This window comes from Vicia villosa, linkage group LG1, assembly GCF_029867415.1.
Source record: "Vicia villosa cultivar HV-30 ecotype Madison, WI linkage group LG1, Vvil1.0, whole genome shotgun sequence".
Classification (NCBI taxonomy): Eukaryota; Viridiplantae; Streptophyta; class Magnoliopsida; order Fabales; family Fabaceae; genus Vicia; species Vicia villosa.
In genome coordinates this window covers 169,816,754-169,930,466 of record NC_081180.1, presented here as the reverse complement: position 1 = coordinate 169,930,466, position 113,713 = coordinate 169,816,754, and the positions used below count along the sequence as shown (strand labels likewise).

The following is a 113,713-nucleotide window of genomic DNA, read 5'->3' as shown; positions in this document are numbered from 1 at the left end:
TAATTATATCAAAATTTTTTTAACATTTTATCGTATTTGTGTTTCAGAGCTGGATCATCTCTTACTTCCACCGCATCCACAACTACGATCTTGATCCCTTTTACACTGACGCCATGCCCAAGGTTGCACGATATGTCCTCTAGAGAGGGAATCAGAAAATGGGGTCATATCGTATATACCTCAATCGTACTGCTCATGATGACTGTAACGCTCGGTAATTTGATTATTCGCTTAATTTAGACATTTGGAGTGTTTAGTGAAATTTTCGCATTTTGGGACATTTTAGTCGGTATTAGTTCGGGATAGCGGATCGATAATTAATCGAGACTTTTAATATTTTTAGTATTAGAAATATTATTAGAGTGTCGTGTATTATTTTGGGAATTTTCATAGAAAATTAAATTAGACCTTAAAATATGAGGTGATAAGTAAATAGGAAGTTTTAATAAAATAAATTAGTTGGGCTGAGTGTTATTTGCACGTGTGAGTTAGTTTGGCCCAAGTTAGAAATCGTGGGGCATTGGAGGTTACTAACTTAGGCCCCAAAACAAATAATTCAGTATCACCACATTGAGGAAGAGAAAAGCTGCATAAGGGAAAATAGGAGAAACCAGTGCACACGGGAGATTTTCGTAGCAGGGAAATTTTGGAGATTTTCGATCGGGACAAAATAGTGCAACATTCAATCCAAAGGTAAGGGTGGGGTTCTTGCTCTATAAACGGGGACATGATGAATCGTATGTGGGTATAGGTAATTAATATTGTCTCTGTGATTTTCCATTAACTTCCTAATATGTATGAGTTTTATATGTTGTTGTTGCTAAAATTTTATTTGAAAATCTGTTGGTATAAGATTGTTGTGTGGTCTGCAATTCTGTGATGTTGGAATGCATTAATGTCCATGTTCAATGATGAATTTGTGCTGGAAATAATTTTTGTGATGTTATTGAATGCTGTTTTGTTGAAACCTGAGATTGGGAAGGGAAGAATTGGCCCTGAGGAGAAGAAGGAGAGTGCTTAGGGGCGGGGACCCTTACCCATGGGGTGGGCGCCCCAATCATCAGGAAAAAAAAGAACAAAGTGGGGGTGGGGGCCCCATGGACATAGGGTGGGCGCCCCCTGTGTTGTTGTAGAAGTCCCTTTTTGGGACGTGGCTGTGGATAGTGGGGACGGGAGCCCCATGTGCCACTCTTCACAGTGCTATTTTCTTCCAGTTTAGTATAAATTAAAATAGCTACTTTCAATTGGTATGATTTAGGTATCCAATAGCTTAATTTAGACAACATAATTTAATTGCAGGATTAGTTAATCAAATGTGATGATTGGAAGTAATTAACAGTAGTTGGTATCAGTAGCAGAGGAACAAAACAGAGGAACTGTAGCAGAATAATTCTAGGTGTGAACTAGCAGAACAAATTCATTTAGTAATAGCAGAATAAAAGAAAATATTGTATGACAGTAGTAGAACCCACTTCGAGAGTACCAGTGACTGAACTGAAATTAATAATAGTCCGGAATTACTTTAACCGAGTAGTATCATTTAGGCGAAACCAGAAATGATTCAGTATCTGTAAATTGGCAATGTTTTGGCGACTTAGTGACGTAATTTAAATATGGAAATATTGCGAGTTTTGGTGATTTTGCAGGAATTAAAATGACGTGTGTTTATCAATAATTATAGATATATTTTGGCGACGTAGGAAAATGCCTTAGCGACGTATTTGATGATGTTTGTGATGTGTTGCATTTCATCAGTGTCTCATGAATTGCATATTTTAGCGACGGTCGTGATTTGGCACCTGCGACGTAGGCTTATGCCTGTTGGATGCTGTCATACCCCAAAATCTTCCCTCCATATTTCAATGATTCAACCTCAGCTAATTGTCAATAGCTCAAGACATCTCAAGGATTGGTTATGCCCACTTCCACCTAATCAAGGATCCTCAATCTAGGATTTTGGATTTCTTAAGGGAAGAGGATGTATCAAGGTCTCAAATGAATTTCATATGGTTTCCTATGATTCAAATTACCTCCATGCCAAGTTTCAAGCTTTAATTCACAAGATTGCTCAGTCAAATGCTTAAAAGGTCAACAGTCGACTAGTTTGACCTAAAAGTCAATTGTGGTCAACAGTCAATATTTTTGGTCAACATCCTTCATTTGAAGTAAGATTCATCATTTGATCAAGGTTTGATCATGATTCATCAAGAAAAGTTCAGAAATCAACAAAACTCAAAGTTTCTAAATTAGGGTTTTTTACCAAAAGTAAACTAAATTTTGACCAACCATAACTTTCACATGTTTCATCAGAAATTTTCCATTCAAAGCTCATTTTGAAGGAAATTCAATTATCTACAACTTTGTCTCTCTAAATACAGGTCCAAAAATGTTTCATTTGGGAGATATGAGCCAAAACATTACAGGTCTTTTTGGAAGTCAACCAAAAGCCGTTTTTTGTTAAAGCCAATATCATCAAGATAAATTCTCCAAATGCAAAAAAGGTTCCAAAGTAGCTTATAGAGAACATTTTAGGCATTCCAAAAAGTCCTAGAACACCTTCATATGATAAATATTGAAGAAGTTATGACTTGTTGAAGTTGGCAAATTTTTGAAGAAATACATGAAGCAAATAAGGCCAAAATGGATTTTCTTACAAAAGGGCCCAATCTTTTATGATCCAATATTGTTCCTCAATTCATCAAAGAGATCCAATCCCAAGGCCACAAATTTATGATGATTATTTGATTTTATATTGAATTTTATTCATTTAAAATATAATATAATCAAATAATTAAGATAGTAAGCAAAGATTTGATTTGAGAGAGCATTCCAATCAGATTCAATCATCAATTAGGCAATATATTTGAGTGAATTTCGTGCTCCTCAAGTTTGCAAAGATTGAGATCATATTTGGCCAAATTTAGAAGGTTTTGAAGCCATATTCTAATCAATTTCCCAATCATGGATTCAAAGAGATTCAGTTTAAAATTGTTACCCTAGTTCATTCCTCTATAAGTACAAAATTTATACAGATGCTTAGGGGACGAAAATTAGCAAAAGAACTAGGGTTAAGAAAGTTGCTAAAAATACATAAAACTAGGGCAAGAGTCATAGCTTTCTTTAACAAGTTTCAACTAATTCTAATCATTCCATCATTCTCCTGAAGGTCCCAGGAGTCATCCCCATTCGTCGTTAAAGCCTAGGACGCATCCAACCCTCGTATCCAAGGCTGCAACGTTTTGGTAAAAATTTCGAATCTCAAAATCCTCATTCGCCCAATATAAATCAATAATATATATATATATATATATGTGTGTGTGTGTGTGTGTGTGTGTGTGTGTGTGTGTGTGTGTGTGTGTGTGTGTGTGTGTGTGTGTGTGTGTGTGTGTGTGTGTGTGTTCATAATGATGAAAGGAACATTTTGGACGTATTGTTTGTGAGTTTAAGTACAGGAACAAGAACCTACCATGGTTAGGGCATAGGTTTGGTGGTTGTTCATATCTCAATGCCAAGGCCATTTCAGTGCCTAACGGGAGTATCATGGTGATCGTAAGGGTTTATAACAGTGATCTGGGCTGTTCGTTTTGTCTGTTATGGCCGTTTCTGCAGGTTTGAGGATCATGGGTCATTTGCTACGAATCGGGCGCGGGATCTGGAGCTAATTCCCATCTATTTTTGGTAGTTAATTTGTGCATGTTTTTTAAGGTTGAAGACGATGTGGTGTGGCAAGATACCACTCGTTGGTTTGAATTTCAGAAATCCTGGAATGCACGCGCAGGATCGTGATTGGGCGGTCAACGAAGTCCATCTTCCTCTCTCCAATCATCATCGGCTACGCGTGCAACATATGGGGCCCAGCTGACTCTTCCTTGACTCCGCCACTAATTCTTTTGTTTTCTTATTTATTTCATGTTGTTGATTTCATTAACAGATAAGCACTTCAGATCATTTGGTAAGACAGGCACGCCTACCACTCTCATGACCTAGGTACGATCCCCAGTCTCCTATGTTTTTTTTTTCCTTCAATTTTTTAAACCTTTTCCAATTCCTTTTTATTTTAATAATGTTATTAATTAATCACCTAATTACTTTTCAATTAACACTAACTATTAATTTAAATACATAACTAGGATTAGGTTTTTAATAGTTTTAACCTTAGGTTTATAATTAATTAAATTAATTAGGTTTAATTTTTGCATTAAATAATTAATCGATTTTAGGTTTATATTTAGGTGTAGCCTTAGCTTCAAAAACCATAGAAGACCCTATAAACCATGTTAGGTAGATGTTGCCCATTAACTGTAGTTTAGTTTTTAACCCTTATTTTTTTAACCATTAGGTTTTTAATCCTTACTTTTTTAACCATTAGGTTTCTAACCCTTAGTTTTTTAACTGTTAGGTTTGCTAACACATTAGGTTTTTTACCGACTTAATTAATTAGGTTGCAACCAATAATTAATTAAATAAATTAGGATTAGATTAATTTAGGTTTTCTCATTTAACCCTATTTTTTTCTAATTTCAATATTTCGTCACGATCTTCTCTTCTCATCCTAAACTGTGTGATTGTCGCATGCGTGTTTCATTTTTATTTATTTAATTTCTATCATTTAAATTCTAGAAATCAATGTATAGGTCGCAAAAGGTTTTTTTGTAATAGCGTAGATTTATTTTCTCGCACTTTTGTTTTCGCACTTTACTTTTCACACTCCCCTGTTTTTTTTTGTTATGTAATCCCCCTCCCCGAAGCCCTGTAATAGCGTAGGACTCTATTTTTTGCCTTTATTTTCTGCTGATATAACTGCTTAGACGTATGCTAATATGATTGTATAACAAGATAAAACTGAACATAGAATAACCCTAATTTTCAGGATTAAATAAATCAATCCCTCTGTTTCACACACTCATCTTTAGAGTAATCCTCTCTTATGTTGCCTTTCGATTAAATAGCCAAGTCCCTCATATGTAGGGAAACCTTAGAAAAAATGTTGCCTTTGATTTAAAATCATCAAGAAGATCACAGTCCCTTCGATGTTGCCTACGATAAAAATGATCTTGTCCCTCGATTAAATTATGATAGTTCCTTCGAATGCTAAGGTATCCTTACTTACTGCCTTTATGACTATTCTCATCCAATTCACAAGACTTCCTACCCTCTTTATGGTATGGATAGCCCTTTGACAATACGAATACCCTTTGTTGTCCCTTACATCCAATGAAAGGACTTCCCGCTAACTAATGGTGTGGATAGTCTTTTTCCTTAACAAAAGACTTAAAGAACAAGAAAGACGTTAAACTTATGGTAGGTAGCTCTTAACTGCTTGCTCACAATCAATTCAAACAAAATTCTTTTCACACCTCCTTTTCAAAACTATTTTCAAAGACTACACTTTGTATACATCCGTACGAAGATCATTACAAAGTTAAAGTTCTTTTCAAAATGTTTTTCTAAACACACACTAAACTTTCAAACATTTCAAACAAACCAAGTGAGCTAAGAAATTAAGAGCCCATGGATAACCATGGATACAAAGGGTGCTTACACCTTCCCTTTGTATAACCTACCCCCCGAACTCAAAATCTTTTAAAGGTCTTTCCTGTTCTTTTTTCCTTTCCAATTGGATAAAATAAAAGTCGGTGGCGACTCTTGCTATCCGCACACATTTCAAAAAAAGTCAGTTATCCCACCGTATTACAGAACTGGCGACTCTGCTGGGGACACTTAAAAAAGAGGGGTTACCTTAGAGTTTTAGTTCACTTCTATTTTTGTAAATGGTTTGATTTGCTTGCTTTATTTTCAAGGGTACTGCTTGGGTTTGTTATTGTGTATAAGATTCTAACCTGAATCCCGAGATATCTTAGGTATGTGGCAATAGACCAAGGAGACTGTACGGCTCGTCGTGATATGGTTGATATGGTGGCCACTATTAGTGCGACGCTTTGGTTTGTTCTGATGGCCCTTGAATATGATCGAGGAGACATTAGGCTGCCATGTAGTGTCATTAAGCACTAATTTGCCCTTAGAACCCTAGTTGAACTTGACTTTGGCCTATTAGAAAGTAGTGAGATGGCTGGCTTTAGATTCCTGACCGAAGCTGGTTGATACTCGATGCTACACTCATTGAGATCAATCTTTCAAGATGTTTTCGGACAGCCATTCGAGTGCTGACTGAGATAATGCTTTTGAGAAAGATCCGTGATATGAGCTCCCTAGAACCCAGTTACTATTCTAGGACAGGTTAAACCAACTAAACTTCAGTGGGGAGGGTACTTACCTATGGACTACATGCAAGCCTTTAAACCTAAGGCTGCTTGTGTGACTTGTTTGTTATCTAACCACTTGACTTCCTTGCAGGGTTTGTTTGTAGGACTTGCTTGTCCTCATTACCTTATGTTTTGTTTAATTCATAACATCTGCATAACATCATGACATCATAACATAGCATGATAACTAACCCTTTCAAGGATCTTAGAAATTTAGAGCGCACGATTTCAGGTGCCATTATCAAGGACTGAATTCCTATCAAGGGGCAAGAGGACTTATTTTCGTTTAGCCATATGCCTTCAAATTCATAATTACAAGTATCCTGAATCAGAGGCTATGACCCACTGGATATGGTGAGCTTGATTCTCGTAAGAAGGACATCCAAAACAACTGTTCTTCAGACAAAATATGTGACCAACTCATTTTCTAATGTTGCTAACTAAATTCCTTAAAGATCCTTGAAATAATTGCATGTGCATATCATAACATTGCATAACAGGTTTCAGCCACAGGTTTCTCATCTTCTCTGTTGTTTATTTCAACAGAAATGGATCTTGAACAATCAGTCAAAGACCTTCAAGCTTAGAATACCCAGTTCCAAGCTTTGATTCTGAACTTGTCCAAGGGGCAAGACGAGCTGCAAACCCTCTTAACCAAGAAGGAGAAGAAGTCTAGAAGATATGTGTGTGTCCTTAATATGGGAAGAAGATTCTGAGGTCTACTTAAGAAAGCTGAAGAAGTTAAGGTTTCTATAGAGAACGACAATGAACAAGATGATGATGCTAGTATCAAAACTAATGCGAAAAGTAACCACAATTCTGTCAAGCCCTCTGAGGAAGAAGAGGACTACTACTATGAGGATGGACATCCTGATGACAAATACAAGTTGCTGGAAGAACGAATGAAAGCTATGGAGATTCAGAAAGTACCTGGTCTGGATTTTGAAGAACTGGGACTCATCTTAGGGGTTGTCATCCCTCTGAAATTCAAGACTCCAACCTTTGCTAAATATGATGGTGTGTCTTGTCCTAAGCTGCATCTGAGATTCTATGTGAAGAAGATTCAGCCTCACACTGCTGACAAGAAGCTCTGGATCCATTTCTTTTAAGAAAGTCTGACAGGAACGCAACTGGAATGGTACTATCAACTGGAAGGTACAAACATTCATACCTGGGAAGATTTGGCAACTGCTTTCTACAAGCAATACCAATACAAAGCTGATCTCGCGCCAACCCACATGCAACTACAAAGTATGTCTATGGGTTCTAACAAAAGTTTCAAGGAGTACGCCCAAAAATAGAGAGATCTGGCAGGTAGAGTTCAACCTCCGTTGGCTGACAGAGAGTTGGTTGACATGTTCATGAGTACACTGACTTGTCCCTTCTATAGCCACCTAATTGGAAGTTCGTCGTCTAGTTTCACTGACTTAATATTGACTGGAGAACGTGTGGAAAACGGTATTTGAAGTGGTAAGATCCAAGTGGCTACATCTTCTAATACCACAACGAAATCGTATAATGGGAAGGATGAATCCAACACTGTTGGGGAATTCTTGGTCTCTAATCAAGCGTCGGTACAACAACAACAGGGAAACCAGCGTAAACAAGGAGCACCCAAAAGACAATTCACTAAGATCAACATGTCTTTGACTCAAGCGCTGCAACACTTGTTGAAAGTAGAGCTACTTACACAGATAGATCCTCATCCAAAATCCTAACACTTCCTCTCCTCGCTCTAATCCCAATGCGAGGTGTGCATATCACTCCAATAGTCCTGGACATGACACTAACAATTACTGGACATTGAAGAATAAGATTCAAGATATGATCGATGCTAGGGAAATTGAGTTCGACCCTCCTACAACCCCTAACGTGATCACTGCTCCCATGCCTAATCATAACAAGATTGCTAATGTTGTGGATGGCTAGAAGGATGGACTGTTGGATCATTAGTTTTGCTTTCATTTGAAATTTCTTTTTTGTTTGTTTAAACATTTGACTTATGATAGACGTTATTTGCTTTAATAATCATCATTAATGCATTGCATATGTTTGTCTTGAATAATTTCTTTCGCTATCACTCATTTAAACTATGTCTTTAATTTGTTTCTGTTTGTGATATTTAACTCCTGCTAAGCTGTATGCCTTTTGAGGGAGGATGACGAAAATGATACCGTGACCTTATACAGTAATGCTTTTGAACAGACTATGCTGATGATGTGCATGCATTATTTCAATTCCTAAATAGCGGAGATATAAGGATTTTAATCCCTAGTCAACCCCTTTGAGCCTAAGAAGTAGGAGTTTTCCTTCTCGTACAAAATAAAACCCTTAATCATAACCTGGGGCAAGGTAGTTACTCAGTTAACTCAGTTATGCCAGCACCTCTTTTACACAATTAGTGGTGGGTTCCTATAATCATCAAGTCAGGAATTCAGTATCTATCAAAAGAAAAGATAGCTAAGTCAAAACCTATGAAGGAGCCTTAGTGAAAGTCGAGACATCCCGCTGACTGTAATCTCAAAATAAACAGTTCAGGCAAAAGTTAGGGATAACAAAGTCAAAAAAGAGGTTGCTAAAAATCCTCGACAAAATTAAAATGTTACAAAAATGAAGACTTCTTTTTTAAATAAGCTTTGGGTTTTGAAAGCATCACCAATGTCAGTGTTACAATTCCAAAATCTTTTGGAGCGTAAACGCATAGTTAACTGAGCATAGAATCGAAGAACATCGCGAAGATGGGGATGGGTACAAATATACTTCGAGCCTTTATCCTTTGTTTCTTAAACCGTGAACTAAGCCACGTTACAACCCTTAAAAGTCCTAACTGAAGCATGGTTAGTTCGAAAGCATACTGATACCAAAAAGGTATCTTGACTCCTTAAGGTTTACCATGAATGCTGAGTTGATATCACGTTTTTTACAAATATCACTCTCTTACATCTTTTGGTTTAGTTAAAATGTTTTTCAAATTCCAAGGCAGACATACATATCGCATTTTATGAGTCCATTATTAAACATATTCTTCTACATACTTTCAAATGTTTAGCATCAAGAAGAATCTGCACAGGGTATGACTAATGGATAAACGTTCTCCCGACAGACAAAACCACTTCATAAGTAATATCTCCTACACCTAACTCAGTTGGTTAGAATCCAATATATACAAGGGGCATGACATGTTTTGGTCTGATGGATCTGGGGCAATCAGGTCAAGATTCAAAGAATCTCTCAAGAGAGCCGAACAATCAGGGGCATTCACTCAAACATGTCCGAAGATACTTCTCGATCAATCATGGGCAGTGTTACTAAAGTTGATGATAGTGGGGCAAGCCACCTATGGTATATATCTCAGAAGGCCCTCATGAGGCGAATCTCTTCAAAATTCCCTACTGGTTGGGCAAAGCTACGCAGTGACACTCTCTCAGAAAACCAGTTATTAAAATAATTGGGATAATGCTCGGGTCGTCCATCCCCACAGAATAATTCTCAAGAAGCTATATTCGAATAATTTTTGCCCAACAGAGACTTAATCCCCCAGCGAGACTTACATCTCCAATATCCTTGATACTTTTCTTTTCTCCAAACAGGGTTTTGAAGGATAGAAAAACACTTAGAAAGGGGGGGTTTGAATAAGTGTAGCTTTAAAACTCTTAAGATAATAACAATTTTCACAATGATTTTTATCCTGGTTCGTTGTTGTTAAGAAGTGTGGTTGAGCCTAACTCATCCCTACAAAACCGGCTTGTAGGGTGAGGATTGCCTCCACTTATAAGGACGTGTTCAGGCCATATATTGTCCGATGTGGGACTCTTAACACACCCCCTCACGCCCAGGACTAGACAACTGGAGCGTGGAAATAAATGGTGGGTGGCCCGATAGCGGAAACCATAGAAGGTGGCCCACCGGATCTTAAACCAGGCTCTTGATACCATGTTAAGAAGTGTGGTTAGGCCTAACTCAACCCTACAAAACCGGCTTATAGGGTGAGGATTGCCTCCACTTATAAGGACATGTTCAGGCCATATATTGTCCGATGTGGGACTCTTAACAGTTGTTAACTAAACTACTCCAGTCCACCCCCTTGGAGTGATTTACCTCACCTGAGGATTTAATCCACTAATCACACAAGATTACAATGGTTTTCCACTTAGATAACCTCTAAGTCTTCTAGAGTATTCTGATCACAACCTGATCACTCTAGGAACACAATGCTTAGATACCCTCTAAGACTTACTAGAGAATCCGATCACAACTTGATCTCCCCTAGTTCTTTACAAATGAATGTAAACAAATTCTTACAAGAGTATTACAATGCTTCTTAAAAAGCTATAATCACAACTGTGATATTTCTCTTAAAGTTTAAGCTTAATCTCACTAAGATATTACAACAGTAATGAAGTGAGGTTGAAGATGAAGTTTGAGAGATTTTGAATTTGACAGCGTTTCTGTATGTTTGCGCAAAGTGTTGTATTCAGCTTCTCATTAGAACTTCTATTTATATGCGTTTGAGAAGATGACCGTTGGGAGTATTTAATGCGTTGCATGATCTGTACAGCATTGCATTTAATGTTTCACTCCTTTGTCAACTACCTCGAGCCTTGCTTTTCCTGCTTTAACTGACGTTGCCTTTAATAGCTTCTAACGCTCCTTTTGTCAGTCAGCGTAGCCTGCCATCTTGTACTTGCTTCTGATATGATGTTTGTAGATACAACGTTTGAATATATCAGAGTCATAGCAGCTTGGCGCATAGCATCTTCTTGTCTTCTGACCTTGAAGTGCTTCCAGCGTGATACCATGAGAACTTCAGTGCTTCTGCTTCTGATCTCAAGTTCTTTTGATGCTTCAATAGACCATGTTCTGATTCTGCTTGACCATCTTCTGATGTCTTGCGAGAGCATGTTCTGATGTTGCATACTTGAACCTTCTGATTCAGTGCTTCTTGCGCTGATTTTGTGCATACTCTTTATATGTTTCCTGAAATGGAAATTGCATAGGATTAGAGTACCACATTATCTCAAGCAAAATTCATATACATTGTTATCATCAAAACTAAGAATATTGATCAGAACAAATCTTGTTCTAACAATCTCCCCCTTTTTGATGATGACAAAAACATATATAAATGATATGAATTTGCAATCAGAATATCAGACGGCTAAAGACAATTACACAGTTATAGCATAAGCATATAAACATAATGTGTGAATATGTCTCCCCCTGAGATTAACAATCTCCCCCTGAAATAAATAATGGAAGAAACTTATAAATAAAGGACTTCCCTGAGTATTTTCCATTTCAGATGAGACGATCACATATGCTTAAATCTTCAGAACATTCAGAGCTTCTGCTTCTTGCTTCCATAGGACAGCTTCAGAGCTTTGAATTTCTTCTTGAATCATTGCATGCTAGATTGTATCATAACATTGTTGAATGTACCAGAGCATCATCAGAGCATCTTTACATCCTGAAATATTTCAGAACAAACTAAATGACAAAAGTCAAGGCATGAATGAATCAGAACATAAAATATGTATCAGAACATATAGTATGTATCAGAGCACACAAAAAAAATGTATCAGAACATATAAGGGATAAGAATGAGTTGGAGCATATTCTATCACAAGAATATCAGAACATTCTTCCTTCTTGCTTCTGATCTTGAAGCTTCACAGCACTCAGCTTGCTTCAATTTCCATGAGCATGTTTCTATATAGAATTGCTTTTCCCCATGTCTTTGCTTCTCATGTTGAGCTTTTTAGAATGTCTTCAATCCTGCAAAAAAAAACTCAAAGACATAGAACTTGCAAATTCTGTTAGAAATGTGGAGACTTACTCCCAGCAACTGATAATATAAATCAGATCATTTATCACATTTTCTCCCCCTTTTTGTCATAACATCAAAAAGCATAAAAGATTCAGATGAAAAACAAACAATATGAGAGAAAAGAAGATTTCATTAATCATAAGAAGGTATCAGAAGAGACAAGAAACAATGCAAGAAAACAGATGCAAGAACAAGAGACAACTAAGACTCAAAAGACTAAGACTAGCCTAGCTTAGACATAATCTTGGCCAGCATGTCGTGAATCCCAGCAGTGCTTTCATTTTGCTTCTTCATGAAGTCTCTGAACTCTTCATGTGCTTCATCATGTTTATCCAGGCGAGAAGCAAGGACAACTTGGTTTTGTTGAAGAGCCTCCAAAGTCTTCTCCAGACGAGAGGATTCACCAGAAGATTCACCACCAGCATTCAGTGGAATAGCATGTCCAACAGAAGCTTCCAAAACTCATAGTTCATCTGTGTTCTAAACATCCTCCAGAGATTCCTGAGTTCAACATCATCCATCCTGGCATGATGTGCTTCCTTCAAAGTCTCTAAATTTGTCTGCAGTCTCAGATTTAACAGTTCAAAACGTACACCAACAGAAAATTCCCGGCGGGATTTGAGTCTGGTGATAGAAAAATCTGGTCTAAAAAAGAATAGGATTGAGGTTCTCTATCGAGACAAAGAGAAGATTCTGCTTCATTCTCGGAATCTAACACCACAAACTTAGGTTCAGGACGAGGCTTGGGTGTGTAGTTGCAATCACGAAGCAATTGCTTATGTGACGCAGAATCTGGGAGGTCAGAGATGGTGGGATTATTTTGAGTGGGGGAAGAAATGGGTTCATAGTTAGCATAAGGAGGAGGTTGAGAAGTAGAGATATTTGAGTGAGGAGGAAAGAGGGTTTGAAGGGGTTGGATATCAAGAATGAGGGTTTCAAGGGGATGGTCAGAAGCAACATTGGTTGTGGATGGAGAGGGAGGAATGAGAACGTTTGTGATAGGTGAAGAATGAGGGGTAAGAACATTGGTTTGGGGAGAAGAAGAAGGTGTGAGAACATGGGTGAGTTGAGGTGATTCTGTTGGGGCTGTTTCTGGTATAATTTCTGGTTGAGGGGTAACCAGAACTTCTGTTGGTACAGATTCTGAATTAAAAACAGAGATAGAGACAGGTTCAGAAATATGTATACCTTTGGACATATTCTGAAGAGCTTCAAATTCAGCTTCAAGTCTTTTCTGCTTCATCTTCTTCTCATACACAGTCTTCGCCTTCCCAAGAGAAATTTCTCTTCTTCTGGCATTTTCCAGTATCTCTTTCTCTCTATCCACAACTTCTTGACCTTCAACTTCTTGAGTTACTCCTTCTTGATTTTCTTCTTCTTGCTGATTCACAGCTTCTGGAATCTCTTCTTCTTCATCCGAATCTACTATTATTAATTTCCTTTTCTTTTTCTTTTTCTTTTCTACTTCCTTTCCATCTTCTACATTCTTATTTTTCTTCAACTTTCTCTTCTTCTTCTTCTTCTTCCTTCTCTCAGCAGCTTCTTATTCATTATTTTCATTTTCAACTAATACTTCCTGATTTTCTTCAGCAATAACTTCTCTTTCAGCAGCATTCTCATCAACTACTGCAGCAGCTTCTTCTTGGGTTTCCTTCTCCTGGTTTACAGAAGGACGATCAAACTTACGCTTTGTCCTTCTTTCTTTATTGGCAACAACTTCTGGTGCAGCTTCTGAAACATCTTCTGAAACTGCAGGCCTGGAAGTGGAAGCTTTCTTATGACCACCTTTAGTAGGGGCTTCTTGAGCACCACCTTCCTTGAGAGTGTCAAGATATAGAGCTTTAACTTCTGGCAACCCGCTTCTGAAAAATGATTCAGACTCAGCAAGAACAAGACTTCTTCTGCTTCTTGCTCAAGGGAGGGGTTGAGGAATGACTCTAACAGCTTGAATAAGATTCATATTCCTCAAGGTGTTGGCATTCAAGCAACTTCCTGTACCAGTAACAGGATCCTTGATGATTCCTTGAACTTCCAAGTCTTCAATAGTCTTGGAGTGAACCAGAAGATTGGTAATGATTCTTCCAAAAGGAATAATATTTCCTTTCTTTGTTCTGAATGCATTTCTGGAATCCCTTGCAACATGCCACATATGATTGAAAATTATGTAGATAATATCAACCTTCTTCTGAGTACCAATGCAGTACAGAATGTATTGCTGCTCTTTGTTGACGAAATCTGGAGAATGGGTTGATTTTCTGTGAGAGAAACACCCTAGAAGAATCTTGGTCCAGACTTTGTAAAGATCCTTCATATCTTTGACACGCTTTGTTTTCTCTACATCTGTGTAAAGTTCAGTCAGAACGGCATCCCAATCTGTTCTCTGATCATATTCAAAGACACCTTCAGGGTTTCTTAAATCAAACATCATTCTCAGAATGTTCTCAGTGATGAAAACCATTCTTCCATGAACAAAAGATATAATAGCTTTAGGGGCTACTACAGCATGAACCCAAAATTCCTTTACCAGTTCTGGGTAAACCGGTCCACAGAACTCAAAAAACAATGACGTCCAACCTTGAAAGAGCATGTTATCCTTGAGATGAAACTCATGTTCTTCAAGACTGTCAAAATCAACCACTAATTCACAAATTACTTCTAACTCATTCCTAGGAATAGAGCAAGTGACTACAGGAACAATCTGTTGATCTTCTCCTTGTTGACGTTGCTGAGAAGATGAACCAACGACTTGTGATGAAGAAGCATCCATTTTAGCACAACTGAGATTACTGGATTTCTTTTTGGTTTTGTGTTTAGGGTTAGAGAAAAGGGCAAACAGGTTGCAGAAATGCATGCAAGAAGAGAGAGAATGAGAGAGAAAAAGATAAACGTTATGATTTGAAATGAATATATAGAGGCGAATTTGAAAAAGAATGCAATAAATTTATGAGAATGAACAGTTACAGAATCAATTGAAATCAAATGCATTAAATGATGAGTGACGTTAGGTGAGAGAACGTGAAATTTGAAATGATTTACACAGTTACCTAGGGCGGTGTCCCATCAGTTTCACGCACGCTTTTACCTATCGTGTGAAAACGTGTTCACCATCAGAAAGCGCTTGATGACAGCTGTATTACAAGAATTTGCTTCTGATGAAGGGTAGAACTTCTCATCTTCTGATTCTGATCAAATGTTCTGACTACCATTCTTTAGAAAGGATCTAGTTCTGATAGGATCATCTTTCTTTCCAAGAATGACATCTTCTGAGTGAGCAGAGGTGAGTCTAGAAGATCTTCTGACCGTTGGCTCTTCAAAAATTCTGAGATTCTCTAAAGACGCAGCAACTTGATCTTCTGATCCTTTGCTTCTGAGATCTTCAGCTTCTGATACTTTGCTTCTTGGTTCTTCAGCTTCTGATATATCAATATCTAAATCTGCAAAATTCTCAAACTGCTTTGGCTTTTCAAGACCAAGCTTATCATCAAATCTGATATTGATTGATTCTTCTGCAACCAATGTTTCAGTATTGTATACTCTGTAGCCTTTAGAGCGTTCAGAATATCCAAGAAGGAAACACTTATGTGCCTTAGAATCAAACCTACCAAGATGATCTTTAGTATTCAGAATGAAACAAACACATCCAAAAGGATGAAAATATGAAATGTTGGGCTTTCTGTTCTTCCACAATTCATAAGGAGTCTTATTTAGAATAGGTCTTATAGAGATTCTATTCTGAATATAACATGCAGTATTTATTGCTTCTGCCCAGAAATGCTTAGCCATATTGGTTTCATTGATCATGGTTCTGGTCATTTCTTGTAGAGTCCTATTCTTTCGCTCTACAACTCCATTTTGCTGTGGAGTTCTAGGGCAAGAGAAATCATGGGCAATACCATTTTCTTTGAAGAACTCCTCAAAGAATCTGTTCTCAAATTTGCCACCATGATCACTTCTGACCTTTATGATTTTGCACTCCTTCTCAGATTGAATCTGAGTGCAGAATTCAAAGAACATTGAATGAGACTCATCCTTGTGTTTTAAGAACTTTACCCATGTCCAACGGCTATAATCATCTACAATGACTAATCCATATTTCTTCCCTCTGACAGATGCTGTTTTGACTGGTCCAAACATATCAATGTGCAGAAGTTCTAGCGGCCTAGAGGAAGAGACAACATTCTTATATTTGAATGCATGTTTAGAGAACTTGACCTTCTGACATGCTTCGCAAAGAGCGTCTGATTTGTATTTCAGATTTGGGAGACCTCTGACTAGATTTAGTTTGTTAATCTGAGAAATATTTCTCAAACTAGCATGTCCTAATCTTCTGTGCCAGACCCATTGCTCTTCAGAAACAGACATAAGGCAAGTCACATTCTGCTTCTCAAGATCAGAAAGATCAATCTTATAAATGTTGTTCTTTCTCTTGCCTGTAAATAGGATTGAGCCATCCTTCTGACTTACAGCCTTGCAATACTTTTGATTGAAGATTATGTCATAACCATTGTTACTTAATTGACTTATGGACAATAAGTTATGCGCTAATCCTTCTACAATAAGTACATTAGATATGGAAGGAGAGTTACCAGTACTTATGGTTCCAGAGCCAATTATCTTGCCCTTCTGATCTCCTCCAAACTTGACTTCTCCACCAGACTTAAGCACCAGGTCTTGGAACATAGGCCTTCTTCCCATCATGTGTTGCGAGCACCCAGAGTCCAGGTACCATGACATGTTGTGCTTTGTCTTCTTTGCTGCCAAGGATATCTGCAATAGAAATTATCTTCTCCTTAGGTACCCACAACTTCTTGGGTCCTTTCTTGTTAGTTTTCCTCAAGTTCTGATTGAACTTGGGTTTAGCATAATAAACAATAAACAACAAGAGGTACAACATGATATTCCTTAGGTTTATCAGCATGATATTTTCTAGGCTGTGTCACATGCTTCTTAGTGTGTGTAGCATGAAAGCTTTTGGCATGTGAAGTGAACCTAATATCATGTGAGTGGCCATATTTGAACGGATCATACAATGGCTTGTATGTGATTTTCATATCATCAACAGGTTCAAATTTGTGTGGGGTATCACCCTCATAGCCAACGCCAATCCTTTTGTTTCCAGAAACACCATATATCATAGAAGCAAGATGACTTCTGCCAATACTTCTAGATAGGAACTTTCTAAAACTCGAGTCATATTCTTTCAGAATATGATTGAGACTAGGAATGGATTTTTTTGAGTCAGAAGGAGATCCAATGTCTTTGGATAATTTTAAATCTTTTTCCTTCAGTTCAGAATTTTCCACTTCCAGCTTCTTAGTTTCAGAATCAAATAGCTTTTTCAGCTTTTTGTATTTGATACTAAGATGAGCCTTGAGTTCCAGAAGTTCTGTTAAACTGGAAACTAACTCTTCTCTAGATAGTTCAGAAAATACCTCTTCAGAATCTGATTCTGATGTAGATTTTGATCCATCATCAACTGTGGCCATCAGTGCAATGTTTGCCTGCTTGCCTTCAGAGTCTGATTCTGATTCTGAATCTGAATCATCCCATGTTGCCATAAGACCTTTCTTCTTATGAAACTTCTTCTTGGGATTCTCCTTCTGAAGTTTTGGACACTCATTCTTGTAGTGACCAGGCTCATTGCATTCATAGCATGTGACCTTCTTCTTGTCAGATCTTCTACTTCTAGAAGATTCTCCTTTTTCAAGCTTCTTAGAACTTCTGAAGTTCTTGAACTTCCTATGCTTGCTTTTCCAGAGTTGGTTTACCCTTCTGGAGATCATGGACAGTTCATCTTCTTCTTCTGATTGTGATTCTTCAGAATCTTGTTCTTCAGCCTGAAAAGCGTTAGTGCATTTTTTATAATTAGATTTTAATGCAATAGACTTACCTTTCTTCTGAGGTTCATTAGCATCCAGCTCTATTTCATGACTCCTCAGAGCACTGATCAGTTCTTCAAGAGAGACTTCATTCAGATTCTTGGCAATTTTGAAAGCAGTCACCATAGCATCTTCTTGGCAAGTTTCTGATGATCTTCTTGACATGATCAGCCTTGGTGTATCCCTTGTCAAGGATTATTAATCCAGCAGTTAGCATTTGAAATCTTGAGAACATTTTCTCAATGTTTTCATTATCCCCCATCTTGAAGGCTTCATATTTCTGGATCAAGGCAAGAGCTTTAGTCTCCTTGACTTGGGCATTTCCTTCATGAGTCATTTTCAATGATTCATATATATCATAGGCAGTTTCCCTGTTAGATATCTTCTCATATTCAGCATGAGAGATAGCATTCAGCAAAACAGTCATACACTTGTGATGATTTTTGAATAGCTTCTTTTGATCATCACGCATATCTTGTCTTGAGAGCTTTACACCACTAGCTTTCACTGGATGTTTGTAACCATCCACCAGAAGATCCCATAAGTCACCATCTAAACCAAGAAAGTAACTTTCGAGTTTATCTTTCCAATATTCAAAGTTTTCACCAACGAATACTGGTGGTATAGTGTAGCCATTGTTACCATTTCCATTGTATTGCTCAGCAGATCCAGATGTAGATGTAGGTGTTGGAGTTTCACCAGCCATCTTGACTTAAGCGTTTTTCTCTTTCTGAATCTTTTCTAAACACGGTTAAGTGCTTGCACCTTAGAACCGGTGCTCTGATTCCAATTGAAGGATAGAAAAACACTTAGAAAGGGGGGGTTTGAATAAGTGAAGCTTTAAAACTCTTAAGATAAAAACAATTTGCACAATGATTTTTATCCTGGTTCGTTGTTAACTAAACTACTCCAGTCCACCCCCTTGGAGTGATTTACCTCACTTGAGGATTTAATCCACTAATCACACAAGATTACAATGGTTTTCCACTTAGATAACCTCTAAGTCTTCTAGAGTATTCTGATCACAACCTGATCACTCTAGGAACACAATGCTTAGATACCCTATAAGACTTACTAGAGAATCCGATCACAACTTGATCTCCCCTAGTTCTTTACAAATGAATGTAAACAAATTCATACAAGAGTATTACAATGCTTCTTAAAAAGCTATAATCACAATTGTGATATTTCTCTTAAAGTTTAAGCTTAATCTCACTAAGATATTACAACAGTAATGAAGTGAGGTTGAAGATGAAGTTTGAGAGCTTTTGAATTTGACAGTGTTTCTGTATGTTTGCGCAAAGTGTTGTATTCAGCTTCTCATCAGAACTTCTATTTATAGGCGTTTAAGAAGATGACCATTGGGAGCATTTAATGCGTTGCGTGATCCGTACAGCATTGCATTTAATGTTTCACTCTTTTGTCAACTACCTCGAGCCTTGCTTTTCCTGCTTTAATTGACGTTGCCTTTAATAGCTTCTAATGTTCCTTTTGTCAGTCAGCGTAGCCTGCCATCTTGTACTTGCTTCTGATCTGATGTTTGTAGATACAACGTTTGAATATATCAGAGTCATAGCAGCTTGGTGCAGAGCATCTTCTTGTCTTCTGACCTTGAAGTGCTTCCAGCGTGATACCATGAGAACTTCAGTGCTTCTGCTTCTGATCTCAAGTTCTTCTGATGCTTCAATAGACCATGTTCTGATTCTGCTTGACCATCTTCTGATGTCTTGCGAGAGCATGTTCTGATGTTGCATACTTGAACCTTCTGAGTCAGTGCTTCTTGCGCTGATTTTGTGCATACTCTTTATATGTTTCCTGAAATGGAAATTGCATAGGATTAGAGTACCACATTATCTCAAGCAAAATTCATATACATTATTATCATCAAAACTAAGAATATTGATCAGAACAAATCTTGTTCTAACAGGTTTATTCAGACTCACTATCCCCAATAAAGGTTGGCACTCACAGCCGAGCTTGGTCAGATAGTACATTGGAGGTTTGTTCATCTCTCTTATCCCCAATCGGGGCACATCAAGGGTAGATCATTCAAATTACTAGCATCCCCAAGCGGAGATCAAAAAATCCCCAGCTGGATATCCGCGAATAGAAGTCAGGGATCCTCAGTACAACCATGTTGTCATCACCTCCATCAACGAATAGGGATTTGTTTTCCCTACAAGAAGCTGCTATACAGGGCTATCAACAAGCATCTACATACATATATCCATACATCATTCATCTACATGCATACCTCCATGCATCATATACTGTATCATGGTGAATGCAAACATAACATGCAAAGATTCTCATTTATTTCGAGAACTTCATCACATAATGCATTGCATGCATCATGACATTTCATAAAATTGACTTTGCCTTTCAGGTCGACCATCCGGTCAGACAAATATCGTCAACAAATCAATCTCTATCAGATATACATTATGGAAAGCATATCCCTCTAGACATTATGAAGACATCGACATCAGATACACATTCTGGAAAGCATATCCCTCCAGACATTCTGAAGACACCTACATCAGATATACATTCTGGAAGCTTGACCCCCAGATATTCTGAAAAATACTCTAATGGATATACATTTCGGAAGCATGATCCCCGAATATTCCTAAATTCTCTATCAAATGCCCCTTCTGGAAGATTGACCCCCAGACTTCTGAAACTCTCCATCAGATATACATTCTGAAAGCACGAACCCCGGATATTCTGAAATCCTCCATCAGATGCACCTTATGGAAGCTTGACTCCCAGACTTCTGAAACTCCCTATCAAATATACATTCCGGAAGCATGAACCCTGAATATTCTGAAATCCTCCTTCAGATACACCTTCTGGAAGCTTGACCCCCAGACTTCTGAAACTCTCTATCAGATATACATTCTGGAAGCATGAACCCTAGATATTCTGAAATCCTCCATCAGATGCACCTTCGGGAAGCGTGACCCCAGACTTCTGAAAATCCACGCCAGACATGTTCAGGAAGCCTGGACCCTAGATGATCTGAACCTCTACACCAGTTGTACTCCGAAAGCGTGAACCCCGGTTATTTTGAACTTCTACGTCATGTATACATTCTGGAAGCTTGAACGCCAAACGACTTGAAAATTCTATCACTTACACACTTACACACCCTGGGAAGCATGACCCCCAGACTTCTGAAAAGCATCACTGTTAGATGGCATCTTTAAGCCCATCTACGATAACATACTATCAACACCTGGATGGCATCTTTAAGCCGATCTCCAAGCACTATTTCCCACATTAGCAAGTGCAAATTTCTGGGTATTCTAGTGTGCAATCCTCTTCCACCTTCGAATTATGATAGGCAAACAAGCCAATCTGCATCCTCATGTTTAAGAAGATTGAACAGGGGCAGCTGTCATACCACAAAAGTTTCCCTCCATATTTCAATGATTCACGCTCAGCTAATTGTCAATAGCTCAAGACATCTCGAGGATTGGCTAAACCCACTTCCTCCTAATCAAGGATCCTCAATCTAGGGTTTTGGAATTCTTAAGGGAAGAGGATGTATCAAGGTCTCAAATGAATTTCATATGGTTTCCTATGATTCAAATTACCTCCATGCCAAGTTTCAAGCTTTAGTTTACAAGATTGCTCAGTCAAATGCTTAAAAGGTCAATAGTGGACTAGTTTGACCTAAAAGTCAATTGTGGTCAACAGTCAATATTTTTAGTCAACATCCTTCATTTGAAGTAAGATTCATCATTTGATCAAGGGTTGATCATGATTCATCAAGAAAAGTTCATAAATCAACAAAACTCAAAGTTTCTAAATTAGGGTTTTTTGACCAAAAGTTAACTGAACTTTGACCACCCATAACTTTCACATGTTTCATCAAATATTTTCTAACCAAATCTCCTTATGAAGGAAATTCAATTATCTACAACTTTGTCTTTCTAAATACAGGTCCAAAAATGCTTAATTTGGGAGATATGAGCCAAAACATTACAAGTCTTTTTGGAAGTCAACCAAAAGCTGTTTTTTGTCAAAGTCAATATCATCAAGATAAATTCCCCTAATGCAAAAAATATTCCAAAGTAGCTTATAGAGGACATCTTGGGATTTACAAAAAGTCCTATAACACCTTCATAAGATAAACATTGAAGGAATTATGACTTATTGAAGTTGGCAAATTTTTGAAGAAATACATGAAGCAAATAAGGGCCAAAATGGATTTTCTTGCAAAAGGGCCCAATCTTTTATGATCCAATATTGTTCCTCAAGTCATCAAAGAGATCCAAATCCAAGGCCACGAATTTATGATGATTATTTGATTTTATATTGAACTTAATTCATTTAAAATATAATGTAAATCAAATAATTAAGATAGTAAGCAAAGATTTGATTTGAGAGAGCATTCCAATCAGACTCAATCATCAATTAGGCAATATATTTGAGTGAATTTTGTGCTCCTCAAGTTTGCAAAAATTGAGATCTTATTTGGCCAAATTTAGAAGGTTTTGAAGCCATATTCTAATCAATTTCCCATTCATGGATTCAAAGAGATTCATTCTAAAATTGTTACCCCAATTCATTCCTCTATAAGTACACAATTGATTTAGATCCTCATGGGACGAAAATTAGCAAAAGAACTAGGGTTAAGAAAGTTGTAAAAAATACATAAAACTAGGGCAAGAGTCATAACTTTCTCCATCAAGTTTCAACGAATTCTAATCAGTTCATCATTCTCCTGAAGGTCCCCGGAGTCATCCCCTGTCGTCGTTGAAGCCTAGGACGCATCCAACCCTCGTATCCAAGGCTGCAACGTCGTTGAAGCCTATGTGTGTGTGTGTGTGTTCATAATGATGAAAGGAACATTTTGGACGTATTTTTTCTGAGTTTAAGTACTGGAACAAGTACCTACCATGATTAGGGCATAGGTTTGGTGGTTGTTCATATCTCAATGCCCAGGCCATTTCAGTGCCAAACGGGAATATCATGGTGGTCGTAAGGGTTTATAACAGTGATCTGGGCTGTGCATTTTGTCTGTTATGGTCGTTTCTGCAGGTTTAAGGATCGTGGGTCATTTCCTGCGAAATCAGCCGCGGGATCCGTAGCTGATTCCCAACTATTTTTGGTAGTTAATTTGTGCAGGTTTTTTAAGGTTGGAGAAGAAATGGTGTGACAAGCTACCATTCGTTGGTTTGAATTTCAAAAATCCTGGAATGCACGCGCAGGATCGTGATTGGGCGGTCAAAGAAGTCCATCTTCCTCTCTCCAATCATCATCGGCTACGCGTGCAACATATGGGTCCCAACTGAATCTTCCTTGACTCCACCACTAATTCTTTTGTTTTCTTATTTATTTCATGTCGTTTATTTCATTAACAGATAAGCGCTTTAGATCATTTGGTAAGACAGGCACGCCTACCACTCTCATGACCTAGGTTCGATCCCCCGTCTCCTATGTTTTTTTTGCCTTCAATTTTTTAAACGTTTTCCAATTCCTTTTTCTTTTAATAATGTTATTAATTAACCACCTAATTACTTTTCAATTAACACTAACTATTAATTTAATATATAACTAGGATTAGGTTTTTAATAGTTTTAACCTTAGGTTTATAATTAATTAAATTAATCCAGTTTAATTTTTGCATTAAATAATTAATCCATTTTAGGTTTATATTTAGGTGTATCTTTAACTTCAAAAACCATAGAAGAACCTATAAACCATGTTAGGTAGGTGTTGCCCATTAACTGTAGTTTAGTTTTTTAACCCTTAGTTTTTTAACCATTAGGTTTTTAATCCTTAGTTTTTTAACCATTAGCTTTCTAACCCTTAGTTTTTTAACCCTTAGTGTTCTGGAACGGCTCAATTATCTAAATTGGGCCAATCCACTCTTTGGCCCAAGGCATCCTGGCCCACCCGCTCCGGGAAAACACCAGAGCTAACCGAGCATGCTAACGCCTCGCGCTCAGTAATAGCTAGCTCGCATATTTCCTAGCGAACGCCTCGCACGAGTCCTGGAAAGACGGAGCCTTTTCCACATAGGATAATCCTATAAATGATCAAGATGATGATGCTAGCATCAAGACTGACGCAAAAAGTAATCATGATTCTGTCAAGCCCTCTGAGGAAGAAGAGGACTACTACTATGAGGATGAACATCCCGATGACAAATACAAGTTGCTGGAAGAACGCATGAAAGCTATGGAGATTCAGAACGTACCTGGTTTGGATTTTGAAGAACTGGGACTCATCTCAGGGTTTTTCATCCCTCCTAAATTAAAGACTCCTACCTTTTCCAAGTATGACGAACTTTCCTGTCCCAAGCTGCACTTGCAATCCTATGTGAGGAAGTTTCAGCCTCACACTACTAACAAGAAGCTCTGGATTCACTTCTTTCAAGAAAGTCTGACTGGAACACAACTGGAATGGTATTATCAACTCGAGGGTACCAATATTCATACCTAGGAAGACTTGGTCGCAGCTTTCTACAAGCAATATCAGTACAACGCTGACCTCGCGCCAACCCGTATGCAACTACAAAGCATGTCCATGGGACCCAAAGAAAGCTTCAAATAGTACGCTCAAAAGTGGAGAGACATGGCAAGGAGAGTCCAACCTCTTTTGGCTAACCGAGAGTTAGTTGACATGTTCATGAGCATACTGATTGGTCCTTTCTACAGCCATCTACTTGGAAGCTCCTCATCCGGTTTCACCGACTTCATTTTGACTGGGGAACATGTTGAAAGTGGTATCCGAAGCGGAAAAATTCAAATGGCTACAACTTCTAATGCCACAAAGAAGTCGTACATTGGTAAGAATGAATTCAACACTGTTGGGGCAGTCCTGGACTCTAGTCACTCGCCAACGCAACAATAACAGAAAGATCAGCGTAAGCAACAAGGTGGCCAACGTACTTGGAAATCTAAACCCAAAAGGTCATTTACTCCACTGCACATGTCATTGTCTCAAGCTTTGCAACACCTGCTCGGTTGGAGTTTGATAACTCTACTACATCCATACTCAGCTCCAGCTAATCCCGCTCCTGGATATAAGCATAATGCAAGATGTGCTTATCATTCAAACAATCCTGGTCATGATACAGAAGCTTGTGGGCCGTTGAGGCTTAAAATTCAAGACTTGATTGATGAAGGATTCATTGAATTTGGCGAGCCAGAAGAGCCTCAGAAAGTCTAATGCATTGATATCTAGACGGATGGCTTTTTAGATCATTAGTTTATTTGCATTCGCAATTTCTTTCCCGTTCGTTTAAACATTCTTCTTATGACTGACATTATTTGTTTTGATAATAATCATTAATGCATTGCATAAGTTTGTCTTGATCTTATTTCTTCTCTTATTACTATATTAAAACTTTGTTTTTACTTTGTTTTCTTTATGATATTCAACTCTCGCTAAAGCTGTGAGCCTTTTGAGGGAGGATGACGAAAACGATACCGCAACCTCATACAGTATGCTTTTGAACAGACTCTGTTGACGACGTACGGGCATTGTTTCGATTCCTAAACAGTGGAGATATAAGGATGTTCATCCCTAGTCAACCCCTTTGAGCCTAAGGCGTAGGAGTTTTATTTCTTATACAATTTAAAACCCTTAATCATAACCTGGGAAGGGTAGTTACTCAGCTAACTCAATTATGCTGGTAGTTCTTTTACACGATCGGTGGTGAGTTCCTGTAATCATTAAAAAATCAGACAGTCAATATCCATCAAAAGAAAAATGTTAAGTCAAAACATATGAAGGAGACTTTGGCAAAATTGAGACATCCCGCTGACTGTAATCTCAAAATAAATTGGTCTGGCAAAAGTTAGGGATAACCAAAGTTAAAAGAGGTCACTACAAACTCTCAACAAAAGAGGAATATTACAAAAGAAATGATGATGACTGCCTTTGCAAATAAACTTCCGATTTTGGAACCATCACAACTATCAGTGTTACAATTCCAAACTCTTTTGGAGCTTCAACGTATAGTTAACTGAGTATAGTGCTGAAGAACATCACGAAGATTGGGTTGGGTACAAATAAATTTCGAGCCATTATCCTTTGTTTCTTTAAATCGTGAACCAAGCCACGTTACAACCCTTGAAAGTCCTAACTGAAGCATGGTTAGTTCGAAAGTGTACTGTTACCAAAAGGTATCCTGACTTCTTAAGGTTTACCATAAATCCTGAGTTGATATCATGTTTTTACAAATATCGCTTTCTTACATATTTTGTTTTACTAAAAACATTTTTAAAATTCAAGACAGACATATGCATTGCATTTTTATGAGTGTCATTATAAAACGATTTTGTCTACATAATTTCAAATCTTTGACATCAGGAAGAATCTGCATGGGGTATGACTAATGACTAAAAATCCTCCCGATAGATAAAGTTGCAGAGACGTCTCGTACGCCTGACTCAGTCAGCTAAAAAGCTTGTATATACAAGGGGCATGACATATTATTACCTCATCTACTAGGGGCAACCTAGTCACGATTCATAGAATATCTCAAGGGCGTTGAGCCATTAGAAAGGCTAGGCCATCACTGGGAGCATGTTGCATTAATCGCAAATCTCAGCAAGACCTGTTTAGCTACTAGTATCAGATGGTGTCAGCATCTGTCTCTCCTTCGAAGTTCTAATTCCAGTAATCTCAAGCATCAAGCTTACCAGGTTACTGAATCCAGGGGCAAGTAGACTCCCACAAGCCAAGGACCACGCATGGTTAAAAACATGTTTTCCAACAACAAGTACTTAAGGACATTGGGGCATTGAAAAATTGGAACCTCTGGGAATCTTCCCCACAAAGCAGATTTCACAATATATCCCCACATAGCAATCCTTGAGAAGTCATCTTCAAATAATCTCTTTCCAACAGAGACTTGGTTTCCCAACGGAGTTTACATCTCCGACACTGCCGGTTCTCCGACACAATTTTCTTCTCCAATAGGGTTTGACCAAACTCACTGTCCTTAAAAGTTGACACTCATAACTGAGCTCGATCAGATAGTACATCAGAAGATTATTCTTCTCTCTTGTCCCCAGGATGCATCAAGATCGATCATTCAAATGGTTCTCATCCCCAAGCAGAGATCAGAAATCCCCAGCTGTGCATCTTCAAAACAAGATCAGGCATCAGAGTCACAATGATCTGGAGATTTATTTTCTCGATCAAGATACTCCATATAGCATAAATCACGTTCATGCATTATATATCATATACATATCCATACATTGCATATAGTGTCTCATGATAAACTCATGCACAACATACAAGTTTCTCATTTATTTTGAGAAACTCATCACATAATATGCATCATGACATTGCATAGAGACTAACTTTACCTTTTTCAGGATACAAGTACAAGCAAATAAACAATATCTCCAATTTTCAAAGATCTAATTCTGCCACCTTGGATGGTGCTGACACGATCAACCTCAAAGATCTAATTCTGCCACCTCAGACGATGCTGACACGATCAACCTCAAAGATCTAATTCTGCCACCTCGGATGCTGCCGACACGATCAACCTCAAAGATCTAATTCTGCCACCTCGGACGGTGCTGACACGATCAACCTCAAAGATCTAATTCTGCCACCTTGGACGGTGCTGACACGATCAACCTTCAAAGATCTAATTCTGCCACCTCGGACGGTGCTGACACGATCAACCTTCAAATCTAATTTTGTCACCTCAAACGACACAGACACGATCAAAGAAAGAGGCAGATACAATCGACGCCAAGATTCATTCTGACACTCATTTAAGACAGACTTAATCCTGGCTCTCAGTTCAGAAAATACCACGACAATGGAGTCACGACAAATGAGTCACGACAATGGAGTCACGATAAATGAGTCACGACAATGGAGTCACGACAATGGAGTCACGACAATTGAGTCACAACAATGGAGTCATGACAATGAAGTCACGATAACTGAATCACGACGATGGAGTCACCATAAATGATCCGAACAATGGAGTCACGAAAATTGAGTCACCACAATGGAGTCACCATAATGGAGTCACGACAATTGAGTCACCACAATGGAGTCACGACGATGGAGTCACGAAAATTAAGTCACGACAATGGAGTCATGACAATAGAGTCACGATAATCAATTCACTTATATGATCCCGACGCTCAGGGCAATCGAGCCAACAATTTAATTTTGACACCACAGATACAGTCTAACGTACGACTCATTCTGACACACGTCAATACATCAACTAATGGCATCTACAAGCCCCTCTCCGATAACTTTCTATCAATGTTCAGATGGAATCTTTAAGCCCATCTCCGACAATACTTTGTCTGGATGGCATCTGTAATACGATGAACTGACTCTAAAGAAATGTCGCGGTAAGCAAGAGTCGCTACCGAATTTTATTTTATCCAATTGGAAAGGCTAAAAGAACAGGAAAGACCTTTTGAAAGATTTTGAGCTCGAGGGGTAGGTTATACAAAGGGAAGGTGTAAGGCACCCTTTGCATCCATGGTTATCCATGGGCTCTTAATTGCTTAGCTCACTTTGTTTTCAAAATGTTTGAATTGTTTGAAAAGTAGGGTGTGAATAGAAAAACCTTTGAAGAAGAACTTTAGCTTGTAAATAAGCGTAGTCTTTTTGAATTTGATTTTGAAGAAAAATGGAAAGAGTTTTGAATTTAAATTGAGCAAGCAATTAAAAGTTACCTACCCTAAGTTTTGAAATTTGTTCTTTTAGCTTTTCGGGCGAAAGGGTTTATCCATACCATGAGAGGGCAGGAAGTCTTTCAATTGGATGTTGAAGGGTCATCGAGAAATATTGTTCGCCATAAGACTATCCCTTGCCATAAAGAGGGCAGGTAGTCTAAGGGAGGGATAGAATAGTCATTAATCTTTTTAGGCATCATGCGAGGATACCTTAGCAATAGGACAATCATCTTATTTTTCCGAGGTAACTTCGAGGGACTTTCAATAACTTTAAGGCAACATTTGCTTTAGGTATCCTCGGAATCGAGGGACTTGACTATTTTTAGGCAACAAAATTAAGGCAACAAGGCAGCAAGTGATAAGGCAACAGGCAACAAGAAGGATTACCCTAAAGGTGTGTGGGTGCACAATCACGTGGTTAACTTCGATGATATTTATCTTGTAAATTAGTGATCTATGTTCAATTCATGGTTGCACTCCCTATTTTACTAACCACGCAGTTCAAAATTGCAGAGATTAAAGGCAGAAAAATAAAAGTCCTACGCTATTACAATAAACACCTGCGGGAAAGGGGAAATAAAAGACAAAAAATAAGAGGGATGAATAATTAGTTTAATTATCGTGAGCCTTGATCTTCCTCGAACCCTTGATCAGCTCTGAAAATTAAGAGGAAAATAATAGGGGTTAGTGTATGAGTGATTCATGGACTATTGACGTAAATCCTATTTTAATCAAGAGGCGAAATAAAAATAAAATGATGTTTAAACAAATAAAGAGTTAGAAACTTAGCTTTTTATCTGATGGCGTGTGGCTGAAAGGTTTTGGTTAACCCTGAAAATTAGCCACGAAGAAGAAAAATGTTAGTGCATTAAAGATCTCAACAATTATAATGTAACATATCAAAAATTAAAATTGTAACAAATTAGGCAAACAAATGAACAGGCAAAACCCCAAATGGGGAGCAAGTTAACCAGGGTTAATGGGCAATACCTGCTAGTAAACCTAAGGCTATTAGGGTTTATAAATGAATCGAGGTTAACAAACCTAAAAATTAATTATTGGTTTCTAAACTAATTAATTTTAAAATCGGCTAATTCTGATTAAAATAATTTAATACTTAACTAAATTAATTAATTATCAAACCTATTTTCTAAACTAATTTTAAATTAATTATCTAGTCATTTAACCTAAAAAACTATATTAAAACAAATTTAATAATAATAATAAGTAAAAAAAATAACTAATTATGAAATTTTATATAAAACCTAAAATAATAACTTAAATGGCTTTTAGTTTTTAGTAAAAAAAATTGTTTTAAAAATAATTAATTAAAAAAACAAATAAGAGAGAAAAATAAAAAAAAGGAAGTGGAACTCAGCTTTGATCAGGTGTGATATGCTTCTGATGCTCCATGGTGCGTCTCCAGATCTTGGATCGTTGGATTGGGCTCTGGTGAGATCTGATGGTGAGGGATGGTGGTGCACCGTAAGTCCTCATAAAGCACACATACGTCATCTATAAGTAAGAAAATATTAACAAAAAATATTGTTAACGTCTAGGATCGAACCCAGCTTCTTTGGGGAACAACACATTCCCTTATGCCAACCCTGCTGCATGCTTTATCTGTTAGATGTACGGATGTGATTAAACAAATATTAAAACGCAACACTAATGGTCAGCTTTATCTCAGACGTGGGCCCTTGGACGGTTGACCGGCCAATCAAAAGTGGCGAGAGAAACGGTTTCATTGAATATCCAATAAGGGCGCGCCATGTGTGGTCAACCCTTCATATTTACTGTTCATCATCTTCCTTTAAATGCCCAGAATTTCGCTATGAAAAAGCTACGCCATGGTTGCCATTTAGCTGCGACTATTTTAGTAGCTGATTCTGAAAAAATCAAAAACTCAAAGAAAACACATTAAACAAAACAAGGAACGCCCAGATTCACTAAACAAGGTCCTGTGAGTTCAATGGAATCGTCGTTTTGGCCTAAAACGGATTGCATATGTAAGAACGAGAGCTTCTCGTTTTGATGCCCTAACAATGGTGGCATGTCGTGGCAGCGTCAAAACTCCGTGCCAATGATCCACATCGCTTCTAAACATCATTATGAACTTAAATATGCAATTAGCTCGCGTTAAGACACAATGAAACATGAGTTACGAAAAATCAAAGTATGCATGGAGAATGATGAATTGGATATGTGCGTTTAGGCGTTATGGAGTCTTGATAACAATGCATTCTTACCTTATATCGCCTTAGGAATATAAATATGAAGTTGCTTTTGATTGAAAGTGGCCGCAAATATGAGTACGAAAGTTCAAGTTCCTTGAAATTTTTGGAGAAGATTTCTAGGGTTCTTGAGGCTCCTCCAGGGCTAGGGTTCGTCCCTTATGGTGTGCAAGTGTTGTGTATTTATAGTAGGCTGAATTAGGGTAACAACTTAAGAAAGAATCCATGAGATTGGTGACTTGAAAATATGAGAATATTTGATTGAAAATTTCTCCAAATCCTTCTATTTTTGCACCAATTCTATTTCTTGTGTATTTCCCATTTAATCCTAGCCATTAGATGAGATTAAATCGGATTTAATCAAGAAAAAATTTGATTTATTAATCATATTATTATTTGATTATTTATTTGATTTTATTTGAAATTAAATTATTAAAATCAAATATAAATAAAATAATATCAAAAAAGATAATAATATTTGATCATTAGACTCCCTTTGGGCTTAAAATTTCGTGGATAGCTCAAATTCATAGGTCCATCACTCAAAAGTGTGAATTTCATCACTTAGGGTTCCACACTTTTCTTGATTTTTATCCAACTTCTATCAATCATAACTCCTTCGATTTTTATCATATGGAGATGATCTAGGACTTTTTGGAAAGCCCGAGATGTTCTCTACAAGCCACTTTGGAACGCATTTTGCATTTGGAGATTTTATCTTGAAGATATGGCTCCTGACAAAAAAATAGCTTCTTGCGAGCTTCTTGAAGGACCTGTAATGTTTTGACTTATATCTCTTATGCGGAAGCATTTCTTGACCTTGGGCCCAACATCAAAGTTGTAGAGCATTGAATTTCCTTGAGAATGAGATTTGGTTGAGGAATTTATGATAAAGTATGAGAGAGATATGATCAGTCAAAGTTGAGTTGACTTTTTCCTCGAAACCCTTATTTAGAAACTTGGACATTTGATGATTTTGGAGCTTTCTTTGATGAATCACGATCAACTCTTGATAAAATGATGAATGACACTTCAAAATGAGGATGTTGACCAAAAATCAGGAATTTTGACTGTGGTTTGACCGCAGTTTGACTTTTAGGTCCGATTGGTCGACTGTTGACCATTTGATCAGTTGACTGAGTAATCTTATGAATCAGAGCTTGAAACTTGGAATGAGGATCCTTTGAGGCATATGAGAAGCTATGAAGTCCATTTGAGGTGTCAGAAACTGATTATGCTTTGAGAAGATCAAAACCCTAGTTTGAGGGTTGTTGTTTAGGAGAGAGGCCGCATGCTTCCTTCTTGTATATCTTTGAACATTTGAAAGTTAGATAGACTGAAATATGAGTAAATATGATGGGCAAATTTTAGGGTATGACAGCATCTTTAAGCCCATCTCTGACATGAGTTCCTGAATCAGCAAGGGCAAATTTTAGGGTATTCTAGTGTTCAACCCTCTTCCACCTTCAGATTCCGACAGGCACACAAGCCATTCTACATCCTCAGGTTTAAGAAGATTGAACATGGGCATCTGTCATACCCCAAAATTTTCCCATCATATGTCAAGATACTCTGACTCAACTGACTTTCAACTGCTCAAGACTATGCAAGAATTGGGCACACTTACTTGTCTCCTAAGCAACAAACCTCCAACTAGGGTTTTACTTCTCTCAAAGTAAAATCGGGTTCTGATACCTCAAGTGGACTTCATATCATCTCATATGTCTCAAAGGATCCTCATACCAAGTTTCAAGCCTTGGATCATAAGATTGCCCAGTCAACTATTCAAATGGTCAAAAGTCGACCAATTTGACCTGAAAGTCAACTATGGTCAAATCACAGTCAAAACTCCTGATTTTTAGTCAACATCAATATTTTGAAGTTACATTCATAATTTTATCAAGGGTTGATCATGATTCATCAAGAAAAACTCAGAAATCAACAAAAGTCCAAGTTGCTAAATTAGGGTTTTTAACTAAAAGTCAACCAAACTTTGAATGGCCATAAGTCTCTCATACTTTTTCAGAAATTCTCCAACCTAATCTCATTCTCAAGGAAATTAAAGTCTCTACAACTTTTATGTTTGTCCCAAGATCAAGAAATGCATCATTTGGGAGATAGGAGCTAAAACATTATAGGTCCTTTTAGAAGTCAACAAAAAGCTGTTTTTTGTCAGGAGCCATATCATCAAGATAAAATCTCCAAATGAAAAAATGGTCCCTAAGTGGATTGTAGAGGACATCTTTGGCTTTCCAAAAAATCCTAGAATACTTCCATACAATAAAAAATGAGAGGTATATGCTTGGTACAATTTGGTCGATTTTTGAGAAAGGCTTGAAACCCTAATTTGCTTATTTCCTATTTTTGAGTGTTGGGCCTTAAGACTTGGACTTTCCACGTGATTTTGAGCTTGAGGGAGGCCCATTGGTCATATGAAAATTATTTCATGATTATCTTTGATTTATATTTGATTTTATTCATTTAAAATCAAATTAAATCAAATAAAATCAAGTTTTATGGAGATAAAATTTTATGAATCAATTCTCCAAATATTTGATCCAATCAAATCTCATCCAAGGGCCAAGATTGAAAAATAATGTGCATAAAATAGAATGAGGTGCAAATATAGAAAAATTTCATGTGAAATATTTTTCAATTTCCACATCAACATTCAATCCCTTTTTTATTCAAGTTTCAACCCTAAATACATCCACTATATATTGACAATATTCTCATGCACAAGGGAAACGAAAATAGAGGGAGAGCAGCTAGGGTTTCACGTTCAAAGTTTCAAAAGGAAAAGTGCAACTCAAGGTTTTCGTTTACAACAAGTTTCAGTCCAAGCAAATCATTCAATCACGCTCCTGAGGTTCAGAGGAAGCCATGGCCATCATCCTTGCAGCCTGAGACATCCAGAATCGCCCATACAAGGTGTACGGTTGGTTAGGTTTCTTGAGTTTCAAACTTTTACTTTGCACCATATAAATGATTTAGACGCATATGATGTTATTGGTGTTGGTGTTTAGGACGTTTTAGAACATTTGTTCTTAAGGTTTGGTGCAGGTACGATCGTTCACCATTGTTAGGGCTTGAAGAACACAAGCTTTCGTTCTTCATGATGTAGGCCATTTCTGGAATAAAGAACACCACCAATGGATTTAGGAGGAGGGAATTAGGAAATCTAGGTGCTTTTTGATTTTGTTTAACGTATATTTTTCTAGTTTGAATTTTGCAGCCATGGCCATAAGGAAAAGCGCAGCTAAATTCGCAGCAAAAGGCATATAAAAATAGCAGGTAAATTGAAGAAGAAGATGAACAGTGTATGAGACCTTTTGACTGCGTGTTGTCTCCCTCTCAATGGTTGGTCCGCGAAATCATAATCTCTCTCTATTTTCCATTGGCTGGATCTTGCAATGCGTGGGCCCAATTTGACAAGCGCTGACATTTGAGACTTGGGGATCGTGTTTATTATTTATTCTTTTCTTTCCGTACCATTAACGACTAAGAAAATTGGCTCAGTTGGTCAGGAAGCACGTATAAAGGCTTGCGTACATAAAGGCAGGGGTTCGAGCCTTGTGTTCGCCATGTTTTTTTCCAATTATTTCTTCTATATGTGATTCATAGGTACCATGCAGCTGATCCACGAACGACCACGATGCACTCTCACACAAGAGCCGGTGGATATCCACGCTGCCAGATCTGAAGGATCGGGAGAGGTTTGTCCACCATGTACCCTCAGAAACTCCTCACACTGGATCAAACGCAAGAGGAATGGGCTTCTCTTGCTGGGCCAGGTTCTCTTGCTCTTTACCCATGCTGTTTCAAATGGAACCCCCTGGCCCAATTGTTTTTTGTTTGTTTTTCACTAATTTATCTTTTAATTCCTTTTTTTTATTTAAATCAATCATTAAAAATGCAAAAAATTTAGGTTTAGTTTTAATTAGTTTGATAATTTTAACTTAGTATGGTTTTATCAATTTAATTTTGGTTTAATTTTAATTAGCTAGTAATTAGTTTTATTAATCTAACTAATTTAATTAATTTAATAATGACAAATTAGACTTAGGATTATTCTCACCTATTTTTAAGCCCTAAACTCTTCGCGGTCTTCTCTTCTCATCTCATATTCTATGGTTGTCGCATGTATGTTTATGTAATTATTTAATTTCCGCCATTTAAATTCTAGAAGGTGTATAGGTCGCTCATTCGATTTGTGATGTAATAGTAATTAGGGTTTATCTTTTCTGCTTTTATTTTCCGCACACTATAACTATTTTATTTGTTTGCTATTAACTACGTGGTTAGTTGATCAGTGGTTTTCACACGTATTTTTACCGCTGTTTTTAGTTATCTTTAAGTATTTTATATTATGTTTTAATTTATTATTCGTCATTTTATGCTTTGGTTTTGTGTTTAAGTGTTTGTAGGCTCAGATGAATGAAGTGGAGAAAATCAGTGCGAAACGTGAAGAAACTGATGAAAAAGCACATGGCCTGGCCAAACGCGTCCCCACACGCGTGTGGAGCCTATGAAAGTGCATTCTGCTGCTCAAACGCGTCCCCAAACGCGTGTGGAAGTGAAATGCTGAGGTCTGCTGACCAAACGCGTGCCCAGACGCGTCCCAGGCCACCAAACGCGTGCCCAGACGCGTCCCAGACTGCCAGACGCGTGCCCACACGCGTCCCAGCTGCCAGAATTACAAAGGAATGCCTGCCCCTGCCAAGACGCGTCCCAGGACGCGTGTCACAGCCACCAAACGCGTGTCCACACGCGTGTGCACGTAAAAGAATGGGCTTTCTTGCTGAAAAGACCAGTTTGGCAGAAATAAAAGGAGGAGGTTGCGTTTGGACAGGGGTTCGAGGAATTTGGGGGCGAAAATACACTGTAGAAGGCTGGAGAACTCAGATTCTATGCAAGGATTGAAGATTTCTATGAGCTTTTGCCATTGAAGATTGGATTTCCTTCATTTATCTGTAATGTCTACAATTTACACTATGGTTTCTGTTATTTTCATGAGTAGCTAAACCCCCCATTGCTAGGGGGGTGACCCTGATTCTGATTGTGATGAATTCATTCAATTGATGCAATAACTATTTTACTTTTCGTATTTGTTAATTTGTTCTTCATCCGTTAATAATGCTTTATCCGTCAGAAAAACGGATTCTGAATATGAATGAATAGTGTAGCTGGACGGCATTTTATTTGTGGACATGATTAAGAAAATATAATATCTATATCACCTAGGACTAGGGATATCATATTGTAACCGGAATTTCTTGTTATTGGAATGCTTGATCATAACCGTAATTATCTATGGACATAGTAATTAGGTTGTGAGGTCAAAGATCTTTTCACTAAGGCCTTAGGATTAGATACTCTCAAGAACCGGTAATTAACTATGAAAAGCATGTTATTGTATTGAGACAGAGAATTCGTTGCATGAAGAATCATTCACCGTCCCTAGCAATCTACTCATCTCTGTTCATCGTTCTATTATTCTGTTTATTTACTTTATTTGCAAAACCAATCAAAACAACCTTTTGAACTTTTGTTTAATTGAAACACTGATAAAACTCTATATCGTCAAGCAGTCCTTGAGATTCGATACTTGGGATTTTCCCATTACTACTACATAGGCGAAAATAGTACACTTGCTATTTTCCTATCAAGTTTTTGGCGCCGTTGCCGGGGACTGCCGAAGATTATAGAGTTCTAGATTTATTTCAATTAAAATTTTGTTGCTCTGCGACTAAAATTTTATTTTCTGCACTTTTTATTTATTTTTCCTAATTCTAATATTTGTCTAATCTGTGTATGCGAGGTAAGGCCTCAGCTGAATTTCTTTTTGACGCAGAAATCGAAAGAACTTTGCACGCAAGGCGAAGACAAGCTCGGTTGGCTAAACTGGAACCTGAAGAGGAAATTGTGTCAGTTCATTCCGATTCAGAGTCTGAAAGTGAAGAAGAAACCATGGGTGAAAATCCTCCTCCTCCTGAGAGACTCCTTGGTGACTATGGTGCTGCAAACACACCGGGGGGAAGACAAACAATTGTCAACCAACCGGTAAATGCTGCAAATTTTCAACTACATCCAAGCACAATCAATCAGCTTGAAAGGAAACCTTTCACCGGAAAGGTAAATGAAGATGCAAACAAGCACCTGCAGAGATTTCTGACCATGAGCACAACTCTAAAAATTGAAGGGCATACAGAAGAAGCAAAGAAGCTGAGAATGTTCCCGTTCACTTTAGCCGAAGAAGCAGAAGAGTGGTTTTATTCTCTTCCAGCAGGCAGTATCACATCATGGGAAGAAATGGAGAAGGCTTTCTTGAATGAGTATTTCCCCGCCTCGGTCTTTATAAGAAAGAGGTATGACATTTTGAACTTCAAGCAGAAGGAGGGTGAGCCCTTAGGAGATGCTTACAAAAGATTCAAAAGAATTCTAGTAGCATGTCCCACTCATAATATGGACAAGACTGAACAGATGCAAGTATTTGTCAATGGGCTCAGAATGAAAACAAAGCAGTTAATCGACACAGCAGCTGGAGGCTCAACAAATTTCACAACAGCCTCTGGTATCATCAAGATCATTGAAGCTATAGCTGCAAATGAGCATTTGGAGCTGTATGATAGGTGTGCCAGTAAACCAGAAGGAATCATTGACCTCAAGCTGGAAACCTCAAAAATCCGAGTTGAAGATGCGATATCGGCTGAAGTTGAAAAAAGATTGAAGGCTATGAATATAGGTACACAACGGGTGGCTCAAGTGCAACAAGCTCAACCTGTAATATGTGAAATCTGCAATGGTCCTCATCAAACTGTATGTTGTGTTGCAACTCCCAAGCAAATTGAAGAAATCAAATTCCTGAGGCAAAATAATCCTTATTCTAACACCTATAATCCTGGGTGGAAGAATCATCCCAACTTCGCTTGGAAAGATCAACAACAACAACAAGGCCCTCAGAAGGCGGAGTGGGAAGTAGCTATCGAGAGATTGGCTGGACAATGCTCTCAGTTTCAAGAAGAGACAAGAAACAACCATAGGAACACCACAGCTTCAATAAAAAATCTAGAGGTTCAGGTGGGTCAAATAGCACAGCATATCACTCTACAGGCACAAGGTAACTTTCCGAGTGCAACTGTGAAAAATCCGAAAGATCAAGAGAAGATTAATGCTGTTACAACAAGGAGCAAAAGGGTGGCTGAATCAGAAAAAGAGAAAGAGGAAATAGATGACCCTATGGTAATAGAGGTGGATCTAGAAATAAGAGAGAATTCGAAAGAGCCAGAAGTTGTAATACCACCGGTTAAACCAGTTGAAGAAAAAAAGAAAGATGCTGAACCGACGATCAAACTACCTTTCCCTTCCAGAGTGACAAAGAAGAAGTCAAAAGAGAAAGACTTCGAGAAGTTCACTAAATTGTTCAAAAGGCTAGAGGTAAATCTACCATTCTTTGAAGCACTTGAGCACATGCCCTTGTATAGGAAATTTATGAAGGAGGTGATGGCGAAAAAGAGATCAGTGGAAGGAGAACAAAAGATTGCAACTGAGAAGTGCGGTTTAGTCTCGTCAGCAAGAAAGATCCCAATAAAGAGGAAAGACCCGGGAGCGGTGGCAATACCATGCACTATCAATAACATAACTTTTAAAAAGGTACTCCTCGATTCTGGTTCTAGCGTGAGTTTAATGCCTTTGTCAATCTTTAAAAAGCTTGAGTTGCAAAAGATTAGTGAGAGTAAGACACAGTTAAGGTTCGCCGACCACACCATCAAGAAATCATATGGGGTAGCAGAAGATGTATTGGTGGAAGTGGATAAGTTTGTATTCCCCGTGGACTTCCACGTCATGGACATTCCGGAAGACGAAGAAACTCCTATCCTTCTTGGGAGGCCATTTTTGTCGACAGGTCGCTGCAACCTCGACATTGAAAAGGGGACACTAACGCTGAGATCTTTTGATGAAGAAGTAACCTTGAAGATGTTAGGAGTTAAGAAACATAGGGCGGTTGTGAATGATCAAAATTCTGGTGGTATGACAGAAAGTGAAAAAAAAGACAAAAAGCCTGAGCAGCTCCAAGAAAAAGTTTCAAGCATAGCATCTCGGGTAGAAACAACTCATGAAGCTATCAAAAGTCCGAAGAAGGCTAAGAAAGTCAAGAAGAATGTGGTAAGTGAATTGAGGGAAAAGTTGTCCATGCCTTTCATCTTCATGAGTTTTTGGTTGCGGAGGTGAAAAGCAACCAGGTGTGGAATAGAAAATACCCTCCATAATAAAGGGTAATGGACCGTCGAGCCATGCGACGTTAAACGAAGCGCTTCGTGGGAGGCAACCCACAGTTTTAATAATTAATTTCTCTGTTTGTTTGTTTTATTTTCAGGAAATAAAAGGGGCATTTCAAGTGGAAGCTATGGAGTGCAGTACCCTCTGTGAGTCACCTCTCTCGGGCTTGTTCTAAAACATTGAGGTCAATGTTTTGTTCAAGTTTGGGGGAGGTTTCACTCTTTGCATTTTTAATTTATTTTGCTGCTATAATATGTGTAAGACTTACAAAATCATTCTCCCAAATTTTAACCGAAATTTTTTAATTTTGAAGAGTTTGGATCTTAAAGAGCGATCGGGAATAGTATATAGAGATGAAGGGAGGATTGGTTGAGGACAGGAAGTTCGGAATAATGTGACAAGAAGAGGTTTGGTTAAACACCCTTGGTTCCTTAAATGAAATACGAGTCCAACGTGTAGATTTGCACCATAGTACTTGTATCCTGAGAAGTACTCCTCGAGTAGTTTATTGATACGGTCTGGCATAATTCAGATTCACATGCATGATGATTGGTTGAAAAAAAAATATAAAGGATATAAGGTTGGCACCAAATGATGAAAAGGCGGTAAAAGGCAACCGGCTCGCTAAGTTGGGTAACCCTTACCCGGTTATTCAGCCCAAAGGAGGTTGATCCCCAAACGTCGTCCAAAAGGACAATATACAACTGTAAAGTTTGAAAATTTCATCAGTAATAAGAAAGTAGCAAATGCTGCTCGTTTGGTGCCAGAGAAAAGAAAATATAAAGTCTTGATCTGTCTCATGCATGTGATGATTATTATGAGAAATACAGTGCCGTAATGTGATTGTCCGAATGAAAGAGGAGGAAAATCGGAAAGAGACTTAAGTGCAAAGCATAGTTGGAGAGGTATCGAAAAGGGGAGCTTAAGGTTTAAAGTGGGAGCAGAAACTCGTCGCGTCATGTGAATGTCGGACCACTGTTTCTTGATCAATAAAACTGGATATCTCACGTATGAATACCGATGTGCCTTGAAGGTCATTAACTCTTGTAATTGTCGCTTGAGGTCAAGCAACGGTTTAAGTTTGGGGGAGTTTGATCAGTGGTTTTCACACGTATTTTTACCGCTGTTTTTAGTTATCTTTAAGTATTTTATTTTATGTTTTAATTTATTATTCGTCATTTTATGCTTTGGTTTTGTGTTTAAGTGTTTGTAGGCTCAGATGAATGAAGTGGAGAAAATCAGTGCGAAACGTGAAGAAACTGATGAAAAAGCACATGGCCTGGCCAAACGCGTCCCCACACGCGTGTGGAGCCTATGAAAGTGCATTCTGCTGCTCAAACGCGTCCCCAAACGCGTGTGGAAGTGAAATGCTGAGGTCTGCTGACCAAACGCGTGCCCAGACGCGTCCCAGGCCACCAAACGCGTGCCCAGACGCGTCCCAGACTGCCAGACGCGTGCCCACACGCGTCCCAGCTGCCAGAATTACAAAGGAATGCCTGCCCCTGCCAAGACGCGTCCCAGGACGCGTGTCACAGCCACCAAACGCGTGTCCACACGCGTGTGCACGTAAAAGAATGGGCTTTCTTGCTGAAAAGCCCAGTTTGGCAGAAATAAAAGGAGGAGGTTGCGTTTGGACAGGGGTTCGAGGAATTTGGGAGCGAAAATACACTGTAGAAGGCTGGAGAACTCAGATTCTATGCAAGGATTGAAGATTTCTATGAGCTTTTGCCATTGAAGATTGGATTTCCTTCATTTATCTGTAATGTCTACAATTTACACTATGGTTTCTGTTATTTTCATGAGTAGCTAAACCCCCCATTGCTAGGGGGGTGACCCTGATTCTGATTGTGATGAATTCATTCAATTGATGCAATAACTATTTTACTTTTCGTATTTGTTAATTTGTTCTTCATCCGTTAATAATGCTTTATCCGTCAGAAAAACGGATTCTGAATATGAATGAATAGTGTAGCTGGACGGCATTTTATTTGTGGACATGATTAAGAAAATATAATATCTATATCACCTAGGACTAGGGATATCATATTGTAACCGGAATTTCTTGTTATTGGAATGCTTGATCATAACCGTAATTATCTATGGACATAGTAATTAGGTTGTGAGGTCAAAGATCTTTTCACTAAGGCCTTAGGATTAGATACTCTCAAGAACCGGTAATTAACTATGAAAAGCATGTTATTGTATTGAGACAGAGAATTCGTTGCATGAAGAATCATTCACCGTCCCTAGCAATCTACTCATCTCTGTTCATCGTTCTATTATTCTGTTTATTTACTTTATTTGCAAAACCAATCAAAACAACCTTTTGAACTTTTGTTTAATTGAAACACTGATAAAACTCTATATCGTCAAGCAGTCCTTGAGATTCGATACTTGGGATTTTCCCATTACTACTACATAGGCGAAAATAGTACACTTGCTATTTTCCTATCATTAGTGACAAAATAATTAATTGAATATAGTTCACCTAATGCAAGATAAATATCTGAATCTAACCCACGTGATTGCTGCATACACCCACCTTTAGGGTAACCCTCTCTTTCGTTGCCTTTCGTAAAATAGTCAAGTCCCTCGAGCGTAGGGATACCTTAGCCCGCTGCCTACGATTATAGATCATCATAGTCCCTCGGAACAAAGATCATAGTCCCTTCGAGTTGCCTACGATAAAATGATCTCGTCCCTCGATGACGCTTCGATTAAATGATGGTGGTCCCTCCGAATGCTAAGGTATCCTAACTAGTTGCCTTTATGACTATTCTCATCCAATGCATATACTTCCTACCCTCCTTATGGTATGGATAGTCCTATGACTACGCGATGACCCTCGATGTCACTTACATCCAATGAAAGGACTTCCCACAAACTAATGGTGCGGATAGTCTCTTTCCCTTAGCGAAAGGAAAAGAACAAGAAAGACATCAAACTTAGGGTAGGTAGCTCTTAACTGCTTGCTCACAATCAATTCAAAATTCAAAATGCTTTTCACACCTCCTTTTCAAAACGATTTCAAAGGCTACACTTATTTACAAGTTAAAGTCCTTTTTCAAGATCTTCTCTAAACACACACGACACTTTTCAAACAAATCAAACAAAAAGTGAGCTAAGCAATTAAGAGCCCATGGATAACCATGGAAACAAAGGATGCTCATACCTTCCCTTTGTATAACCTACCCCCCAAACTAAATCTCTTTCAAAAAAGGTCTTTCCTGTTCTTTTAGCCTTTCCTAATTGGATAAAATAAAAGTCGGTGGCAACTCTTGCTCACCGCAACATTGTTTGCAAAATAAAAGTCAGTTCTCCCACCGAGTTACAACATGCATGATGCATTTGTCGTGTCTCATTCATTTATTTTGTTGCGACGTTATGTGCGATAATATGATTTTGAATTTGAATCGTTTGTGATTGAAATTGAGACTTGAGATATATATATATATATATATATATATATATATATATATATATATTATAACTCGAACCGTAATATACTTTTTATCATGACTTTATTTATATAGTTTGATATCTCACCCTTTGCTTGTTTTCTCCGTTGCCTTTATATTGGTAACGAGTAGGTGATACTAGTAAGTGAAGATTTAGCCGCCGTGAGTTGAGTTGGTTGTCACTAATTTCACCCACGGAAGAGCTCTGATCCATTTTTGATAGTTTAGAGGCTTAGGAAACATCATTGGTTGCTACATCATGTGGATTGGCTATGGATTTGTCTCGATTGCCTTGACACGGTGAGAGTTTCCGATTCATCTTCTTTCTTCCCTATGTTTCATTCCAATGGTGGGATTTGTATGTATATTTCTACTCTTACTGTATGTACATTTGTTGATCTTGGGATCGTTTATATATTCAGTTTACAAATCATCATTGTTGTTGTTCTTGATCTTTTTGCTTAAATGCTCTGGATTTGTGTTGTTGCAGAAATGGACATCATAGATCTTGATTAGGAATGATAACTATTAGTTTCTGAATTATAGAAATAGATTTAGGGCTAATAATCTTAATGGGTATCGAGTTTAATGCCTCCGTGTTGTTTGTGTCGGTTGAGACATTGCTGATGTGAATAGTACGGTTGAGCTTTAGTCGGTGTTTCAGACATGGACATTGATGTGGCATCTCGAATGATGCCCGGTGATTTTGATGCGTATTGTGAGTGTGTTGCGATAAGATCTTCAGATTTAAGTATTCGACGGGTAGAACGAAATGCAATTCCATAACTATTTCTCTTAGACTATTGAAATTGTTTATTTGCTTTTATTTACTTTTCCCGCATTTACCTTTTTGCACCCAATCATGAAACTTAGAACGCGAAATAGTCGAACGCCAGTTTTTCTCAACCAATCTCTGTGGACACGATAATTCTCGGATAAATATTTCCAAATATTTTGTTGCTTGCCGCTTTACCGCCTCAAGAACCGGTCACAGACGTGACTCTCAAAAACACATGATCACCAGCCTAAAATTCCATATCTTTCATTCGCTTATCATGGTAACTTTTCAGTCTACTCTGAGAAGTCTTCATCTTCTCTCGAATCAACTTCAACTTCTCAGTATTCTCTCGAACAATCTCTGGTCCAACTACTACACTCTCTCCAGATTCATGCCAACACAACAGAGTCCTACACCTCCGACCATACAATGCTTTGAAAGGCGCCATTCTAATACTAGAATGATAACTATTGTTGTAAGTGAACTCGATCAATGGAAGATAAGTATCCCACGAACCTCCCTGCTCAAGAACACAAGATCTCAACAAACCCTCCAATGACTGAATAGTCCTCTCCGTATGACCATCTGTCTGAGGATGATACGCCGAACTCAACCTCCACTTAGAACCGAGTGCTCCTTGCAAAAAATTTCAAAAATCAGAAGTAAACCTCAGATCTTTATCCAAAACAATACACAAAGGAACACCATGCAGCTTAACAATCACATTAGTATAAATCTCCGCCAAATTTGAAACTGGATAAGTGATGTTAATAGGAATAAAATGAGCCAACTTCGTAAGCCTATCAACGATCACCCAAATCGAATCATGTCCTCTTGAAGTATTAGGTAAACCCGTCACAAAGTCCATCAAAATGCTATCCCATTTCCATTCTGGAACTTCCAATGGTTGCATTAACCCTGCAGGCTTCTAATGTTCAACCTTTGACTTCTGACAAGTCAAACATGCATACACAAACAACGCAATATCTCGCTTCATTCCAGGCCACCAAAACAAATTCTTCAAATCTCGGTACATTTTAGTAGCTCCTGGATGAATACTCAAATTACTTCTGTGACCTTCTTCAAGAATCGCTCTCTTAATATCCATATCATCGAGAATACAAATTTGATTACGAAATCTCAACACACCTTGCGCATCCAACTTAAAGTCATTATTCTCATATTGATCGATTCCAACCATCGAATCTACCAACTTCACATCTAACTTCTGAGCTTCTTTGATACTATCCAGAAAGTCATTATTAATCTTCAGCATACCCAACCTAACACTCTTAGGTGTCACCTCACAGACCAAACTCATATCTCGGAATTGCTTAACCAATTCCAATACCTTAACCATCATTGCCGACATATGCAAAGTCTTTCGGCTTAAAGCATCGGCCACAACATTAGCTTTTCCTGGATGATAATTCAAACCGAAATCATAGTCCTTCAACAATTCCAACCACCTTCGTTGTGTAACACCCCTTTTATACCCCAAAATAAATAAGCATATAATTAGAGAATAAGCATGCATATAATTCAAAAGGGCGTCACATCGACGTTTTCAAAAACAAAAAGCTTTTAAAAACCGACAGCATTTATCCACAATATACAATACACCTGGTCATTCCAAATAACACCTAAACATTTAATTACAATTCATACAGAATATGCATTCACAGCGGAAAGCTAGGCTAGTCGTAGTTCTTTGGTCTTAGTTGTTTTCTTGCTTCTTGCATATGTTTCTTGCGTCTACTTCTATCTTTGTATCTTCTGATATTTTGTTGAATCAATGAAATATTATCTTCTACTCTCGTATTGTTTGTTCTTCATCTGAATCTTTTATATGCTTTTTGATGTTATAACAAAAAGGGGGAGAAACGTGATAATTGATTTGGTTTACTATATCAGTTGCTGGGATTAAGTCTCAACATTCCTAACAATATTTGCAAGTTCTATGTCTTTGAGATTTTTTGCAGGATTGAAGATATTCTGAAAAAGCTCAACATGAGAAGCAAATACATGAGGAAAAGCAATTCTATAAAGAAACATGTTCTTGGAATTTGAAACAAGCTTAGTGCTGTGAAGCTTCAAGATCAGAAGCAAGAAAGAAGAATGTTCTGATATTCTCGTGACAGAATATGCTCTAACACATTCTTATCCCTCATATGTTCTGATACATATTCTTTTTAAGAATTTATCAAAGTTTGCTCTGATAGTTTTTCTAGCATTGCTCTTATACATGTTCTTTCTTAAAAGAATGTTTTGATTCATCCATGCTCTGACTTTTGTCGTCTAGTTTGTTCTGAAACATTTCAGGATGTAAAGATGCTCTGATGATGCTCTAATACATTCAAGAATGTTCTGATACAATCAAGCATGCTATGATTCAAGAAGAAATTCAAAGCTCTGAAGCTGTCCTATGGAAGCAAGAAGCAGAAGCTCTGAATGTTTTGAAGTTCTAGGCAAATGTGAACGTCTCGACTGAAATGGAAAATACTCAGGGAAGTCTTCTATTTATAAATTCTTCCAGTATTTATTTCAGGGGGAGGTTGTTAATCTCAGGGGGAGACATATTCACACACTATGTTTATATGCTTATGTTATAACTGTGTAATTGTCTTTAGTCATCTGATATTCTGATTGCAAATTCATATCAATTATATATGTTTTTGTCATCATCAAAAAGGGGGAGATTGTTAGAACAAGAAATGTTCTGATCAATATTCTTAGTTTTGATGATAATAATGTATATGAATTTTGTATAAGACAATGTGGTACACTAATCCTATGCATTTTCCACTTCAGGAAATATGTAAAGAGTATGCACAATTCAGCGCAAGAAGCACTGACTCAGAAGGTTCAAGTATGCAACATCAGAACATGCTCTCGCAAGACATCAGAAGATGGTCAAGAGGAATCAGAACATGGTCTATTGAAGCATCAGAAGAACTTGAGTTCAGAAGCAGAAGCACTGAAGTTCTTATGGTATCACGCTAGAAGCACTTCAAAGTCAGAAGACAAGAAGATGCTCTGCACCAAGCTGTATGACTCTGATATTCAAACGTTGTATCTACAAAGATCAAATCAGAAGCAAGAACAAGATGGCAGGCTACGCTGACTGACAAAAGGAACGTTAGAAGCTATTAAAGGCAAAGTCAGTTAAAGCAGGAAAAGCAAGGCTCGAGGTAGTTGACAAAAGAGTGAAACATTAAATGCAATGCAGTATGGATCACGCAACGCATTAAATGCTCCCAACGGTCATCTTCTCAAAACACCTATAAATAGTGAAGTTCTGATCAGAAGCAAGGTTAACCAATTTACGAACAACTCTTTCAATTTTGGTGAAACGCTGCTGAATCAAAAGCTATCAAACTTCATCTTCAACCTCACATTACTTTTGTAATATCTTAGTGAGATTTAAGCTTAGAACTTAAGAGAAATATCACAGTTGTGATTATAGCTTATTAAGAAGCATTGTAATACTCTTGTAAGAATTTGTTTACATTAATTTGTAAAAGGTTCCTAGAGTGATCAAGGTGTGATCAGAATACTCTAGAAGACTTAGAAGGTATCTAAGTGGAAAACCATTGTAATCAAGGTTGGTTAGTGGATTAAATCCTCAGGTGAGGTAAATCACTCTAAGGGGGTGGACTGGAGTAGTTTCGTTAACAACGAACCAGGATAAAAATCATTGTGCAATTGTTTTTATCTTAAGAGTTTTTAAAGTCACACTTATTCAACCCCCCCTTTCTAAGTGTTTTTCTATCCTTCACATGTCGCCAAACGAGGGCAACATTAAAACAAAAGGCTGAGAATACGAATCATTATGAAGAAAGTATAATAAGATACACTGATTCAATCAACAGTTATGGGAATTCATCACACTTATATAACCATGTAAATAATACTAACCAACATTTATTTCACATGTTACAAGCATAAATCAAAACTCAAGGAGTATAATATTTAATTCCAATACTATATTCCCAAATAATACACATAACTATAATTATCACATAATCATATATTTTACCAAGTCATGTGTCCAAACATCACCAAATCCAATTATCACATCTCATGTACACATTACAATCACATAAATGCATATATTCAAACATCACATAACCTCAATGTGACTCAATGCAAAACATGTGACTCAATGCATGTGGATACCCAATGTGGACCCAAAGTTCCACCGCTTCCGATTCATATATAATCTAGCCACGCTTCAGATACGGACAAGATCGAAGCCACCAAATGTAAACATATAGTTTACCGCTTTCCGAATTCACTCTAGAATCCAAGTCGCTTCCGATCCGGACAAGATCAAAGCCACTACGCATGTTTCTAATTAAGGATCAACGTAATCTACGTCTTTTTCCATTCAAGGATCACCGTCTAATACCATGTGAACCCACAGTTTCACCGCTTCCACAATAAAGCCGACTATGCTATGAATGAATGTACAATTACCAACTAACTATGAAATTTAAGATTATCTCATCAATCTTAACTTACCGCATACCAACAATAATTCGACTCTATGAATTATATATCAAATTGTACACAACATTCACAACACATTGATATCAATCCACATAATAGAAACAATATTCAATTATGATTCACAAAATACAGTTAACACTAGTAAATCATACTATCTCATGTTAATTCATATTGCCAACAAAAATATAAAAAGGGTTAAATATACAAACCCCCCCTGTAATGTTAGCGAGTTTTTATTTTAGCCCCTGGTAAAGTTTTTTTTTCATCACCCCCTTAACTTGCAAAGATTCCACGCCAAAACACCCCTCAATGCCACTTGTTAAATCAGATTTATTAAAATTAAATTAAAATGTCCATGTGGCCTTAACATGTTACATACGTGGCAATATGAGTAAAATTTACATGCCACGCTTCTGTAAAGAGTTAAAAAGTCATTTGGTTTTACCCCCTTGTAAAAATTAGGTTTAGTTACGTTTTCAGACATTCTCAAATTAGCAACAACAGTGACGACGGCGACGGCGTAGAAAGGTTTGGTGGACGACAGCGCATAAGGGTTTGGTGGACGACGGTGCAATGTCAGAGGTTAGTGTTGTTATTGTTATTCTTCTTCTCCATTTCGTGTTTCTTCTCTGTTGGGGTTTTTATTTCGATTTGAATGATTAAACGCAGGATATGCAACATTTCAACGTTACTTTCCACCACGGGGGTGAGTTTATTAGGGTAAAAAAAGATGAGATAATCTATAGAGGGGGGTAGATTCTACTATTTCTGGGTTACACATAGAATCATGGACCATGGAAACAGTCGAGAACCTAGTGAATAAGTGGGGGTACAAGAAAGGGAGCTATAGGGTATGGGCGAAGATATTGGAAATAGATGAGGGTTATATTCCGATTAGAAAGGATGATGATGCATATGACTTTGCTTCTTATTTTTGTGCAAATGGTACTGAGGGAGACTTATATCTGGAACATGATGCTGAAAACATAGAACTTTATGTGAGGGAACCTGCTTGTGTTAATGGAGACACTGATCTAGATGACTTAGGAGATGAAGTGGTTGAGGGTTTGGATGATAGTGAGGACGACAGAGCCACTGCCTTGTTAGATGGATTTGAGGGTATTGATGTAACTTTGCCACTAAGGGAAGAGGGGGTAGTTGCTGGATTATTGACTAGGCCCAATAAGAAATGTGAAGAAGATGCATATGTTAGTGATGAGCTCAACTCATCAGATCCAGATGAGTCTTGTGATGAGGATAAGCCCAAGTATGAGAAATTTAGGAAAGAGCACCTAAATAAGGACTTCAAGTTTAAGTGGGGTATGGAATTTAATACACTTGTTGACTTCAAAGAGGCAATACGAGAATAAGCATGCATATAATTCAAAAGGGCGTCACATCGACGTTTTCAAAAACTAAAAGCTTTTAAAAACCAAAAGCATTTATCCACAATATACAATACACCTGATCATTCCAAATAACACCTAAACATTTAATTACAATTCATACAGAATATGCATTCACAGCGGAAAGTACTAAAAATACTCATGTATTTCATAAAATGATTCATGTCCCATACCATGATCATTTCTCAATAAGTATCTCAACATAAAATAAACCATAATCATAATAGTTGGCTTAAAAGCCTCCCGAACAACAAGTAAACAATAAACAGATTCACAAGTCAACATAATACATAAACAAATAAAACATGAGTTCAACACGCCTAGTCTACCCAGTGTTACATGACCAGAGCATCGACTCACTACCTAATCTCCAACAAACACAGAAGAAACTCCAGCTAAGTCTCGCAAGAGCTACTAAACGCCAGAACCTGCATGTCACCAAACGAGGGCAACATTAAAACAGAAGGGTGAGAATACGAATCATTATGAAGAAAGTATAATAAGATACACCGATTCAATCAACAGTTATAGGAATTCATCACACTTATATAACCATGTAAATAATACTAACCAACATTTATTTCACATGTTACAAGCATACATCATAACTCAAGGAGTATAATATTAAATTCCAATACTATATTCCCAAATAATACACATAACTATAATTATCACATAATCATATATTTTACCAAGTCATATGTCCAAACATCACCAAATCCAATTATCACATCTCATGTACACATAACAATCACATAAATGCATATATTCAAACATCACATAACCTCAATGTGACTCAATGCAAAACATGTGACTCAATGCATGTGGTACTCAATGTGGATCCAAAGTTCCACCGCTTCCGATTCATAAAGAATCTAGCCACACTTCAGATCCGGACAAGATCGAAGCCACCAAATGTAAACATATAGTTTACCGCTTTCCGAATTCACTCTAGAATCCAAGCCGCTTCCGATCCGGACAACATCAAAGCCACTACGCATGTTTTCAATCAAGGATCAACGTAATCTACGTCTATCTCCATTCAAGGATCACCGTCTAATACCATGTGAACCCACAGTTTCACCGCTTCCACAATAAAGCCGACTATGCTATGAATGAATGAATGTACAATTACCAACTAACTATGCAATTTAAGATTATCTCATCAATCTTAACTTACTGCATACCAACAATAATTCGACTCTATGAATTATATATCAAATTGTACCAACATTCACAACACATTGATATCAATCCACATAATAGAAATAATATTCAATTATGATTCACAAAATACAATTAACACTAGTAAATCATACTATCTCATGTTAATTCATATTGCCAACAAAATATAAGAATATACTTTCAAACCAATTATCAATTCATTAGTATTTGACCAAAAATACAATTACGGTCAACTTTCCAAAATACCATAAATTACCGACAAACAAATAATCAATTCAATATCTATTATATTCCAATCAATTATACTTATTGAAATTAATTTAACTATTAAGTAAATCAACTAATTAATAATTACATTACATTGGTTCCAAGTTACTAATTCATTTTCTATTCCAAAACCAATATTTAATATAATATATATTCAAATCCATACTATTTCGGTAGATTCGTAAATATCACATCTTCAACAAAATAACACCACCATGTTAATCTACTAATTAAACTTAGCTACCACGTAAATTTTCATCAAATTTCGGACAACTAATTATACCGCTTAATTCCGTTATTCGGTCAAACGGGACTGTTTGAATTATATATAATTCCTATACTCTATTTGGCGTACACTGTTGAAGAAAGACTACATACTACCCATTTATTCATCATGCTGTGGCAAGTGTGGAACAAAGGGGTGAAAATAGGCCAGGCTAATAACAGGGGCCTACAGGCTAGCCTATATAGGCTCAGGCCAGGCCACACATTATTTTTAAATAGAAAAGACCTAGGCTTTTTTAGAAGCCTATTTAGTTAAAAAGGCTAGGCCTCAGGCCCTAAAAGAAGCCTTTTAAGCCTATCAGGCCGGCCTATTAAATAAATATGAATACTTTTTTTATTATCATTATGTTATGTTTTATACTTTGAATAAAATACATAAATAAAATTTGGTTATCTTGAAGAACTTGTGAAAATAAGATGAAAACATCTGATGAACATTGTTTTCATAAGTTCTCTTAAACAAATAGTCTTCTAAAATTTATGCTAAGAGATAAGTTAAAATAAGTCAATGCAAATAAATTTGTAGTCTCTTGGTATTTTAGTTAGTTAGTCTATTTAAACATTATTTTAATTGCCTATATACATATGTCTAAAATAAATAGGCTTCTATATAGGCTAACAGGCTAACCAGGCCTTCGAAAAGGCCAGGCTCAGGCCTAAAAAATAAGCCTACAACAGGCCACAGGCCAGGCTTAGGCTTCTGTTTTTTTGACAGGCCAGGCTTAGGCTTGGCAAAGCCTAGCTCGGCCCAGCCTATTTCCACGCCTATGGAACATGTATCTACTTTTCTTTCATTTGTTTATCCATGTACCATTTATTATATGACATAAAAAAATAACATGGTACTACTCATCTCTAATTGCTACAATGAAGTAAAATGAAGTAAAAGTAACAGGTAATATATATATATATATATATATATATATATATATATATATATATATATATATATATATATGCATATTTCTAATCGCTACAGTGTGATATAGCATTTGAATTTTAAGTGGTATACCCACTTTTCGTTACTGTTAAAACATAAAACATATATAATCCCTTTTTTTTTCAATGTTGCTGCAACAGTGGTATAAGAAACATATATCACCAATTAGTAATTCTAAATCATAGAACCATGGAAATTTAGGGGTTTCACTCTAAACATGTCAAAACCTAAAAATTGATGAACAAAATTCCTAATCATATTAATCTACTCAAAGACCCAATTATACTAGCCCATAATAATAGGGATTCTCCCCCTTACATCTTCAATTTATGGAACCCTAGGTTGTTCTTGTTCTTCCCCTTTCTTCCTCTTTTCCTCTTTTCTTTCTCTGCTTTCTCTGCCTCTTTCTCTTTGCTATCCGTGAAAGAAGAAAATGAAAAGGAAATGTGACATTCCCTCACTTCTAACCCTTACCAAGTATACCTAATGGGTCTAAATATAACACCCCCTATTTACTTCTAACATCAGTAAATAGGCTCAATATAATATATACTATTTATTATTTCTATTTAGTCCACTTAAATTAAATAACACCAATAATTAAATAGACACAAATATACACACCAAGTTAATTAATATAATTAACTATTATCTCAATTAACTAATTAAATATAATTAATATTAATACACACAAATGAGCCTCATAAAATATACCCCTTATTACTCAATGTCTCATATTTTCGGTCTAATCTTAATTACTTGGAAAATTCTCAAAACGCTAAATATTAACTCATTAATATTTCTAATACTAAAAATATTAAAATTTTCGATTAAATATTGATCCGCTATCCCGAACTAATACCGACAAAATCGTCCCAAAACGCAAAAATTTCAATAAACATCATAAATGACTAAATTAAGCAAATAATTATTAAAAACACCAAATAATATAATTACTAATATAATTAATAAAAATATTAATAAAAATCGGGATGTTACACGTTGTCTCATATTTAGTTCCTTATGATCAAACAAATACTTTAAACTCTTATGGTCGCTAAATACTTCAAATTTAGAACCATAAAGATAATGCCTCCAAATTTTCAACACAAACACAACTGCAGTAAGCTCTAGATCATGCGTAGGATAATTCTTCTCATGAACTCTCAATTTCCTTGACGCATAAGCAACAACTTTATCATTATGCATAAGCACATCTCCTAAACCCATCTTAGAAGCATCACAATATACCACAAAAGATTCTTCTGGGTTAGGCAATATCAAAATCGGAGCCGACATCAATCTCTTCTTCAACTCGGTAAAACTTTCTTCACACTGAAGATCCCACACAAAAACCTTACCCTTACAAGCCAACTTAATCAACGGAAGTGCCAACTTAGAAAAGCCTTCTATAAACCTTCTATAATAATCGGATAGTCCCAAAAAGCTTCTAATCTCGGTAGCTGAATTTGGAGTTTCCCATCGCAACACAACATCTACTTTAGATGGATCCACAACTATGCCATCACCTGAAATAACATGGCCAAGAAAAATGACTTCCTTCAACCAGAGTTCACACTTGGACAACTTCGCATACAGCTTCTTCTCTTTCAAAACTTACAACACCGGTTTCAAATGTTCAGCATGCTCTGCTTCTGAATTAGAGTAAATCAATATATCATCAATGAACACAACCACAAACCTATCTAGATAATCATGAAAAATACGATTCATGTATTCCATAAATACTCCCGGCGCATTAGTAACACCGAAGGGCATTACAGAATACTCATAATGTCCATAATGTGTCCTAAAAGCCATCTTTTGCATATCCACATCTTTCACTTTAATCTGATGGTAACCCAACCTCAGATCAATCTTACTAAACACACGAGCACCGACCAATTGATCCATCAAGTCATCTATTCTTGGAAGTGGATACTTGTTCTTGATTGTCACCTTATTCAACTTCCTGTAATCAATACAAAGTCCCATACTTCCATCTTTCTTCTTGACTAACAACATTGGAGCTCCCCACGACGACACACTTGGTCTGAAAAACTTCTTCTCAAGTAACTCTTTCAATTACTTCTTCAATTCCAATAATTCTGAGGTGGACATCCTGTATGGTGCCATAGACACGGGTCTAGTACCAGATACAAGATCAATAGAAAATTCAACTTCTCTCTCTGGAAGTACATCGGGAATTTCATCAAGAAAAACTTCATGAAATTCTCGCACCACTTGCAACTCATCTATTATAGCTTGATTCTCAATAGACAATGATGCCACCAACGCGAACACTTGCACTTCTTCTTTCATTAACTGGAGCAACTGTCTAGCAGACAACAATTCAACATCTTCCTCTTCAGGAGTAGAGAACCTCACTGACTTGTCATAACAATTAATATGAACATGGTTATACTCTAACCAGTCATACCTAAGATCCCATCCAAACCTATTAGCGGCAAGCAAACAAAATCAACAATAAAGTCTCTATCAAAAATCGACTTGGGACATTTTAAACACACAAGAGATGTAGTCACCGATCCCTTGGCTGGAGTATCGACGACCATCTCTCCATTCGTGGAAGATAACACAAGACCCAATCTTTCAACACAATCAGCAGAGATAAAGCAATGAGTAGCACCAATATCAATAATAATAATTAGAGGAGTGCTATTAATGAAACATGTACCTCTGATGAGTGCATCCTCACTAGTGGTTTGAGTTCCCGACAAGGCGAACACCTTTCCACTAGCTTGTTCCTTCTTTGGTTTCTGACACTTACTTCCAATGTACCCCTCTTCACCATAGTTGAAGCAAACCATTTGCTTATGCTTGCACGCAGGTGTTGCATGTCCAAACTCACCACAATGGAAATACCTCATGGCATCAGTAGTACAAACATTACTCTTATGACTAGCTTTGCCACACTTGAAACACACAATACCAACAGGAGCATCTCCCCCACTAGTCCTCTTGCCCTCAGTAGCTTTCTGCTCACCCTTTCCAACTGGAGCATCATAAGGCTTGCCATGGCCTTGTTGACTCTTGCCTCGCTTCTCACAAATGACCCTATAATGAGCATTATTGTCCTCATAGATTCGACAACAATCAACCAAATCGGCAAAGACACGAATCTTCTGATAACTAATCGCCTTCTTGATTTCTGGGCGCAATCCATTCTCAAAATTGATGCACTTCGAAAACTCACAAGTTGGTCCATCATAATACTGATAGAACTTAGCCAACTCACCAAACTTGGCAGCATACTCAACCACCGACTTATTCCCTTGCCTCAACTCAAGGAACTCGATTTCCTTCTTGCCACGAACATCCTCAGGAAAGTACTTCCTCAAGAACTCCCTATGGAACACAACCCAAGTAACCTCCTCACCATTAGCCTCCAACCTCTGACGAGTCTCCATCCACCAGTCATCAGCCTCGACTGCTAGCATATGAGTCCCATATTGAACCTTCTAATTTGGAGTACAATCTATCACACAGAAGATTCTCTCATTCTCCTTTAGCCATGTCAATGCGCCATCAGGATCATGCTTACCCTTAAAGATAGGTAGATTCTCTCTTTGGAAGGTAACCAAATTGCGAGACGCAACATTCTTACCAACATTCGGCTGATGTTCCAAAGCCTGAGCCATCGCCTCTAATGCAGTAGTAATTGTAGCATCCTTCCTTCCAGCCATCTCAACTTGTCGCTACCATACAAACAATGATCGGAATAATTAACAATACTCGATTGTTAATTAACTACGACACGACACTTGGCTGGACGGACCGACCTGCTCTGATACCACTAATGTATTACCCCAAATCTACCCAACGGTTTATAAAGGAAAATCAGAGTGCAAAATCTCAAAATAACATGCTTGAGGCGTCACATTTATCAACTTAAAACATATACGCATACATGCTCATTAATGAAGATACATAACACATAACAATAGGGAGAATTCATAATCTAATGGTCATTAAAAACCAAATCAACTTTAAAACAATGCAGCGGAATTCATAAACTCGTAAACTTCTAAGTAATAGCATCTTTGTCAACATAAACAAAACAGCTAAACAACTTCAACATAAGCAAATCATAATCCAACTCAAACATGACAATAGAAAACAAGACAAGCGTCAATCCCCCCGAGTTCTACGTATCAGAGCAATGGACACCAACTCGAGCTACTAACAATAAACAGATGCTCCACATCGTTACCTGCACGTTACCATCAAAGGGTTACATTCAAACTGAAGGGGTGAGATATCAAACAGTATAAAGGAAAGTATGATAATACTTATTGCAAAGATAAGATCATACACAATTCACCACTTCCCATCTCAAGGCAATTTGCATCACAACAACAATATTAATAATCAATCATGATAACATATTCAATTTCACAACTAAATCATCCATAATTATAACATTCACTTCATAATCATAACGACAAACGAATGCAACTCAATATGCGACTCAACATTATGCATATGCATGTGGTACCATTTGGAGGAAAACTCCCATCGTTGCTATTGCCTCTTGGGCCATCGTCACTTTGTCATTTTTAGGCCATTGTCGCTTTTGCCATTTTTAGGCCATCGTCTCTTTTATGCAATGGATGCGACTCAATGATGCATATCCACAAACACAACATTCATAATACATAACAACATCGTCTAAACATCATCAATTCAATGCCAAGATTCAATGGCAACAACAACATCATTACTTTTATAGTAATTCGTCACTTCTCAATCACGTCACTATGTCGTATCATCATACAACATTATTTCACTTTGCAATACATCACAATATCGGAAAATAAAATTCAAGAAAAGTTATCAAAAGTAATTCCAATCATTCTCATTAGATATACATTGATTTCATCTTTACGGAGGTTCAAACGGTGAGTAAAAAGGAGTTACGGATCAAAAGATACAGCAATTAGAAGTTTCAAAAAGTTTTTGATAGCAAATTTCGCTTAGCGGGCTTCAAGCGTGCTTCACAGAACTAAAAATAGATGCGAACCACTTTCGCAGCTCCGCTTAACGGGTCAATATCGCTTGGCAAACTCGCGAATATCAAAATTTGTCCCCAGACTTCGCTTAGCGGACCAGGGGTCATTTAACGGACGTGCAATTTTGCAGAAAAATGACAGCAAACTCAATTTTGTGAAAAAGCTATTCCACACCTCAAAATCACTTCCAGTCAACAATAAACCACAATTATAACCAATATTGAACATGTGGTAACAACAATCATCATCAAAAACATGTTTAGAAACATAATTCATAGAATCTAGCATAAACCCTAACAATTTCAATTTCACAAACATGGTTACGAAGCATATAATCAAAACCCCACCATAATCTATCATCATATAATCCCTTATCATGAAAGAATCCCACTTTTACCTTAGGTTTTGGATTGAAGACAACTCTAGCTTCAATTTAGGATTTGACCTAGCTTTCTCTCCTCTTCACTTCTTTCTCTTCTTTCACCAAATGATCTTCTAATTTTCTATTTTCTCAATTTCCCTTGTTTTGTTTAACTCACTAACTAATTATTACTAATGGGCTCTAATTAGCACCTCTCATTTACTAACACTAACACTAAGTTAGGCCCAATATCATTAGTCTCATTATGTTATTACTACTAATTTCTAATAAAATAACGTAAAACCAATTAATCACATAATTAACACATAAATCACAAAACATATTATAAAATAAATAATTAAACTAAAAACGGGCATTACATTTCACAAAAACTTCCACTAAATAAACCTCACCCAACATCCCAAATTCCTAAGCTCCCTATTTGAAGATTATCCTAAGCTCAACTACAAGAACATCGTGCCCAAGGATTTTGTTATAATTGTGATGAATTTTTTTCCTAGGGTGCAGGTGTACTACTAGAAAATTTCTTTTACTATTAGCTGAGCATGACTCACACCAATCTGACCAAGTAGACAAAGTCAATATTGAGGCAGAAATTGGGGAAACAGATTTTAGTGGTACTAATTTTCAATTGTCCACTCAAGCTGTGACTGGTCAATTCTCTCCCCAAATCCTTAAATTCAAAGGTCTGATCGAAGGATTACAAGGATGGTCCTCATTGACACAGGCATCACTCACAACTTCCTACAATCTTGCATTGTCCAACATCTCAACCTCAAAACCACCCCAATTCCATAATTTTCAGTTATGGTGGGAAATGGATCCCATTTACAATGGCAAGGAGTATGTAATCAGGTAAAGCTCACTCTTGCAAATCAACCCTTCACCCTCCCATTTTACTTGTTGCCTATCAAAGGCGCTGATGTTGTGCTTGGCATGGCATGGTTAAGTACACTAGGACCCATTCAAGCAAATTTTTCAATCACATCCATCACATTCACCCTCAACAACAACCCGATTACCTTAAAAGAGGATCCTAAGTCACAACCAACCCATACAACCTTCCACCAATTCTGCCAAATTATCCACACAAACTCCATCGCTTCCTTGCACCTTATGACTTTTACCAATTTAGACTCCCAAAGCAACAAAGACTCAATTCTCACAATCTTGGATAACCTTCCTAAATCCCTTCCTCCAGAAATTTCCACTTTGCTACACAACTACCCATCAGTTTTTCAAACCCCACGAGGTCTTCCACCCTCACGCCCACATGATCACCAAATCCCTCTCTTACCAAATACTCCTCCAATTAATGTACAACCCTACCGTTATCCCCATAATAAAAAAGAAGCAATGACATCAATCATACAAGACATGTTAAGGGAAGACACAATTATCCCAAGTAATAGCCCATTCTCTTCCCCAGTCTTGCTTGTAAAAAAAGGACTGAACATGGCGTTTTTGTGTTGATTAACGCGCTTTAAATGTTGTGACAATTAAAGATAGATTTCCTATACCTACCATTGATGAACTTGGTGTTGCCAAAATTTTCACTAAGATAGACTTACGCTCATGCTACCCTTAGATTTGTGTTGCATTTGAAGATACTCACAAAACAACTTTTCGTACTTTTGACGGCCATTACGAATTCCTCTTGATTTCATTTGAGCTAACAAACGCCCCCTCTACCTTTCAATCAACTATGAATGATCTATTACGCCCATACTTACGACGGTTTTGTTAGTATATTTTGACGAAATTCTAATTTTTAGCGCTAAGTTGAGTGATCATTTACGCATTTGACTGTTGTTTTCAACTTATTACAAACCCATGCCTTTGTTGCAAAGTTATCTAAATGTATTTTTGTAGTGGATACAATTAATTATCTAGGTCATGTGATTTTAGTAGGAGTTGTTACACCAGATCCAGAAAAAGTTTAAGCCATTTTGGATTGGCCTGAACCACAATCACTCACAGCTCTCCGATGATTTTTGGGTCTCACTGGACTTTACAGGCGCTTTGCGCACAACTACGTCACTCTCACCGCTCCTCTCACCGATTTGCTTCATTCCATAAAATTTCTTGGAGTACAGAGGCTATTATAGCCTTTACAAAGTTGAAAAGAAAAATGGCTGACATACCGATGATGGTGTTTTTAGTGAATGGATTTTTTGTTTCCTTCTGCTCTCAATTCAATGGCTAATAAAACAAAATAAATATATAATGCTGTAAAATTGGTATAAAAATAATACAATATAAAGGTTAGAATCACAGCTAAATAGCTAAATATAAGATAGTAAAGAAAGTAGAGAAATTCTTTGTGTTTTTATGGGATAATAGCATGCATTATAATTTGAAAAGAGAGAGACAAAGATTACTAGATGAAATTTTGTTTTGATATTTTGATATAATATGATTCAACATCTTTATTATACAATATTGATGTTTTTATTTTTTTACTGACAATAGAACTCTTGTAATTTAAAAATGATAAATTACATACGAATAATATTTGGAAACAAGTAAGAATCCTACTCATTTGTTAAAATTGGACCCACCCAACTCTGTAGCTATAGGAGACCTATTGTAGAATGTTGTGGAAACTCAACCACTAGTACAGCAGTGGCCGATGTTATAATATCCTCTAAGACTTTTGAATGTTCAAGTGCTTCTAATCAATTTTATAAAGTGATATGTGCCATTTATTTTCATAAAAATTTCACTTCTAAATGTGCATGTACTTATAATGGTTTGGGAAATAGTTAGTACTCATGAATGATTTAATTCATGTAAAATGGAATTTTATTAAATTAATTTGAAGTGAAATGATATATGTTTGCACATATTAATAATTAAATATTAATAAATATACTTTTAAAAACTAAAAAACTTAAATAAAATTTAAAACTTATATATAATTAGTAAGATCAATTTTAATAAAGACTTAAATAGTTATTTGGTCTTGTAAGTTGACGTGTTTTTTATTTTCATCCCTATATTTTTTATTTTTTTTTGGAATGATCTCTCAATGTTAAAATCTTTTTGACTTTAGTCTCTAAAGTTAAAATCCGTAGAAAAATCCAAAAGAAAATTCGCATAAAACCTATAAATTTTCCTACGGATTTTAATTTTATGGACTAAATCCAAAAAAACTCAATATTTAAAGACTTTATCCAAGAAAAATAAGATAAGGAAAATGAAAAACACGCTAACTTATAAGAAAAAGACTGATCTTGCAGAGCAGATCAGATGGCCAGCAACGGTGAAGGCTTGAACTCTTGAGCGGTTGAGAGGGGAAAAAATGGTTGTACCTGCAAGGCACTCCGATGCCAAAGTGAGTGTTTGGACAACAAGGTACAACAAAGTGAGAGATTTTGGGTTAGAAAAAGGTTACCTTGCCCTCAGGGTTTAGAGGGCAATTTATAAGATTATTCCATGCGAGAAAGGCTCCACTTTGCCTGGCGCGAGGCTAGGTAATATGCGAGCTGGCTGCTACCGAGCACGAGGTTGTTGCGTGCTCGGTTACGTCTAGCTTTTGCCCGGGGAGAGAGGCTGTCGTGTGCGCGGCCAAGGTGCCTTGGCCGAAGGTTGGATTGGCCCAATTGAGGCAATTGGGCCGGTCCAGAACAAAAATTATTTAAATGTTTAATAAATAAGTATATAAACAAGTCCGGCCATAAGCAAGTGCAACCTGTGCTATTGCACAGGGCCACAATTTTTTAGGGGCCTAATTTTTTATATTACTACCGAGCAGAAAAATAAATAAGTCATTTGATTTTTTATGCTCCATGCATGGGTAACATAGGGACTTTCAATATTCATTGTTCAGTTATAATACATTAATTAACACGAATATATAATTATCAAATTACTCACATCGTTTTTATTTGAAACGTGACATATACTACTTCCTAGTCTCCAAATATAAGACTATTTAAGAAAGATTTTTTTCTTTTCATCAATTACTTTGCACACAATATTTATCAATAATAACTTTTTACAAGATGATTTTATAAAAATAAATTATTATTCAATTTATTTATTTATTTACTAAAAAATTCTTATAGCATTTCATCGTGATATAGTTGCAGAAAAATTAATAGAAGTTTAAAATAAGGGTGAAGTAGATTAACCTGAATGTTCTAGTTAAATTGGAAAGGTGTAACTCGAGAAAGGTGTAATTAGTTCTATACGTTTTAGGGGTTCAATTTTTTATTGGAAATAAAAAACATTTTTAAAAAAATAGAACATTCAAAATATAAATTTTAGGCTGCCTTTCCAAAACAAAAAACAAAAAATAGTATTTTTTTTCGTTTCATTTGATTAATATATAGTTATATTTTTAGTGCAACATTTTTAATTATTAAAATTATAATTTTTTTAAAAATTTAATCTTATTTTATAAATTAGAACCGGGCGTTCGGATCGATTGGGCCGGCCCTGTATATAAATAAATTTGTGTTAGCTAGTGTTACCGAATAATAATATTCTCAAGAAAAACTTAATAGAGATATAAACCCAAATCCAAATGCTAGAACATAGAAGAATTGATTGGAATTTTCCTGGAAAGTGGCTTATATTTAAATTATTTTAAGAAAAAAATTTAATAAAAAGGAAAACAATTTATATGATTTCTAAGTGCTCTACACTTTCAAACATGTTCACACTACATTATGCATTAATTGAATTAAAACTACACAAAAGATATACACAACAGTGAAATTAAAATATGAATTTCTAATATAAGTAATGTACAATCATGTCTACACTTTCAAACATATTTACAATACTATATTAAGCAACACTGGAATTAAAATTAATGAAAATATATACACAATGAAATTAAAATATCAAATTCTTGTATATGAGTGAGAGACATCTACTCTAGAAATTTTGAAAAGTCACCTAATTTAATCCAGGGAATCATGAAATAGGATAAAAATACGAACTATGGCATCCTCCTATCTTTAAATATAAAACTTGTATCCTCCTATCTTCAAATATAAAACTTGTAGTTAGAAAGTTTTGTTTCAATAAAATTGTTGCTGGTTTAAATTTATAAAAAAAGAGTAAGTGAATTTATCATTATTATATATATGATTAAGAAAAAACAAGGATAATATTAAAACAAAAACACTTAGATAGTCGAGAGCAGAGCTGATTTAAGGAAACTTGTCACGAAAGGAAGATGAATGGAGGAGTGTATGAACCGTAGTAGTTGGGATGGAAGAAAGTTTAATATAGTGAGAGAATTATTTCAAGGGTAATTAGAGCCACATGGCAATGTGTAATTTGATACTTATACAATACATGGATTGTGCCTTTTGCATGATAATCCAATGGTGGAGATTGAATTAGAGTTATATATATTGTGTTTCTTTTGAGTGATCGTAATTTTCTTCTGAAACCAAGATGCAATGGTACAAAAGTTTGAGAAGGTTAAGAAATGGTTAAGTGGTTTTAGAGAGGAAATAGTACAAAAGTTTGAGAAGGTTAAGAAATGTTAAGTGGTTTGTGAGAGGAAATATGTGACTTTTTTAAATGACATTTAAGGTGGCATTTAAATAGAAAAAGTAAAGTCTTTTCCATCATAATTTGTAAGAATTTGTTACCATTTATTTGTTCAATTGAAAATTAAATTTCTAGTAACAATCATTAAAAATTAACACAAACAATTCTAAAGAGACATCTAGTACTCTGGAAATTAAAAATTGTAGTGCGCTAGAAATTTTGAAAAATCACCTAATTTAATCAAGGGAATCATGAAATAGGACAAAAATATGAACTATGGCATCCTCCTATCTTCAAATATAAAACTTGTAGTTAGAAAGTTTTGTTTCAATAAAATTGTTGCTGATTTAAAGTTATAAAAAACGAGTAAGTGAATTTATCATTATTATATATATGATTAAGAAAAAACAAGGATAATATTAAAACAAAAACACTTAGATAGTCGAGAGAAGAGCCGATTTAAGGAAACTTGTCATGAAAAGAAATGGATGGATGAGTGTATGAACCGTAGTAGTTGGGATGGAAGAAAGTTTGGGATGGAAGAAAGTTTGATATAGTGTGAGAATTATTTTAAGGGTATGGAAGAAAGTTTGATATAGTGTGAGAATTATTTTAAGGGTAGTAAGAGCGACATGGAAATGTGTAATTGGATACTTATACAATACATGGATTGTGCCTTCTGCATGATGATCCAATGGTGGAGATTGGAGGATTAGAGTTATATAGATTGTGTTTCTCTTTTTTAAATGACATTTAAGGTGGCAATTAAATGGAAAAAGTAAAATCTTTTCCATCATAATTTGTAAGCATTTGTTACCATTTATTTGTTCAATTGAAACAATCATTAAAAATTAACATAAACAATCGTAAAGAGACATCTAGTACTCTGGAAATTAAAAATTGTAGTGCTCTATAAATTTTGAAAAATCACCTAATTTAATCAAGGGAATCATGAAATAGGATAAAAATATGAACTATGGCATCCTACTATCTTCAAATATAAAACTTTTAGTTAGAAAGTTTAGTTTCAATAAAATTGTTGTTGATTTAAAGTTATAAAAAAAGAGTAAGTGAGTTTATCATTATTATATATATGATTAAGAAAAAACAAGAATAATATTAAAGCAAAAACACTTAGATAGTCGAGAGCATAGCTGATTTAAGGAAACTTGTCATGAAAAGAAGATGAATGGAGGAATGTATGAACCGTAGTAGTTGGGATGGAAGAAAGTTTCATATAGTGTGAGAATTATTTCAAGGGTAGTTAGAGCCATATGGCAATGTGTAATTGGATACTTATACAATACATGGATTGTGCCTTCTTCACGATGATCCAATGGTGGAGATTTGATTAGAGTTATATAGATTGTGTTTCTTTTGAGTGATCGTGATTTTCTCCTGAAACGAAGATGCAATGGTACAAAAGTTTGAGAAGGTTAAGAAATGGTTAATTGATTTTTGAGAGGAAATAGGTGACTTTTTTTAAATGACATTTAAGGTGGCATTTAAATGGAAAAAGTAAAGTCTTTTCCTTCATAATTTGTAAGCATTTGTTACCATTTACTTGTTCAATTGAAAATTAAATTTCTAGTAACAATCATTAAAAATTAACACAAACAATCATAAGAGTTAGAATTTATTAATGTGAACTAAGATCGAGGTTTAACCTAATAATATCAGTATTTTGCCGGTTGCCATATGACTTATAAATAAATTTTAAATTCATTTAACTATGATTTGTATGAGTTCAACTCTATTTAACTTTTTTTAAAATTAATAAAATTATTTAAATATTTTTTAATAAAATTTATTTCTTTTCATCCTCATCAAACTCATTTAAACTCAGATATCATTCATCTTTATTTCTCTATCTTTTCATATTTATGATCAATATCATTACAATTAATTAATAAAATTAGAAGGCAAACAGATAACAAACTGTGCCGCAATACTTCTTTAGATGACAAAATGAATCCTCTTCAAAACTACATTCATAGACATAAAAGATACAACATTGCTATTCATAAGTCTATATATTCTCTATAAAAGATCAACTGGTTATGGTGCTAGGAAATCAAATGTGTCAAAGAAATATGGATCCATTTGCAATTTGTTATCTGTTTAGATGTGCCTCCATGTGTTTTGCTTTTGCTAATTTTGGATGGTCATAAACACACCAAACTTTTGGCTATTATATTTTCACTATCTTTAGCCTTTTGTACGAGTATATATATATATATATATATATATATATATATATATATATATATATATATATATATATGATCATGCTGCAATTATACAAATACTTAAATATAATTAATTTTCATTAGTAATTATATAATCTGCAATTCTATAATCCAGAGGCCTACAAATTCACTAGTGTGTATTTTGTGTCTAGTGGGTGTGTATTAGCATCTTCATCAGTTTATGACTCATCCTTCAAATGAATATGTATTATTTTCTGTTGTGTTCTTGTTCTATCTAGTCACTGTAGTTAAAATTTGGTCACCCACAAAAACTTCTTCTATAGCCTATAAGCAACAACTCTACATTTATAATCAATATATAACTACATCCTTTAGAAAATAAACTGATGATATTGACATCATCACATTCACATGATGCTTAACCAAAACCTTTAACACTGCCAGCTATTGCCACTAAAACCAATGCATATTTAACTTGACAAACTTCTCTGAAATCGTTCTTTCAGTAAACGGTCAATCTAAAATATTACACACCAAATTTTAGTACTTTTTATGGATCATATCCCCCTTGATCAAGAAAATAAGAAACATGATCAACCTAGTTCATTAGGAGCCTCAACAGACCATGCACTCTTACTCTGAAGGCTTTCTAAAAAAACATCTATCAATTATTCTCTTGATTGCAACATCAGTTCCCCTCCATTCTCCATGATAAACAGTTCCAAAGGTACCAAAACCCAACTCTGTCAACTCTTCAAGGTCAGAGTTCTTTATAATCTTGTAAAGTTCCAACAACAAGATATTAGCTTAGACAGGGACAGATCTAAGTGGGAGTAAATGGAGTCAAGTAACCCCACTTGATTTTTCCTTTTCAAACTAATAATAATAATTATTGATATATTGACCCCATATAAAATATCTTGATGTCCCCACACCACTCCTTTACTTTAAATTCTAGCTTCTAGGAAACATAAATGTGACACTTAATTATACTTTTTGTTTTTTTTTTTTGTATTTTTCAAAAGTAAATGGAAATTAAAAAGGCATGAGGAAGTTGTGTAGCTTCTTTTAACTAAATCTCCATAATACAATAACAACATATTTTTTCATTTCTATTCTCCTACTTAAAAAAATTTTTCTTTTGTCAAAGTGAAACTAAAAGACAATAATTCAAGTAGGTTTCTTTCTTCATTTTTTTTCTTTGGGTATATTATATTATTGTGTTGTGATTTTATATTTTTTCTTGATTTTTATCATATTTTTAATTTTAAGCCGATGCTTGTAATTGTATTAGATTCAAGTAACTAATTAGAGTTATATTTTTATGTGTTAGAAATGGAGAAGTATTTTAAAATAAAATCAACATTAGAGTCTCAACAAGTTAATGAAGTGGAAAATGCATGAACACAACAATTTGAGCCATATTTGAAAAAACTATTTTTAGATGTTGATTTAGATAATCTTCCTGTTGATCCTGGAAAGAGGAATCAAATGTCATGTTATCATCCAAATGATTGAGATGAAATCCGAAGAGCTTATTAACAAAAAGGGTCTTGTCAACCAAAGGAGCATAAATTTCCACATCGACAAATTGGTACGTTTTAACGTAAGTTCAATCTTGATTGGTTTTTTGAATTTGGTAATTGGTTGGAATATAGTGTATCAAAAGATGATGTGTTTTTTTATATTGTTACCTTATGAGATATGATATAGGAGAACACAAAGGTTGGGATGCTTTTGTGACTGAGAGATTTTCAAATTGGAAAAAGAAAGATAGACACAACGTCCATGTGGGAGGTCCTAATAGTGCTCATAATCAAGCTCGGAGAAAATGTAATGCACTAATGAATCAAAAACAACACATTGAAGTTGCTATTAACAAACAATCTCACTTGATTAAGAGGGAATATCAGATTCATTTAACTTCAATAGTTGATTGTATTAGACTTTTATTAAAGTTGGGATTGGCATTTCATGGTGATGATGAATAGATGAATTCAAAGAATAATGGTAATTTTCTCGAGATTCTACAATTTGTTTGTAATAATAATGAAGAGATTGATAAAGTATTGAAAAAATCTTGTGGAAATCTCAAATTAGTGTCACCTAGCATTCAAAAAGATATTGTGAAAGTTGCTACTTGTGAGACCACAAAATTTATTATTGATGATCTTAACAGTGATTTGTTCTCTATTTTAATTGATAAATCTCGAGATATTTCAGTTAAAGAGCAGATGGTTGTTTTATGCTATGTAGACAAGAAAAGATGTGTCATTGAGAGATTTCTTGGTATTGTCCATGTTGCAAATACAAGTGATATGTCTTTAAAGTCGGCACTAGAATCCTTATTGGCAAAGTACAATTTAAGCTTTTCAATAGTTCGTGGACAAGGATATGATGGGGCTAGTAATATGTGAGGGGAGTTTAATGGCCTCAAAAGTTTGATTTTAAAAGAAAATAAGTGTGCATTCTATGTTCATTGTTTTTTTACCAACTCCAATTAGCACTTGTGGCGGTTGCTAAAAAGCATGATGATATTGTTTAGTTTTTTCTTATAGTTAACAATTTATCTAATGTTGTTGGAGCTTCTTGCAAGCGTAGAGATATTCTTAGAGAAAGTAAAATTCTTAAAGTAATGAAAGCATTAGAGAGTGGAGAAAGTTTAACTGGTCGCGGCTTGAATCCAAAAACTACACTAACAAGAGCTGGAGATACTATATGGGGATACATTACGGTACATTGCTAAGTTTGGTTTCTTTGTTTCCTTCTGTGTGTGATGTGATAGATATAATTTTAAAAGATAGCCTTAGCATAGAGCAACAAGTTGAAACTCGTCGATTATTGAATACTTTGCAATCCTTTGGATTTATTTTGGGTTAATAGTCATTTACCCCCTGTAGTGTTAGCAAATTTTGCTTTTCCCCCCTCCCTACCTTTTGGCAACGATTTTTTCAAAAAAAACCGTTGCCAAAACCTGCCTTTGGCAACGGTGGAGGGGGGGTAAACCGAAACACGCTCATATGGCAGAGGGTAAATGACTATTAACCCATTTATTTTTAAATTTATTTTGATGAGAAATATATTGAGAATTACTAATGATTTGTCTCAAGCACTACAAAAAAAAGATCAAGATATTATAAATGTTATGACATTTGTTAAAGTATTAAAGGAAAGATTGCAAACTATGAGAGAATATGGTTGGTCTAGTTTACTTGATGAAGTGACATTGTTTTATGAGAAGCATAGTATTGACATTATAAATATGGATGACGCCTTTATGTTACATGGAAAACCAAGGCATAATGTTGAAATAGTTTCAAACACTACTACAAAAGCGCTTCTAACGACGGACGCGAAATAAATTTTACCTCGGCAAAAGAATCGAGGTAACGAAGAGCGCCATGAAATTAATTACTTAACACCTCGGGTTTTAAAACACCGAGGTAAAGGTTTATTATGGAATTGGTTCGAACCTCGGTTTCTGAATTTTTATTATCTACGAAAAATAACGTCTTTTTTATCTCGGTTTATCATAAAAAACCGAGGGGTAATCATATAATTTCTTAAATAAATCTCGTTACATTGTTTTCTATAATATTACATTTTTTTAATATAACTCGTTACAGTGTTTTTTAAAGAATATTACATTAATTATGCGTGAAGATCATATATTGGATCTTCAATTTCTTAATATTTTGGACAAGATCAAATATTGAGAAACTCTTTCATGTAAAGATATTGCATGTATTTGTTTCTGGTGGAAAAAAAAAAAGGTAAGATAATTAAAATTTATAATCAAAAATATTTTTCGTACAAATAAAAATTTAATAGAATAAACCTTAAACCCAGATGATTTTCTTCTCTTGCAATCTATCGAAGAGAACTTTTCCAAGTTTCCTTAGGTTTCATATGTTTCATTTAGATTTCTAATATCGTAAGATAACTTATATAATAGATGTCCCTTAGATTTCACGCATATTACTAATGGTGGATTCTTCAGCATTTATAATATTTAAATGGACGACAAAGATGTGTATAAGGCCGTTGAATAAAAATATGAAAAAAACACTTAACTATCATCTCGTCGAGGGGTTAGAGAAAAATAATTTTGTTTCTTTCAACAAGGGTTACATTCTTTACCCAGAATATTAAAAATACATTGTATGAAACAAATCTTCGTATAATATCATATTATCTACCCAGAATATTAAAATTACAGCATGAGCAAAGGTCCCATACAATATTTGTTACTTATAATGTATTTTTAATATTCTAGGTAAACAATGTAACCACTTTGTAAAAAATATTATTTTACTCTAACCCCTCGGTTTAAAAACAAAACCGAGGGGTTGTAGTTTTTTTTAGAAAATAGTTACATAGTTTATCCAGAATATCAAAAATGTATTGTATGCAACAAATCTTCGCAGAATATCAAGATTGTTTACCCAAAATATCAAAAATGCAGCATGTCCAAGTCCCATACAAGGTGGTAGAGATCTGTCTTGAATTTCTGACATGCCTTCATCAAGATTGATTGTTTATGTTATGATTTTCAATGCTTTCACTAGCGTATACAATTTGCATGCTTGGAATGCATCCAACTTCTAATCAGGTGTTTGTTTCAGAAATTAAAAAGTGTTTTTTCAGCACTTGCAATCTATCAGTAAATACTTTTAGGAGTAAATCATAATTGTTCAAAACCTTTAACAACAACAACAACATCAATACCATTGTTTGAGATGGATTGAAAAAGATGAAAAAAATATTTTGTTCAAGGTAGAAGAACATTTTTTCTCATTTTTGCAATTCATCCTAAAAAATGATGCATTCGACGATGGGGCGGCTACAAATCAGATAGTATTAGGATAAAATCTGTTTAGCGAGTATTTATATTAAAATATAAATGTTTTATCCCTTGGTTTATCAAAGAAACCGAAGGGTTAAATCATTTATTTTACACTTGTTAACAAATAAAAACATAAAGTGTATTAGTTGGGATTCGAAGCATGTCCTGAATGGTATATCACCTCGGTTTTTATAAAAACCGAGAAAACAAGTTGTTTTTTTTAATATATATATATATATATATATATATATATATATATATATATATATATATATATATATATATATATGGTAAACTCTGGAATAAAACCTCGGTTTTTTCTGGATGACGTGAAACCTTCGTCATGAAAAGCGTTATTTGTAGTAGTGAAACTTGCATCACTTTCAAGTCGAGGTATTTTATCAAGTGATTGATAAACAACTTCAAGAGTTGAATAATAGATTTACAGAGGTGAATAGTGAATTGCTTATTTGTGTAGCAAGTTTAACTCCATGAGATTCATTTTGTGCATTTGACAAGGAAAATTGATTAAGTTGGTTCGATTTTATCCGTCTGAATTTTCTCCAATAGAGCTCATGGGACTCGACAATCAACTTGTATCATGCATGTTTGTTCTAGTGAACAATTTTCTAATTTACAGGGAATTAGTGATCTTTCAAGAATGATGGTGGAGACTAAAAAGCAAATTGCTTATCCAATGGTGTATTTACTTCTAAAGTTGGCGTTACTTTTGCCTGTGGCTACAACAACAAATGAAAGAAGTTTCTCAACTATGAATTTTGTGAAGAATCAACTGCGCAATCAGATGGTGGATGAATTTTTGAATGATTGCTTGGTAACATACATAGAAAGTGATATATTTGATGGTGTTGAAAATAATTTTTTTTTTACAACTCTTTCAAAATATGAAGACCCGTAGAGAGCAATTATAATTATTGAATATTAAATTGTCTTCAATTTTTTTATATACATTGGTATTTTATTTTGTAATATTTAACTTTTTAGATATACATTTTAATCATTTTACGCATAAGTGTGTGTGTATATATATATATATATATATATATATATATATATATATATATATATATATATATATATATATATATATATATATATATATATATATATATATATATATATATATATATATATGTGTGTGTGTGTGTGTTTTTTATGAATATTTATATTATTTAATTCTAATTTTTGTATAAAAAAAATTGACTTTGACTCCACTTATTAAAACTTCTGGATCCGCCCTGTCAGGTACCACTCAAGAGAATATGCCAAACAAATATAAAATCAAGAGCAAAACTAAGTAACTCACATTATTTCACATTCCAACAATTGTTTTGTTTCTCTAAACATAGCATTTGGTGATTCTTAAAAAAACACACATACAAATCAAACCGGAAATAAAAAATAGTTCTAGATCTGTTGTATAATAGTTCATGATGATAGAAACTACAAGAAGAAATTTAGAGAACCATTCATTATTGATTTTCCTGCATCATATCTAGTAAGTAACCAAGAAAAATTATACATAAAATACCCAATGACTAAATTAATAGTTTCAAACTTAAAATACCCACACACAAAATGAAAATCATTCAAAATCCAGAAACCAAAATCATTCAAACTAACAAACCGAAAAAGAAAAATGAAATGTTTTTTTTACTAAATTAAAAAGAGAGTGAAATTGATTACCGAGTAGATTACCTAAGTCAGCGAATTTGTGGTAGTTGGGAGAGCATGAACTTTAGGGAGAGAAGATAAAAAAAAAGATGCAGCTGCAAGTTTCACTAGAGAGTCTCTTAGAGTTTGTTCCAAATAATGAAATGTGAAATATATTATAGGGTTAATGAACTTTTTGGTCCCTCTAAATATTGCAAATTTCATTTTTAGTCCCTCCAAAATTTTCCTTTAAGAAATCGTCCCTTCAAAATTTTTCGTCTAAACTATTGGTCCCTAATGTCAAATTTGCTAGAGATTAGCTACGACTTTAGCCACTGATTAGCTACGAAATTTGACGTTAGGGACCAATAGTTCGAAAGAAAAATTTTGAAAGGACGATTTCTTGAAGGAAAATTTTGGAGGGACTAAAAACGAAATTTGAAATATTTAAAGGGACGAAAAAGTTCATTAACCCTATATTATAAATATAAATAAGTGCATAAAAATGTAAAATATATAAAAAAAAAATGAAAAAAGAGCATTAAAAAATTTGAAAATATCTAACAAAATGTCATGTCAGATATTAAAAAGGTAACAGTACTATCACATAAGCAATAATTAATAATTCTGTAGAAAATTTAACGAAATAGACTATTTAGGCTAACAACATTGTTTTAAGGAACTACATAGTAATATTTTTTTTAATTAAGGGATTAGCGCGAAACAATAAGTTAAGTTAATGGATCAAAAGATGAATTAAAAAAAATATATATATACTAGGACGAAAACCAAATGAGTCTCTGTTACACAAAAAAAGATAAGGGACAAAAAAATAAAAAAACACTTCAACTAACATGAACCAAAAGACTATTTAAGACTATAATTTTTTAGGCAAAATACTCTTTTTCGTCCCTTAACTTTACCTCGGAGTCTATTTTGGTCCTTCAATTTTTAAAAAGTTCAAATAAACCCCTTATCTATTTAAAAGGTGGCACGTTAGTCCTTTCCGTCTGTTTGATGCAAACAGACGTTAAACAGTGCATACGTGGCATTTGACTTGTACATGTTTTGCACTCGTGGCTGGTTATGTGGCATAGGTTGTTTCCAAGGTCCAGAAAATATTCAAAAATTTTAACCACACCATGGTTTGAACTCAGGACACCTTTGTTAAAGAAAAAGTTGCAATACCACTAGGCCATGCACATGTTTATTGAATTTCATTCCGTCTGGAGCAATTTATTTAACTACTTCAATAATAATAATAATAATAATAATAATAATAATAATAATAATAATAATAATAATAATAATAATAATACTAATAATACTGCAGCCATTTATTATTATTCCAAAACTCTAATAATAATAATAATAATAATAATAATAATAATAATAGTTATAATAATAGTAATAATAATAATAGTAATAGTAAAATAATAATAGTAAAATAACAATAGTAAAAGTAATAATAATAATAATAATAATAATAATAATAATAATAATAATAATAAAAATAATAATAATAATATTAATAATAATAATAATAATAGTAATAGTAAAAATAATAATAGTAATAATAGTAATAATATTACAGCCATTTATTATTATTCCAAAATTCTAATAATAATAATAATAATAATAATAATAATAATAATAATAATAATAATAGTAATAATAATAACAATAATATTAATAATAATAATAATAATAATAATAATAATAATAATAATAATAATAATAACAATAATAATAATAACAATAATAATAATAATAATAATAATAATAGTCAAGATTTTTTAGTTGAAACAAAATGGCTGCAGCAGTTAAATAAGTAGTTACAGAAAGAAATATGGTCAACGAAATGGGAAATGGCCTAGTGGTATAGCAAAATCCTTATTAATAAGGGGTCTATTTGAACATTTTAAAAATTGAAGGACCAAAATGGACCCCGAGGTAAAGTTAAGGGACGAAAAGGGTATTTTGCCAATTTTTTATTATATTTACTATAAATATTATGAGGTTTTGCTTTATTTTTTTGTATAAAAATTGAAAAAATTGTCCGTTTTGAAGCGTGTAATCTAAAGCCCGTATAAGGTCAGATTTGAATAGTAATTTTTAAACCCATATTAAAATAGAACTTTTTTGCCTAAAAAGTTTAAAGCCTGTTAGGGCCAGCCCATTGGCTGGATAGTCCGTTTTCATAGCTCTACAATATATGTCTCAAATGTGAGGTAGAAAATTCTCTTATACGTGGCACCTAGTAATATTTGATTTTTGCTACTGTAATTGATTGGGAATTGAAACTACTTAATGTTAAAATTGACCTTCAAATTAGATCAGACAGTCCTATAGATCGGATACTTGTTTTAAATATAAAAAATGCATAGTTTAAACTTTGAAAAGAATAATTTAAAATAAATAAAATTATCTTTAAAAACACTTAAATAGAAAGAAAAAAAAGAGAGTCGTATGTAAATAAAAGAAATACCTAAATATGAAAAATAAGAGAAAAGGGGTAGTCTAATCTGAACAGCGAGGGTAAATTCATGGAATCTAGGTCATTGATTATTTAATAAAAGGAAAAGCTAACATGTGCCCTAATGACACATGTTAATAAGTTATTTATATAAATATATTTTTAGAACACGTGCATTCAATATGTTGAAACTTATATTTAATTGTATTTAATTTTTTTAATTATAGCATTCTTAACTTGTGCCCTTATGACACAGGTTAACCTTACCCTTTAATAAAATATTGCTATATACAGTGTAGCATCTCCGGCGAAGTTTTCATGAGAGAATTATGATATATTTGGTTTAGTGGAAAGATAGGAAGAAGGAAAGAAAGTGACCGGATTGCTTTACTTTCCATTGTTTGTTAACACAACAAAAAGAAAAGGAAAGAAAGATTAGACTAGGACCCACAAATAAAAGCTTTCTGCTCAAAATTGGACGGGAACAAGAAATTGTGATTCATTTTTACATAAAAGACAAAAACAACCCTATTTAATATTATATTAATAATATCTTTAATATTGTGACAAAAATAAATACTAAAGATGCAATTTTTTTTTTTAAATGGTAATACAAAATATATGATAGGCTAGCTTATATTATATTAAGATGCAGTTAATTACTATGAATTTATTCTGCATGGAAAGAAAAAATATTAAATTTTATATTTCAAGCGTTTTTTTATAAACCTTATTAACCTCTATTTTTATCATAAAATTATTAAATTTTTTAATAAAAATGTCAATTTTATATAAATAACATAAAAGGTTACACATTTAATTTAATTTATTTAATAAATAATTTGATAAAAAACCAACACAAACTATTAAGATTATTTTTGTCATTTTGTAAATATAAATATTTCATAATTTTAATATTTAGATTTCTTTCCTTTCATTTTCTCGTATACCAAACAACTAAATAATTTCTATTTTTTTTTTCTTTCCTTTTATTTTGTCCTGTGATCCAAACATAGTGTTAAAGTCCGTAAATTCAATTTGACAAGAGTGACTATCAAGCGGCGCCATACAGAGAACTGTATCATATCATTATCAATGGCGGTTCCTGGGAGGCGCAATGGTTTCAACGAAGACGACGATGAAGAATCCAACGGTATTTTCGAAGAACAATCGCTAGCTGTTGAAGAAACCGATACTCCTCCTCATCTCCGTGACCTCTCCCATGCCGCTCAAACCGGCGACCTCAACGCCCTCCGCCTCGCTCTCGGTAACTCATCTCTCTTTCATTCTCCTTCTCCCTTTCTTTCTCTCTTTTTCCACAGCATAATTCCTTAGTATCTGTTTTACTTCAATATTTACCTCTATGTTAAACCCTACTTCTTATATCAATCCAAAACCCTAATTTTTTTTCTGTTATGCTGATAGATATTCCAATTGCCATATTGTCTATAATTTTTAAGAAAAGGAAAAAAATGATGAGTAACCATAGCTTTAGCTCTGAATTTTTTGTGTGTTAGATAAACTGTTTTATTTTTATGGCAATTGATTCTAGTATGAAAAATTGTTCTCAAGGTTTTAAAAAACCATCGCGGTGACTTTTGCGATTTCGGTCCCTTAAGACTTTCGCGATTGCGGTCAGATAAAGGTTTTTGTGATTTCGGTCGGCTAAAGGCTTTTGCGATTTTGGTCTGAACAGGTGTCGCAACACTGAGTGCGGTTATCGTGGTGTGAATTAGCCATAGTTTATTCTTTGTTCGCAACTGCTGATACTGTTTTGTGGCAGCTGTTTTCGCGGTTGCGGATCATTTTGTAGAACATTATATTGTTGAGGATGTATCTTTAAATTGCACTAGGGTTGAGATAATTTGCAGAGTAAATTATGATTGTTTCATTATTTTAAATATTGAATTTATTGTGCAATTGGTTGAGCCATGAATAGACAGTCTAATGTTTGGTTATCTTGAGTATTTTGATCCTGGTTTCTCCTCTTTTAAAAATTGAACCATTGAAGCATGACCAAAATTTCTTGGTGATTCGATGTCTGATCTGGTTTTTAAAACATTGAATTATCTACTATGGCGTTTATGTTTTTATATGTGAATTCAAAGACACCCTAACTAGAATAATGGGTAACTAATGGATGTCATTTTGTTGATTCTTATGATGGTTATCGACGTGTTGGCATAATTGCAGATAATTTGAGTGGGAGTATTGATGAACCTCTAGAGGATGGGGATAGTGCTCTTCATTTGACTTGTTTGTACGGCCATTTTGCATGCGCCCAGGTTTGTTATCTTGCTCATTCAATTTTTTTTAACTCTTTTATTATCTTGAAACATGTGAGTTATTGATCTTGTTTATTGAACTGCAGCTCCTACTAGAAAGAGGAGCTGATTTGGAGGCTAAGGATGAAGATGGGGCAATTCCTTTACACGATGCATGTGCAGGAGGTGAAATTAACTTGAAATCATGTTTTAAATGTTAAAATCTCTCTTCGTATTTTTGGTTAAGATTTGTGATATTATTTTACTTTGAATGCTCATATCAGGATTTTTGGAGATAGTCCAACTTCTACTTAACAGAGCTAATAACACTGAGCATATAAAAAGGATGTTAGAATCGGTCGATGCTGAGGGTGATACTGTGAGTATATTTTTACCCTTCTTAAAATTTGAGTTTCTATTCATTGAGGCTAAGTCAATCCTACAAACATTACAACATACTCCCTCTGTCCCAAATTATACCAAATTATAAGAGAAATTTACTTTGTTGATTCATTGAATAATTAATGTATCTGGTCTGTATATAGACTAGATACATTAATTATTCAATGAATCAAAAAAGTGAATTTCTCTCATAATTTGGGACGGAGGGAGTACTATAAATACAACAATACAGACTACTTAAAATTAGTCTCATTTGTGTGTTTCTTTAGGATGATGGGGTGGGGACTGGGGAGTCCAATGTGTAAAGATACCAGCTCAATCCCAATTCTTAGGCTTTGTTTGGATTGATGGAATCGGATGGAGCGGAGCGGAACGGGATGGAATAAAATGATATTCCATTGTTTGGATAATTTAAAAACGGATGGAACGGAGCGGAATAGAGTGGTATGGATTCCATTCCATTCCATCACTTACCACCATTTATCTTACCCTCCGATTTGGGCGGAATGAACAACTTACCTTGTTCCGTCCTAAAATTTCCAAACAATGGAATGATATATTCGTTCCGCTCCATCTCACTCCGCTCCGCTCCATTCCACTCCGTTGATTTTATGATATCCAAACATAATCCTATTTCATCTTTGTTTACCCATATCTTGTGACCATTTTTGCAGCCTCTTCATCATGCTGCAAGAGGTGAGCATGGCGATGTAATTAGGTTGTTGCTGTCTAATGGTGCATCAGCCACAAAGGAAAACTTATATGGAAAGGTATATTTGCTTTTAAAGGAATTTAACAACACTATCAATTCCTTGCTGTTAACATTTTCTAACATAATCATTGGCAGACCCCTGCAGAGTTACCTGACTACGGCACAAATGCTAGGACACTGCTTGAAGCTGCTGCTACTGCCATGGCAACCTAATAATAGCATTAACATGGTGATTAGTAGAAATATAAGATTTAGTTTTATTTTGTTATAGCTCAATCTGTATTACTTTATATTCATTTCTCCTCGTTCAGATTTATCAAGGAGGAAATTTTGTGAATTATAACTTTGAAGAATTAAAAACGAGGATTCAGGGGTCAAGTTAAGACCACCCGGTTTATGTTTATTAGTTTTACTCATTTGAAAATTTATTTACATCTCAGATTGCAATTGACTTTAAAGGGATATTTACTAGTTACACACATAAAACTTCTAGTTTTACCAGAATTAAACCAATTTCTTGATCACGAATTTGCTGGTGGTTTTTTAATTCTCCCTTTTAGTCTTCATATAGTTGAAGCTGGTTTTTTAAATCCAGAAATTTGTTGTGAATCAAAAATTTGGGAATGGAAAAAAGGTTCAAGAGATGTTCAAGACATAGTAATCAATAGCGGCGCTATCCCCCTATAGCGAAGCTATCCCCCTATAGCGAAGTGGAGGCAGGCCACCATGGGAAGAGTCTTAGCGGTGCAGAACACTATAGCATCCGCTATAGGGTGAATAGCGGGTAGTAGGGGCAGAGGGTTTCTTCGCTCAGAGCGGTTTTTGTCCCGCTATTCTTTTTTCATCAGAAAAATCGAAATTAACCCTAACATTCCCTCACCGGTGTTTCTTCACTTCAACTTATTTAAAGAAAAATCAAAACTTCAACTGATTTAAAGAAAAATCATATGTTCCTCCCTTGCCTCTATCACTTCATATGTTTATAATTATTATTCGTGTAATTTATCCAAAAAAAAAAAGATTAAATAGTGGTCATTCCGTTATACGCTATTCTGCATCGCTATCCGGAATTGACTTATTTGGTTCAATATCATATTATTTTGGCATAAAGAATTATGTAAGTCCTAGTTGAACGAAACCTATACAAAAACAGATCCAAAAGACAACTAGAATTACTGTAAAATACTGATCTTGCCTTTATAAGTACTCAACTTTGATAGATCGTGTGAATATATCCCTATACACATGAAGAGCCTAAACAAGACCCCACAATTTCCGATACAAGGCTCCACAATATTTAATATACAGTGCCACTGATTGTTGTGTTGATTTGAATAAAATGTAAGCTAAAAACATTGACAGAAATTAAAGAAATTTACACAAGCAAATTGTCATCATTGTCACCAGTTCACCACTGTTATGGTACAATTAATTGAGCAACCAAAAGACATTGGTGCCAATAAGAAACTATGGAAGAAGATTACATAAGTAGATCAGTTCAAGATTTGATAGTCAAGTCTCAGTGTCCACTTTGCAACATTTTAGAAGCAACAACCACCATCTTGGGATGTCTGTGGTTCCTGTCTTTGCTTTAAAATATTCCTTTTCACTAATGTTGATCCTTCTTCCAAAAGACTGGGAACTTCCATTATCTTGAAAAAAAATGGTAACATGTTTGTCATCATGATTGGAACACAACAAACAATCTACAAAAAATATCAACTCGTGCAAGAGTATCAAAATCTCAACACATTTCTGATTTCCAAAAACCATACCTTTTGTGTAAGTTCCTCAAAGCATTTGTCTACATTTTCTCGAGTTTTGGCACTGCATTCAAAGAACAAGCATCCAAATTCTTTTGCAAGTGCTAAACCCTCTTCTGTGCTCACAGCCCGTTCAGATTCCTAAAATTAGATAACATGTAGTTATATTCACTGTCGTCTCCCATGTCCAGGTTTGTGTCATCATAGATCATATGCTAGCAATGAGTGTTGCAGATTAATTCTGGAACATAATTTGAATGTTGTTTCATTACCTTAATGCTGAGTCAGGGTCACATTTTCATTGTATTCCAAAATTTGAAAAACATTTATATTACACACCAGTTGATTGATGATTCATTTACTTAAGTCATAATATCTATGCTAAAGACCAAAACACAACTTACTCTATCAACTTTATTTCCAACTAGCATCTTCACACAGTCCTGATTAGTTGAATAGAGTTCCACTTCTTTGGACCATACCTCTGATAAGTTTGTAAATGTTTCTCTTCTTGTTACATCATAAGCTGAATGAAAATCAAATTAATCTATAAGTGTAAGCCTTGAATCTATAAAAAACAAGAAAATAACAATAACTGTAAAAAAAAAAATAATAATAATAACAATATCAATAATTTCGTAGTATTCACTTTGCAAGCTATTTAACTCAGAACTAAAACCAGAACCTGAAACTGCCTTAACATTTAGGGACTATAAAACAAAAGTTCAATGTTAGTAGCAATCCAGACTATCTTAAACTTTTTGAGGTCATGTGTTAGTTAGCCACGGTTTAACTATAACAAAACAAATATAGACCCTATTTTTTTTAATGATTTAATTGTGACAAATACTTTATTAAGCTCTTTTTAGGCACGGTTTAAAAATATCAAATTTTTTGCTTTAGCACGTCCTCAAAGACGATTCTGGTTGCAATAGATAAAATGATCACAAATTGTTTTAGCATACCGAGAATGATTCCTTGCGCTCCTCTATAGTAAGAACTAGTTAGTGTTCTGAATCTTTCCTGTCCAGCTGCAATAGAAGTAATGTTATTATGACAAATAATTTAGGTCAATTTGCAAATGATTCAACAGAAAAACTCTAAGGATAATATCATCAGATTTGTGACAGTAACTAAAAAAAAAGAACTATTTTCATGAACAAGAAGCCTAAGGTTTGAGTATAGAGATTACGACATACCAGTATCCCAAATAGTTAGTTTCAATCTCTTGTCACCTACTGTCAGAAGCTTGATCTTAAAATCAACACCTACATAACATCGAACAACATAATTAGATCAATTCAAAACACAAATCTGATAAAAAACTACATGACATGAGAATATCAGAACCAGAACATCAATTCTTAATCTCATATATTTTATGTCAATTCCAAAGGCATAAAAAGAGAATTAAAAACAATAGAACAGTTAGTTTTTTGACCTATTGTGGGGGCAATATCTTCAACAGAGCCAGAGATGAAGCTAAGAATTAAGCTACTTTTTCCCACAGCAGAATCACCAATCAACAAGATCTTGAAAGAGAGATCATAGCTACTACTTTGACCAGAAGAAGAACTCATTCTCCCTCTACTCTTTGAATGGTTTATTGAAGATAATGAAATGCTTCACCAAAGAATGTTTCTTTTTGTATGTATCTATGTATGTATATATGAAGTAAAAGAGAAAGAAAGATAACAAAAGGGAGAGAGAGGAGAAGCATCTTTCATGTATTGGCCTTTTTGGGAGAGATTGAGTGATATAGAAGCTAAAGAAAACGGTTATCTTTGCCTCGTGAGTTCATAAACACAACACATCAACGTATATATTCTTTTCTTTTCTTTCCTTTTCAGTATGATAATTATTCTGTTTCAGGAATTTTTTTAATATAATAATTGTTCTGAGATTATTCTGTTTCAGGAATTAGTTATAGATATACCATTTTTTAATTTACTTTTAATTTTTTTTGTTTATGAAAAAATATATATTAAAATTGATTTCTATGATATATAAATTATTTAATTTTAGTATTCTTATCTATTACTCCATGATTCTATTTATAAATAAGAAATTATTTTTAAATTTATTAAATAAATAATATATTAGTTATTCAACATATTTAAAAAATAAACTTTTTTTAATAGGATAAGATGAAGTAATATTAAAATCTAAAATGCTAGTAAATATTACCATTATTAATTTTACCTAAGTTTTTTTTTTTTTTTTTTTTGCATTATAGTACCGGTTTAGTCCGGCTCGGGGGCGAGTTCTGGCATCAAGTGGTTCCATCCCCCTCCCGATCGCAGTTGCGGAGGATTGAACCGTGGTTCTCCCTATTAAATCTAGCGCCAATCACCACTGGACCAACTAACCATTGGTAAGTTACTTTGTATTTGTGTCTTGTAGAGATAATGATATATATTTAATGACGGTTTTATGACTTACTCTAGTATCAACTATGAATGCACGCGTGAGTTGAAGGAACGATAACGATTTTGTAACTCTTCGAGTGATTTTTTTCCATACACAATGATTACTTTTATAAATGTAACAAGCACTTGATTAGGTACTAAACACCATATCCTTTTGAATTATCTATAAGGAAAATGCTTATGAGTAAGAAAGTGGAAAAATAATAAATACAAGAATAGATCCCAACCATCCATTATCACCACAACCCCCATGATCCCTATTAAAAAGAAAGTTAAATTTAAAATTAATTTAAAATTTACCACTAAAATAGTGACACATATTCATTCTTGCATTTCTTCTTCAAATTACTTTCGTACTAAATAGCATTACTCTATCTATAATATATGCTAGGTAGGGATTTTGTGTGTTTGGTAGCACGGTTAGATGACGCTAACTAACGTTTAAGGTTCTGTTTGGTAAGATATATTTTCAAGTTTATAGCTTATGTCTTATGTCTTATAAGTTTATATGATAATTTAGACTCGTTTGGTAACGGTCTTTTTATCACGAGCTTATAGCTTATTTTATTAACTTATAGCTTATTTTTCAGACGCTATTTCAAATCAGGCCCGGCCCTTTCCAGGTGCAGGCAGTGCTGTAGCACTGGGCCTCATAATCCTGGGGGCCCCAATTTAATGTTTTCCACTTCCTTGAATTTACTTTGCAGCATAGCTTTTGAGAGAATAAAATTTTCACTTAGATGCAGTAACGTATCACTTAGATGCAGGAACGTATTAGTAATTTTGTTTGTTTGCATATTATGTTATATCTTTATACCATAGATCATATTGCCTTGGCAAGGAAACTGAACTGTAATGGGTAATAATTTAATGTAACGTAATAATTGATGAATTTGTTTTGAAAAGTATTAGAATTTTTTTTTAATAGTTGGATATTTTAAACAATACTTTAAATTTTTTGGTATTTCATTTGATTAATATATATTTTTTATTTTTTTGCATATTTTTTAATTATTAAAATTATATATATATATATATATATATATATATATATATATATATATATATATATATATATATTTAATTTGGACTAATTTTTAAAATTAAAACAGGGCCTCTAGATCGATTGGGCCGGCCCTGTTTCAAATAGCGTTTTAGTTTATGTCTTATAACTTATTATTTTTTCTTCCATTTTTATCCTTATTATTTTAATTAAAATCCATTTTTAACCCTTATAATTTATTTTAATTTAAAATAAAATAATTATATATTAAATGTTTTTATGTCATTTTACATTTATAAGTTAATTGAACCGCTAATTTTACCAAACACTTCAATTAGCTTATAAGCTATCAGTCTCAACCATCCGCTATAAGCTATAAGTCATCCGTCATCAGCCATCAGTCATAAGCTATAAGCTATCAGCTAGCTTATCAATCAACCGTTATTTTTATCAAAGAGACCCTAAGACTATATGGATCGTGATTTCCTGAAGCAACAAATCCATGCTTCTATCAAACTTACTGTGTAGCATTAATTATTGATAGTCTTTATAAATTTATTCTTCAAAACTTTGAATCAGTTTATGTTACATCAATAAGATTCATTGTTGATTATATAAAATAATGTAAAATAAATAGATATATATTAATAAATAAATAAAATAACTAATGTGATTTTTTTACCATCATGCCATATATTTAGAATTTATATATTATACTATCACATTATGAAATAAAGTTGCCAGAATGTGACACATGCATGAAACGCTTGGCTATTCATTGGCCGAGTGACTTTTTAAGTCGGTTTTTTTAAATTTTTTAATTTAACCGACTTAATAAGTTATGTTACTGTTAGAAATTTTAAAAATTATGAGAAACTCTACACTTGTTAAGTCGGATATTCTGTGAACCGACTTAATAAGTCGCTCGGCAAATGGATGGACGAGCACTCCCTGCATGTGTTGCATTATTATATTTATATATATATATATATATATATATATATATATGTCTTGTGTTATGTGATTAACTTATGTTTAAATAAATTAATGTAATTTATTCACAGTCAATGTGTGTTTTCTAGAGATTTCTTGTGAGAACCTCTACAATTGCATTTAGAAAGATTTTTCCTTACAACATTAGACTCGGTGGCTTCTACTGTCCACATGAAGATGAAATACCACAACAATTTTAACGAACCAACCGTTACTTCGATTGACTTACATGGAGCCCGCCTAACACATGAAACGATACTAAGGAATCCTCGACCAACCACCCCCACTCCCAAAAAGAAAATGAAGAAGATTTGTACATTCGCCGTCAACATTCGAAAAACACTGTTCTCATTCGAAAAACACACTCTAGCTAGAACCTGATATATTTTGTGTTCAAAGCACTGGCCAGACTAGAAACACCCTATCAGAAGATAGAGGAGATGGTGTTAGTGTTGGTAATTTCCTCTAGGAAGTTATGACATTACTTCCTAGGGCAAAACATTGTTGTTCGAACTAATCTAGCCCTTGAACAAGTCATTCACAAGCTAGATCTAGTGGGGAGGATGACTAAATAGTCTATTGAAATGTATCCTTTGAACTTATAAAGGTGTTTAAGTCCTAAGTGTTCACAGACTTCATAGTCAAAATGACCTTGGTTACATCCGAACCAAATGCTACATAAATTATATTCATGAACAGGTCGTTCCACAACAGGGGAAGCAATGTCGATCTCATTTCATAATGCAAAGTAGCTATAATAATCAATGTGTCATTTCTCTTCAAGTTCGCCACTACCAACAACCATGTTGAGTATGAAGTCTTCATCACCAATCTCACGCTGACAGCCGATATGAGAACGAAAAATGTTAAGCTACAGACAGACTCATAACTGGTGGTATCCCAAATCAAAGGGGAAACACGTGCCAAAGAATTCGTTGATCATAGCATGATGAGGAAAATATCTTATTTAGTGGGAAGCTACAAATTAATTCTAAGCAAGGTTATCTATTCCTTAGTCATGGTATGAAGCATGTGCCATGGGAATATTATTCTTATATGAGTAAGGTTCCCTAAGACATGTATAAGCTTTTCACCTTAGCAAGAGTATTCTACATAAAAGTGTCATACTTGGTGAATGAAATTTAATTCTTAATTTGTTAACAAAATATTTCCTTGGATGCATTTTAGGTATGGCACAAAATATTTTTTAAGATGACTAAATGTGTGCCTAATGAGGATATTAAGCAAAACAAGGTTGCATATTTATTAAGCAAACAAACTAAAGCACTAAGGAAGCTCAAGATAGAGAAAATTCAAACGTTGAACAACTCCCCAATAGATAGTTGAAGGATTTAATGCTATAACAGATAGTTACAACGAAAAAATCTAAAAAATTACCGTTACTAATTGACTTCCAATCGATTAAATGAAGGCTATATAAAGAGGTAAGTTCTCATTCTTCTTCACTCATCATTTATCACTTCTTTCTTGCATAAAAACTACTCTTTACGTTTATAACTCATCACCATCATCAAAAATGGCCCCAAAAAGAACCTGTTCTTCCCAACCATCGTCATCCTACACCTCTGAGGATTTCTCAAGCCTGGCTCAAGAAACCAACTTCAACCTTTAGTACTCCAATAGAGAACTCTTCACCACTCACTACTTAAATGAAGAACTCTTCAAGGATTTCTCCTTCATGGAAGCATTCAACTTTGTAGGGTTGAAAAACTTTGTCCTAGAAAAACTAAACGAAAGGTATCCCGATCTTGTCAGAAAATTCTATGCAAACCTCACATATATTAATGGGATCATCCAATCTGAAGTTAAGAAGAATCCCATTGTCCTCTCTCTTGAGAATTTTGTAAACATTTGCAACCTACCCTACCTAGAGGAAGAATATGATCAAAATTACGAAGGTAGTGAACTTGATCTTGATACTCTTGCTCACTCCTTCCTCACCAATTCTACCTCCTCCGTCCCTTCTCCATTCATTGTAGGAGTCATTCAACCAAACATTAGGTTATTTCACTGCACCACCAACCAGATCTTATTTCCAAGAAAAGGAAACTATAACAATGTTTCAAGATTATACATACCCTTTGTCTGGTTCCGTCACAATCAAATTCCCAAAAATAGGGCAGATGTAGTTCTTGCTTATATGCTAGAGTGCAAAAGAAAAAAACAACATCTCACCCTATGTTGAACTCATCACCAAAATCCTCCAACACACCGGCTATCTCTTTGGAGAGGAATAACCTATCTTTGAGCATATAAAGATAGGACAAGCTGCAATAAGAAAAATGGGCTTCACAATTCAACAAGGAGAATTTGTGGCCCAACAACCAAGAGGAAGAGAAAGAAGGAACACTCCTCCATCTAGCTCCAACACCAACATCCTTAAAGAGCAAAGAAAATTGAATGAAAAGATTGATTTGGTCATCGAGAAAATGGCTAGGAAAAATCTCATCTCACCATTAGCCTCTAGCGAATATGATGAAATGAACTAAAGAGTTTTTATGCTTTAATTTCATTCTTGTTTATTTCTTGCATTTCCTTTCCTTCCTGTAATGTTTTTCCCATCAAATAATATAAGTGTATTTTTGTTCTATTAACTATAGTAACTTTATTTGTCTATTATTTCAACTTCACAAAAAGTAATAGTAATTATGCTTAAAACAAAGAATAAATATGCAACCTTTTTTTTGCTTAATACCCTCATTAGGCACACCTCTAGACATCTTGAAAAATATCGTGTGCCAAACCTAAATTGCATCCTAGGAAACCTTATGCTAACAAATAAATAATTAAATTTCATTCACCAAGTATGACACTTTCCATGTCATGATTGAAATACTCTTGCTAAGATGAAAAGCTTATACAAGTCTTAGGGAACCTTACTCATCTAAGAATAATATCCCTATGGCACAAGCTTCATACCATGACTAAGGAATAGGAAACCTTGCTTAGGGTTAATTTGTAGCTTCCCACTAAATATGATATTTTCCTCATCATACTATGATCAAATAACCCAGTGTTAGAAACCGAAGAAGACAGATGTCGTGCAAGCTAGCGGCAAGGTTTTTTCTCTGAGTGGTGTTGAGGTCTCGAATTCAGATAATTTGATTCGAGGTACGTGTTTCAGTAATGGTGTTTCCTTAATTGCTATCGTTGATACTGGTGCAACAAGTTCTTTCATTTTGCTTGACTGTGTTTAGAGATTGAGTTTGGTAGTATATTTAATTAATTTTAGTATGATTATTGATACCTTGAAAAATGGTTACGTGACTACTTCTCTAGTTTGTTTGAATTTCCCGTTGACCATTTATGGTAAAGAATTTGGAGTTCACTTGTTTGTCTACCTCTAAGTCAATTGGTGTTATTATGGGGATGAACTGGTTAGAGTTTAACCACTTTCATATTAATTGCTTTAATAAAATTGTGATGTCTCTCGAACCCGAAGAGATGAAGGATTTGATATTCATGTCCGCGCGTCAAGTGGAGATGTCCTTGGAGAAGAATGATTTGATGCTCATGATGTTTAATTCCTTGAGAGTGGATAGCGAGACTAAGAGTGTTAAGCTGTCTATTGTGTGTGAGTTCCTCAATGTTTTTCCTAAGGATATTAGTGAATTATCGTCGGGGTGAGAAGTTGAGTTCGCCATAGATTTAATACCTGGTAATAGACATGTGTCGATGGAACTGTATATAATACCTGCTTCAGAGTTGATTGAGCTAAAGAGATAGTTAGAAGATATGTTAGAGAAGAAATTTATCAGACCTAGTGTTTCACCGTGGGGAGCGCCAGTGTTATTGGTTAAGAAGAAAGATGGTAGCATGAGGTTTTGTGTTGATTATTGACAGTTGAATAAGGTTACTATTAAGAATAAGTATCCTCTTTCTAGGATCCATGACTTGGTGGATTAGTTGGTTGGTGCTTTGTGTTCAGTAAGATTGACTTGAGATCAGGTTAACATCAAATTCGAGTAAAGTCAGAAGATATCCTTAAGACTGTGTTTAAAGCTTGATAGGCCACTATGAGTACTCAATGATGCCGTTTGGTCTGTCTAATGCCCCAGGTGTTTTGTGGAAAATATGGACAGGATCTTTCATCCTTACTTGTATAAGTTTGTGGTTGTGTTCATCGACGAAATTTGGGTATATTCTAAAACATACGAAGAGCATGTGGGACATCTGTGATTTGTGCTAGAAGTTTTACGAGAGAAACAATTATATGCCAAATTGTCCAAGTGTGAGTTTTGGTTACGAGAAGTGAGTTTTCTTGGTCTGTGATTTCCAACAGTGGTATATCAATTGATCTGTCTAAGGTAGACGCAATGTTGTAATGGGAGACTCCGAAGTCGGTTATTGATATCAAAAAATTATTTGGGTTTGCTTGGTTACCGTAGGAGGTTTATCGAAGGATTTCCAAGTTAGCGTTGCCTTTGACTCAGTTGGCTCTAAAGGGTCAAGGTTTTTCGTGGAGTGTTCAGTGCGAGGAAAGTTTTCAAGAGCTGAAGAAGAAGTTGATGTTGGCGCCAATTTTAATTTTTCCAGATGCGGAGAAATCTTTCGTTGTATATTGTGATGCATTGAAGATGATATTAGGTGGTGTACTTATGTAGAATAGTCAGGTTGTAACTTATGCATTGAGACAACTAGAGATTCATGAGAGGAATTATCCTACCCATGATTTAGAGTTGGCAATTGTTGTGTTTGTGATTAAAGTTTGGAGACATTATTTGTATGGCTCTAGGTTTGAGGTTTTGAGTGATCATAAGAGCTTGAAGTATCTGTTTGATCAAAAGGAACTAAATATGATGGAGAGGAGATGGCTTGAGTTTTTGAAGGACTAGGATTTTGGTTGGAGTTACCACCCGGGTAAAGTTGATGTGGTAGCAGATACGTTGAGTGGGAAGCCTGTTTCTCGTGTTTTTATTTTAATTGGATTAAAATTGATTTTTCATTGATTAATTGTGTGTGTTTTGGGTATTTTATTGGGATTTATTGAGGTGTGTATAAACTATTACTCCCTCCGTCCCATAATAAGTGTCTCCTTTGCACTTTTTCTATGTCTCAATATAAATGTCTCTTTAGAATACCAATGCAACATTTATTTTTTTTTCCACTACTATACCCTTATATATATTAACTTTCACGTTTTTCAACAATTCCACTACCTATAATAAATAAGGGTACTTTAATAAATGATATTAATTTTATCATTAAAATCAACACATCCAATCATTTTTTTAACAACCGCACAAAGCTCAAATACACATATGATGAGACGGAGGGAATAGAATTTAATTAGAATTTATGGTTGATTTTAATCAATTAAAATAAAAAGAAAATAGAGATTTAAGTGGAATTGGGTGGAAAATAAAAACTAAGAGGAAATAAGGGAAGTAGTGATAATTAGAAGTAAGTTGGGGGCAGGTGTGATTTTTAAAAAAATAAATTATATTTTTTAAATAAAAAGGGATGATTTTTAAAAAAATAAATTATATTTTTTAAATAAAAAGGGATGAGTGGAAGTTTTAGTATCGGTAGGTGAATGGAGAGCTCAGGAGAATGAATAGTTTTAACAAGAGAGTGCAAAATAAGATTTGAAGGAGAAGAAGTCATTGATTATAGAACTTATGGTTGAAAATTAAGGTAAGAGAGAAAAATATGTGTTTGGTGTTAAACTGGATTCTTGTCAATTTGGTGGATTGAATGTAAAATCACTAACTATGTGACGTATTAATGTTATGTTAATTAGGTGAATCAAGGAGCTCTAACCAGATGCTTGTATTTGGTTGTTGATGTATTTTCAATGTAATACTTATGCACGGTATAAATAGATTTTCAATTTGTTGTGTTGCAGTTACAAGTCAAAAACTAATTATTTCCTTTCCTCCATATACAAATTGTTGTCCCAACACGATCTTTGATCTATTAAGAATGGTATGTGAAGTTGAACTTAAATCTGGAGGTACTAGATATTTGTCTAGTACAAGTAAATAATTATACACAAATGGGAATCACATATACAAATTTATTATTAATTATAATACATTTTCAACTTCACATATGGGAATCACATATTTCACATATTGGTATAAATATATTTACAATAAATTTGATACCAAGAACATTTGATACCAAGAACAAATGACGGACCCTATTAAGGCATCCGACTTATGTAGAATATAAATAATTACATATAAATAATTAGAAATCAGTTAATATTCGAATTGTATGATAAAAATCATTTTAAGAGTTTTACACTACAATTAAGAGTTTTAAACAAAAGTGAAATTTAAATAAAAACATAAAACTGGGCAACAAACTCAGTAATTAAGAAATAGAGAGCATGTGTTTTTGATTCAATTCCAACTATTTCAGAGTAACCTCAAGAGAAGCCGCGATGTCTAAATAGTTGAAATTGAATCAAAATCAAATTGCCACAGATTAACCCACAAAAATCTTTCAATAATATTCGAGGGTGATTTTCGAAATCTTATAAAACCAAATCCATGAAAACCAAAACAAACATATACTAAACCATCAGAAATATCGGATCAATACATCAAGATTAAGTCAGACGACCGTCGTGAGATTGGAAATCCATAATTCATCATATGGTTATTATTTTTCCTAAAAGAAAAAATAAAAACAACAAAATTGCAAGAAGAAAACGTAAAGAATGAATGACAGAAGAGTAGATTTTCTGAAGGAGGAATGAAGACGAAGCTTTGAGATAACGAAACTATTTAAAGGAGACGGATTAGGGTTTGGAATCATATAGGGCCTACCCAGCCACCGGACATTGGGCCAAGCTTTTTGTAACGTGAAACAACAACAAAGTTTTAACCCCATACCCCTCTTATTATTTTTCACCCTTACATTTTTTTAAAATATTTTCAATTTTATTCTTTTTATTTATAAAAAAAACTTTTAATAAATAAAAACAAAGTAAAATTTGATAATTAAATATTTTGACAAATAAAAATGATAACATTGAAATATTCAAAAAAAATACGTGTGGAGCCGTGAGGAATAATATAAGGGTGTGGGGTAAAACTTTCAAACAGCTAAATAGATTTTCAAATAAAATCATTTAAGTTGTTATTAATTCTGTTAAAAACAGTTTTTCTTAAAAATTATATCATGAAATTATTTTAAATTGTATGTTAGCTCAGATGATAAAGTGTAAAATATTTTACAATTTAAATAGTAAAAGAATTTTATAAATGATTAAAAGCAATCTTATTTTAAAAATTGAAAATTTTATTAAAATCAAGTGTAATATATAAAAGTAATATATATTTGTTATGGCCCATAATTATGTCGGCATCGGCCCATGTCTTATCTTATTAAGCCTCTGTTTAACAATGTGTCATCTTACGTAGTAGGAATTCGTCCTAAGGAGAAACATGGACTACGACGCGTATTTAGTCCATAATTGCATGTGTGAAATCATGCCCATGAAGAAATAGGCAGAGAATAGCTCTTTTAGTTAAGGTGGAGTAGTTACTCCTTCTTAAGAGTTTCATAAACCTAGGGTAATAAGCATCTATAAATATATCATCTCTAACATGAGGAAAACACCTTAAGATACAGAGTTTTTCACCTCATGTGAGTTTACTCTATCCATAGTCAAAAATTTCACCGTACATAGTTTCTCACCACCGTGAGCAAGTCCTAAACCACAAAAAATCACTAAGCTAAATGGTCAGCCCTAACAGCATAAGGGTGCTAAGCATTATGTGCTTTTTGACAAAACCACTTTAATACTTGCCACTGTGGGACCTCGGTAAAACTAACTTGGGTCACACCTTTCATTATCATCACCACTTTGATACTCGTCAAAACCTTCATTCCTATACCTAATTGTTTCTAATCATGGTTGTTAGGAGAGCATAATCCACTATGATTGGTTTATTCGGATGTCTTGAAGCTTCAAAGTGTGAAATAGAGGAAGTGTGAAAGCTCACTCGGTCGCGTCTAAGTGAACTGTGTTTTGTAAAAACACAAGGGTATTCTCTTAAAGTTATATGACTAAATCACACACACATTAAAACATGTTTTAAAGTCTTTGTCTCTCAAAGTAAACAACCCCGAAACATTTTGGAACGTAGCTAGTTAAATCAGAAACTATTAGAATAGTTTTGGACAAAATTTTGAATTGTCTAATTGATTGGCATATTTACCTTATCGATTTGGTCAATGAAAACACTTTCCATAAACGATTGTGATAGAGTATTAATGAATGGCAACGTCTCTGTATCCATTATTTCCATTTTAAGCGTTTGTAAATTATTATTGAGGGCTCCTGATAGATTGGCCTAAGGTACCAATCGATTAGAACAATTATTTTGGCCCATGGATCTTTCCTTTCTTATGCTAACCTCTAGTTTATAAATAGAGGCCTCTCCTTCACATTTTCACATAAAAAAAGTGAGTTTTCTATCTAACTCTTCACTCTCTCTCTAAAAATATTTTCTCCTTTCTCTTCCTTTCATTTAATTGTAGCACTTCGAGAAAGTCTTTTTGTTTGGCGAGGAATTTTTGTATTCTAGAAAGAGTGTTATTGTAGCTTCACCAAGAATTTTTTTCTATTGGTTGAATAATTTATCCTTAAGGGAGTTGTTATACCCCAAAATTTGCCCACATCTTTTTTCAAGAAAACTCCAATCTGAAAATTAAGAGTTTCATATAATCATGGATTTTTATTTCAAATATCCTAGCATATGAAGTACTTAAATTTCAGAAACTTTTCTTATACAGTAGCTTGGCTTACAGAGGAATTTATTCTTACGCAAACGCCAAATACTGTTCATTACATCACAAATACTATTTATTTATTTACAGATAAATAGTACTAACACAATCATGCAGAGTTAACTCTTTTTGCAGGCGCAGAAGCAGGAAACTCACACTATACTGGTAACAATTGTTTTTGGTTTCCCACTAACTTTTGTACTATATTCCATTATTTTCAAAATCTTTTCAAATCTCTTTTTCAAAAATCAAATCTTAACTTGTGTGTTTTCTGCCAGTCAAATATTTCTATTTCTGTGCAGTAAACAATTTTCAGGTTATTATCGGTAATTTTGCCCGCATACCGTAAATATCAGTTATTTATTATGTTTCTGTTTCTAACAAGTCATGTAAATAAATTTTCATGCTTCACACAAAACAAAGACAAAAATAACAACAAAAAAGAAAAGAAAATTAACTTTGACAGTTGACTTTTTCACTTTAACTGCTGCTTCAGTACACGAACAGTCAGTTGACAGACAAACTGCAGACAGTACAACTCTCAGTGTTTTGTACAATCAATCAAATCAATCATTCACAATTCAAATTTTCAAAGATTTTTGTGTTAGAAGTCTTCTGAATATTACACGATTAGCAGAAACTCAGCACTGCACAAAAATCAGGTACGCTTAACTGCCTCCTATACAGACAGTCCCTAATCAGGGTTTTTCTTGTTTTAACAGGAGCAACAAGTTTTGAGAGCTCAAATGGATTTCATATACATCCATACATCTCAAAGTACCATCATACAAATTTTCAAACTTCAATTCACTCAGACGCACCTTCAGCAGCTCAAACAGTCAACAGACGACCCGTTTGACCAAAAAAGTCAACTGACAGTCAAAAATGAAATTTTTTGTCAAAGTCCATATTTTGTCAAAGGATTCAACATTTGATCATTGGATGATCACAATTCATCAAGGAAAGATCAAAAATCAACAAAACCCTAAGATTCAAAATTAGGGTTTTTGCCTGAAAAGTCAACTCAACTTTGACTGATCATAACTCTCTCATCCTTCATCCAAAAAATGTCAACCAAAGCTCATTTTGAAGGAAATTCAATTATCTTTCAAATGCAATTGATCCCATGGTCATAGCATTCACCATTTGAAAAATATGGCCAAAGACATTACAGGTCATTTTCAAAGTCAACAAAAAGACACTTTTTTCAAATGGACACACAAGGAGAACCAAAAATCATTTTGATATGAGACCAAAGACATTGGTTAGAGGACTCTTTGAGGTTTCCAAAAAGTGCAAGATCTCCTTCATATGACAAAAATTGAAGGATTTACACCTTGTTGAAGTTGGCTAAATTTTGGGAAAATGCATGAAATCAACATTGCTCAAAAATGTTTTTTTTCCAAATGAGTCCAAGTTTTTATGGTCCAAACATCTTTGCCATGTTACTATGGGCCTCCCACGACCAAGACAAAGCCCACATCTTTATTGGCCATTTTTTGCATAATTTTATCTTACTTTAAGATTAAAATTAAAAGGAAAATGCATGGATAATGGTTGCTTGGCCTCCAAGTATGACTCACTTCAAGGAATCTTCATTTTTTCTGCAAGAATTGAAGAGCAAGACAAGAGCATTGAATGGAGTCAAGCTTGGTCAACAATTCAAAGATTTTTAATATTTTAAAAATCAAACTTTCAACAAAGACAACAAAGCTTCTTAGCTTGAGTTCCAAGCAACTTTGGGCTATAAAAGAAGCATCATACTTCAGCAAAAGAGGGGACACACGAAATAGGGCAAGAGATAGCAAGAGAATAGCCACAAACCTCTCAAAATTCTCAAAAAATCTCCATACTTTGTAATTTTCAAAATCAATTTTCCAATCAATATTAATACAAACCAAGCATTCTAATCATCTTCTCAAAGATAATAGAGTAAGATTGAACTTTAAACACAGGCCCATGAGAGTCGTATAAAGCATATAATACTCTTCATGTACATATGAATTTTATTTTCGTTTTTGTATATGCAACTGATTTCAATGCTAACCAACCATCCTATCATGCTCATAAGGTCCTATGCAAATGATCTGGGCCTTAACATGCCAACTCCCACGTGAGGATAGCCATATGCCATTAACATAAGCTTATGAGTGTTCATACTTTAACATCTTCGAACCTATAGCTATGAGCATCAAACCACGAAACTAATGACATATTTGGATTCAGGGCATCATGTTTAGTGGATCTGGGTTGTTTTCATATGTTGCTAACGTGTGTTCTTGCAGGTTTGGGAAGCTACCGAAAATAACGTTTTTGTATCGTGAAATAGAGGGGGTTAAAAACCCCCGCTATCTGTCTGAAAAAGTGCATGGGACGGAGGTTGAAGACGACCACGCGTCCGAGCGTGGTTCGTCAGTCAACTTTTCAACCTTCTCTCCTCTGTTTCCATTGGTCCATGCAGGCGAGGGTGGGGACCAGTCTGACTTTGGTCTCCCACTAATCCCATGCCTTGCTTTAATCATGTGCTTCATGTGACCTCAGATCTGAACCCTTGGATCAATTCAATCTCCAATCCAACGCCTCACACACGCAGCTACACCATGCTCCCTCAGTCAACTTCCACACTGAATAAGTATCCTTTTTTATTTTCTATTTTATTTTAATTTCTTTGATAAATTAATTAAAAATAGTTTAAAAATTCAAAAAATTCCCCAAAAAAATATTTTAAACTTCTAAAATAATATATTATTTTCTGAAATAAAAATATTTTATTTTTCTTCAAAATTTCAATATTTTTCATAATTAATTAGTATGTATTTATATATTTGCTTATTAATTATTTTAATTAGTCAAAAAATCATAAAAAAATTGTTCTTTGTGTTAAATATTGTTTATATATCACAAACTAATTTTGTACATATTTAGGATAATTTTATCATTAAGTCTTAATTATTTGTGTAATTATTTATATAATTATGTTTTAATTAACTTAAAAAATCCAAAAACAATTTCAAAAATTCCAAAAAAATTAGTTTTGTTCTAAAATCAATTAACAAACATTTTGTACATATTCTAAACTTATTTTCTAAGTTTGATCATTTTTTCATCTTTTCTTTATTTTAAAATTAATTAATCATGCATTAATTATATTTAAAATAAATCATAAAAATCCAAAAAATATGCCTTTTATTTCTTGCAATTTAAAATTCCTAGATAAATGTATAGGATGTCAAATTCATGTAAATAGGCTAGTTTACATTTCCCGCACAATCGATGTAATAGCGTAGATTTACTTTCCGCACTTTACATTTCCGCATTTTAATTTCCAGCACACCTATCAACTGCGTGTATGTCAAAGATAAAACTGAATCGTTAGATCACTAACTCCAAAGATAAAATATCTGAATTCAATCACAATCACATTTGCACCTCCTAGGGTAATCCCTTTTCACTCTTTTCAAAATCAAAGTTACATTTCTACTGTTTCGAGTACAAAATCGAACCTTTTGTTTATATCCGACGAATGGATAGATTTTTAAAGGGAACAAGGATAAAGACCTCCTAACTCAGGGTAGACCTCCTAGTTTGCTTGCTCAAAATCAAAACAAACAAAATTCTCATACACTGTTGTTTTTTTAAAACGAATTTTCCAAAAGACAATATTTTGTATACATCCAAACACGGATCATTACAAAATTAACGATCTTTTCAAAACATCTTTCGAAAGATAAACAAGCATTTGTATATATCCGCACAAGGATCATTACAAATTCTATTTGCAAAGGTATTTCAAAAACACAGGTAAAGCATTCCGAATCAATTGAAAAGTAAAGCAAATGAGCTAAGCAAACTAAAGAGCCCATGGATAACCATGGATACAAAGGGTGCTAACACCTTCCCTTTGTATAACCTACCCCCTTACCCAGAATCTCTCAAAGGTCTTTTTTCTGTTTCTTTTATAAACCTTTCCTTCATTGGATAAAATAAAAGGTCGGTGGCGACTCTGTAAACTTTTTCAAAAGTGACGCGAAAGCGTCCGATCGACAAAAAAGAGTCAGTTCACGTATCCCACCCACGGAGGGGTATGGCCCGAAAGGACGGTCCACAGAACTGGCGACTCTGCTGGGGAATACAAATTCAAAATGTTTTCAAAAGGGGTTACCTTTAGAGTATAGATCATTTCGATGTTTTCAATTGTTTGATCTGATTGCTTTACTTTTCACAGGTTTGCTTGGGTACTTTGCTTGTGTGAAAGATTCTAACCCGAATCTCGAGATACCTTAAGTATATGACAATAGACCAAGGAAACTGTACGGCATGTACCGATACGGTTAATCTGGTAGTCATCGTTAGTGTGATACTTTGGTTTATACTGATGTCCCTTGAAAGCGATCAAGGAGTATATTAGGCTTCCGAAGTGTCATTAACACTAATTTGTCTTAGAACCTTTTAGTTGAACTTGACTTGTGGCCTATTAAGTGGCTAGCTTTGAAATTGATCGAAGCTAGTTATCCTCGAGGAATATTCTTGATCGGCCGTCCGAGCGCCGTATTGAGATGTTGTCTCCAAGGATCATAGAACCCGAATACTATTCTAGGACAGGTTTTCAACCAACTCAACTTCAGAGGGGAGGGTATCACCTATCAACCTCATGCAAGCCTTTAAACCTAAGGCTATTGTTTGATTTGTTTTTGTGTGCCACATGTTTGCATCATAAACACATCATTTTTCACTACACATTTCAAGGATCAAAGAGTTTACTTTTGTTTTTTCAGGTAATGGCTCCCGCCACCAGAGATTACATCCGAATCAATATCTCAACGGTGCCATCTGAACTCAAAGTCTTGGTAGCAGAATTCCCCAGGAATGCTCAATTCACTGAAAAGCATGGTCACCTACTCCATTTGGTTACCTCAAAGTTTGAAGAAGACATGATACGGGTCCTGTTCCAGTTCTTCGACCCTGAACATCATTGCTTCACATTTCCTGATTACCAGTTGGTACCCACTTTGGAAGAATTCTCTGAATTAATTGGATTACCAATCCGAGATCAATTACCTTTCACTGGTTTAGAAAGAAAACCAAAACCTGAAGTCATTGCTGCTGCTTTACATCTGCAAAAGTCAGAAATCAAATCCAATTGGGAAACAAAGAGTGGAGTTGAGGGTTTGCTTGCCAAATTCTTACTGGAAAAGGCTCGACTACTGCTAGAAAACAAAAGTTATCCAGCTTTTGAAGAAGTTATGGCTCTTTTGATCTATGGGTTGGTTTTGTTCCCTAATTCCGACCAGTTCATAAGTGTACACATCATCAACCTTTTCCTAATTCGCAACCCGGTACCAACATTGCTGGGAGACATCCTACACTCTCTACACACTCGTACCACGAAGAAGCGAGGAACTCTCATGTGCTGTATACCACTGCTGGCTAGGTGGTTTACATGTCATCTTCCCCGATCAGTACTGAGAAATGAACAAAGAGCACAATGGTCTTACAGAATCATGTCTTTATCTCATTCAGATATCCGATGGAACAACTTCTTTCAAAGAGACATTACTATCATTGATCATTGTGGAGAATACCCTAATGTGCCACTCCTTGGCATTAAAGGAGGTATCACTTACAATCCCTCTCTAGCTCTACGCCAATTCGGATATGCAAGAAGCAACGGTCCTCATGACATGATTATCCGTGGCATTGTGTTTGATTACGAGAATGATTCTCACAGACACCGACGAAGATTCATACAGGCTTGGGACAGTGTCTATAGAATAGAAAGCAAAACTCTGGGGCAATGGAATTCTATTCCTATGGAACTTTACCTCAGATGGGTGCGTACTCATGCTCAAAAACTCATGATGCCCTATCCCGCTGTTCTACCTGTGACTATCGAATCAGAAGTCGAAGGTTACGAACCTCAAGTTATTCTACACCCGGATATGCCAACTGACTTGGAAGAGTTGCAAAAATCCTGGGTTCAACTCAAAGAGGAAAGAGACACCTTCAAAGAACACTGTCAGGACTATGAGAGAAGGCTATTCGAGCTCACCAGACAGCTTCAAGAAGAACAAAGAATCAACGCATTCCTGGGGACAAAGAAAAAGCGCCCACGGGAGACCTGAAAGATCATTTATTTTATTTTCTGTCTTGTAAGCCCAAATGAGGCAAAGAAAAAAGAATAAATTGATTAACTAACGTTTGTTGCTTCTTTAACAAATCTAGACTCTATGATCCTTGAAAACATTGCACACATGCATTCACATGCATTGCATACACATTGCATTTCATACATTGCATTTCATACATTGCATTCATATACATTGCATACACATTGCATACATGGCATCCAGTCATACACATTTCATAACAGGTTCTCATGACGGGTTTCTCATCTCTTCGCTGTTTATTTCAGTCAGAAGAGATGGAATCTGAGGCAAGCATCAAGAATCTCGAAGTACAGAATGCCCAAGTTCAAGTGGCAATTCTGGAACTGGCAAAGGGGCAACAAGAGCTGAAAGCCCTGATACTCAAGAAGAAGAAGAAGCCCAAAGAATCTGCAGGCTTGAGTTACCTGAGAAGGAAGATCAAGATCCCTGTCAAAAAGATCAAAAAGCCACCAATCCCTGAAATAGTCGGTGATGGTGAACAAGAAGATAATCAAAGCAACCAGGGTTCTGCTAAACCCTCTCTCTCTTCAAATGAAGAAGAAGATCATTCTGGAGACGAACAGGATGATGACAAATACCAACAGTTGGAGGATCGTATGAAAGCTATGGAAATACAAAAAATACCTGGCTTAGATTTCAATGATCTGGGACTCGTGTCGGATGTTGTCATCCCTCCAAAATTCAAAGTTCCAACCTTTGCAAAGTATGATGGAGTTTCTTGTCCAAAACTACATTTGAGATCTTATGTGAGGAAGATACAACCTCATACAACAGATAACAAATTGTGGATTCACTTTTTCCAAGAAAGTCTGTCAGGTACACAACTCGAATGGTACTACCAGCTAGAAAATACCAAGGTTCATACTTGGGAAGAATTAGCTGCTGCTTTTTACAAACAGTACCAATACAATGCTGATCTTACACCCACTCGTACTCAATTGCGAGGCATGTCTATGGGACCAAAAGAAAGTTTCAAAGAGTATGCACAAAAGTGGAGAGATATGGCTGGAAGGGTTCAACCACCCTTATCTGATCGCGAACTAGTCGACATGTTCATGGGCACTTTAACTGGCCCATTCTATAGCCATTTGCTGGGAAGTTCATCATCAGGTTTCACTGACCTAATACTGACCGGAGAACGTGTCGAAAGTGGCATTCGAAATGGAAAAATTCAAGTAGGATCCTCCTCTGGTACTACAAAAAGGCCCATCAGAAATGAGGTCAATACAGCGCAAATTCAGACAAGTCACAAAAGTGATCAGCATCAATCTGTAGGGGCAGTTATGATCTCCGCATCTGCACCTCAAAAAGATCAACAGCCAAAATATACGCATCGACCAGATGCACCAAGAAGAACTTTCACCAAAATCAACATGCCAATCTCTCAGGCATTGCAGCACTTGCTTAAAGCGGATCTGATCACATTAAGGGGTCCTCCGAAGAATGTCAATACTTCTTCTCTGAATTATCGCCCTGATGCAACATGTGCCTATCATTCAAACTGTCCAGGACATGACGCAGATCACTGCTGGGCCCTGAAAAATAAAATCCAAGACATGATAGATGCTGGAGAAATTGAGTTCGATCCTCCAGAAACTCCAAATGTCATCACAGCACCTATGCCAAAGCATGACAAAACTGTTAATGCTATCATAGACACAGTTTACATTTATGATGTGAACGAAGTATCAATTCCACTCCTCGAAGTCAAAAGAAAGTTCATCCAAGCTGGTTACTTTCCAGGTTGTGATCCCGACTGCTTTTATTGCTCACGCCAACCCAATGGTTGTGAAAATCTAAAGATGGGAATTCAAAAACACATGGATCGCCGTATCATTATGTTTGAGAGGCTCCCTTCTATGGACATGTTGGGCAAAGTCTTTGCCAACGGGATAAGAATGGAAGACGTCTCAGTGATCTCCAGCTTACCATTCAAAATCTCTACCAAGGCTCCATTCAAACTTTCTGCTACACTCAAAGTGGCATCAGTAGTCATTGCTAGACCAACTCCATTTCCATACTCCTCAGACAAAGCTGTCCCATGGGGATATGACACTAATGTTTACATTCATGGAGTTAAGCAGGATCCCTCGACTAAAGAGGACGCAACACTAACTACTTCAGCTGTAAGTAACATTGCAGGCACTAGCAAGATCACGAGAAGTGGAAGAATCTTTTCACCAGAAATTTCTCCAAATATTGCTGCTAGTCCAATCCAGGTTCCAATTCCTATTCCAGATATCAACACTCGAGGCAAAGAGCCACTGATCGAACCAGTTCAAAATCCGGTAGAGATCACTGCTGAGGATCCATCAAAGCAAGAGATGGACGAAATATTGAAAATCATCTGCAAAAGTGATTACAATATTGTCGAACAACTGGGGCATACTGCTTCAAAAATCTCAATGTTATCTCTGCTAAAATATTCAGAAGCTCATGCTAAAGCTCTAATGAAGTTCCTTCAAGCTGCGCATGTGCCTCAAGAAATCCCAATCGACCAATTTGAGAATTGTGTCGCCAGTCTTACAGTGCCCAATGGTCTTGGTTTCTCTGATGTGGATCTAACTCCTGCTGGAAGAAATCACAACAAGGCCCTGCACATCTCTATCGAATGCAACGGCACCACTCTGTCTCATGTGCTAATAGACAATGGTTCCTCTCTAAACGTGTTACCAAAGGTAATACTGGAAAAACTTGACTTCAAAGGAGTTGTGCTACAACCAAGTGATGTGGTTGTAAGAGCCTTCGATGGGTCAACAAGAACGGTGTACGGAGAAGTTAAGCTCCCAATCAGAGTGGGCTCTCAAACTTTCGATGTTATCTTTTCCGTAATAGACGTTCTTCCAACATACTCCTGTTTACTAGGACGCCCTTGGATACATGGGGCAAACGCTGTAACTTCTACCCTGCATCAGAAGTTAAAATACCCAGTAAAAGGAAAGGTTGTCACAGTCTATGGCGAAGAAGAATATATGGTCAGTCACTTGAGCAACGACAAGTATGTTGAGATGGAGGGCGAATCCATCGAAACTCCGTATCAAGCTTTTGAGGTTGTATCTCCAGATATCTCTACCACCAAGCATATTCCTGCTACTCCAGCTACAACTATGGCTTCTCTCAAAGATGCCAAAACCATGATTGAACAGGGTGATCGCACAGTATGGAGACAACTCCCTGGTATACCCTACAAGTCCGACAAGCTAGGTCTGGGCTATAATGGTGAAAATCAAAAGAATGATCAAAATCCTCGCTCTGAAGGGTTAATATCACACTTCGCCAGCCAAGAAGTAAACGCCATTGATGATGAAGGGACATACTTGAACCACATCATTCAGCCATATCCAGACGAAATTCCACCCATTACCATGGGAATGTGGGATGCTGTGGGAGGACCAAATGACGATTACAACTACCAGTATATCACACCTCAGAATTCTTACATTGCTCTGGAAGATCTTACTCCAACAGAAGAGGGTAATGACGGAAGTATCACAAGTCCCGTCACTCAGCAATATCAAAATCCACCCAAAGAAGTATGGGACACGCTAGGAGAACCCAGCGGCAAATACGACTATATGGTGAAATATTCCGCTCCTCCGAGCTTTTCAACTCCCATCAAAGACATTGTCCCGACTGGATGGGACGAACAGTACGACGACAACTTCGCTCTTGAAGAAGCCAGGAAGATGCCAAACAACGAAGGTTATTTTCTGTCACAGTACACTCCTTATCAGGATGCACAAGTCTCTATTCAAAACATCATTCCTACTGCATGGGACGGCCTTATCGAGCATCTCGCTCAGCCAATAGAGGGACCTCCACCTGGATTCTCATATCCAACAAATCATCCAACTTATCCTGAGGAATTACCTACGCATTTTCCCACTAGCGGGATCAATGCTACGGAAGACGAAAAGAACAACTGCAACTGGAACAGCTGGGTGCTCCCTGATTGAACAACTGGAAAGCAGAGGATGTGATCTCCTTTGATCAGGAGTAAATGCCATTTCCTGTTTTCTTTGTGCAAAGATAAAAGTGGTTCCTGAACAATCGAACCATGAGCTTGAAAGCCGTGTGCCTTAGCACAACGGTCCTTCTATAAAAAGGGTTTGTCATATCATGATTATGTGCATTCAATAAAATCATGGGATGCTTGCATGTTCAAAATTTTGTGATCCTTTTTCTTTCTTTATTCGCTTTCAAATAGCTATGTTTTTCTCTTCATACACACTCACATATCTACCATGCAGATTCACATACACGCTGGATCCAGTCAATAACGACTCTGCTATTGCCCGTCATGACTTTGAAAATCCGATCTACCAAACTGAGGACGAAAGTGAGGAAGATTGTGAAGTGTCAAGAGAAATTGCAAGACTTCTAGAACAAGAAGAAAAAGCCATACAGCCTCATGAGGAGCCGATTGAGGTCATCAATTTGGGCAGTGACGAAGAAAAGAAAGAGGTCAGAATTGGGGCTGACTTAGAAAACAGTGTCAAGCAAAGACTGATTCAATTGTTGCAAGACTACGCCGAGATATTCGCCTGGTCTTATCAAGATATGCCTGGCCTTGACACGGACATTGTAGTTCATCGCCTGCCAATCAAAGAAGGAAGCACTCCGGTCAAACAGAGACTGCGAAGGAGTAAGCCTGATATGTCAAAAAAGATCAAAGACGAGGTTGAAAAACAATTCAATGCCGGATTCCTAAAGGTTGTAAGTTATCCTCCTTGGATAGCTAACATCGTGCCTGTACCCAAAAAAGACGGGAAAGTCAGAATGTGTGTAGACTACAGAGATCTGAACCGGGCAAGCCCTAAAGATGATTTCCCTTTACCGCACATCGATGTACTAGTTGACAATACCGCACAATGCAAGGTATTCTCCTTTATGGACGGATTCTCAGGGTACAATCAAATCAAGATGGCACCCGAAGACATGGAAAAAACAACCTTCACAACTCCCTGGGGAACCTTTTGTTACAAAGTAATGCCCTTTGGTCTAAAAAATGCTGGAGCTACCTACCAACGAGCAATGGTAACACTATTTCATGATATGATTCATCAGGAAATAGAGGTGTATGTCGATGACATGATCGCAAAATCCAACACCGAAGAAGAACATTTGAGTCATTTACACAAGCTGTTTGACAGACTCAAGAAATACAGATTGCGACTGAACCCGAACAAGTGTACCTTTGGAGTAAGATCCGGTAAACTCTTAGGTTTCATCGTCAGCAGTAAAGGTATTGAGGGTTGATCCTGCCAAGGTCAAAGCCATTCAAGAAATGCCTATACCCCGTACCGAGAAACAAGTCAGAGGATTCTTGGGACGTCTAAACTACATAGCCAGATTCATTGCCCATATGACTCCTACTTGTGTGCCAATCTTCAAATTACTGAAGAAAGATCAAGTGGAAAGATGGAATGACAAATGCCAGTTAGCCTTTGATAAAATCAAAGAATACCTTCAAAAACCGCCAATCTTGTTACCTCCTGTGGAAGGCAGACCTCTGATAATGTACCTAACTGTGTTAGAAGATTCAATGGGGTGTGTACTCGGACAACATGACGATTCCGGTCGAAAGGAGCACGCAATCTACTATCTTAGCAAAAAGTTTACCGATTGTGAAACAAGATACTCACTACTCGAAAAAACTTGCTGTGCCTTAGCATGGGCGGCTCGCCGACTAAGACAGTATATGCTAAATCACACCACTTTCCTGATCTCCAAGATGGATCCAATCAAATACGTGTTCGAAAAACCTGCTCTCTCTGGAAGGATTGCAAGATGGCAAATGATCCTAACAGAATATGACATTCAATACACTTCGCAAAAAGCAATCAAAGGAAGTGTGGTAGCTGATCATTTAGCTCATCAAGCAGTAGATGATTATCAGGCATTGAACTTTGACTTCCCAGACGAAGACATTATGCTAGTCAATGACTACAAACAACCAGGATCCCGATGGACTATGGTTTTTGACGGAGCTTCTAATGCGCTCGGCAATGGCATCGGAGCTGTGATCATTTCCCCCACAGGAGGTCATACACCCTTCACCGCCAGATTGTGTTTCAATTGCACCAACAATATAGCCGAATACGAAGCATGCATTCTGGGTCTCAAAGCTGCAATTGATCTAAAAATCAAATTCCTTGAAGTCTACGGAGACTCGGCCTTGGTAATCTACCAAGTCAAAGGGGAATGGGACACAAAGCACCCAAATCTAATTCCATACAAAGAACATGTGTTGAGTTTGATTCCTTACTTCGAGGAGATCACTTTCGAACACATCCCACGCGAAGAAAATCAACTAGCTGATGCCTTAGCTACCATGTCATCCATGTTCAGAGTCAATTGGGACGACGAAGCTCCTATGATCACCATGTTACAGGCAAGACGAACCAGCCTATTGCAATGAGATCGATACCAAACAAATGGAAGACAAATCATGGTTCCATGAAATACAAAGGTATCTCGAAACCCAGGAGTACCCTGAAGGGGCATCTATTAACGACAGAAAGTTTCTAAGGAGATTTGCCTCCAAATTCTTCCTAAGCAATGGAACTTTGTACAAGCGCAACCATGACTCGACTTTACTTCGTTGCGTAAACAAGAAGGAAGCAGAACAAATCATGGAAGACATACACAATGGTACCTTCGGTACTCATTCCAACGGACATACAATGGCTAAAAAGATCTTGAGAGCAGGTTACTACTGGTCTACCATGGAGACAGATTGCCATCATCATTCCAAAACTTGTCACAAATGCCAGATATATGCCGACAAAGTGCATGTACCTCCAGTTCCATTAAACGTTCTGACGGCTCCTTGGCCTTTCGCAATGTGGGGTATTGATATGATTGGAGAAATCAAACCTACTGCTTCCAACGGACATCGCTTTATCCTGGTCGCTATTGACTACTTCACAAAGTGGGTAGAGGCAGCTTCATATGCTTCTGTCACCAAGAATGTGGTAGCCAGGTTTATCAAGCACAATCTCATTTGTCGGTACGGCATCCCCGAAAGGATCATCACTGACAATGGCACGAATCTAAACAACAAAATGATTACTGAACTCTGCACGCAGTTCCAGATCAAACATCATAATTCTTCTCCATATCGACCAAAGATGAACGGCGCTGTCGAAGCCGCCAACAAAAACATCAAGAAAATCATACAAAAGATGACAGTAACCTACAAAGACTGGCATGAGATGTTACCTTTTGCTCTTCATGGTTATCGCACATCTGCGCGTACTTCAACAGGGGCAACTCCATTCTCGTTAGTCTACGGTATGGAAGCAGTTCTCCCAATCGAAATCCAGATTCCTTCCTTAAGGATCATGAAAGAAGCCGATCTAGACGAAGACGATTGGATTCAAACTCGATTCGACCAAATACACTTGATCGATGAGAAAAGACTTGCAGCTATCTGTCATGGCCAGCTATACCAAAAGCGCATGATCAAAGCATTCAACAAGAAAGTCAAAAGTCAAGCATTACCAAACTGGTGGCTTGGTTATCAAACGCATCATCTTACCACAAGGTGATCCCAGAGGCAAATGGACCCCCACCTACGAGGGACCATTCATAATCAAGAAAATATTCTCCGGCGGTGGCCATGTTGCTTACCACCATGGATGGCGAGGATTTCCCACACCCTGTGAATGCGGACATAGTCAAAAAGTACTTTGCTTAAAAAAAAAAAATACAGCTCGCTAAGTTGAAAACCTGAAAGGGCAACTTAGGCAAAAATGAGCGTCTCGGTGGATTGAAAACCCGAAAGGGCGATCCAGGCAAAAATTAGAGACAAAACAAATACAATCCCGGTAGGCTGAAAACCTGAAAGGGCAGCCTAGGCAAAAATTAGGGAATAAAGCATACAACTATGTCCCGCTCAGCTGCCTACTCACCGACAAGGTTCAACACCTCAAAGACACCGATCAGTCCAATCACTTTCTTCCAACAAGTGAGGGATGAGATGCTCGAAGACAGATTGGCAATAGCAGAATTGAAACTTGACTGGATCGTTCTCACATAGCTATTTCTTTTCATAAATACTTTTCAAAACTTTCTGACAATTTCCTACTTCTAGGATTGTTGTCTCCCTATACTAATCCGCCTATCACGGCACCTTTTCAAAAATCAATGCAGCTTATAACTAACATTTTCATTTTTTCTGTTTTGAATACGCGAGCATCCCAATGATATTTTGAATGAACATATGCATTTGAATATGATTGATGTTTACCAGGAAAAACAGGAATAGCATTCCGGACATGTCCCAATTATTTGGACATTATCCTAAACCAGCATCAGAAGGAAGTTTCCCCAATGGAGACACATTCCTCAACAAATCCCTCAAAAAGATTTTTCTTTCGAAAGAAGTCTTATTCCCCAGCAGGGTTGTTCCAGATTACTGTCTTCAGAAGGTGTGATCTCCGCACCCAAACTTGGTCAGATAGTGCATCGGAGGATTATGCATCTTCCTCATTCCCACTCCAAAGGGCGTCACAGTCCGAACTCTCAAAACTACTATTCATCCCCGAGCAGTAATCAAAGATCCTTCAATAGAACATCCTGGTTCTCAAAGAATTTCCCCAACCCAGGGTACTCAAGCGAGACAGAAGATCATCAACAACCACGATGCCTTCACTTCCAAATGGCTAGCAGGGATTTATTTTCCCAATCACAATGCCTTCATTTCTTGACGACTAAGCTGGGATTTATTTTCCCAATCAGGAGCTTGACACGCTCTAAGCTGCATAAACCATGCATCACATTCACACTCATATTCACATTCACAATCATGCATCATACGCATATTCATACACAACATAACTTGCATATTTCTCCTCTAGCTCGAGGATCTCATATCATACATGCATCATAGACATCGCATATTATTAACTTGATTTTTCAGGTAGACAGATGTCTTCAGCAAAGATGTTCTCACTCACATGCAGTGTTCATCCTGAATCTTATTCAGACAAGCAGTCCTTTCAGATACAATCAAACCAAAGATTCACTCTGAAGAACTCTCATTCTCAACTCATTTATCATCTAACATTGCAGATCTAAGGCGATACCTCAAACGGTTCCAGAACGATCTAACATTGCAGATCTAAGGCTATACCTCAGACGGTTCCAGAACGATCTAGCATTACAGATCTAAGGCGATACCTCAGACGGTTCCAGAACGATCTAACATTGCAGATCTAAGGCGATACCTCAAACGGTTCCAGAACGATCTAGCATTACAGATCTAAGGCGATACCTCAAACGGTTCCAGAACGATCTAACATTGCAGATCTAAGGCGATACCTCCGACGGTTCCAGAACGATCTAACATTGCAGATCTAAGGCGATACCTCTGACGGTTCCAGAACGATCTAATCTTGCAGATCTAAAGTGATACCTCAGACGGTTCCACAATGATCAACTTTCAAGTCCTTCATCAAGATATAATCAATGGATTCATTCTGATGAACAAACCCTCAACACATTTTCCAGATGGCATCTGAAAAGCCCATCTCAGGTAATGTTTCAATCTGCCAACAACATTTCGCAGACAACATTCAAATGCAGCTTCCAACATCTCTTCTGATCAAGGTAAGTGCAAATTTTCAGGGCATCTAATTATTCAATCATCTTCTACCTTCAGATTTCAGACAATCTCTTCAGGTTTAAGAAGATTGAATAGGGGCAACTGTTATACCCCAAAATTTGCCCACATCTTTTTTCAAGAAAACTCCAATCTGAAAATTAAGAGTTTCATATAATCATGGATTTTTATTTCAAATATCCTAGCATATGAAGTACTTAAATTTCAGAAACTTTTCTTATACAGTAGCTTGGCTTACAGAGGAATTTATTCTTACGCAAACGCCAAATACTGTTCATTACATCACAAATACTATTTATTTATTTACAGATAAATAGTACTAACACAATCATGCAGAGTTAACTCTTTTTGCAGGCGCAGAAGCAGGAAACTCACACTATACTGGTAACAATTGTTTTTGGTTTCCCACTAACTTTTGTACTATATTCCATTATTTTCAAAATCTTTTCAAATCTCTTTTTCAAAAATCAAATCTTAACTTGTGTGTTTTCTGCCAGTCAAATATTTCTATTTCTGTGCAGTAAACAATTTTCAGGTTATTATCGGTAATTTTGCCCGCATACCGTAAATATCAGTTATTTATTATGTTTCTGTTTCTAACAAGTCATGTAAATAAATTTTCATGCTTCACACAAAACAAAGACAAAAATAACAACAAAAAAGAAAAGAAAATTAACTTTGACAGTTGACTTTTTCACTTTAACTGCTGCTTCAGTACACGAACAGTCAGTTGACAGACAAACTGCAGACAGTACAACTCTCAGTGTTTTGTACAATCAATCAAATCAATCATTCACAATTCAAATTTTCAAAGATTTTTGTGTTAGAAGTCTTCTGAATATCACACGATTAGCAGAAACTCAGCACTGCACAAAAATCAGGTACGCTTAACTGCCTCCTATACAGACAGTCCCTAATCAGGGTTTTTCTTGTTTTAACAGGAGCAACAAGTTTTGAGAGCTCAAATGGATTTCATATACATCCATACATCTCAAAGTACCATCATACAAATTTTCAAACTTCAATTCACTCAGACGCACCTTCAGCAGCTCAAACAGTCAACAGACGACCCGTTTGACCAAAAAAGTCAACTGACAGTCAAAAATGAAATTTTTTGTCAAAGTCCATATTTTGTCAAAGGATTCAACATTTGATCATTGGATGATCACAATTCATCAAGGAAAGATCAAAAATCAACAAAACCCTAAGATTCAAAATTAGGGTTTTTGCCTGAAAAGTCAACTCAACTTTGACTGATCATAACTCTCTCATACTTCATCCAAAAAATGTCAACCAAAGCTCATTTTGAAGGAAATTCAATTATCTTTCAAATGCAATTGATCCCATGGTCATAGCATTCACCATTTGAAAAATATGGCCAAAGACATTACAGGTCATTTTCAAAGTCAACAAAAAGACACTTTTTTCAAATGGACACACAAGGAGAACCAAAAATCATTTTGATATGAGACCAAAGACATTGGTTAGAGGACTCTTTGAGGTTTCCAAAAAGTGCAAGATCTCCTTCATATGACAAAAATTGAAGGATTTACACCTTGTTGAAGTTGGCTAAATTTTGGGAAAATGCATGAAATCAACATTGCTCAAAAATGTTTTTTTTCCAAATGAGTCCAAGTTTTTATGGTCCAAACATCTTTGCCATGTTACTATGGGCCTCCCACGACCAAGACAAAGCCCACATCTTTATTGGCCATTTTTTGCATAATTTTATCTTACTTTAAGATTAAAATTAAAAGGAAAATGCATGGATAATGGTTGCTTGGCCTCCAAGTATGACTCACTTCAAGGAATCTTCATTTTTTCTGCAAGAATTGAAGAGCAAGACAAGAGCATTGAATGGAGTCAAGCTTGGTCAACAATTCAAAGATTTTTAATATTTTAAAAATCAAACTTTCAACAAAGACAACAAAGCTTCTTAGCTTGAGTTCCAAGCAACTTTGGGCTATAAAAGAAGCATCATACTTCAGCAAAAGAGGGGACACACGAAATAGGGCAAGAGATAGCAAGAGAATAGCCACAAACCTCTCAAAATTCTCAAAAAATCTCCATACTTTGTAATTTTCAAAATCAATTTTCCAATCAATATTAATACAAACCAAGCATTCTAATCATCTTCTCAAAGATAATAGAGTAAGATTGAACTTTAAACACAGGCCCATGAGAGTCGTATAAAGCATATAATACTCTTCATGTACATATGAATTTTATTTTCGTTTTTGTATATGCAACTGATTTCAATGCTAACCAACCATCCTATCATGCTCATAAGGTCCTATGCAAATGATCTGGGCCTTAACATGCCAACTCCCACGTGAGGATAGCCATATGCCATTAACATAAGCTTATGAGTGTTCATACTTTAACATCTTCGAACCTATAGCTATGAGCATCAAACCACGAAACTAATGACATATTTGGATTCAGGGCATCATGTTTAGTGGATCTGGGTTGTTTTCATATGTTGCTAACGTGTGTTCTTGCAGGTTTGGGAAGCTACCGAAAATAACGTTTTTGTATCGTGAAATAGAGGGGGTTAAAAACCCCCGCTATCTGTCTGAAAAAGTGCATGGGACGGAGGTTGAAGACGACCACGCGTCCGAGCGTGGTTCGTCAGTCAACTTTTCAACCTTCTCTCCTCTGTTTCCATTGGTCCATGCAGGCGAGGGTGGGGACCAGTCTGACTTTGGTCTCCCACTAATCCCATGCCTTGCTTTAATCATGTGCTTCATGTGACCTCAGATCTGAACCCTTGGATCAATTCAATCTCCAATCCAACGCCTCACACACGCAGCTACACCATGCTCCCTCAGTCAACTTCCACACTGAATAAGTATCCTTTTTTATTTTCTATTTTATTTTAATTTCTTTGATAAATTAATTAAAAATAGTTTAAAAATTAAAAAAATTCCCCAAAAAAATATTTTAAACTTCTAAAATAATATATTATTTTCTGAAATAAAAATATTTTATTTTTCTTCAAAATTTCAATATTTTTCATAATTAATTAGTATGTATTTATATATTTGCTTATTAATTATTTTAATTAGTCAAAAAATCATAAAAAAATTGTTCTTTGTGTTAAATATTGTTTATATATCACAAACTAATTTTGTACATATTTAGGATAATTTTATCATTAAGTCTTAATTATTTGTGTAATTATTTATATAATTATGTTTTAATTAACTTAAAAAATCCAAAAACAATTTCAAAAATTCCAAAAAAATTAGTTTTGTTCTAAAATCAATTAACAAACATTTTGTACATATTCTAAACTTATTTCTAAGTTTGATCATTTTTTCATCTTTTCTTTATTTTAAAATTAATTAATCATGCATTAATTATATTTAAAATAAATCATAAAAATCCAAAAAAATATGCCTTTTATTTCTTGCAATTTAAATTCCTAGATAAATGTATAGGATGTCAAATTCATGTAAATAGGCTAGTTTACATTTCCCGCACAATCGATGTAATAGCGTAGATTTACTTTCCGCACTTTACATTTCCGCATTTTAATTTCCAGCACACCTATAAACTGCGTGTATGTCAAAGATAAAACTGAATCGTTAGATCACTAACTCCAAAGATAAAATATCTGAATTCAATCACAATCACATTTGCACCTCCTAGGGTAATCCCTTTTCACTCTTTTCAAAATCAAAGTTACATTTCTACTGTTTCGAGTACAAAATCGAACCTTTTGTTTATATCCGACGAATGGATAGATTTTTAAAGGGAACAAGGATAAAGACCTCCTAACTCAGGGTAGACCTCCTAGTTTGCTTGCTCAAAATCAAAACAAACAAAATTCTCATACACTGTTGTTTTTTTAAAACGAATTTTCCAAAAGACAATATTTTGTATACATCCAAACACGGATCATTACAAAATTAACGATCTTTTCAAAACATCTTTCGAAAGATAAACAAGCATTTGTATATATCCGCACAAGGATCATTACAAATTCTATTTGCAAAGGTATTTCAAAAACACAGGTAAAGCATTCCGAATCAATTGAAAAGTAAAGCAAATGAGCTAAGCAAACTAAAGAGCCCATGGATAACCATGGATACAAAGGGTGCTAACACCTTCCCTTTGTATAACCTACCCCCTTACCCAGAATCTCTCAAAGGTCTTTTTTCTGTTTCTTTTATAAACCTTTCCTTCATTGGATAAAATAAAAGGTCGGTGGCGACTCTGTAAACTTTTTCAAAAGTGACGCGAAAGCGTCCGATCGACAAAAAAGAGTCAGTTCACGTATCCCACCCACGGAGGGGTATGGCCCGAAAGGACGGTCCACAGGAGTGTTTTTTTGGGTTCAAAGTCAAACTCCTTAAAAAACTTTGTTTGGGAATTTAGTTTCTTGAGTCGCCATTTCGATTCGCAAGCTCAACCAATGTAAAAGCTTACTTCGGTTTGAAATTAGCCTGATTTAAAATCTCAATTTGGTTCGTGATCACATGTTAAAAACCCCGATTCGATTTGAAATCAGCCCAATTTAAAATCTCAACTTGGTTTGTGGTCAGCACATTCAGAACTAAGGTTAGGTTTAGAGGATGGCATGTTCAAAACTCTGGTTTGGTTCGAGATAAGTTCGTAGAAATCTCGGTTTAGCTTGGGGACTAACTGCTTCAAGTTCGTGTTTGGAAGGAAGGCTAATCGCTCTGGTCTTCCATTTAGAAGGAAGATTAACTACTTCAGTACACTATCCTTTGTTTGGTTGAAAGTTAGCCTAAAACTTTATTCTTTCTTGTATAAGTGGTTTGAGAATTTAACTTACAAAAATATCATTAGAATTATTGGATACTCTCAAGATCAAATCTTTGGGACAAGATTATGTCTTTTTGGCCGAACTTTTATAGTTCTCTAGTGTCATTTATCTTACCCTTAAATTTTTATTTTTATTCCGCATATTTACTTTCTCAACCATTTCTAAAACATTTTAAAAAATGTTTTAAACTCTGAAAATGATAACAAAATATTTTCAAACTCTCGTTTTCAAAACCCCAAAATTTACCCCCCTGCCCTTGTGTGTGGATTCATATGTCCAACAAGTGGTATTATAGCATGATTCCTGTTCAAAGACTAATTCTCTAAAAGTAAGATGACTTCTAACATAATTTATAACAAGAGATCTTTCCTAAACACTCATTCATCGTTTAATGGTGTTATGTTCGAACTGTGGAAAGCTAGATTCAAAATTTATATTTAATTTATTGATATTGAATTGTGGTAAACTATAATCGACAGTCTGTTTATCACTACTCACCAAATAAATGGAGAAGTAGTTGATAAACCCTATTTCCTTTGGATCGTATAGGAAAAGAGAAATTTTGAAATTGATTTCAAAACAAAGAATTTTATAGTAATGTCTTTAGATGATAGTAAACTTTTTGATGTATATAGTTGTTAATTTGTAAAG

At 35.5% G+C, this 113,713-nt stretch overlaps 5 protein-coding genes and 1 non-coding gene across 6 annotated transcripts; 2 read left to right on the top strand and 4 right to left on the bottom strand.

Annotated features, from left to right (window-relative positions):
* Window positions 1-44,056: 44,056 nt before the first annotated feature.
* On the bottom strand, window positions 44,057-44,770 carry LOC131659328 (uncharacterized). The gene is made up of 2 exons (XM_058928536.1): window positions 44,476-44,770; window positions 44,057-44,325 (listed from the first exon to the last, which is right to left on the bottom strand). The coding sequence occupies exons 1-2, from the start codon at window positions 44,768-44,770 to the stop codon at window positions 44,057-44,059; spliced, it is 564 nt and encodes a 187-aa protein (XP_058784519.1).
* A 9,317-nt stretch (window positions 44,771-54,087) lies between these two features.
* Window positions 54,088-55,463, bottom strand: LOC131659324 (uncharacterized). The gene is made up of 3 exons (XM_058928534.1): window positions 54,701-55,463; window positions 54,549-54,612; window positions 54,088-54,460 (listed from the first exon to the last, which is right to left on the bottom strand). Exons 1-3 carry the CDS (start codon window positions 55,461-55,463, stop codon window positions 54,088-54,090), a joined length of 1,200 nt encoding a protein of 399 aa, XP_058784517.1.
* Window positions 55,464-67,132: 11,669 nt separating this feature from the next.
* On the top strand, window positions 67,133-68,502 carry LOC131659321 (uncharacterized). The gene is made up of 3 exons (XM_058928528.1): window positions 67,133-67,547; window positions 67,700-67,875; window positions 68,311-68,502. Exons 1-3 carry the CDS (start codon window positions 67,133-67,135, stop codon window positions 68,500-68,502), a joined length of 783 nt encoding a protein of 260 aa, XP_058784511.1.
* A 6,659-nt stretch (window positions 68,503-75,161) lies between these two features.
* LOC131644640 (uncharacterized) lies at window positions 75,162-77,916 on the top strand. Its single transcript, XM_058915195.1, has 6 exons — window positions 75,162-75,404; window positions 76,331-76,422; window positions 76,509-76,587; window positions 76,686-76,780; window positions 77,478-77,573; window positions 77,651-77,916. The coding sequence occupies exons 1-6, from the start codon at window positions 75,233-75,235 to the stop codon at window positions 77,726-77,728; spliced, it is 612 nt and encodes a 203-aa protein (XP_058771178.1). The 5' UTR covers window positions 75,162-75,232; the 3' UTR covers window positions 77,729-77,916.
* A 960-nt stretch (window positions 77,917-78,876) lies between these two features.
* On the bottom strand, window positions 78,877-81,018 carry LOC131644639 (ras-related protein RABC2a-like). The gene is made up of 6 exons (XM_058915194.1): window positions 80,720-81,018; window positions 80,478-80,546; window positions 80,244-80,309; window positions 79,683-79,804; window positions 79,291-79,419; window positions 78,877-79,167 (listed from the first exon to the last, which is right to left on the bottom strand). Exons 1-6 carry the CDS (start codon window positions 80,856-80,858, stop codon window positions 79,057-79,059), a joined length of 636 nt encoding a protein of 211 aa, XP_058771177.1. The 5' UTR covers window positions 80,859-81,018; the 3' UTR covers window positions 78,877-79,056.
* Window positions 81,019-90,250: 9,232 nt separating this feature from the next.
* LOC131645477 (small nucleolar RNA Z161/Z228) lies at window positions 90,251-90,336 on the bottom strand. The gene has a single exon (XR_009297096.1). It is a non-coding gene; the product is annotated as a small nucleolar RNA Z161/Z228 (small nucleolar RNA).
* Between the last annotated feature and the right edge of the window lie 23,377 nt (window positions 90,337-113,713).

Coding starts and splice junctions, on each gene's coding strand:
- LOC131659328 (XM_058928536.1), bottom strand. CDS start 44,770: ATGATGGTTAAGGTATTGGAATTGGTTAAGCAATTCCGAGATATGAGT. Junction 44,326..44,475: donor TCTTGAAGAAGGTCACAGAA/GTAATTTGAGTA, acceptor AGAAGCCTGCAG/GGTTAATGCAACCATTGGAA.
- LOC131659321 (XM_058928528.1), top strand. CDS start 67,133: ATGAATTCAAAGAATAATGGTAATTTTCTCGAGATTCTACAATTTGTT. Junction 67,548..67,699: donor ACAAGGATATGATGGGGCTA/GTAATATGTGAG, acceptor TTTTTCTTATAG/TTAACAATTTATCTAATGTT. Junction 67,876..68,310: donor CTATATGGGGATACATTACG/GTACATTGCTAA, acceptor AAAGTATTAAAG/GAAAGATTGCAAACTATGAG.
- LOC131644639 (XM_058915194.1), bottom strand. CDS start 80,858: ATGAGTTCTTCTTCTGGTCAAAGTAGTAGCTATGATCTCTCTTTCAAG. Junction 79,805..80,243: donor AGCGCAAGGAATCATTCTCG/GTATGCTAAAAC, acceptor ATTTTCATTCAG/CTTATGATGTAACAAGAAGA. Junction 79,420..79,682: donor TTGGAAATAAAGTTGATAGA/GTAAGTTGTGTT, acceptor ATCTAATTTTAG/GAATCTGAACGGGCTGTGAG.
- LOC131644640 (XM_058915195.1), top strand. CDS start 75,233: ATGGCGGTTCCTGGGAGGCGCAATGGTTTCAACGAAGACGACGATGAA. Junction 76,781..77,477: donor TCGATGCTGAGGGTGATACT/GTGAGTATATTT, acceptor CCATTTTTGCAG/CCTCTTCATCATGCTGCAAG. Junction 77,574..77,650: donor AGGAAAACTTATATGGAAAG/GTATATTTGCTT, acceptor AATCATTGGCAG/ACCCCTGCAGAGTTACCTGA.
- LOC131659324 (XM_058928534.1), bottom strand. CDS start 55,463: ATGCTAGCAGTCGAGGCTGATGACTGGTGGATGGAGACTCGTCAGAGG. Junction 54,613..54,700: donor TGAGGATGCACTCATCAGAG/GTACATGTTTCA, acceptor TTGTGTTGAAAG/ATTGGGTCTTGTGTTATCTT. Junction 54,461..54,548: donor ATACTCCAGCCAAGGGATCG/GTGACTACATCT, acceptor TGCCGCTAATAG/GTTTGGATGGGATCTTAGGT.